This window comes from Gallinula chloropus, assembly GCF_964237585.1.
Source record: "Gallinula chloropus genome assembly, chromosome: 2".
NCBI classification, from domain to species: domain Eukaryota; kingdom Metazoa; phylum Chordata; class Aves; order Gruiformes; family Rallidae; genus Gallinula; species Gallinula chloropus.
Window position 1 is genome coordinate 32,140,622 of NC_140086.1, and position 144,179 is coordinate 32,284,800.

Genomic DNA, 144,179 nt, shown 5'->3' on the forward strand with positions numbered 1-144,179 from the left:
ACAGAAGATGTCAAAAATTTAGCAGTAGTTGCTATGCTTAGAGTCAATATATTATTCAGTCTCGGTTTATGATATGTGTGGGCAGTATTTTAGCTTTGTTTTTAACGTGCTTTTAACATCACTGGAGCTCCCAGGATTCACACTTCTTCCTGGAAAACCAAAATAGGCTTTTTCTTTTCTTTAGCATGTTGTTACCCCTATCTCTACATTAAAGATAAAAAGAAAGACAGTTGTCTTAATCTCTTTAATGTGACTTACAGTCATTGGAGCATACAGTTTTCTTCTGGATAAGCCTTCTTCCCTACTCAGGCGTTTCACATGCTGCCCTCTAATAGCTTTTTCTAGTCTTCTGAAATCAGAGTCTGTTTCATAATACAAAGACCTGTGCACTTTAAAATCCAATTCAAATTCTTAAATATAGATCTAAAATGAAGTCCAAATAGAATTTTTAAGAGAAATGTCACACTTCCATATTAAGGAAGGACCTGTGTTGAGTTTTATTTTGGGATTTGATATGAACACAGATCTTTACTTTTCAAGTTCAGCAGAATATTAGCGAATTGTGACCTTTTAAATGTTTGCTATCGTACTTTCATCAGGCCTTAGGCTCTTTAGATCTTGCCTACTCCTCAGTAAGCTTTGAATTCCCCGAGAAATTTCTTGGTCTTAGCTCCTTGAATGGGAAAAAAGGCAAGGGAGAGAAAGGCTGGTACTGTCATTATAAAACTTCCCTTCATTCAGAGATTCCCTGTAAATCAAAAATATGATAATACTGAAATTACAGAGGTTGTGAATAATTACTCTCCTTCTGTAATTTCTCAATAAATGTGATTAATATTTGCCACAGAAAGGCATGAAAAGCTCTCTGCATTAATATCAAAAGGGAGGTACAATAGGAAAAGTAGTGCCTTTATGGAAGTAATACACAATTAATAGCAAAACCTCAAAACTATATAATTTTGCAGTTAACCTACAGTTTTGTTACAATTCCATCATGCATGCAACAGGAGAAAGCTGATTCCAAATAAGCAAGAACACAGGAAAGGGCAGCAGTTGGGACCATCTCTTAAGACACTTTCAGTGAGCAACAGAAAGAATTCTTATTGATGGGGACAGGTTAAATCAGGCATATGGGGAAAAGCAACCATAGTGACACACTGAGATGTCTCTTCCTGTGCTGGATTCAAAGGCCTTGTGAATTTGATTCCAGCATATTGGCACAGAGGGGTGCAAAAAAGCACTTTCGTAAGTGTAGATCCATTATTTTTTTTTTCCTTAGTATCAGAAAGCTTCTTAGAGTACATTATTTCATGCACTACAGAAGACAATCAAAACAACTCCATCAAATGAAACTTCAGAAAATATCTCATTTATCATTTTGAAATGTGACAATACATTTTAAGCAAGGGTATTCAAGTAGCTCTCTGTTTCCCAGTGGTGGTGGTCTTAAATATTAATGGCTATACTGCACTTTGTGATTGATATTTAACGACAGAGGACATGTTCTGGGAACCACAAGTTAGTCATCAGTGCTTTTGGTTATCATGAGTCATATTTTCATAGCAGTTCAATGATAAGTTACTTCTTTGAGCAATATGAATACTAGTCAAGCTTTTGCTTTTCCACTGTCTCTGCAGGGCTGTCTCAGGTATCCTGATGACATCTGTTATATTTTTATTTTATTCAACTAGAGGCAAACTCATAATTTCAGGGTCTAGGTGGAAAAATCTCATTAAATTTGTTGCTGTTGCTGTTCCCATCCTCTCCATGCACTAGAATTTTTGAGAGAACAGTTATAATGTCACAAATCTGCTGATTTAATTTGAGATCAGACAGCTAGCTTGTCATGTAAGTGTTCTACCACTGCCAACCAGACAGGCAAAAACTGGTTCTTAATTTGCTAGGAAATAATCTTGTAGTAAGTCAACTTTATATTTGGTTTATGTGGAAGCCTGCATAGGAATCTATCATCCCCTTGCAGTTAACTGCTGTTTACTGTACTATGAAATTTGGACCTTGATCTAGTTTCAACTACGGATTCACTCAAACAAGATGCTGCCTGTCCCCCTGCTAAATTTGAAAGTGAATTGAAATGAACACTGTGGATGCCCTCCACACTATAAAGCAGACATTTTTATCTAGCAGTCTTATATTTTCTTACCAGCATAGTAAGTATCCAGCACGCATAAATGTAGGGAGGGTTTTTTCCTAACATGGAAAATCACAAAAAATAAGACAAGAGTGAATCCAGGTCTCACTAGATATTATTTTTTGTTAACTTGTCCACAGAAATCCCATAAGGTGAAATGTCTGTTGCAGAGGTCCAGTGCTATCACTACAGCACAATTAATGGGACTGGGAAATTGTAACAAAGTGAAAATTCATGTGCAAACATGAATGTACAGAAATCTTAAGGAATTAAAGGAATCAATCTCATTTCTATATTTTGCTTTCCTGCAGCTATTGGCAAACTCTGGTTTCATCTCTCCTTGATAAATGCTGTGTCTTCAACAGTCAAAGTGCAAATCTGCTTGCCAAGTAGGTTAAATTGTTTTCATTATTCATATATCCACTGAAATTACACACTTTGATGTCTTCTTTCCATACAATAGTTAAATGTCTTTACAGTCAATATGAGGTGCATAAGAAGACTCTTTTGATAACTCTAAAGCGTTTTTCACTTGTGAATGAGCCATGCAGATCTGGACCATATTGATGATAGCAAATGATAACGTTGTGTATTATGCAAGGTCCATACCACAAGAAAGCACAACATTTTTTTGAAAATCCACAATATTTAGACTCTTTCTTCAGATGAGACAGGTCAGTGCCTTCACAGGTCAGTAGTTAAAGTTTAAAATACTGTATTTATTTTGGCTTGATTTATCCGTGCTGCTTTCCACACTCTAAAAGTATATGTAGTTGCATTTTGTACTTCTTGGGATAGAAGATACTGGGTTCACCACATTACATCCAATAGGAGAGTGATAATGCAGCACCACAGTACCTCCCTCTGCTCACTGTATTTGCTAGAAAAGGCACCGCTGCTTTCCCACACATTTATCTGACAGAGCCTTGGGATTCAAAATGGTCAATGGTACATTTGCATGTATTACACAAGCTGATTGTGCTCTTACAAATACTTTTATCTTGCATTCATTTTACTGTTCATCAGAGTGTCTTTGGTAACCCCTCTGTTTTTCAGGTAACTCTTTATTTCAGGTCAGTAAGTGGGTTGGACAGAGGTTTTATGTTTCTCAAGCCTTTGTAGTAGCTCCAGCTCTAAGTCTTCTCCATACAAAGCTATGAACAAACCAACATGCATGTGAGTTTGCCACTGTACTGTGAGGATGTTTTCAGGTTTTCCCATACTATAAACACAGACCTGTGTGATGTCCAGTGCCAGTCTTTCCAAAATTATCACCTGCCATCTTAACTTTGAAAAGAGGCTTTAGCATGCTTTAGTAACATACCTTAACCTGATCTACAAACATGTGTTAGATTATATTTTATAGAATCATAGAATTATAGAATGGTTAGGGTTGGAAGGGACCTTAAAGATCATCAAGTTACAACCCCCCTACCATGGGCAGGGACACCCTCACTGGACCACTAGACCAGGCTGCTCAAGACCCCATTCAGCCTGGTCTTGAACACCTCCAGGGAGGGTTCAGCCACCATTTCCCTGGGCAACTGGTTCCAGTGCCTCACCACCCTCATAGTGAAAAATTTCTTCCTAATATCCAATCTAAATCCACTCCCTTCCAATTTAAAACCATTCTTCCTTGTCCTATCACTCCATGCCCTTCTAAAATGTCCCTCCCCAACCTCCTTGTAGGCCTCCTTCAGGTACTGGAAGGCTGCTATAAGGTCTCCACAGAGCCTTCTCTTCTCCAGGCTTAAAAACTCCAACTCTTTCAGCTTGTTTTCATCGGAGAGGTGCTCCAGCCCTCTAATCATCTTCGTGGCCCTCTTCTGGACTGGTTCCAACAGTTCCATGTCCTTCTTATGTTGGGGACTCCAGAACTGGACACAGTACTCCAGGTGGGGTCTCACAAGAGCGGAGTAGAGGGGCAGAATCACCTCCCTGGACCTGCTGTCATGCTTCTTTTGATGCAGCCCAGGATGCAACTGGCCTTCTGGGCTGTGAGCATGCTTTGTCAGCTCATATCAAGCTTCTTGTCCACCAGCACCCGCAAGTCCTTCTCTGCAGGTCTGTTCTCTACCACATTGTCTCCCAGTCTGTATTGATGACAAGGACTGCCCTGACCCAGGTGCAGGACCTTTCACTTGTCCTTGTTGAACCTGATGAGATTCACATGGACCCACTTCTCCAGCTTGTCCAGGTCACTGCTCACTTTTTCCTGCCAAGGGAACTGCCAAGTCTTTGTCATCAGAGAACTGAAGCTGGACAACACACTTTTGCAAGGACCCCTGCCAACCAGTTATCCTCTTCCTGGGGACATTTAATTTTCATTTTTTAGTGCCTGATTTTAATGTCCTGTCAAAAAACTTGTACAGGCATTTGTTCCATCTTATCATAGACATCTTCTAAATTATTATTTCTTCCCAGAAAACTTCACTTTCCGTGCTGCATGTTTCACAGCAAAGCCTCTATTTACCAAGACCTTCTGTCTACCCTATTTCCAGACTCCAACATTAATTCCCACCTTGCATCTTGTCTTTACAAGAGATGGGACTCCACTTCTTATCTCCTGCCCTGCACGCATTCCTCAGATGCTTGGCTGCCTCTCTTCCCTGTGGCTCTGCACATCCTACCCAACTGTTTGATCTCTCCAGGAGTGGTTGGGAAGGAGGAGAAGTCGACAGCAGTGGACCTACCTCCTCTTTGTGCAGCCTGTGGTGTGCTCTGATTCGGCTCCTCTCATTCACTGCTTTCCCCAGGGAGGTTTTGGAGGCTTTAGCATGCTTTAGTAACATACCTGGTCTTTAGTGCTCAGATATGAGTGCTGTGCAACATCTGCAAAGGATTTTAAAATTGAATTGCTTTTGAAAACATCTAATGGGTAATTTGCTAGATTCTATGACACACTGTGCCCCCCAAATAAGAGAAAAATAACCCTTTGGAATCTAGTTTTGTTAAAAAGAAAATATGAACGTAAACCCTGACTGGTTTCCATGGCTACCATCTACTGTACATCAGTATTTACTGTGACCAGCATTTTAAATGGCCCGGGGTGAGTCTTCAGTACACAGATTCTCACCTGTGACATATTGTGTGTCACATTATAGAAGCCGTTTCAGCTACTGACTGTGACATTGAGGTTTGCTGTTATAAAATATTGAATACATTAAATTACAAGCAGATAGTGTATTTGGAATGCAGTGCAGTGAGCTGAACACCAAAGTTAGAAAATGTCACAGTGAAAAACACATTTTTGACTGCTTTTCTTTTTAGTAACACACAACTGTTTAATGATACAGCTTCTAGCAATTATGATGTGTCCTCAGAGAAACATGCTGCAAGAGTTTTCTTGCAAAGTGATGCATGCACATTTTCTGGGGTGTTAATTACAATACAGACACTCTGATCATAATGGCTGAATCTCCCCATTCTGACAAGAGTGACATCTTCTGAAGACTGCTAACAGTGTCTAGATTTTGTCATCACACACTTTTGTTCCCTGGGTGAGGCACTAATTCTTTATTTCTAAGAAACATTGGAAAAGCGCAAATGTACAGCTGTTTTCTCTAAATGTTATTTTTGTCTGAAGTAAGGCTGTGAATCAGTGAAATTCTTGAACATTGCCAAACAACAGAAAAGGGTTTTTTAAAAAAATACAGTCTAAAATGTGTATTGTACTTTTATGCGTAGGAATATTTCTTAACTTTGACTTATTAGAACCCTTGAAATTTATTATTATTATTTTTCTCCATTGAAAAATGTTTGGAAATTACAGAGTCAAACAAAAAGAGATTTCTTGAAGTTTTCTAGTCCCATGGTGAAAGATGCAGTCCTGCACGTTAAATATTCAGCAGACTACCTTTTCTGTAGAAAAATGCTGGCTGAATAGTTGGTACCCCATACACTTCCTGGTACAATCCTCTGGAACAGTGAGATGAATTTTTGTTTTCTGCATGTGTTCATAAATGCATCTCTCTAGAACTAGAAATAGCAGTTCTCTTTCCCTTATGATCTGTCCAGTTTTGAGGAGATATGTAATGTAAACACGTATTTTGCTGTGCTCACAGAAGCCGAAAGAAGAATCTTCTCAATGCTCCCTGCTTATTCTAAGTAACTGATCATTATGGATCCATTGGAGCTTCATTACAACAGGACCAGGTATAATAAATTTGCTCAATATTCATAGAGATGTCTGAGGCAAGTGCTAGGGAGTTATTTGGTATTGGGTGAGCATTAGTAAGGAAATGATTTAGATTAAATGCTGCGTAGTAATGAACTTTATATTAGGCAAATCAGATGTTAATGTTAACAGCATGCTTTCTTAATATTAATATCTGCAATAACCCGCCTCATTTCTTTTTCAGACATGAAGATATTTCCTATCATGAAAACATTACCTTTACATTGCTTTGACCTTTCTGTATTAATTAGTTTTCCACATTTTCTCTTATTATTTTGCATGCAATGCTTCCAGTTTGTCAGAAAATGGGAGTCAATGTCATCTTAAAAGACTTGCAAAAGCTTTTGCCAGTGACTGGACACATAAGACATTCTTAGAAGATGCTTACCTTCAGCCTTTAAAAGCTGAGTACTATTAAATTTGCTGTGCATTTAGTCATGAGTTGAATAAAGGAATACCTTTAAATAGTTACTTATTTTCTATCACAAACTAAGTTCCTCACTCTTGAAGTGTGTTTGTGATGTGCAACACCTAACTCATCCCATGCACCAAAGAATTATTAAGAATACATTGAACCTATCCAGTGGGCAAATGATAAAATCAGTAATTATGCTAATGACACTTAAGGAATGGTAACTCCAAATACTTAAAATCAGAGGTCTCTGCAAATAAGTAAAATGGGAGGAAAATGAGTAGAGATTTAGAGCATAACCGATGTAATAATTTCCCTGTCAGATATGCGTGCTGCCAGTGCTGACTTCTGGGGCCTCCAAGCCCCAGTGTAAGGCCTATGTGTCCTGGTCTCTCTACCCACACTGCTCACCTTGAACTTCTACCCCGTGTCATGGCTGCAGGAAGCTTCAGAGACTGTATTACTTTTGATCCTCTGTGTGGCTAGTACACAACAGTATTTGGAAGGAAAAGAGAACAAAAAAACCCCATTAGTTACCTGGTCAAAGGAAACCATGTGTGAGGGGCTGGGTTGCTGCCACTGCCTTTTCCCATTAAACATGTACAGAAAAATTTTCATTAAAAAGAAACCACATCGTCCCGGGAAAGATTTAATATAGCTATTCTCATTGAGGAAATAAGTTGAAGTTTTGTTAAAAATCACAGGGATCACTTGAGGGCTACAAGCTGTCAGATGTAATGACTATGAGTGAACATGTTTGCCCAGAGCCTGTAAACCCTTGGTAGAAGCTTTTGGTCCTATTTACCATACGGTTCCCGGCAGTTGCAATTCATCCAGGCCAGTATTTTTGACAGGCAGCCAGATACCTTCACACTTTTGCTCAAAGAGGCTTCAGAGCTGAATGCTAAGCAGCAAGCATCCTCACTCTGCAGTGCATTTGACATCCCAAGTGAAACCATGCAGCTTTGAATAAGAATAAAGTAGTAGACAGGGATGTGGAGAACAGCTAGGTTAATTGCTTTGATCAAGAAAGAATCCATTTATTTACAGGGGCAGCTGCAAAGTCTGACACAGTAGTGGAGGTGGGAAACAGCCTGTATTTTATTACATGAGCACTGACAGTGTGTGACCCGGGCATGGTGGCAGGTATCTGTGACTGAAGTTTTTGTAGCAGCCAGAGCTAAGTGTGACCTAGACTTGTTTGCCCAGATGGATTTATCAGCCTCTGAAATTAGTTGTGGGTCTTGTCAAATCTACTGGTGGGTAAATGCCCAGAGACTATACCATTACCATTTGCTTAATTGAGTGTGTCTGGGAACAGAGTTCACAGCTACTGAAAGCGATGGTGTTACTTCTCTATCCTACATGTAGTGGTGCTGAGATTGACACATCAGAGACAAGCCTGCTGCTCCTTGGTCCAGAATCTTAGATGAAAATCTAGTAAATACTGCAGTTAATTTTTGTTATTTTTAAAATATTTTTACAAGTAAGTGATACTACTTAGATACCTGTCAGATATCTTCTGCTCAGAAAACAGATACTAAAAAATGCTAGGAAACTTAGAGTCATCTGTAAAAAATGCAATAGTTAAAAAAGAAAGGCAAAATTCTCAGTGATAGATATATGTCCCACTGGAAGTCTTTCAACCTTCTACATGTTTCTCTTCTAAGAACCTTTTTTATAACATTTATCTAAAGTCACTAGAGAAATTTTTAAAAAACCCAAGTAAACAGTGGGTAAACATGATAATGGTTCATGATAATTAATACTATTCATGGGATAATGAGTAAACCAAATGCCCCCCGTGTATGTAGAATACATCCGGATGTTTATACACACACATATATAGAACATTTATGTGGAAATCTGCTGCTTTCAGGGGAAGTAGAATTTTTAATGTCTGTGATTAGATAAGGTATCGCATAGAGAGCTGAGGACATTGCAGCTAACACCAGGCTTCCCATTGAATTCACCAGCCTTTAGATCAGGACCCAAACAGAGTTTTGCACCAGTGCTCTTTTCTCTAAATATTTGGTGAGCAGTGACTCAGGCAGGACGCTTGTCCAACACGTTTCAAGAGGAGATGGATAACAGATATTATGCAAGGCAAAACAGAGGCAATCACTGTTTTAGTAGTGTTATCAAGACAGAATGTAAGGTTGTTAATGCATCCAACCAGGTTTTATCATGTCTGATGGTAATAATTTACTTTCAATAGACTTAATGGCCTGAGGTATTATGTTATTATCATGTCAGTGTGGTATTAGGAAAGAACGCTAGTTTGAGTGCTAGCAGCAGTTTAGTTAGAAGTTTCTTTGAAGACCATTATATTTCATGCTATATGAAATGATATAACATCATTATTTATAAGGATGTAAGAAAAAAGAACTTCAGCACTATGTTAACAGCCATTGGTCCTAATTCATGATCTCTAACACAGTAACACTGACTATTAGAGTGATTGGGGGAAGATCAGCTTCGAAATGAGGAAGAATGAGAATATATTTTAGATGGCTGTAGAAAGACTGAACACAGATCCTCTAGAACTTGCTGACATCTTTTACAAAGCATAAGTTTGAATATTTGCATTTTAACTTTAAATAAATTGCCTTTGTGTCTATTGACTTTTTTCTTCAATCAGAGAAATGTAATGATGAAGCGTGATTTAGGTTCAAGATGCAAAGTTTTATTTATAACCTGGACCCAATTGTGCACACCTGCATGACGTCCATGCCAAAATATTACTGCATATGCTAAAGTTGTGTAAGCTGCTGTCTGCCTTGCAGGGAACCATTGTGTCTTTTATAAGGGACTTCAGTGTAGGGTGCTTTCAGTGTGGCCTTCCTAATAGACAGGACTGGATGCAGGGCCAGATGTGGCCTTTACAATAATTAAGGAGACAGCAAAACAGCACAAAGCAGCATTTCCCATCATGTGACTAGAGTATGTGCCACACATTATAATGCTAATAGGGAACTACTGTCCCCATAGCACATCTGATAAATTTGTTCCGGCTCACAGAGGTACCTTCTCCTTATGCTACGCTTACCTCCCTCGGGTCACTGTGGGATCTGTCATGCAAGTCCATATCAGGCATCTGGTGTCTGATTAAACTGATTATTTCAATTACTAAGGCTACTGGTTGACATTTTCTGCCAGCATTGAATACTTATAAGAAGGATCCCAAGAGCTTCGTAATCTCATATACATTTTAAAATATTGATTTTTATATAAAAGCAAAATCGATGGGAGTTTGTTTAAGTATACAGTTTTAATTCACTTTTAACAGTGACTTTTAAAATTCAGATGGAAAATTTTCCATATTTAGACTGGAAAACTATCAGCTCTTGAGCTTCTGCTCACTAGCGTAGGAGAGGTGGTATGCAAAGGCTTAATATTATCTCATTTTCCTTTCATATTATCTGATAACTCTTCTAATCCATGAGGCTTCACAGCATCACCTTTCTATAAATACATATTCCCTGGGAATCTACTGGGATGGGACCCAGGTGCTCTATCTCCTTCAATTATATCGTTTGATACAGTATGTTTGCTCACTGCCTGCAACAGCTGAGGTATGTGCATGGCCCACCCTTCCCCCCCTGCCCCTCCCAGAGGATTGATGACCTGAGGATGATGCCTCCAGGCTGTGTATGGGCCAGACATGTAGAAACAAAGCTATGAGTCAGATAACCCAGCTGCTGACCAGAGCTGTGGGGGCTGCAGCCCTGACTGAGGTGACCCATTGTGGAACCTTCTTAAAAAGCTTAGCATTAAAAATCTCCCATTGCATGTGCACACAGAAGAACCTGCAAATTAGCTAGCTAAAGACATATAACCTGTGATCCTCATCCCTTTGGGTAAGGGTAGTGGGCACTTCCCATAGCACCCCACTGGGTTGCTACATTTTCTGTGCAATGGCATTCACTGTATGTACACGCTGTATTTTTATACATATATATATACACATCTTATTTTTTTAGCCTATACAAAAATATTCAAAACATCCTGATCTACCTTTCAATCTGACTTCGATGATTTTCAGTTAAATCTGTAGCATGATGCATTTTAAGTGTAAGTTACCTTGAAATAATAAGACAATTAAAGCGAATGAGGAAAAATGCACGCTAATTATTTTTGTGTGCATGTTAAACCTCCTACTGTTGCATTTAGCTCAGAGAAAATAAGCTGTCTGCCTCCAACGTGAAGTAATTTGCCCTGCTAGAGTGATCGAGGTATTCCCAAAGGTATGCAACTACTCTGGAAAAAGAAAACAGCATTAGACATTTAAAGATTCAATGGTTAAAACGTTTTCTTCATAAATATTAAAGCCAAGCCAAAGCTACTAACTCTCCCACTCCTGTAAAGGATGGTGTTCAATCACAGTGGAGCAGAGAGGGTGTCAGTGAAGATGCTGGAAAGGATCAATACAGTTCCCTAGCAACAGGGCTACGTGCCTGGGGTTCCTGCATCCACAGGGACCCTCCTGACCCACTAAATCAAGGCAGCAGTTTTACCTCTCCTGCCATTGTGCTAACTTCGAGCAAACATTTCCACTGCTCTTATTTCTCAGATCAACCCAGAGATAAAGAGAAACAAGTAGCAGTGGGGTGGGAGGAAGCTAATTATGTTGCTTCTTTAAAAAGACAAGCATGTTGTCTGTCAAGATAATCCTTTAAAGAAAGATAGCTTTGTGAAGGGAAAGAAACCTCACATGCGCTGATGATACACTTATTGCTTTCTAATATCAAGTGACCGTCCTAATGTTTTAGTATAGAGCAATCACAGTCCCTAGCCATGGAGTATAGCTTCTAAGCAGAGGTTACATTAACTGCACTCACAGGGCTGCGTAATTATTATGGTCTGGCGGAAAATGCAGACAGTGAAAAGCCTACACGGCTTCTTTATTTTGCCATTCTTATAACCGTGTTGAACTTTATAATTTAACGCTGGGTGGTAGCTTAAAAATAGTTTAGTTTCTTGTTATGAATCAGCATTTTCAGGATTCTTCCATTCTATATCAGAAAGCACTGACTCATTATGCATGTCTTTTTTCCTTCCTTGTGTGTTCAGAGCCATTGTAGGGTCCAAATACATCTGGTTTGATTTCAAATTTTGTTACCTACCAAAAAAAAAGACAAGAGAGAAGAAGCAGGCAGCAGAAAGTCAGCTAAGATTAAACCCAGAGGCTTCCCGAGGGCATTATTTTATGAGAAAGTTGTAGAATGAAATGGAAAACCTATGTTTCGTGTCAGAATAAGGAGCATATTTTACTAATGTTATCATAGAAGTATGTGTCAATACTAATGACAAATTTAATGTGATTGTGTTATTTTCCTTCAATTGTAGTATCATGAGTATATTGCCTGTATATTTTCACTCTCTTGTTTTCTCTTACTCCTCCTTAAAGAAAAAAACCCCAAAAATCTTCCAGTGTTGTGTTAGACATTTGAACAGTCTCTCTGACCTCTGCATGAAATGGCTAGGGCCACTGCTGACAGAAAATACTGGATAGTCAAAAGAGTCAATTTCAGGAGCAAGGCTCCGTGATACTAAGCCTATTTTTCAAAACACCATGGGCTGTTTGTAAGTTGAGACTCATTCTTGTCTTGAACTTAGATTTTTCTTTATTACAAAGTATACTGAAAATGCAAGAAGGCACTGGAATCATTAATTGATTCCTTTGAGTGCTTATGAAGATCATCTTACAGAAACTGGCTTGAGCTGCCTTCACAGGGTAGCTGTACATAAAAGCATTCATATAGCTTAGAGGTAAGTTCTTCAAAATCTGCAGAAAGATACACTATCTGCTATTGATATGCCAACTGTTTAGACTTCTGCATACTTCAAAATAGTTAATATTTGCACAGGTATCCTGTTTCTCCTACATCGAAGTAATTTCAGTATAGTATATTAAAAGCAAAAATCCCCCTGAAGGTTGTAGAGATATTGTTGATGCTTTTGTCTTGATTATCCCCATGCTAATTGAATTGTACAGGTGTAACTGAGAGTAGAATTGAGTTCTCAATCACAGATGAAGACAAATTTTTCATCTTCTGAAGTTTACGGCCATAGGCAATTAATTTCGGAAGTTCTTGGGCCAACACCTCTGTTGAGAGGCTAGACAAGGGTAACAGCTGTTGAAATATGGACCAAAATCCAATGAATCCTGAATTTAATGTTTTAAAAAATTAATATTATAATATCCTGGTCTAGTTGCACTATCCCTTCCTTAATTTTTTTAAACTAGTAGTCAATATCCAAACTCATTAGTGACTATGCAATCTGTGTAGTTTAGAGTATATGAATTTCACATTTATCATTTCACCATGTCAGCAGGCAGCTCCTCCTATTCTGAGAGAGATGAAAGCCAAAGCAGTATCTCTTGTTAACCTTCCTCTTTCCATGCTGTGTTGCAGGAAAGAGCAAGGTTGCATTGTGGTGAATCTCTGGACAAACTTTGTCCCACAGCAGTTCCTCTCTGGTACTTGAGGAATGGGGGTTTATGTTTTGGATCTTGTCTATGGTTAAATATTTTACATAGGACTTGTATGGTCATAAAGGCTGATATAAAGAAGTCCCATAAAGCTCGGACTTGTCTCTATCCTGTGCAATAACTTCTTCAGTGAGTCCTAAAAATATCTTAGAGGACACTAGGATTTTCCTTGGCCTTAGGAAAACTTCCTCTTTAGCCAAGTCTATGCCTTAGCAAAACGGCACTCTAGAAAAAATGGATTTTATTAGAGTTCACTTGTTCCTCGCCAATATTATCACCCCAAAGAAGTTCTGTCAGCTAATGTAGACAAAAGCAGGCTTGGCATCATTCCAGCCTATGGTGAGGGAAAAATGGTTGTCTCTCCACCTACCAGGCTGGAGAAGCAACGAGAAAGAAAAATTACTTTTTCTTCTATTGCAGTCATATTCCAGGTAGCCTTAGCTGGACATCTGTGTTGGACTCCAGATGCGGGCTCATCAAAGTCCATGATTAACACACAGACAGCAGCGGTGACCAAAAATGGAAAGGAAGGCCATTTATTATATAAGTGCATCTGAAAAAACAAATACTCTGGGATCAGGAAAGGTTTTTTTCTTTGACAGTCAAACATCTTGACAGATCTACTGTGAAAGATGAAAAAATCTCCCATGCCTCCGAAAAGCTACAAGAGTAATTGAACAATTTGGGCTCACCGAGGTGTGGAGGGCACAGCTAAGGAGTGCTGGCACAATTCTTCAGGGCCTGACAGCTCCTCAGGAAGAGTCTATTTCTCAGGAAGCTGCTCATTAATCAGGATTCTCTGTAACACTCCGAATAGCTGCCGGACATTAATCGATTATCTTTTCTCAGTAGAAAGCGAGACAGTCTAGCAAAATACAACCCTAGTCCACACACCAGGGCACCCCTCAGCACTGGTTTGTGTTTTATGGGGAGTAAGTCACTTCCTGGGTAAAGTTGAAGTAAATGTTCATTTGAGGACAGTGAACAGTCAAGTGACAATAAAACAATATGGACTGCCTATTTAGAAAAAATAATACCTAAAAAATGACCTGTAAAAGTAATTCAGTTCCAAAGAGTCAGTGGGAAGAGGGAGACCAGGCACCTTCCTAAGATGGCTCTGTCGCCTCTCAAGCTCGGTGTAAGATGCCAACATCATATCAGCATCCCATAGCTGCTGATGGGTACTGAGCAGTAGCTTCATCTGTCTAGCAATATCTCCTGGGTGCCCCCTGGGAACAGGTGGTCTCAGCCATGCACCCCTTAAGCAGCCCCAGCTCCCTCTGCCAGCTGAGCAGCTAAGTCCCTGGGCAATGCCAAATTGTCCATCCTTTTTACTCTTCCTTTAGGCTACTGTGCTGAAAAGAATAGATCATTTATAACAGCATAAGGGAAAAAAAGAACAGGGCTCAGGAACTCACTGATGGCAGTCCCTGTGTTGGCTGTATTTTATTCAATAACTTCTCATACAGCATGTATCAGCAGTCCCTCCTGAAGGTACTAATCCTCCAAACCCTCTGGGGACCATCTTTATACAGTGGGCTGTAAAGTCTTTAAGATACATGAAGGCAATTGTAAAACAAGTGCTTTCAAAACCTTGGACATAACCAAGAGTAGAGGCATCAGTTCTGTTTCTACATTTCTAGATCCCATAAATCCTGAATATCTGGTCAAACTTTCACTTTTATTTTCCTATTAGCAATTTATGTGTCTAGGAAATAAAATTTAATGAGAGGTGAAAGCTTGATTATACTGAAAATTCTGGGGTCCTATGTTAATAATTAAGCACTTGTATTATTTTCAGGTATGAGCATGCCAAATTTTGTATCATCAAACCATTACACTTTATGAAGCATATTTTTTATGAAAACCTATGTTGTATTACTTCTCCAATCCTGTTGGTTATATACAAATTAGAAGCACTGATATTTGTAAATACAGTATTCAACTTATTAGATCAAAACTTAAATAAGCATTTTTTTAAACATGAGTAAATTCTCATGATCCCTTGGGTTAGAGACACAAACACCCTGTAATTGATACACACCTAACAACAACTGCACTGGTTTTGGCTGGAATAGAGTTAATTTTCTTCATAGTAGTTAATATGGGGTTGTGTTTGGATTTGTTCTGAAAATAGTGTTAGTAAAACAGGGATGTTTCTGTTACTGCTAAGCAGTGCTTACACACAGCCAAAACCTTTTCTACTTCTCACATCACCCCACCAAAGAGTAAACTGGGGGTGCGTAAGAAGCTGGGAGGAGACACAGCAAGGACAGCTGACCTCAACTGACCAAATGGATATTCCATTTTCTATGACATCATGCTCAGTAATAAAAGCATGGGAACATTGGCCAGAGGACTGCTGCTCAGGGACTGAATGGGTATCAGTTGGTTAGTGGTGAGCAGTTGTTTTTGCTTGCATCACTTGTCTGTCTTGGGTTTTATTTATCTCTCTTTGTTATTTTCCTTTTCACTATTATTATGCATTATATTTCAATTATTAAAATATTATTTTCTCAAGCCAAGAGTTTTCTCAGTTTTACCCTTCCAATTCTCTTCCTGACATCCTGTTGGTTAAATTTTAGTAGCATTCAATGACTGACTAAATTAAACATTTACAAGTAACTCAATAAAATAGGTTATGATCAAAACAACAACTAAATTACAGGTTTGAAGATGATAAAATTCACGCTAGCTTATTATAAAATATCTTAAATCAAAGCATATAGGTACATAGACTTGAGGAGGCTGACTGCCTCTTACATCTAAAATTTCCCTCTTTGACATTAGAGTAAAGGCTCATAATGCTTTGGCATTCCTCGATGGGCAGTAACTGAGACTTGAGGAGGCTGACTTTGCCCTGGCCTTCTGTCAGCTTTGTTGGCAGATGGTCATCAAGGAGTTTGTGCCTGAGAGGTGTCCCAGGTCAGAGGAGATACTGGTCACAGCCTGCTGTGATCCAGGAGACCTCAAAGGGTCTCACTTAGAAAAGCTATTTATAGGACCTGAGATAATTCACTTGTGTCAGGAACTTCGGCCCAGCTTGGCTGGTGAAATACTTCGGTACTTTTCACCAGTTGTGCAGACTCAGAACTTTTCTGTCATCAAGCCCTTTTGGGCCATGACCCAGGTACAGGTGTAGCAGGCTGTCAGGAGGTGATTGATTGTTGTCATTATTCCCAAACAGTAGAGAAAGCAAGAGCATCACTACTCAGATACAGATGTACCAGGCTGTTACGGTTCCCAAGCAAAGCAAGAACCAGGTATGTTCAGGGAGTGCCTTAACACTCTGGTCAGCTCCTAGGCACATGGCCCAGAAAAGGAGGGGAGAAATTGCACCAAGTATTGAGTGGCTCAAGGTGGGAGATTGAACCACTACACCGGATGAGAGAAATACAGCTTATTGTTTCCATTGCCAAGTGACTAGAACTATCACTTTGAATGATATTAACTGTCTAAATGGTTTTGGTAGCAGTATTTCTGTTAATAAAAATCCATGCTCCTGAAAAACCTATCTCATTGCTTTGGCAATGATAGCTGGATTAATGGAAATTTTAAGTATTTACTGTGATTCAGAAGATGTTTGGGTTGCTTTGTCAAGTAACACAGCCACATGATATAATAATGTCGTGGTTTTGGTCAGGATGGAGTTAATTTCATTTGTAACAGCGGATGGAATGATGTGTTTGGGAGTAGTGCTGATAACACCCTGATGTTTCTAGTTGCTGTCAGACAGTCAAGGACTTTCTCAGCTCTTCATGAGAAAGGAGGGGCGAAGCCAGGACAGGTGACCCAACTGACCAAAGAGAGTATTCCACGCCAGTTACGTCCTGCCCAGGATATCGGGGGCTGACGGGAGGAAGGCCTGGGGCGGCTCCGGGACGCGCGGTTCTTGGGGGACGGTCGGGTTCTGGGACGGCTCTGGGTGGCACGGCCTGAGTTGTGTGGTTTGGTGAGAAACTGCATTGTGTATCAGCAGCTTCATATATTTTGCTTTGAAGTCCTGTTAGTATTGTTACATTGTATCTTTCTGTTATCTTAGTAAACTATCCTTATCCCAACCCACGGGCCTCTTAATTTCTTGATCTTGGGGTTATTTGCCCCTTCCTATTCCTTTTCCCTTCCCTTACTTCTCACCCCCCCTCCCCTTCCCTTTAACCTGCTCTTTTCCTTTAAGGAGCAGGCAGCTGCGTGGATCTTGGCCCTCAGCCGGGTGAAACCACGACAATTAATGTGTTACATTGGGGTGGGATGCGTTTAAGTAGATGATGGGAGTGATTTGACTCTGGGGCCTGAGGAATGTTTCATCAAGATATTTGTTGGCTTTTGCTGATTTGGCACAAAATGTCTGTACTTTACACTATGTCTGTAAAGATGTTGTAAATGTGGAATTGAGGTAACTGCAAATGCATTATGGATCAGCTCAGTGGAATAAGGTATCTCAAACGTACCATCGAATACTTGCAAACAAACAAATTAAATTTTTGTGACTATCACAGCCACTGTTGGAGTAAAATTCTTCATAGCTTTATCTAAGACACATCCTTTAAAAATGTTGGTAATTTTGTTTTACAAGTCCAAAGGCTTTTCTCTATGCACAGAATAGCAAACTGCTGGTAGTGTTCTGCTTTAAAAGGGTGCTTTTTGGTTCTTGTAAGTTTCTGTTGACATAAATTTATATGTTCAATACCACAATTCACCACTAAAAGTGGCAAAGATGGGCTAGGCACCACAAGACCTCAGATCAGTTCAGATGTACCTTCTCTTTGTCCAAACGTTGCTGTTCCAGGATTCTCAGGCCGATTTATCCCATAAAACATTAATATATTATTATTGTATGGATTATGTATAGGTCATTTTAAAACAGCAATTGTTTTCACAGGTACTACATAGAACAATGTAGAAGGCTATAAAATGTTGCTAATCAATATGATAGTAAAATACTTATAGTGCAAACCCCTATATATGACCTGAATTTACAATGTGTAAGATTAAAAAAGAGATTAATATCCTGACAATTTTCTGTAATTCTATCATCCTCTAGAGGAGGCAGCATTGATAAGAAAGAGTTGTAAAGGACACTGCTTATTTCATATGGGATCCAGTATTACTTTTTAAGAAGTGAAGTATTTGGCATTTCAAATGAAAATACAAATTTGGGACAATGCTTTCCATAGTGAGATTAAAAACAATCTTCCCTCTTCAGTCAGAATTATTTCATAACTTTGCTCTAGAAGTAATTATTCAGATATTTTGTCATTGGTTGCCAGTCAATAAATTATGTGGTTGAAATAATGTTGGAACTTCATGACCAGATTAATTGAACTAAAGGAAAAAATACCTTTTCATTCTTTCTTTCTTATGCTCTGGGGACAGACAATGTTACAGTTATATCCCATGTTTATCATTCTATATTCATCTGCACTCTAAAATCCGTGTCAGAAATCCAATTTGTATGTATGGATTTATGTATCATGAGTCTTCAGTAGGACTGTAAACAGTGTCAAAGAGCACAGAATGCAGACTCTTATTGTAAGAAATCTTGATATATTATAAATACATCTTCTATTTAAAAAGAAATTTTTTTTTTCTCCTAATTTGCAATCAGTCAGCATGCATTCCTCATTCAGTTGCACAACCTTCTCTGACCTACAGACCACATCATAAAACAGAGATTTGTTTCACTTGCAGTAACTTCTAGAGGCATTAACTGAGCTGAGGTAATTCTAGACATTAGATGTACTTGTTTTAGGAGATCAGTCCTAGCATTCTTAAAGACTTGGACTAAGATCTTATACAGCCTGGTTACTCTTTGCCACAGTACTTCTAATTGCAGGCTAACATCACAGGCTAAGAAATCCAAAGGAAAGGGTTATTACTTTTATTATTATTGTCTCTATTTTGTAGTTCACTTCCTGGGTTTGCCTAAACCTTGAGGAAGTCTGTGGCAGAACCAAACTTTATGATCCAGCAGAGTAATTTCCATAATGTTCTTTATGCTTTTTGATTGAAATAACCATTGAATGCCACTGTAAAACAAACAAAAAAAAAGGGTTGGGGTGGGCAGGGGGGGATTGTGAAAAGTAATCTCAGCAAAATATTATTTCTGACTGTGGCAATGTTCAAATTTGTATTCATATGTGACTTACAAGTGATGGAAGCCAACCACCTGGACTTTTCTACCAACTTGAACTACCAAGTGAGACAAAAAGGGAATGTCAGCATGTACAACACTGAACCTTGACTTTTCTTGTGTTTATTTTTAAGTGACCTAAATCACAGTGAGTATCAAATTCTTTCTCAGGGAAGAGTTCAGTAAGGTTTTAGCAAAGTTCTCACCTAGATTCTTTCAGCAACAAATCAACATACATCTCATGCTTTGTTATATCGTAAAACACAAATTCTCTGGAAACTCACAATAGCACTCAAATGTTTTATCATTTACACCACTGTCAGTCCAGAAAGATACCTGCTCCTGTACATGTGATACTGAAAATAGGGATGAAAAAACGCAACAAGAACTGGTAGAAACGTGGTTTTCCTATCATGGGTCTATTGTAGATTTTCCTGCTTCTGCTTTGGTGACTTTGCTTTATCAACTACTTAAATTTCATGTGTTTCCCTTGTACAGGATACAATAAAAAGATGTAAAATCAAACACGTGTATCTATCCTTACTAAAAGTGTTAAGTAAAAGGTCGACACTATCAGTGAATGTCACAAAATGTCTTTACTTAAAAGCTATTACCCAGGAATAAGTAATTAAATGCTATTTAGAACTGGTTAAACACTCATATTTTTGTCTTCCTCATACTGAGGCTCATAGCTATTTCCATCCTAGTTTTTCAGAGAAATGACTGCAGAAATAGGAATAACCAGATACTTCTATGCCTTATTTTAAAAGTGCTTCTAGGATTAATTGCCATGAGTGCAATGCCATCTGTCAGTGTCCCACAACAACATATCATGAAAGCATCCAATTAGCAAATTCAGGATGTAGTTTAATTAATCAAATGTAAAGCTGCAGATTTAATACTCCTTATTTCTCTGCTCACTTCAATAACCCCTTGTTTAATTTAATATGGTGCCATCTCAGCCCTCTATGTTCTGCTCTTTGCATTACCTCACCTTCAGTTTGCATCTCAAAGTTGCAATTAGGAAACAATATTTTTCCACAGTTTTATGCACTTTGCCTATCATATACACCAAAAGCTATCTAGAACCATGGTAAGTGCTCTCTTTATTCAAAGTAGGACCTAACTAAAAAGATTCATTATATTTTTGACCTTCACATTTGAGAGATCAAAAAATTTCTGCCTATTGCTGCCTAGGCTTTATTCACTTACAGGTACAGTCGGCAACGAATTACATTAAGCACAGCAATAACCTTCGTTTGTGATCTTTATTCCTCTAAAGAAAGAGTCTGGGAGGCTCTGTGCATTTGCCTGTGTACACTTGTGATTCAGTGAAAGTCCAAAATGTTGTATTGGAAGAGAATATTGTGGAAATTGTTTTTTAGCTTTAGATTATTTACAATATTGCAGTAGAATTTTTTTTCCCTAAAAAATCTGATAAATAAATATTATTGTTAAATAAATTTTACTTCTGTAAAACTGCCGTGGTGTGACAAAACATTTCCAAAGCACGTATTATTCCCGGTGCTGATGCCAGAAATATTAAACATGCTCAACTATTTGATCCTGTCAGAATGAATATATAGCCTCTTCTTTTGTTCAAATGGTCAACAGTCGATACTTATTCTGTCTCATCATTTCATCCTGCTGCTGTTAAAATTATAACAGTAGAAAATATTTCTTTTTGAGAATGCAATACAATAGTAGAAATAGGATTTTTATGTTTAAAATGTTTGGTTTGAATGCACTGGTGCTGGTTCATTGTGAGGCAATAAATGCTAATCATAGCACTAAGGAAGACATCTGGCCCCCAAAGAAGGAAGTTATATTTTCAGACATTATGGTGACAGCCTTACATTTAGATTGTTGTTTACACTGATTACTGGTCTGCATTTTATAATGTTTTCAAAGACAAATTCAGAAATATATTTTTAAAAATACAGATCAAGAAATATAATTATTAAAATGACAGCTTGATACTTGCAGCCATAATTCATCACTTATCATCTATCATTCCTAAAGGTTATATAGCTGTATTAACACTCAGAATGGAATGGGGATTGTTTACCTTGCATGCTGGAATTAGGGCTATTGAGACAAAAGTCTTTCTGAAGGTCCTTTGACCCCTTCTTAATCTGTGCCAATTGCTGGGTCTACATTCTGAGGGGAAATAAACCAAAAGAAACCAACCCCCCTCAAAAAACATAATTGAAAACACATTTAAATGTTTCTCATTCATAACTATGAATGCTGACACTCTAAGATCAGTGACCAGAACCACTAAGTCTCATTTCCATGCTTTCTCACATATACATGTTCTTTGATCCTTTGATGATTGTGAGTAGAAATAAAATGACAGGCTGTTTTGTACACCAGCATGTTTAAGATACAAGGCAAGGGTGATGAATGACTCTGGGGAAAAGCTGATCTAAATTCATCCCCATGATCAATATTACAGACCAGGTTGGTAAAATAATTATGGATGTCTAAAAAGTAAAACTCATTGTTAAGCAAGACTTAACTGTAGTTCTGTTTCTTCCCTGATGTTTCAGAGCGTATTTTTTCAAAAGAATGAATGATACCTTCTATTTCTTGCCATGCCACCCAGCTCCTGCATAAAATGATCACTGAGTTTTAGCTCTTGACCCTCAGTAGTATTCTCTTGGTGCTGAAACATAGAGATCAGATTTTCAAAGATGATTCCTTAACCCCTGAATGCAAATTCCTTGTTTCTCCTGTGTTACTGAAAAACTTCTTCCAGTGAGAACACACGAGGAATTATTGGCTGGAGGATGGCAGGATCAGGTCTAGAAAATGCCTAGTTACTTACAAACATGAAAAAATGAATACAATCACTCCTTGCAAACATAGAAATGAGTAAGCTTGTGTATTGTCTTTAATCTTTAGCATTTTTTCACAAGTTTTAAAATAACTATAAACTGCTGGTGCACACTAATGCAGGCTGCTCTTCACATTTACATCACTGATCTTTCCCCTCAGCTCCCTTCATCATTGAGAAGGGTCTGTGCTTTGGCTTTCTCAGAAGATTCTGTATTCACTCATCAGTGCACAAATGCAGTTCTGAAGTTGTCAGGTGTTTCTTGTAAGGCTAACTATAGAAATTGTAAAGGTCTTATTTCAAATGGAAAAGGAAATTTACCAAAAAAAGATAAGCCATCCAAGCAAAGCAAAGACCTTAATTTGCAAAGGAATGTAGTCATGGAAATTAGCTGCCTGAGAGGGACATGGAGGTGGGGCTGTGATCCTAAAATCACTCCCTCACTTGCTGTCCATTCCCATAGGATCTGTCCTACTGAGGTCTGTGTTGAAGCACTTGTGCTCTGTCAGTGTGGCATTACTGATGTCAACTCAGTGCTGTTCCACAGACACCCTTGGAGCACCCTAACCCACACCAGGGAGGACACTTTTGGGATAGGAAAATATGTTCCATTTTTCCCAGTGGCTGAGGGGGATGTGGGAAATGTTATCTGAGCTCTGCCACCCTGACACCACTCACAAGTCATCATCTCACCCAGTGCCTCCTGGAACTCAGTCTGATATACCTTAACCAGAAGAGTTCAGCAGATGGCTCTTGGGTGAGGTCTATCATGGGTACTCTACGTAGCCCTGTGGGATTTTCAGCTGTGAAGACCTGGTGTCACAGAAAATCTTGGGGGAAGGCATCTGAGTGACAATATCAATAAATCAGGGAAGTGCTGGATCCATGTTCCTCTTTGTGCTTGAAAAGGTCAAGTCACTCTGATGTGAAGAGGATAGAGGGCAAAGTGAACCTAAGTCCTCATGGTGCTTTTTGTCATGGAAGGACAAACAGCTGACATGGTCTCCTTCTGCCTATGAAGTAATGTTCATATTCACACATCTTCGCCAGCTCAGATAAGTTGGAGTTGAATAGTGCCAGGCACAGACCTCCCTTGGCCAGTCCAGCATGGACCAGATGCTCCTTCTCCACTGTGGAGAGGCAGGGTACTCAACCATATATCCTCAGGATGTATTCCTGGATTGCATTGCAGAGCAGAACATACAGGGCAGATGTGCAGCTGCCTTAAATGCAATCACAAAATAGAGGCTTAAACCCAGCAGCATTCCATGTCTAAAAATTAAAAGCATATACTAAGGTCAAATTAAAGTCAGCAGATCAAGGGTCTTGCATTTGTCAGGGAATCCCATTTACAGTAGAACTCTTCTCCCAGTATTCCAAATATTTTGCACTTATTTACAGGCCAGAAGTTGAGCCTACTTCTCTTTTGCGAGCTGATGAAACAGTGCAATGCAATGCATTTGGAAGTGGAATTGAGTTTTATTTGCCTAAAATGAGAGAGAAGCACAAAAACTCGTCTCTGGCTTTCCTGTAGAAACCATGTGATTACTTTAATAAAAAACTTGAAAAAGGGTTTGTTGGCAACACATATGATTATTTTCACTCTATAATCATATAACATCACATATAAGTATAGCCTTATTTACATGTATGTATTGATACTTCATAGAGAATTGAGAGACAGAGATACTGGTAGTTCGATTGCCCTTTACTGATGGTAAAAAATAGAATAGACTAGTCTTTAGAAGAAAAGAGATGACCCAACAAACCTAATAACAGTAGAAGAGAGGAAAAAAACACCAAAAATATAATGAAGAGGCTTATGAGGAAGTGGGTAACATTAAAACATAGCTATAGAAGCTGGTCATAACTTTATTTTCTGTGACGTCATGCTATTCTTCACTGATGATATTGAGCTCAACATAGGCTTTTGAGGATAAAACATAAAATTTAAGAAAATTTTGCTTATATATGCTACAATGCACCTATGAAGAACAGATAAATAATTAAATTGCTGACTATTACTAGCAGAAAATCTGGATCATCTTTGATGCAATGATGATTATTTTAATATTTCATGTTTAATTATTACTTAGAACCTAACAATTTTTATACAAGATTCAGAAAATTACAGTACTCAGTGTTTGTCAACCACTTGCAATATTCAATTTTTAGGCCAGTTTTATAAGCTTTGCACTGAAGTAAGAATAGGGAGATATATAGATATTTGCTACTGTCGATGCAATGGTAAGTTTCTCATGTTTGTTAAAACTGAATTCTGCTCTGCTGATGGGCAGGTGTCTGCAGACTGATTTTTATGAGACTGGAGTATCAGGTTTGTTTGGGTGACACGTCTGCTGGAGAGAGAAGGTGAAGTCTGGTTTGGATGTACCCTCTTGAAGGTCATTTGCTTATTCCATGCAAAAAGATGATGCCTTTGCAATTCACCAAAGTTCAGAGGTGGTGGCAGGATTTGCATGGTTATCTGCTCTCTGATGGCCTTTAGTAACTTCCAGAATGAAAAGCAGAATTGAGACCTTATCAAAAACAGTACAGAACACACCACACACCTCCCAACCCCCCCCCCCCCCCCAATTCTTGTCCTTTTCTGTATACCACATACATTTGGTTTATTTTTAATGGCCAACACAAGACCTCATGGAAGAGGCCCCTTTCATTAGCAAACTGAATGTGAATTTGAAATGGATGGTGATCAGGAGAAGGGAGAAGGAGACATCCCTCTGGTTAAAGGAATCTAAAAAGATTGTGGAGAGATCATAGCCACAATGCTATTCTTTATTCCTTATTTTATTTCCTTGTTCCAATTACCTTACTCTTACCAATTACCAGATTATCAATCTAACTAATAGTTTATAAATAAATAGTTTATAAAACTGGTACAACTAATGATTGTGATATCTACATTTCATCTATGGATGGAAATAGATTTAGTTCCAATAAAAGGTACACTAATGTACATACCAAATATAAGCTAAATTAATATTTTATATTGAAACCCATGACCTGTTGGAGAGGGCCTCTGTGGAGAAGGACCTGGGTGTCCTGGTTGATGACAGGTTGGCCATAAGCCAGCAGTGTGCCCTGGTGCCTAAGAGAGCCAATGGGATCCTGGGGTGCATCAAAAGGAGCATTGCCAGCAGGTTGAAGGAGGTGATTCTCCCCCTCTACTCTGCCCTGGTCAGGCCCCAGCTGGAGTATTGTGTCCTGGGCTCCCTGGGATAAAAAAGACAGGGATCTCCTGGAGAGAGTCCAGTGGAGGGCTACAAAGATGATTAAAGGCCTGGAGCATCTCCCCTATGAGGAAGGGCTGAAAGAACTGGGGCTGTTCAGCCTTGAGCAAAGAAAACTAAGAGGGGATCTTATTAATGTTTGTAAATATCTTAAGTGTGGGACACAGGGGGGAAATAGCCAACCTCTTTTTGTGGTCTGTGGGGACAGAACAAGAGGCAATGGCTTCAAGTTGGAGCACAGGAATATGCAGAAGAACATTTTCACTGTAAGGGTGAAAGCACTTGGACAGGCTGCCCAGGGGGGTTGTGGAGTCTTCTTCTCTGGAGATATTCAAGACCCGTCTGTACACCCACCTGTGTGATCTGTCCTAAGGAACCTGCTTTGGCAGGGGGGTTGGACTCAATGGTCTCTGGAAGTCCCTTCCAACCCTTACAATTCTGTGATATGAAATCAGTGCCCAAAACCTGCTTTTATACTATGAAATCTTACCGTTTGTTGATTTTTTCCATCTTTAGCTAATACAAACAGAAATTTGGAAATGTCTGTGGATGTGTGCATACTAACAGCATGTTTCTACGAGTGTAGTCAATGCTTACTCCACAGTTCTTCAAACACTGCATAAACAGAGAGGTCAGAATGATGATACTATATTGTTCATGGGTTCTAGAAACATCCCTCTAGGCAGTAGCTTTTTAACAAAAGCATTTCTGCTGCCAGCAACTTGAAAGAACATATATTTGTCTCATGTTTTCCATAGCCAGCTACTGGGATTATGGATTCACTATGCCAAAACAGCATTCGTTTCAGCTCAGATCAGGAAGAAGCATGTTTATGCTCAAGCCATTCCAAAGTAAATTTATTGACTCAGTGCACCATAGTCAACATCAGAATGTCTTTTTTTCCCCTCCTTTTTTCTCTTTTCCCCTGTGATATGTGCATTGTGCACCTTTCAGCCTTATTTAGTTATTTTTGTTCTTTCTCTGAGCTTCCTTCTCCTGCCTTTTTCCTTTGTTCCCCCCAGGTTCCCCTTGTATATAGCATCAGTTAGCTGTGGCACAAAACAAGACTAAGACCAGAGAAACACAATTATGGTAGGACAATATCCTGCTTTAGACAGGCTTCAGAACAAACTCTGATATTTAATGAATCAATATACAGTTACCATGGCAACCTTTAGTGATCACATTTGACCTTGCAGCCATGGAATCCTTCCTCTAAGAAACAGGCAAAGAGGAGTGTTTGCTGCATGAATCTTCATGCCCCTGACCAAAACTTGGACACAGTCCTGAACACAGTCCTGAACAGCCTAGAAGCATGTATGGTATGATTAGTGTAAGAAAAAATAAAGCACTTAACTGTAGTTCCATGTTTGAATGGGTTTTGATGTCATAATTATGGAAACAACTTGGAATTTTAAATCCTTTGGAATAAAATTCTGCCTGTGTAGAAAAAAAACACCCCAAAAAGCCAAAACAAAACCACCCAGAAAAAGACATTGACTTTCTGTCTCTCTGTGAGTCTTAAGTGTTCTACTGTGATATCTTGAATCATGGCTTTTGGAGGAGGGATTGGCAGTCATAATGGATATGCACCATGGCTAATTGTGAGCTATATGATGTTTTGTGCAGGCAAGACACTGAGCTGTTGTCAACTATTTTATTCCTAACTTGCAGCAGTTAGGAATACACTGTAAGACATGCTAAAACCAAACAATAATGAACAAGCTCTTGTGGGGGTAGCAGTGCTACCTCCGTTGATGCTCAGAGGCTAATCATTGCCTCTACTGATGCTTTGAGGCTAAGGGGCTCATAAAACTGTAAGCTCCTCAAATGGCATAATGACTCTTGCCTTGTTATTTTGTGATAGTCACCATATGCAGGCAGTACAGCTCCTTCTTGTTTTAATAATGCCTCTCTTGATGTATAGCTACTTATTATTTTCTGATTGTTAATTTTTATGAGCTTTCTTTTTTGAATTACTGACACATGGCATATTACGGTTGCATTCTCTTGCAATTCTGCTGTTTGAACACATAAAAAAATAAAAGCTTGTATTATGCCTAGGGACACTTTAAAACATCATCTAATAAAATCTTTAATATGTAGTTCTTGCTCTTTGGGGAGGTTTATGTACAGGAGCTTTGTGTTTTGTTCTCTGGTGGGTCTTGAAATGGAGCTATATCTGACCTCAATATCAAGCAGTATAAATTGTTTGGTCTTTTTATTCTCTCTAATTTTAGATTTCTTCTGTTATGAAAGGACATTATTCAATACAGAAAACTGGGACAGACAGTTAGAATCACTGCCTCTCAGCTGAGGAAAAAAGTTCATGCTACAAACCTCCTAGTTAGCTAGGTGAGAGTTGGTACATGCCACAGCAGAAGAGAGGATGGATTTTCGGATGACAGGAGCTGAGAGGTAACAGAACCTGAGTAAGTTAATGTATGTGCATCTTTCTCTGCTCTCATTTTTCCTAGATTTACTTTTCAATTTGCCTTAATATAATTAATTTTACATTTTCTGGTTTTGAAAAACTTTACCCTATAATGTGATTACCCTTCAGGCTAAGAAAACCAAAAATCTAGGGCAAAATATTTGATTTTAATTAAATTTAAGTTTCCAAATGATTTAGGCACTTTTTCAAATTTTATGTATAGTGTGTGTTCCATTAGGAGTAGGGTGCTGAGTGCTGTGCATGGGCAGTGAGATCTCCAGACTGTCTGTTGTCATCTGCATCTTCTTTCCGAAAAAAGAAAAGTTAATTTGAAAATTTTGTAGATATAAGAAAAATCTTTGTGATCTCTTGTGTGCATTCATTCTATCATACTATCATACTGGCTTCACAGCATTTGCATTTCTTCAGAGTCAGTTAGTTTTTAAATAATTGCATACACATAATGCAAGTCCATGTGTGATTTACTTTGTGTATCAATGGAAAAAAGCAAAAAAAAAAAGTGATGAGTGGTACAGTAAAAATGTGTTCCCTTAAAAAATAAGATAAATCAAACCAGAGAAACCATTTGTAAAAATTATGTGTCATTGCTGACACAAAATATGGCTATTATATTCAAGAGTTTTATATCTGTGTAAGTTAAATCAAAACTGAATTTTGTGCTTCTTGCAAGGTTTCCTTCTGCAGGCAGTTCAGTTCAGGTTTTGACACTTTCCCCCATTTTTTAGCACTAAATAGTGCCCTGATGCTGGTTCGTTCATACTGTATTGCAATGCTTTAGTTTCAAGTCCTCGCCTTTTTTTGATTAAAATAATGTCCGTGATATGGCTACAGTTAGAATACTCGACCTTCCCAATGACTCTGCTCTTTCCAAAAAGGAGTCCAGTTGGCAAGAAAATATGGCTTCAAATCAAGACCCATGTTTTATGTCAGACTGCTTATCTCTGTGAGGACAGCTAGCAAAGCTGGGCCAGGGTGAAGCCAGGCTACTAAGTTCCTACACGTGTGTAAGCTCCTAATGTTAGTGCATCACCCTGATGTCAGATAGGTTTGAGGTCCCCAGGAGCAGGAAGGCTACCAAAATAACAGAGAGAGGAAATCAGAAGAATGTGGCAAATGTTTTTCTCATTCAGTGTTTTTAACAGACCCCGAGAAAGACAAAGGAAAAAGAAATGCACAGAAAGCAGCATGGACTTGCACTGCTCTATAAAAATCTCTGTCAGGTTCTTGCATCTTTTTCAGTTCTTGTGAGCACACAGAACTGCTGTTGTCAAAGTGCTGGGATGTCTTTACCATACTTCCTCTGCTTCACCCAGCGGGTCTTGCATTGATGTGCAGAGCCGTTCACCAAGAGCTGCTGTCAGTACTGTCAGAAAGAAATTTGCTCTTTCCTCTGTGCTACATCTGGAAGGCAATGTACCTAGGAAAGGTGTATATACTAGGCAATCTTTGGCAGAAAGAGGGGTATGTCTTGACTACAATCATGTCCCACAGCCCACTGATCAAACCTGGGAATCTTGGTGGTCAGTAGGAATCAGCAACAGGAAGAAAATTTTGGACATAATGGTTGGACTCAATGATCTTAAAGATCTAAATGATTCCATGATTCTGTAACTTTTACCAACACTGCAGAATACACAAAGAAAGGAGTAGAAAGATGCTGAGTTTAGTTCCGTTTAAACACAGCAATCACAGAATGTTGGCTTTTTCAGAGCACCTCAAAACACTCTCCCACCTGCACTGCTCTTCACTCCTTTGGATGTTTCCAGTCACGTGTGGTGTTAAATTGAACTGATCGTGTCAGGGAGAAGAGAGGGAAAAGTGGTAAGCTGTAGAGCTTTACTGTCAATCTGTTAATTTTTATATGCTCTCCTGCAGAGAATATTCTCAATAATACCTTGCCAGAAATATGATTTCTGAGAGTGGAAGATTATTGTTTCTCTGGGTCAGAGTTGTGCAAGTTCGGAGAAACTGACCTTTTTTGTGGCCACATAAAAGCCTGTTATCCACAGCAAGGTGCCTGTCTGGTTTCAGTATTGGTTAACTGTTTTGGGATCGGAAACTCTTCTATGGTAATCCAGTCTGAGACGTTAAACCAAGCAAAACCAGGAAGTATATACATAACCTACTCTCCTGCAGAGGGGCAAACTCTTGAAAGAACTTATGCATCTTGGTGGTTCTTTGAAAGCGTTTCTCCTCTGTCTCCATGGCGGTGGTTACTTGGAAGGGTGGTCTTCAGATTCCCACCTTCCCAGCTGAGGCCAGAGCCTCCCAGGTGACTAGTGAAACCCCAAGAACAGCAAGAAATCCCTTGGAACTGTAATTTTTCTTCTAAGTGAATAATTTAAATCAGGCTAAAAGGTAATGTTACAAGGCCTATATAAAAAGAATAAATCCTGCCTGGAAATATATCAAACAGCATCAGAACATACTGTATTTGAAGAAAATACAATAATTCGCACTAACCAACTGAAGGCCAGTCTTTTACAGAGCCAAAACGGAACCAAAAATATTCTCTGTAGGTTTCTCATTTAATTTTACTGTATTTGGCAGATAATTCTTAATTTTTTTATTAGACGTACAAACCCCAGACCTGTGTGCTTCATGGAGAAGAATGGGTGAAGCAGGGAAATCCAAAGTGCTGCGTTTCTTTCAGCTTCCTTTCAAGCCTCTGGTGTTGAGATCTCATGTGGGTAGAAGGCAAAGGAAGCCATTTGCAGAGCATGACAAGGTTGCTTCTTAGGTAGGATCAATGGTATGCATTCTTGAGTGCCATCTACTGGCATTTTATTAACTATTTATATGTGCAGATAGAACATGCTTCTGTAATCCCTGGTGCTAATTAAACAGAGACGGTCTATTAGTATTATATAGTGCTGCCAGGTATGTTCCAGTATGATGGTTCCTGCATTTCGAAATCGCATGTGTGGAACTGTGTCTTAAAATGTGTTCTGTCAATGTAGAATGACAGAAAAAAAATTAATAATGCAAGAAATCACATATTTATTCCTAAATGTGAGCCCATTATCAGGAAATTAAAAAGTACTCACAAACTATGCCTCCTGTCACTGGGAAAAAGAAATTTTCTTTAAACCAAAGCAGAATTATTTTTTTTTCAAACAAAATGCAAATTTACAATATAATATTCTAATTTATGAGTTATTAATTTTTGTCTTTTTAAAAGCAAAACTGAAATAATTTTTTTAGACAAAGCAGTCATTTTAAAATGAGAAAATTATTTAGCACCAAAGAATTCTTTTCATTGTCAAAATGAAACATTTATATTTTATTTAATTGATATGAAACATCTTGAAATGTTCAAAAAAACCAGCAGAAGCTACCTACTCTGTGTTTCTCAATGCTTATTTCCTCTAAGCCTCTGCTCTCCATCCATGCTGTGGGACTTGTAACTTCACCTGTCAGGTGCAGTCTACCTATGCAAAGAAGCTCTGATGACAAGAAAAGTCTTTTCCACTTTTTTTTTTTCTGAAAGAAATGGTTTTCCATATCTGCTGCTTAATCCCAAACCTTGGCAAAGCAAGGCAAAACTCTTTCCAGCCTTTCAGATCCCAGTGGTCTGCCCAACACACTGTTCTCTTGGATTCTTTGAAGTTGTTTTTCTAAAGATCTAATTTCATTTGTCATTTTTAATTTCATGAAGATTCATCTTGACAGTCTTTTTTTATTCCATTCCATAGTTTCCCATCACTAGAAATTGCACAAAACAACCCCTAAATCATTTGGTTTACAATGTTTATTTGAGATGAAAAGAACATTTTCGTTACTCCTAATCTGCTCTACAGCTGAAAAGTTCTGTCCCTGGGCAGTTCTGTTCTCCATGATAGCTTGTTACTTGTGCTTTCTTGCACAAATTTTGAGATTCATGTGTTTTACAGCTATCCCCATGACGCTCGTTTTGGTTTCTCTTCTTATCAACTGACATGCGTTTCAGCTTTCCTGCTGTTAAATCTTGTTGTTTGGCAGGCTCATACTGAAAACAGTTTAGCTGCTTTGCATGAGCAGCATTTTTTTGCAACAGCTCTAAGTATATATCCTCGTTTGGTGAGTTTTTAATGAATTTTTGTCTTTCTAAGCATTGCAATCCTGGATTTTTAGGCTGCATTTTGCTGATTGAGGAGGATTTGTTCTGCAGCAGCACACCTTGAGGGAAGCAGACACCTAGTGACTGAGATTTCAGGCAGCAATCTTCAAAGGCAGCTAAGTTATAATTTTAAGACAACAGCTGACAGTTTGCATGACTCGGGTAGCTCTTTCATCACAGTTGCTGGTCTGTCCTTTAAACTGCTAAGCTAAGGGTCCTATGACCTTATGAGTCAGCTTTGCTCTTAGTGTAGATGTGAAGAAGACCCAAGTGTTGAATCCCTAGTTGAGAACAGCCCCTGATGTCCTGGACCTCTCCTCAGTGGCATGTTGATTACATAGCAATAGATCCTGATGGCTGATTAAGCCAGTGAACACTGCAGTTCAGCAGATTGGCCACCTTCCCATGCTAATGGCAGTAATGGATGAAAACACAATGTGCAACATGTCATGCTGGGATATCCTCCTGGTCAGCCTCCTGATCAAATTCATGGTGAGGCTTATCATCTCTCCTTTTTTGTGGTCAACTTCATAAGCACACAATTTTGCCTCTGCAGTAGTGGCCGTGCAGTAATTGACAGTGTTTCTAGCCAAAGACAAAACAATTTCTTTCCTACCAAGTGAGACTGGCCTTATCAGTAACATAATTATCATTAAGAAATCAGTTCTAGGAGAAAGTCTCATTCCTCCTGCAACTCAAAAGTAAGCTATAATTCTCCATAAAGGTACTGGTACTCTACCACTAAAAAGCCTACAGGTCTCTGATTTACTTGAACAGAAAACAATCTAATCTGGCATATTCTTAACTTGATTCTCATGACCCACAGGGACATTGCTAAACAGGAGCAGCTACCAAAATTCTTTGAAATGTCCAGATAAACTCACAAATGTAAGATGAGAATGTTAGTGTTAGATGTTTTTGCTAATTTGTTGTGTTTTGCTTTTTCTATTAAGCCATTAGGTAAAGCAAAGTGGCTTGGGGCAGGTATGCTTCAGTCTCTTTACAGTGCTTAGCAAGTGGATGAATATCCTCCCACTGAAACTGCAATTTCAGGACAATCAGTCTTACTACATTTTGAAGCATTAAACCTTGCTGTTCATTTTCAGCTCCCTTTCTCTGAGTGATTCAAATGTTTTCTTGCAATGTAGCTGATTTCCTGCGGCTCTTGTTGTGGCATAAGGTGCCACCAGATTGCAGAGGGTGCTACAGGATGGTCATCTCAAGGCAGCCTTCCAGATGGAGAGACAGTGATCTGGAGAGGTGGCTGATGTCTTTATCGCTTAGCTAAGCATTCACCTGCCCTCAGCAGTTGGTGAGCTACAATTGACTCTGGGAGTTACAAGAGTAAAGCAAATACTTTACCCTTTAAATCAATAAACAACCAATTAGAGAAATTTTTCACTACCCCAATTATGGAATTTAGAAACCCTGTTTCACCTAAATAAGGCACTAATATCAGGAGAAGCAGGGAGAATTGCCAGTGACATCAAAATGTAAACCTGTACATTAACATAAGATACATCCCTGCCCTGTGTAATTTTCCCCCAACAAACAGTCAAACTGGAACATGAAATATTAATAATGTTTAGAGAATTAAGTGCAGTCAATCCATAAAGTGTAAAAACTGCAATGAGGAAAAAAGCTAATAATTTTTAAAAATGGATACATTCAAGTAAAGCCTAATCTGCTCATAGATATTCTGTGAGAAAAATATGTCTAAACTGTCCATGTTAATTATTCATTGTAAACTGCATGTCTGCTGTTAGATTCCTATGAATAAGTATTACAGTATGGTCTGTGGTCAGCCTAAGCAATCAGTGACGTTTTAGATGCTGTAGGGTGTTCTGCCACCAGCTGTTGGTGTAGAAACACACAGTTCCCTTGTAGGTACTGTATCTGCCAGCCTCATGTAAGAGTCTCAGACACCCTGGAGCACCACCCTGGAGCACATAGAGGGATGTTAGACACCTTTGATTAGAGCTCTGAAAAAAATGTCAGATTTGGCATCTAGCTATCTACCCTGCAGGACATGAGTATCTCTAAATCTTGTGCTACATTTGCCATATGGATGGTGTCCTGGAGAGCTGTATGGTATCACAGATGCTACAAGACACCTTGATGGAGCATCCTAGGCTCCTCATCAGCTCAGTGGAGCACAAGGAAGAATTCAGCTGATAAGCAGGCTCTTAGAGGAAGAAAAACCTCCCTCTCAGCCCCAGGCAGTTCATCTTAGATTTATTTTTGGTTCTATATTGACTGTAGATTTTTCTAGTGTCCCTATGTTACATATAAACTTAGGATACAGTAGCAATGGGCAAAAGTATGCTGTGAACTTAAAAAGTAATTTTAAATTATCCAAACCTTTACATTTGAGAATGTAATTTCTATTTTTTTAGTGTTATTTCCACTTAAATATTATGCTATATGTATCACATTAGTCCTGCCAACCTGGTGTCACTTTCTGTACTACAGCCTCAAAAGTCCATTTTGAAGCTGTTATTTTTAAAAAGATAAAGTCACAAAACAGCTATTAGAAGAGATAGTGGGACTGGCATAACAGGACAGAGGTTACCACGTAAAAATCCTTACTTGTGAAGTTTTATCAAAGCATATCTGGATATGACAGCTGATGATCTACTCTTTTCACATTGTAAATATTGTCAGCACTGTTCATTTTTGGGTAAACACTGTCCTTTCTCCTTGATGGTACTCAAGATGACCAAGACTTAGTGCTGCTCTGCAATTTCTATTTCCAAATTGTTAATAAATTAGGTCAAAGCAGGGAGTATAATGTAGCTGTTACTTGACAACTGATTGTTTTCCGATGTTATTCTTCGATTACCCAAAATAATGCCTGTCTGATCATAGACCATGCCATTTGTTTGTAATGTCGCTAGAGTAGCCCTTTCAGAGCTTAAATAAACAACTTAGAGACTGTATGTACTACTGAAATGCAAGGAGCTGAAATTACCAGTTGGGACAAGTGGGACAATAGATATTTAATTTCAATAGCAAGTCAGGAATATTAACAGCACAGTTTACAACAGGTTTATTTTGGATTGTTACAGAATGTTAGCTTCAATTTTTGTCGGAATTTTTTTCCCCAGGGCTCAGAAGTTGCAACTGCTATTTATATTCTGAAAACTAGGCTTCTCTAATGCTTCCAGAAATTCAGAGATGCTTGTTAAATGTTGAGTTTATGGAGAACATCTTTGCTGTATGAAAATATTTGCAGATATTGGAAGTTTAAGGATCTATCAAAAATCAACCATTAACAAGCTTCACTAAACTTCAGGTTCAATATATCATCCAAATACACCTGACTTGATGTATATGTGGCCAAATGCCCAAAGGTCCTTGTTCTTTTTATCAAAGACAGAAGCTCTAAGACAGAAACAGAATATCTGAATTGCTTTAGTAGGAGTGGAAGCATGTCAAATTGGTAGGAGGGCTTTAAAGTATTTTATAACACAAACATAGTCAGATTGCTGCTATAGTCTCCTACTCAAGCAGAATGGAATTCCTTGTGACACGAAGTCCACATTGCATAATAAGTTAACCATATGAAACACTATTTTCAAATATTATACTGTTCATATCTGGTATAATACACCTTGTTAATTCCATTAATATAACCACTGTAGATTTCAGTAGACCCTCAGCAAATTGAAATAATGTGACAAGAATATGAGTCCTACATTTGATTCATTACCGAATTACAGTAAAATTGCCATTACAACCTAAGGGCAAAATGTTTTTTGTAATAAAATGTTGAAACTTACATTTTATTTTTTTAAAAATATTTGAGCCACTCAGCTTGTTTTGTAAATTGGACTTTTTTTCCCCCCAGTTTTTGATGGTGTTTTTATCCCAGAAGTATTTCTATTTCTCAGGTCTCAAAGAATTATTGTGGAGCTATCATAATGACTAAGTATTTGTAATTAGTGTCACTTAATTTAGTAATTAGAACCTTATCATGTAGCAGCACAAAGATACTGTTTTAATATCTCCCTAAAACTATCATCATTTCTATCACATTATGTACTTCCTGCTGTTCAAATAATGGACTCTCTTTTTTATTTTCCATTCACTACCCAGAGGGTAGCTGCACTCAGTCTAGTAGAGTTTTTAGGTTATCTTTTTCTGTATTTGATCCTTGTTCACATGGGAAAAAAAGTGAAGGACAAGTGCAAGGTCATGCACCTGGTCATGCAGATGGGTTGGGACAATCCTTGTTACCAATACAGACTGGGGAACGATGCAATAGAAGGCAGCTCTGAGGAAAAGGACTTAGGGTACCAATGAACAAAAAGCTGGACACAAGCCAACATTTTACACTCACAGCTCAGAAGGCCAATTGCATCCTGGTTTGCATCAAAAGAGGTGTGGCCAGCAGATCAAGAGAGGTGATTGTCCCGCTCTGTTCTGGTGAGACCCCACCTGGAGTACTGCATTCAACAAGAAGGATATGGACCTCTTGGAACGATTTCAGAGGATGGCCAAGAAGATGATCAGAGAGCTGGAGCACCTCTCCTGTGAAGTCAGGCTGAGAGAGCTTGGCTTGTTCAGCCTGGAGAAGAGAAGGCTCAGGAGACACCATATAGTGGCCTTCTATTTCTTGAAGGGGCCTACAGGAAAGCTGGAGAGGGACTGTTTGCAAGGACATGTAACAATAGGACAAGGGACAATGGTTTTAAACTTGAGAAAAGTGGGTTTAGATTAGACATAAGAAAGAAGTTCTTCAGTATGAGGTTGGTGTGGCACTGGAACAGATTGCCCAGAGAGGTGGTGGAGGCTTCATCCCTGGAGGCATTCAAAGTCAGGCTTGATGAAGCTTTGAGCAACCTGATCTAGTTAATGGTGTCCCTGCTTACTGCAGGGTTGTTGGACTAGGTGACCTTTAAAGGACCCTTCCAACCTAACACATTCTGTGATTCTATGAAGAAATCTAAGAGGAATTTGCAAATGTACTCTTTCTGTCATGGATTGTAACTATAGTTCTGGGCACTCAATGGCTTCAGTACCAGAGTGCTAGTGAGCTAATGAACCATGTAACAAATCCTTGTGATGCCTTTTTTCTTTTTTTTCCCCTTTTTTTTTTATTTCTCCCTCCCCCTCCTTTTTTTTTTTTCCTTTTAGCACAAGATTAATTATGGGGAAAAATGTATTAATTCTGAGAACAAATAGTTTACCAAAGTTGCTTAGCTTTGTGCAGGGGTTAAATGAGAACAAGTACCCTGATAGTTATGCTTTACAAAGGAAGAAAAAGTGTTTCTAGCACTATCATATCAAGACAGAATTAGCAATAATAGTATCACATTGAAAGCAGTGATTTCAAGGCTTTTGAAAATTTATAGTTTTCAAGCATGTTTTTATATCTTATTTAATTATGCAGAGAACAAACCAGATTGAAGGAGAGCTTGAGCAAGAAATAAACTTTTACAAAGGCAATGAATTTCATTTTACTACAAGAATTTTAATTTCATTTTTCATTTTAGGGTTTTGCATCAGTCAGAAATCCATTCATCTAACTCCTTTTTATCCTTAGCAAAACTTATCTCAGTGCATCATCTCTTAAAATTTAAATATTTGCTTGTTCAAGTTGCTGTACTGAAGTATCTTGCAGTTATAACTGTCAATCAGCAGCTCAGCCCTCACTGTCACACAGGCAGAGCTGTGCTTGCGGGTGACAAGCACAGTCAGTCACCAGCTGTTTTCTAATGAATAAGAGAAAAAAAAAATCAAGTAATGACAACAGGAGAAGGTAACACCTGGAAAAGTAAAAACTTCCAAACTTTGCTTACCCAACCTATAAAATTATCAACCCGGTACTCAGTGCGTTTCTTTAAACCTCAACCTGAATACTACACTGCCCTCTGCTTCAATTATAAACTCTTCAGGATAAAAATACTGTCCTTCAACAAAGGCTCCTTTTTGAGAAGGGTCCATGTACTAATTAATGAGTACCCAGACCTGGCACCAGGAAGAACTGGTTAGCATGTCTGTGGAACATGTAAGTTTTATGGTGTGCACTGAGTCCCAGACTCCCAAGTGTCAGGTTCAGGGACCTGGCCAGAGTACCACAAAACTCCCTGCCAGACAATGAACCCATTTGCTTTGCATGAAAGAGCCATGATCAGGCCTTGTTTTGAATTAAATTTGGGATACATGTGACACATGTTTGTACCTTTGCTGGCAAAATGCACCCATGCACCAAAGCAAGCTGAACTAGCTCAGTGCAAGCTGGACTCTAAGATGCACAGGTCAACCAAGAGTTGGATTGTATTTTTAATATGCAGTGTTTTCAATTTGCAGTCATGAAGGCAAAAATAAATATGTCACACAAGTTACAAATTATAGATTACATGGATTTCAGTAGGGTTGAGAAAGATGGATATGGCTGTATTGCACCAAAGAAGCTTCTGATAGCATAATTCTTCATCAGAGAAAGAGAACACCCTTGAATACAGACTGAATCAATGCAAAAATGCAGTGAGAAATTTGTAACTATGAGAGGAGCCAAGGCTCACTGGGAATAAAACATCAAACATAAGCTCAGTGCATCATGGATATTTTAAGAAGGGTGAATGTATACCTTTGTTATCAGAATAACCTATGAACAAAGTAGTGGTGAAGAACAGTGACTCTTAGAACGAAAGGACAAATGAGTGCATAGGTGTGATCAGAAAGTAGCAAAAATCTATCAAAATAGTAAGAAGCAACCAAGTAAAACTGGTTTGGGGTAGGTATAACTCAGTTTAAGCATATGTAAGAGAAATAACTAAGCATCCCTCTTTAAAATATCTTGTCAAGGAGCCATACATCCTCCGCAGTATCCAACAGCTGCCTGACTGGGTTAAGTGGACAGCTGGTCTTACAGTGTTTGAGGGAAACAGAACAGTTTTCAGTGTTTTCTCATGACCTCAAAAGCTTCTAGTATTCACTAAAGGTCTTGAAGTACATATCTGAAACCACAGGCTGAAACTCTCCAGTGTCACAAAAAATTCAGTGATAAACTGTTTACAAAGAGCTACTTTTTATTTTTTGCCATGCTTATCTTTATTTTTCACATGCTTTTCAGTTTTAGAATTCTCCTTTTAAAAAACCTCCTTGGATAAAATCTGTCATGACTGAATTTAGAAAGCACAAATTAAAGACATTAATTAATTTGTACTCTACCCAGTCTGGCAGTGAGACTGTTTTCCTTAAAGAACTTCTCAATGCTTAAATATTCCAATTGCGATTTCTTTGGAGAATAACTCCTATAATTATTTTCTTTTTCTCATTCCTTATGTAATTATCATGATGAGTCAGATTGGATCTAAGTCAGAATCAGTGTAGATTCTTTTACTGGTTTCAGTTGAAATACAAGACCTCATGTATTACTTCTGGTTCTTATCCTTTGGTGGTATTTTTAAGAAAATTGTCTGAAAGGGCTGGCTATGGACTTTTGCCATAGTTAACGTGAAAGCAAATGAAAAAGTTGCAACACAATCATGCTAAATCATTAAAATTATAAAAACTTTACTGCCTGTAGTTTTGCACGTAAAATTATATGCAGGCACTCAGTCTGGTTCACTGTGTAACAGTGAGAATTTAAGGCATTCTGTGGATGTATTTACATAAGTATTTCAGGTCCAATTGGTGCATTTTTAAGCAAACTGGTTTACAGCACGCCACAGTGTTTCAGGGAAAAAAGCAGTGTTCCTTCTGGGAGAAAATTCATTAAAAAATGTAACACAGGTGCCTAATTCACTCTAGGTGCTAATTTAGTCCCTCTGGAATAATGCCCCCCCCCTCCCCCAAACATGTTGTAAATGGATACAAGCAGTAACCAAACCTTTCACATTACAGGTCTTCTCCTATTGTCCTGAGCTAATGGCTAATGTTGCCATAGCCAAAACAGGCACTATTTATTTTGGAAATTTTTGGTCTTCATCAGTAGAAAAGCAAATTATTTCTGAGGTTATCTTTAGTTGTTTTTTTTTTTTTTTTTTAATTTGGCAGTTGTTATAGTACCCATAGGTTTCCATCCTCCATTTCAGAGTTGTGTGTTAAGTGTAGTGTGACAGCTGGGTGATGGAGGGAACACCTTGGGCAGCAGCAGATCTTGCCCACAGAGTACTGTCTGCTGGTGGGGTTGGTTCTGCTCACACGGCGTAGATTTCTATGACCTTGGGTACTTCAAGTAATAAGGAAGGGCAGCTAGGGAGAGATGGGATGCATCTGACAAAGCAGTGAAGAAGGGTTCTTTCTTAGTACCAGGCTTGCTATCCTTATGTTAGTTTCCAAAAGGAATTTCTCTCCTTGCCTTTCTAAGGGGAGGAAAAGGGGATTAATGTGCCTAGCACATAGTGACAAGAGAGGTTGCTATACTGTCCCAAGAGCTCTGAGCAAAAAGGGGTCCCAATTAATGCACGTTGCCTAGGAAACAGATGGGGGGATTAAAAAATACTGTGCAAACAGAGAAATATAGGAGAATTGAGATTACTGGACCACTGGACTGGATAAGTAGAGGCTTTTTGGGAAAGACAGGCTGGGAAGATGAGAGCTGAGGGACTGCAATCTACGTAAAGGAGTAGCTCGTACACAGAACTGTAGAAACCTGTAGAAATCAGTAGCCAGCAAGGGGACGCTGTAGCTCACATTTGCTACAGATTGCACAGTAGCAAAAGTAGAAGGCAGAGAAACTTTTAACAACTAGAAGGATCCTCACATTTGAAAGGTCTGGTTATCATGAGGGACATTAGTCACTCCAGTGTCTGCTGGGAGGGCAACAAAGCAGAGCACAAGTGAGGATTCTTTGGTGAAGGTGTGAGACAAACTGACCAGGAAAGATGTTCTGCTGACCTTGGCACTCATGAACAAATCAAAACTCACTTTCCAACCGGTGACAGTCATTGGGAACTATGCCTGCTGTGACCACAAGTTGAGTTTAAGCACTTGAAGGAAATAAGGAAGACAAGCAGCAAAGATGCTAGACTGCAGGAGGGCAGTCTTGGCTATCTCAGGACCTTGGTAGGCAGGATTCCTTAAGAAGCTGTCAGAAAAGGCAAAGAAGCCAAAAGAGAGAAATTTTCAACAACAATCTCTTCAAGGCATAAGAATAGTCTGACCTAATGGGGAAGGAAACAGGCAGGCATAGCAGGATGCCAGCTTGACTCAACAGATTACTCTTGAGCTCAAATGCAAAAGTTTATGGAAATGGGATGTGGCATATATTTCTAGGGTTGTGGGATTTTTGGATTTTTTTGGCAAAGCATTTACATATTCTGGTTCAGAGGCGTGGGAAATATTTTTGAATTTTAAGTTCAGGAAACCTATTGTGGAATTGAGAATTTATTGTTTCTTAGAAACAGAAGGAAGAAGAGTTGCTTCTTCCTTCACATCACCGGTCTCTTTTTATACAGACCCAACAACAGTTCTTGTGAAACAATCATGTGATTTTTTTTCTGCTTGTATTTTATTACTGTTTGGCAAAGGGTATTGTGTTAGTGTAGAGTCCGTTTAAAGTTTGCTTTTATAACTATGGTGTTATTACCTTTTACCCTCTGTTGTAAACACATATGCGAAAACACCTCAGCAGATACATCTGCTGTATGAATAGCTAGATGTAGTTCCAGGACAGGAACGGGAATAGGGTTGAGTATCGTTAACCATCACCCTGCGGATGCAACGATGATATTGTATATTGCCACGTATGCTCAAATATGTGCATGGCAATTTGCAACAAATTTGAGAATAAATTTATGGAAGTGAAGGGTAGATCCAGTAATGAAATACTAAAATTTAAGTGTGGTTCCACAGCCAGTCTAGAGACATACACACAGTTGATGGGGTGAAGAGAATAACTGATGGGGTTATCCATCTTGCTTTCAGATGCTATGGTAGGACATTTGTCAGGAGTTCTTGGCTTTGTGACATGCTGTCCATAATCTTCAATATCCAGTTAGCAGCAATTTTCTGCCCCCTGCCAACGGATGCCTGGGGTAGCTCTAGACTAACTCAAGACTAAACTTGGGAAAAGTTCTTCCTAAAAGAAGCACAAGCATGTAAAGGTTGTTCAGAAAGCAGATGGGGGAAAGCAGGGAGGAGCTGAGTAAAGGAGGCCAAAGTTGAGTAACGGCTGCTGGACGGAAGAGTCTCACTGCAGCAGGAGCCAATGTTGTGATTGCCCTTTCAACAGGGACAAGGGAGAGAGAGTGTGTTGGCAGCATCACTGGAAGTGTGCACCTAGAGAAAGGCCTTAAAATGCTCACTGCACAAGGAAAACTGGGAGAAAGTTTGCAACCTTACATGGAAACCCATCTGTTTTTTCTCAAGAGAAACACCACTTCTTATCTAGAGCTAGGACATCTCTCTGTGGCACTGAAAATTTGCGTGGTGAGTAAGACATCTTTTATGTTTACAGACAGTTCTCCTTTCAATTCAATTTCAATTCTATTGTCACAAAAGTATCCTTGTCATTGAATACTAAAGTACGTGGAGTAAAGCAACTTGCAGATTTCCCAGCTGAGATTTTATCAATTTTATATTTCAAATAGGAAGAACCAGCATAGTTTGTTAAATCACTCTTCTTGCTTGATCAACAGTGTATGTATAAAACTTTCCAACAGACAGAAAATTCTTTGATTATCATTCTTCAACACTGTTAATCTCCCAAATTAAACTCCACCTATGCACAGGTGTCTCATCCCCTTGAACACTATTTATCACAATAAAAATTAAATATAAGCTTGGTTTACAACGGGCCCATAAATTGAAATGCCGATTAAATACTTTGTGTCCCATTGGTTATGAACCTGTTTGCAATACTGCCTATAATTACTAAACGGCATCACTTGAAATTTTTGTCAAATTTGTGTGTTTAAAATATTGTTTGATGTACATATAACTGAGAGTAAATTTAACAGCATCTTAACTTGAGAGAATCTATAATACAATGCTTCTATTTATTTCAAAGAAAACCAGACTGTCTTCTGCCTCCCTAAATTCTGGTATAATTACCCATGGATCAGTAATATAAAACCCTGGAATTTCCACCAGTCATTTCTGCCCATCTTACATATTTTGAGTGCTAGCTTGTGTCTCCATTAGACATTTTCTCTGAAAACAACATGGAGCTAAGAGGCTTTTAAAAACAACCTTGAGCTGAAATGAAACATTCTGTTTCATATATATGCACTGCTATTTTTGCTTGGGCTTGAGTACACCCTTGAAACTGAACTCTCTAAATAATCCTCTTTCAGATTTTAACCAGCATGTGGGGAAAGGCAAATGCACAATGGGCACTGGCTCTGACCCAGCCCTGTCCTCACAAGCACTGTGGACACAAGAAGTTCAGGCCATGATGAACAGGAACCCACGCTCACACATCTAAATAAGCCATATAAAATAAATCCCCTGGGATGTGCTGTTGTCAGTGTGCCTTATCAGGGGACGGTTATCCAATGCTCCCATTGCAATGACCTTTTTCCACAATACTTGCTTAATTACCTGTTGTCACGTGAATTATATCATAATGACAAATGTCAGCCCACTGATGTCCAGGAACACTGCATTAGTGTGAAAATTTATCTTGTTACTACTTTACGGAGGAAAATGCTACAGAACTTAAACTTGTGGTGAAGGGTCCCTAGCTATCATTTTCCATTATGGAAACAAAACCATACATTGTAATTTTTCCCGATGAAACAGTTGGACCATGGTTTTCCAAAGAAGTTATGAAGAACACAGTCTAGCCTATGAAACTTGTGAGACAGCCCCCCGCAAGATACAGACAATCCCAAACTCCATTTTTGTGTGAATCCCACATTCTTCCTACCCCGTCATCTAAATAACTTCATGCCAAAACACCATTATGAGTCTGTCTGTGAGTCACTGAAATTCAACGACATCTGGAAATTTGATTGTGGTGCAATCTAATGGATGAGCCTCAGAGCCAGGAGCTCCTCACTGCTCATCCAATTTTTCTGCAGACATATTGCCTATCATTAGGCAAGCTATATAAATGCCATGCCCTGGTTTGCCATCCTGCACTAATGGGAGCAATAAATACCTTGGAACTCTGCTAATTAGAGCATTGTGCAATCCAACTGCTGGTCAGGCTGGTGAAAGTTTGCTCTACAATAGCTTCTATCAAATACATATTCTTTAGCTATGCTACAGATTTTTCCAATGAAAAGTAATTTTTTGATGTAAGATGAAACAAGCAATTTTTTTTCGAGTGCTCGTAATTAAGACATTTCTTAGAATAATCACTGCAGATAACACAGAAGTTGGTGTTGAGAGAACTCAATTACTTGCATTAGTAAAATCCAGAACGACAAGGTTTCTCTGTGTCTGTACTGCTAGGTATTTTGAAGTTTAGCAAGTTAATACATTCTGCAAAGCACAATTGCATATAATTTTCTATCCAGCAGCTTGCCTAATACTTTTATGCAAATACCACAATTAGGAGGAGGCCCAGTGAACATGATCACTTCTAATTACTTCCATATTGTCATATGATTTAAAACTGAGTCTTCTGGTTAGTATTAAAGCATTTTTCAAATTATAGCACAGCCTGTTTAGCTGTTTTAGCAGCTTTAATATGGTTTACGAAGGAAAGAGAAATGATAAAGATGTCATATTCTGGATATTTGCAACCTAATTGTAAATGTCATATAAGGCTGTAGGTAGAAGATATATCCCCCACCACTACCCTCCTCCTTGGCATTACTTTTTCAACCTTTTTCTCTAGCAAGGTCAAAATCCTGTAGATCCAAGACTGCAGCTACTGCTCACAGTCACACCACCTCTACCCTTTGTTTTCCCATCCATCACATAAGGCTTTTTGTCTTGCACTTAGTTTATTAGATTTATAGGGCAGGGACCATCACTTGCATTTTGCATTCTGTACATCCAGTGAAGGGTAATATATTGTACATTCATAAGTCACGTTCCGTACTTAAACACCATTGATGGGTTGCTTCTAATTGTTTATATGTCATAGATTTGCACCTTGGTTAAGTAATGCCATTAATCAGAGCATAGTAATCTAGATTAAATCATAGCTAAGGAGAGGGTTGTTACACTCTAGTGTCACAAATTCCTGTTTGAATAATAAAAAAAAAAACAAACCCTGTCCTGATTTTTGTGCAAGAAGGGGCAAAACCATTCCTGTTTTGCAATAGAAACAGTTCTTAGCATTGGAGCTGGGGTGTTAAGGAGCCCCTGCATGGATGAGCATGGTGGAGCAGAAAGGAGAGAAGGCAGACTGCTCTTGCCTCCTCCTGGGAGGATGCAGGGTGGACTGTCTGGGTACAGCCACCCTGTCCTCTGCACGCAACTGATCCATAGCTTTATGAAGGTTGGTGTGAGGCAACCCTACGGTGATGTTTTTTATCCCCACAGAGATAAAATATTTCAGGGGGATGAGGCAGGCAGGGAGAAGATGCCTTCTCTAGGCTTAAGATCATCTTAAGTCTCAGACGTCATGTGTGAATAATGTATATGAACAGAAAAATCACTGCTGTCTCCAAAGCAAGGACAAGGATAATTTTTAGAATGTCAGAGTGCTATTACCACTTCAACTCTGTTTGCTAGCCTTCCCAAAACGTCAGTATGCTTACCACAATTCCTGTGCTCAATGGCTGCATGATGAAAATGTGAAACAAAGTTGGCAATGGGCTGGCAGCACGTTAGGAGGTGTGGTGGTTTAGTTCTGGCTGGAGGCAAGACACCCACCAAAGTCGCTCTATCACTCCCCTTTTCAGTTGGACAGGGGAGAAAATATATATTGAGAAGCTTAGCAGTCAAGATAAGGACAGGGAGAGATCATTCAGCAATCAGTGTCACGGGCAGAACAGACTCAACACAGAATAAAGGAAAGAAAACTAATTTATGACACTGCACTGCACACCCAGTGACACCACAGTCAGATAATGAGAAGCGCAACCAGATCTTAAAACACCTCCTCTCCCACCCTCCCACCCCTCCCTTCTTAGCAGACTTCACTTTAGTCATGATTTCACTCCCTTCTTCCCCACCCACCCATCGTGGCACAGGGAGGGGCAAGGACTGGGGAAATGGGGGTTTTAGTCAGTTCCTCACAAGTTGGTTTCCTCCTTGCCGGGAGGGACGACACACTCGTTCATTCCATACACCCTTCTCCTGCTGCACCGTGGGGTCCCACCCTTCACGAACTTTTCCAACGTGAGTCCTTTCCCACAGGGATTCAGCTCTTCACCAGCTGCCCCAGTGTGGGTCACTGCTATGGTGGGCAGTAATAAATCACAATGAGTCTCAGTCGTGGCTGTCAGGAGAGGTCCCCAGGGACTGGAAAAAGGGTCACGTCATTCCCATTTATAAGAAAGAGAACAAAGAAAATCCAGGGGAACTACAGGCCAGTGAGCCTCACCTCTGTGCCTGGGAAGATCATGAAACAGATCCTCCTGGACGACATGTTGGAGCACATGAGGGATGAGTGTGTGATCCAGGACAGCCAGCACGGCTTCACCAAGGGAAGGTTGTGCCTTACCAATCTGGTGACCTTCTATGATGGAGTGACAGCATCGGTAGATAAAGGGAAAGCAATCAGTGCCATCTACGGGGACTTGTGCAAGGCCTTTGACACAGTCCCCCACCACATCCTATTCTCTAAATTGCAGAGATGTGGATTTGGTGGGTGGACCATCCAGTGGATAAGAAACTGGTTGAAAGAATGTAGACAAAGGTCAATGGGCCTATGTCCAGGTGGAGGCTGGTGACAAGTGGTGTCCCCCAGGGGTCTGTTTTGGGACTGGTCCTTTTTAGCACCTTTATCAATGACATCGATGATGGAATTGAATGCACCCTCAGCAAGTTTGCGGATGACACTAAGCTGAGTGGTGTGTTTGAAACAATAGAAGGAAAGGAAGCCATCCAGAGGGATCTTGACAGGCTGGAAAGGTGGGCCTGGGTGAACCTAATGAGGTTCAACACTGCCAAGTGTAACGTGTTGCACTTGGGCCCGAAGAATCCCAGACATAGTTACAGACTGGGAGAAGAGCTCCTTGAGAGTAGCCCTGCTGAGAAGGACTTGGGGATTCTGGTGGATGAGAAACTTAACATGAGCCAGCAGTGTGCTCTTGTAGCTCGCAAGGCCAATGGTATCCTGGGCTCCATCAGAAGAGGGGTGGCCAGCAGGGACAGGGAGGTGATTGTCCCTCACTACTCTGCCCTTGTGAGGTCCCATCTGGAGTACTGTGTCCAGATCTGGGGCCTCCAATACAACAAAGATGTGGAACTGTTGTAGAGGGTTTAGAGGGCCACAAGGATGATTAGAGAGCTGGAGCACCTGCCCTACAAGGAGAGGCTGGGCTTATTCAGCCTGGAGAAGAGAAGGCTGTGGGGGACCTCATTGCAGCCTTCCAGTACCTGAAGGGATCATACAAACAGGAGGGAAATCAACTTTTTTAAAAGGTAGACAATGGCAGGACAAGGGGGAATGGACTGAAGCTAAAGGAAGGAAGGTTTAGGTTAGATATTAGGGGAAAGATTTTTACAGAGAGAGTGGGTAGGTGCTGGAACGGGCTGCCCAGAGAGATGGTGGATGCCCCGTCCCTGGAGGTGTTCAAGGCCAGATTGGATGGGGCCCTGTGCAACCTTGTTTAGATCCAGACCTGGAGGCTGGTGGCCCTGCCAATGGCAGGGTGTTGGAATTCTATGATCCTTGGGGTCCCTTCCAACCCAGAACATTCTATGATTCTATGTAAGGGCTGTGTGGGTAGTATTTTGAGAGGTCTTAATGTTTGTACACTCGTATTACCTATATCAAATATAAGAATTCCTTAATTTACATTAAGATTTTAAATCAGATATTTGAATACCGAGGACTAAACTTGTCTGTCATGAAAAGATGCATACATATATAAAAATTGATTTACAGAGATTTTGCACCAACTTTCAGCTGGTGAAATTTTCAGAAATTCACAACTCTGATGAAGTTAAATTGTGATTGCGATAAAAGTTGAGTTAATTACCTAAATGTGCTCTACTGGGATCAATTTTTTCTTAAGCTTCTTTTTTCCCCAAGTCTTTCCAATCTAAAGACACTGCAAACCTCCAGAAAAGTTTTAGTCTGACCACAGGAACAGAGAAAGGGACTTAAAAGAAAATTAAAGAACTTTTGAAAGAACTTCTGTTGACTTTAAAAGCCAGATCTCACTTTGTGATTTCTTCTGGGTTCTTAAAAAGAAATCTCACATGAATTCACTTCTTGGCCTTAAGGGAACAGTGGTTTTATGGCAAAAGTTCTTAATGAATTTTGATGCTCTGACTGCATCAGCATGCATTGATGGTCAGTTGGTGTCTACTGACACCCATTAAATCAAAGATGTTCACAGAACTCTCCCATGGAGTACTGTAGAGTAAAAACTCAGAAGTGAAAAGTGATCTTGCAGTAAAGAGCATTATGTTTCTTATGGAGACACACGAATGAGCTTAAAATTGATATATTTTGAATGTTGATGCTTTATGATATGAGAAGTGTGTGAAAATAAGATTACTCTTTTAATCATATCTTTTATTGGCTTTTCCCAAAATTATACTAGCAATAAAGATGAATGTTGCAAAGAATCAATTTTAGCCCCGTGTTTTATGCTGACCCTTCTTGACATCTGAGCTTCTGCAACATTGGAAGCTGACATTATTAGTTGTTCAGCTCTATCAAACTGGAAATTTCACCTTATTAAAATGCAGTTGCTATGGAAACACCATAGTACTGTGATATTTGCTTGCAGGCGATATAGAAAAAAATCTTAGGACCAATATACAAGTCAATGCACGTCATCTTAAAATACCTTCTTGGTGTTCTGATGCTTTTAAAATGAAAAAATACCAATAGGAAATGTAAGCTGTAGCACTTTATCTTAATGTACTGGAAGAGTGAAAGACACTTTCCAACAATAATCTTGGGTATATGCCATAGAGAAATAATACTTAGACAGAGACTGATTCTGAAATTGCAATTTTTTATTAAAGCTAACACTTCTAAAGTCTCAGTACCTGTCTCTTTTATTCATACATATTTATTTCATTTGAATATTATTATTTTAATGTCTTTGTCCTTCTGGTTTGAAAGCCCTTCTTCTTTCTTGAGAACTCTGAAAAACTTACCTTTCAAATGTGTACCACGTTATCTTTCTTTATGACAAGAGAAAGGGGCTTTCACAGTTAATAATGAAACACAAAAACTGATAAGCCATGTGCCTAAAATGTACAAGAAGCCCTCAGTAGAGCAGGAAATCCAACTGTGCATGCAACACTGCAGACTAACCTTCATTTACTTCACCATGCTAGAATTATTTATTGGCTTTTTAAATATACTTTTCTTTCCTTATTCTACCTGCCATAATTTATGTCAGAAATGTTTATTCAGTTTATCATATTTTTCCTTTAGTAACATGCACAAAATGGAAGAAGACAGGGCAGAGTCACCACTGCTGGAGGTTGAGAAATGGACTAAAAGTTGGACAGCTAAGGTTTTATTCACAGCTCTAGACCAGATATTCTGGATATGTAGTGACACTAGGGGTTATGTGCTGGGTCAGAGGAAAGGTCTGGTGTGGACAAGTGTCTTATCCCCAGTTGGGTCAATAGTAGATGCCTCAAAACAAAGGGCAGGGCTCCTTTTCTGATGTGCTCACGAATCCTCTGGGAATGCATTTCTCCTTCCGTGGTTTTGTCTAATGTATGGTTTGGTCAGGTACGTGTTACACCAACCAGACCACTCTGCTGTGATGCCCCAAAGTTTTGTATGAAGGATCTCAATGGCTTTGAATTTGCTGACTGATTCACTTGACATCCTCTAGTTCCTGGATTATAGGAGTCAGTAAGTAATAATGAATGAGGTACATAATCCACCTTCTCCACATGCTCACGACTTTAAAACTTTACCACATCATTCCTGGACTATTGATTATGGGCAAGTCACTGCAATTCTCTATTCTTCTATATTTCACATTGAAACAGAAATAATGAGAACTCTCTTTTTTGAGAGAATCCTTCTCAATGCCTTCTAAGGAAATGGGAGTATTAAAGTTAAAATAATAACTAAGTTTATGTCATTTTATTGATACTAAATATGACTGAGTGAACAGAGAAGCATCTCAGACTGCAGTGCACCTGCACTGGATGTGATAGAGCAGGGTGGACTCTTCTGTATGGGCCCTGCATGTTCACAGATGCTTTGGGCAGGTGCAGCCAGGAGAGCTGGCGAGGGAAGAGACTGACCACACCCATTCAGATTTTGGGAAAGCCTTTTCATGAAAGAACAAGACTACACACAAGGTATCCTCCAAAGAATGTTCACCCATGATGTTTGGATGCCGAGATAGGAAACCAATTACTGGTCTTCTCAGGTATGTAAACCAGCACATAATTTTTTAAATTATCATTGTCAGTAGCCCAAGGTAACCAACAAATTAAAGACTGCTATGACAGGGCTCAGTGAAAGGGAAGGAAAAGAGCAGGGAGAATAGTAGATGTGAGAAGGTTTTGTCCAGTAAAACCAGCCTCTGGAACCATCTAAGCAATAGGAGCAATTCAGAAGAAGGTACATTCAGGCTGGAGAAATTGAAAATTTTAACTCTTCTGAGCAGGTAAGTGACTAAACAGGTTTCCACTGTACAGATATTTTTACTTTATCATTTGGCAGTATTTCAGAAAGCCCAACATGACACTATATTATATTATGTCAAGTAGGAAAATTACATATGGGGTCACCCAGTTTTGAGACTATCTGAATCCTACAGGTAGACAGAGCACCAATAATATATTACTGTCATAAACCACTTTTGGCATGAATGGGAAGTCTTGCTGCATTCACTATCTACCAGTTTTATTCACTGATTGTTATGCAGGAGTATAGGATCTTGATTTATTTGCCCTCACAAAATATAAAAGAAGATTGATATGAATACTTCATTATTCAGTATTTCTGTCAAAGTAATTTTTTTCTCAGGTACTGTACTATTCTGAAAGGTAAGGTAGTCCAACTAATTATTTGTCTGAGAAGACCATAGAAGGCAGCCATGATCCGTTTTTTTCTACAAAAAGAGATTTAGGTCCAAAACCAACAAGTAATTTTCTGGCATTGAGAATTACTTACATCAAAACATAACACAGCTATTAAAGAAAAATGGAAAAAAATACTTATATAAATTGAACATGTAATAGGGGTTGATGTCAACCCCCGAGTCCTCTGGGTTGCATGGCACAATGAGCAAAGGCAAGTGAAGGCTCCATTCCAGGAGAAGTGTCCTGTCTGCAGGTGGGTTGAGCCATGCTGGTTAGCCTTCCGCTGCCTGTTGGTATGTACAACCTCCACCAGCACTTCTGTTCCCATACTTTCTTGCATGGATACATACGGTAGACCCACATTTATTTGCAAGTGACGTGGAAATTTTCATTTCTTATTTGAAGCCATTAACTTTGAAGACTGACAGTCTGGAAGTCGTTATCTTCTCTATCCTTTGATTCATTTTGGGGAAGTTCCATAATTTTATTACATAAGTTTCCCAATATAACTTTGACACTATATACACTTTAATAACTTGACAACACCTTAATTTATATTATAAAGCCCTGTGACTTTTTCCCTGTTGGGACCACAATCACCATCTAGCTAAATTGCCATGCTATAATGTGGAGGTCCCACTTCACGTTAATAAAGGAGGTCATGCATATGATGGCATTTAATAATAAGTCTTGATTTTTAGTGAAGTGAAATGTTTTTCTCACCAGAAGGTCTAACCTTTCTATGGAAGCAATCAATTTTAACAGTTCAGCTAGTTTTGCAATTGGCATATAGAAGCAAAGTGCTTAAAGACTTTTTTTTCTTTTAGCTATGTATAGTCATAATCACAGATTGTACTTCGTTTTTATACATTGTCCCAGCTCACCCGCGGCATTTACAAACTTTCAGGAGGTTAGATTACAACACTAGGGGCAACTGTGCATCAATTGCTCACAATAGTTCTGCTGAAAATGCTCTTGAGAAAATGACCTACTCTGTTGGCTGCTAAAGAATTGCAAAGCCAAAAGAAATAAACCACCAAAAACCTAGGAAAAGCCATTCAGTAACCAGGTGAGGAATTACAATTCAGTACTGGGAAGTAGATCTGTTAATAAAGACCACTTTTTGTCATTTTTAGACTGGCACTATAACTAAAACTGCTGTAGCAGCAAATATATTTGACATTCTAATAGGGACAAGTTAGGTCTAGATTTTAGGACAACCTATAGGGCAAGTCTAACACCATTAAACTCAGTCTCTAGTACCTCAGTTGTGTCATTCTCAAGGTTCTGTTGCTTGGAGGCTCATTCTCATGGCTTCATTGCTACGGCCTTTAATGTGTTTGCACTACCTCCATTAATACAATTACTTTCTATTAGTAGGAGTTTTGTAGATGCAGTGAAGTGAATACAGACCCATTAAAATGTGTGAGTTACATATTAATAACACAAACTAGGGCTTGCTACTTTCCTTCTACATTCAGCTAAATAACTGCTGAAAAGAATACAACAGATGCAGGAAAATATTCTTAGCTTCAGACATAAGGAATAAATTTTATGAAATGTTTCTTTTTCCATTTTTTTTTTAAGCTTGACTCCAGCCTGATGAGGCTTGCTGCTTTTAAATGTATTCTAATTAATTTCATAATGTTTCACTTTGCAAAATAAACAGCCTCCCAGGTTTGGGGTTTTTTTTGTTTGTTTGTTTGCTGGTTTTGGGTTGGGGTTTTTTTGTTGTTGTTGTTAAACAAAAGTAGACTCTTTTCCATGACAATTCCATGCTTTTTCCATTTCCTTTCACATAGTATCCATTCTTCTCTAGACTGTTGACATTCTGTCTCCCAGAAAGTAAGGTGAGGCAGGCTACCATATCTAAATCAACTACCCTAATCTCTGAACTCTGAATTATTAAAGGAAGTTCCTTGTTCTTCACCTGTGACCTGAAAAACAAAACATCATCAGGGCTTCCAGGGAAGAATCAGAGCTGTGACCCCTGGATTCAAGTTGCTGCTCTTCTAACTAGGGCATGATATGATGCAAATAGCTCCACAGACTGCTTTCTGTGTATGCTACATTTTTCTCCTCACGTATTGTTTACAGAGCATAGAAGCTGCTCAGTTACAGACTTCAGGGAGAGGGGTGCTCATGAATGGACTCTGTCACTCTGGGTTACTGGTGCTTAAGTTTCCTTTGCAAGCATTAGGCATTACAGTAGTGCTCATTTCAGCACAAATCTCCTACATACACTTTCTCTTATTATAGCTTAACCCTTGAGTTAGGCTACCTGTGGAGGATTTCTGGGTTTCTTAATATTCAAATGTTTGTTTGCTAATGCTCACTCTTGATTTAGTGTCCATCCTGATCCAGTAAATATAGATTTACATACTTGTAGAAATGGAGAAGCCCTAATAGCAAAGGTCTCTACTTAAGCACACCTTATCACTGTATGCTAAGAACATCTTGATGGAAAATGAAAGACTGTGATTCAAGGTCCTTTTTTCCTCCCTCAGCAAACTGGATCTGCAGGTGAGATCAACATGAAGGGGTCAGCTGAAAGGTGACTAGAGGTGCTTCAAGAGGGATGTTACTGTAGCATGTAGCTGCTTGACTTTAGTATAGTTACTTTCTGTGTGACTATATATGGTATCACCCTTCTCTTATTTGCTCCTTCACACTGGCAGTTTCATAGTAGTGGAAATGAAGGTTTCATTTGTTTAACACTTATGTGCATCCCCATACAGTGCTGATTTCTAACCTTCCTTTAGATGGGATTCGGATACAGGACTCGAGCACTGCTGGAGACACTTCTTCTGTGATGGCTTTACTGGCTATCTGGGCGTTGACCTTGCACCTGTGCTAATGTCCTCCATCTTTCTGTAAATTTTTGTCCTTTTTCTGACATACATTATTGCTGGTGTATACCTTCTTCTCTTATCCCTTGCCCAGAACATATTGAACTGCTGCAGGTGCTCAGTTACTCAAAGCCACAGCTTCATTGCTTTCTGTATCATTTGCTAGTTACCCCTAACCACTTCAGAGCTTTCTTCTGCCCTGGTATTTCATAGAAGAGTTTATATACTGTAAATTGCCTGCCGCACCCCTTCCCATTAAGATACCATCTGTTATGCATTATCCTCAAGTGTTATTTGCAGCCCAACGAGCTTCCACTAAAAATATGGGTTATTTCCCTTCAATTTCTTCACTCTAGATTTGGCTCTGTGGAAAGCATGTGTGCAGCTGTTCAATGCTTGCTTGGAGGGTTATTTGCTACCTAAAGGCTTTATTTGCCATCTCTTTTCTCTCTTACTCAGTTTCTTGATTTTTCATTCTCCTTTTTTCTTTCTGGGATGAAAGGGCGAGGAATAAATGTGCCCACAGCCTCTGCAAGGATCTGCATCCCCATCCACCCTCTGCTCTTGCCATCAAGTCAGATAGCAGAGCAGGCATCCTTTCAGCTTGTGCTATGAACTCACTCACCCACTCAGATACTTTGGTGAAATGCGACAAGCTGCCAGGTGAAATACAGTTCTGAGCTTTAACATTTGCTTCAACAGAACATTTTCTTCCCTTGCCAATGTGACTTTTGATTTGATCATGAACCATAGTAAATCGTGATTTTCCTGTAACATTTCAGGCATCTGGCCTGAAGCTCTTAATTTTGCCACTTTAGCAGTGCCGTGTAGCTCTGGCTTTGTTCCTGATGAGAGGGAGAGATGGGGCTGGCTGTCCAACACTGTCCAACAGTGATTCTTCAGCCAGACAGACCTCAGAAAGGACCGGCAGTACCGTCATATTTCTCTATGTTTTATGCCTGCTCAAATATCAGACTCAATCACCCTTTGGTATGAGTATCTTCAGTTAGCCAACAAGTGGATACAACTTCCTCCCAGAGCTGATGCTTCAGACCCACAGTCCTAGTAGCATTATAGGGCACATCAGGCAGGCTGGAACTCCCCTTTCTATGGGATGAAGGCAGATTTGGGGCCACCTGTCAGCATTTCAGGTTGTCCCTTTTCTTCACGGTCTAGGGCACTACCAAACCTGTTCTTCTAAAATGATTGTTGAAAAAAGATTTCTGAGTCCTGCAGATTTATGTCTCTCTAAGCCTCTCTTCTCATGTTCTATTTAAGTTACATTTACAAAAAGGTGTTATACTAATGTAACCCTGATGTGGTTTGTTGCTATATTATGATTACGTCAGAAACCCATTTTTTTGTCTTCCTGAAGATAAATATGTAATGAAAAATGCACACAAAAATTATATGTGTCAAAGGCTGTATGCTAAAGACGAGTAAAAGCTTCGAAATTTCAACTTCTTTCTAGCTATTTCAAGAGATAAATGTTGTTGACAACATTCTAAAAATTTTTGCTGCCCTTAAGACTTTATATTAGATAGTGTGATTTTTTAGAATAATTACAGTAGGATAAAGAATAAAATAAATTATATGAAAATGAATAATGTTCAAAACAAAACTTTTTGTTTAATCTTATTTTAGTGGTTTTGGAAACAATCCGACACTCAAATAAAGGAATTTGAAAAATCTCGCAAGATGAGATATAGCATAGCAATGAATTAATACTACTTTACAATGCATTCTATTTTATGGTTGACTTAATAACCAGAATTGGAAGTATGATCTCAGCAGGTGAGTTTTCAGGCATCAATCCCAAGCACTGAAAGCTGACCGACATTTTGGATGCCCCCTGCATTACGGTTTGGACAAATGAATGTCCTCATAGGTAGACAAACAATCCCTTTAATGAAAATTTCAATGGATTTTATATAAATTAACTGCTCCTAATATTCATCATGGCATTAAGGAAACAAAGAGGCCTTAGTGTAGCCTCTGAAGTGACATTTTCTGTTCTGAGTGAAGTTGGTGGCAGAATTCCATTGTTTTCAGGACACATTGAAGTGGAGTATAGGCATAGCAGCTTTTGGCAGATCTATTTAAATTGATACTGTGAAACTTCTGGTTCTAGGTTACACCACAGAACTTGGAACAGAATCAGAACTAGACTTCACTGACTTTCTATTACGTGTTTTGTCATGTATCTGAGTTGCATCAGGTCCAGGGATTGTGTGAACCCACAGTTTAAGGTGGCCAGTAGAACCCTGCATTGGCCAGAGACTGGAAATCTGCTCTTTGGTTCACTATGTGTATGGCTGGAGTCAGTCTTTCACCATGCCACGTGTATACAATGCACCACCTAGTATAGCTTTTTATGCAATGCAAGCAGCCCAGAAAATTTCTGAAATTGCATCCCACATGAGGCTGACCAGTGAACACTGGTGTTACTGGATATTTCAAATTTTATCCCAAAGGAAAGCAGCCTTTCTGTAACTGCAACAACATTCTACAAGACAAAATGCCAGGTTCTGCTTACTTTGCACTTGAAAGAGAAGTCATGAGTATGAAAGCTGGATATTGACTGGTTCTCTACCTCACTGTTACATGGAAAAAAAGGGTAGATCAGGTACTTAGGGATAGGGTCTAGTATAGGATGGGAACATTGGACTTGATGATCTTTAAGGTCTTTTCCAACCTTGTAATTCTATGATTCTGTGAATTTGCTCTGGCTTGCTTGATTGATTTTTGCTGTTATTTCTCCCAATTACCTTTATATATAAAAAGAGACATGTTCTAAGTTATTTACAACAGATAAGAATAAATTTCTAGGCAACCTCTTTGAATGACTCTGCTTCAGATGGTTGGACCGGGGGGACCTCCAGAAGTGCCTTCTAACCTCAACTATTCTGCGATTCTAGCTTCAGATCTCTAGATAAAACACATCCAAGTATTGGGAATATGTCTTGCTGCCAATAAAGATGAAGATAATTTAAAACACTGTAAAACAACAAAACCAACAAACCCCCATTTTTACACTATTAAAGCGTTTTCTTCTGACTGGATTTCAGCCACTTGGTGTAGTTTTACTGTTGTCAAATTTCTAAAGAAAAAAGTAATTCCAGAGAATGAAACAGAAATTTGTTACTTAAAAGATGTTCATATAGGCCAATTTTAAAACATGTTTCTTTTCCTCCTTCTTTTTTTTTCCTGAGTTGCATAAATAGTGTTCACTTACAAAGAACCTTTTTTTAAAAATAAATTAAAAAATAAAAGAATCCCCAACAAGCCAAGGTCCCTTAGTCTGGACTGCTCTTAAACTGCAAGCTAGTTCACATCAATGTTTTCTTAAGCTACTTCAGAACTTTATGCTACGTTTGGTCTGACCTGAGGCAGAAGAGGGAAGGGTGACAGAATGGTTCATGTTAAGGTCATTTCATATGGCTGAAAAACTGTCAAATAGAACAAAGTAACCAGACTGTTTCTGTAGGGACTACTGACTCTAGAGAAAGGTATGCCCAGGAGACAGCACATCAAACTTTTTTGATCTGTGAACTGGGGTTCTGGTGTACCATAGGTGAGCTCAAAACCAGATCAGTAAATTATAAGTCAATTGCACTGTATGCCTTCATGAAAAAATGCCAAAGTAATCCTCACTGCTTAGACTCTTCCCTCATGCCATTTTCGAGAAACTTGTGAGCTAGTGCAGTGTTTCACTAAAGAAAATTGGTTCCCATTCCAGATAAAAACTTAACACCTGTCCGTAGTCACAGGTTCCTTCCTTCATTCCTGGCATCGGTCACTTGCTGAAGACTAAGTACTGATGGACAGCATATTTCTACTCCAACAGCAGCTTGTTGGTACCAATGGTATCAACTGTATATTTTTCTGGGTGTTCCCCTGGTATCATTAGCTGCAATCTCATGGCCTTTATTGCTCTCTGGACCCTGTTGCAGTAATGAGGACCAGGAAAGGCTGGAGGTGGGCTACATGTCCTTTCCTCTTTTCTGCAGCCAGCGGTACTTCTGCTTGACGTCCTCTTCAAAGTGCTGGAGCAGAGCTGCTCAAACTGTGGGGGTAAGCTTGGCTCTGCATGTGCAAAAGAGAAAATGGTGTGGCATTGCCTGGCCAGGTGCTGTCAGTGCATTACTGAAGAACTTCACAGCGCAACCTCAACTGTGGAGCCCAGTGGCGTGTCCTCAAACCAGACTGGTGGGGACAAGCATTAGGAATAGGGGAAAAAAAGAAGTTGTTGGGACCTTCATGAGCAGCCTTACAAAACTCATCAGAGGCAAGTGTGCTCCATACATACTGTGAAAGGCTCAGAGGCATCACACATCGCTGACAGGCAGGCTGCTCTTGCAAGAGAGACATGACATGAAAGAGCCAAACATGAAAGCCGCGGAGTTACAGTCCAAGTTCACTGAGACAGGTCCAGCCCTTCCCAGCTGGAAGGCAGCAATACTCTACTTAACTTGAGTTTCAGCACATGAAGCATTGCTGTAGATTGTCATTGTTTTGAAGGGTTTAACTACTTTGTTTTGTTTCATAAATAAACAGCTTTTTGTAAGTGTCAGAACAAGATACATATTTGGGTCCAGCATTTCTGAGTCAGAAGCTTGGTAGGTACTTAGAGCAGCCCTTCAGGCAGAACAACCACCTTCCACCTCCTCTCTGACCACACAAACAACCAGCTGGTTTCATTGATTAAATAATATCTCTTGTTTTTCCTCAACTCCTTGGAGTTTTGTTAGTATTAAAAAGAATCTCTGCATGCTCGTGAACTACAGATCCATGGCTGTAGTCTGTAACACCTGCAGATGAAAATCAAGGCTCCCAGGCTACAGATCTGCATTCTGTGGCAACACCCTTACCCAGAGATGTTGCCAGGGCCTGGAGCCAGGACTGACTAGGTCCTGGTTCTCAGATGTCTTGCAACATTTCTTACAAACATTAACTTTATAGGACATGATGTCATATATTATTTTAGGCAGTGAAAGGCTCCATTTACCTTTTTCCAGGGCAGATGGGATTACTGATGATGCAAGAACTGCATTTTTTCTAGATTATATATCCACATTTCTGGAGATGAGGTCTGCTAATCACAACAACGTCCAATTTGCCCCACAATTCGTATGCAGGCAACACAAGCAGGCTGCCTATTTTGTCCTCCAAGATATGGCCAGGATCACTGTAAATGTAGCTATTACAGTCTTTTACTTCCACAGAAGTCAGGCATAATTAGAAGACCTTCAGGTCAAAAAGAATATTATCCATGCTAATGTGTCTAGGAATATTTCAGCTGAGTAATAAAGTACACCCTGTTCACTGAGTGATAAAAATTCATCTTTGGCAACCTGGGGCACTTCTCAACATGGTACTTGGCTTCCCCTTCTACACTGTGATGACAATCTCTGAGGCAAGTCTCCCCTAGGGAGATACTGCTGTTCCACTGTGTCCCACATACCACAGATCAATGACAACAGACTGTCTTTTTCATATACAACAAAGGAGAGACTCATTTTCTGGTGTCAGGGCAGAGGTTCAGATAGGAATATCCATGTGGACTGGAAAAAAGGGTCACAGGCAAGACAAAAGCCTAAGGTGCAGTTGAGGCTGCAGTGATGAGGTCTATGCTGCTGTGCTGCACCCCATCCTCCATTCCATCCTCAGGAGGCCCTTTGGCCAGGCTTCGTGGGGCAGCCCATCACCCCCACTTCCTCACAGATAATCTCTGCAGCCCTCCAAGATCCCATGGAAATGAGGACTTAAACCTTAAGCTGATTCTTCTGGTCTTCACATCCCCTGCACAGGTCTTTCTGCTTCACAACCTTAAAAAGCAGCCATTGATATTTTGGTTTCTTATGACTGTGTGTTCAGGGACCAGATTCATAAACATTTAGAGAGCTATAATTTTCCACACATTATCTGCTATGACAGGTATTTGGCACACCTGTATTTACCAGGCCACTGCCCCATTCCTAAATTTTCACACACAGAGAGACCAGACGGGTACTCTGAAGGCTTTCTGAAAACAGATGTCAGGCATGCCTATGTCTCTGCAGGCTGGCTGTCTTCCCTTGCCTGTCTTTCGTCACTTCTGAGAATGTCCAGTCTTAGGCAAACACTGGAAGGAGCTGGACTGCAGGGAGGAAGCCCAAATTTCACTAGGTAGTGCTGCTGCAAGAAAAGAAAGCCGTTGCCAGTGTAGCTGGGCTGTACACTTTGCAGATGGCACACAATTATTGCTGTACTCCATTTTTCTTCCAAAGACAGAAATGCACCAATCAGTTCATGCATTAAATAGGATTGCTCAGAGGAAGAAGACTCGAACAACTCTTCATTTATATGAGATGCTGAAGGAAACGCATGAGAAAACTCAGAAAAATGTGATTATGGTTTTTTACAGCATGTAGTGTGATAAAGTTCAGAATTTCAAAAAACCACAAAGAGCAGCTGTTAAAAGTGGTAAACAACGTTGTCCAGAAACAAAAAAAATTGGAAAATGGTTGGGTTTAGACTATCTGGTTTTACACACAGATCATGCCTGAGCTGCTTTGATGTAAATTTACATTATCTTTGTCAGCACAGTATGTTTACAGTCTGGACACATTTACCAAACATCTGATTCAGCTGCAAAAGTAAATTTCTGAAAGCACGGTTGTGATGCAAGTGGATGCAGCATCCGTGACTTCAAAGTACATGCGACTTCCTGTGATGGAGTACTACAGATTGCCCTGGCAATCTTCATTCTTGTTTGTATGAGACCTTTATACCCTTCTCCAGCAATATATGGGGGCTTGAAGTAGAAATTAGTTACTTTTGCATTCATTTTGAGGCCCACTCACAATATTTTGTTAGATAAACCAGATGAAACACAAATATTTTGCACATAAACCCCAGTCCACTTTTAAATCTCTATCTGTATCTTTTGCTGAAGCTGTTTATGTGGATTACCTTATGTCCTGGGCTTGGGCTGTGAGGGGCTGTAGGGATGGGAAGAGGGCACAAGGGAGATATTTTGAAAGGTCTCCTTACTGCAGCTGTTGAACTTCAGTGTTAGAACTCAATGACTCAGATGCTGATTTCTGCACACCAGAGCCTCGCAGAACTTAATCAGAAATTGCAAATGATACACAGTGGAAAAACAGCAAATGGATTTTGGTTTGCAGTTGAAAATTGAAACGACAGGTATGTTATCCATTCCAGGAAAACAGATGTAGAGCGAGTCATACAAAAGCAAAGCCCCTACAAAACACCACCAAAATAGACCTTACATCTAAATGCATTAATTTTACTTGCACAGGAGCAAGAGTGTTTGCCAATGGTATAGAGTTTGGAAGAATGTGCTCATGCCTACCTCCCATAGACCCTTCCTTACTATGAAAATGACAGTATTGCAAAGATTTCTAAAAACTTGAAACTATTTGGCTGTTCCAAGTGTGTCGGAAGAGGAGTCGGCAAGGAAGGAATCCAGCTTGGCTGAGTAGAGATATCTGGGAAGATATTAGGAAAAAGAGGGGAAAATATGAGCTTTGGAAGAAGGGGCAGGTGTCTTGGGATTAGTATAGGAATGTAGTAAGATCATGTAGAGAGAAAGTCAGAAGGGCTAAAGCTGAACTGGAACTTAGAATGACCAGTTCTGTAAAAGATAATAAAAGTCCTTCTATAGGTATATTAACAGTAAGAGTCAAGGAGAATCTCCAGCCCTTATTGGATGCAGGAGGAACATTAGTGACAAAAGATGAGGACAAGGCTGAGGTACTTAATTCCTTCTTTACCTCTGTCTTTAATAGTAAAGTTGGATATTCCCTGAGGACTCATCCTCAGGAACTGAGGCAGACAGGAAGGTTGTAGAGAGGTGGGCGATGGTCTCTTCAGCCAGGTGACAGGAGATAGGACAAGGGGAAATGGCATGAAGCTGTGCCAGGGCAGGTTTAGATTGGATATTAGGAAAAAAAATTTTACTGAAAGAGTTGTCAGGCCCTGGAACAGGCCGCCCAGGGAAGTGGTTGAGTCACCTTCCCTGGATGTGTTTAAAAAAAGGGTACATCAGGTACTTAGGGATATGGTGTAGCATAGGACAGGAACAGTTGGACTCAATGATCTTAATGGTCTTTTCCAACCTTGTAATTCTATGAGTCTGTGATTCTATTGCAAAGATTTCCAGACACTGGAAACCATTGTCCTGGCCAGGGAATGGCCTGGTGTTGTTCTGAGTGCTGCAAAGGAGGAGGATTCATCTCTGCTGAAGACAGTTGAGCAACTGAAGAATTTGTACCGCTATTTGGAACATTGTTTTACAGGGAAAAATATACTAATCCATAACTCTCTGCCAGAAGAAAATTATTTATTTCTCTTTTCAAATGTGACCTTAAGATTATTATTATTTTACTTTACATCTAAATCTCTTTCTCTGAAGGATTTTAGGTAACATGAGCGAAGGGCACTTTAGAACAGAGAAATAACTGTAACACATCATATTTTATATCTGGTTTACAGCTCTTTCAATTCAAATGAAAAAAAATAATCCAATCCCGCTGGCTTACTGTCAGCACCCAACATTGCATAAGGTGACTTCGTCCTTATACCTAAGACTGTAGTTGATGGGTTTCTGTGGTTTGGTTGTTTGGGTTGGGGGTTTTTTTGGCACTGTTGCTATGTAGGATAACTCCCAAAAAAACCTAGCAGCACAGTATAAATCTAACAGGAAGGAGGCAAAAAAGGCCTGTACAGGAGCCACGGGGTTTAGTGACTTTTCACTGCTCCCAGCTTGGAACCCATATTCTGGGTCACCAGTATGTGATATGTAATCACCTGAAAAACATTTGAAAAAATCCTCCTCTGGTTTTCCATCTCCCACTCTGGACTCCAGTGTAATGAGAAGATAATAGCCAAATGACAGCTCTAGTTGCCTGCTGCAAAGGTGAGGGAGAAGTTGGTTTCCTATATGCTCAAACTCACCATCGTATAAAGATGTATAAACTGATTCTGTCCAGGGTCTTTCAGTGGAAAATGGTATCTTATTAGACGCTAACATTTTTTACTGCCCACCTGCTGTTCTTTCCCTTTAGACTAAATCAGTGTTTGGCTGCAAGCCTTCTGACCCATTATTTCTCCTTCCTCTTCTGGTATTTTGAGACAAATCAGAGCAAGTATAATTCAGAGCATTGCCTGAGGGGATCTCCCTAAATTTGTCCTCTGGCACAAAGCTGAAAGCCACATTTCATAGAAAACCAGAAAATGATTAGCCTGTTCCCTCTGCAGTGTTAGTGATTTGCTAGTGTGTTCTGGTCCATGGCTGAGGTGCCCCTAGGGACTGCAAAGGAATTACAACAAATAGCCATACAAATGATATTACACTGTAGTAAGCTCCAGGAAAAGCGACAAGTAGGTTTCTCCTCTTTTTTTTTTTTTAACTATTTTTAGTAAGTTTCTACATTAACATGAAGACATGGTAGAAATAACCATGGCAATCTCTTTGGGTGTTGCACTTTTGGCTTTCTAAGAATAGACCAGTGAGTGGTGCATGCTTGCCCTCTGCTGCAGTCAACTGAATAATCCATCTGTAGAGACTGATGGGTGGAGAGGATAGTTGCATACCATGACTACTTTGCACAAGCAATGAAAATAGTTATTACTTAGTGTAGGCAGATATTACTAGGTTAAAAGACACATATCTCATTAATTGGCATAAAGAGAGTAACCTTCTCAATAATTAGGTTTCTGTCCTGGTTTCAGCTGGGATGGACTTACTTTTCTTCCTAGCAGCTGGTGTAGTGAGGTACTCTAGATTTAGGATGAGAGCACTGTTGATAATACACTGATTTCGTTGTTGCCGAGCAGTCAAGGACTTTTCGGCTTCTCATACTGCCCTGCTAATGAGAAGGCTGAGGGTGGACAAGAAGCTGGGAGGGGACATGGTCAGGACAGGTGTCCCAAAGTGTCCAAAGGGATATGCCATACCATATATGTTTCATATGTAACTGGGGGTGGGCAGGGAGATGAGGCAACTCAGGGACTAGCTGAGCACTGGGTCTGGGTGGTGAGCATTTGTGCTGTGCATTACTTCTTTTCTATATTCTTTTATTCCTATTGTTACTGATATTCTTGTTATCATTATTAGTATTACTGTTATTATTATCCTCCTTTTCCATTCTATTAAACTCTCTTTATCTCAACCCATGGATTTTACCTTTTTTTTTTCTTTTTGGTTCTCTCCCCCATCACGCTGGGGTGGGGGCAAGTGAGCAACTGGCTGTGTGGTTGTTTTAGCGGCTGGCCAGGTTTAACTACAACAGTCCCTGAAAATAATATAGAATAAGTAATCCAATCTTAGCTTACTGATATACCATAGAAAGAAATGTATCACTAATTTTTAAACAAAGTGACATTGGGATGTAAAATAATGATGAGCTAGGGTTTGGGGTTGGTTTTTTTGTTTGGGAAAGCACTGAACTCGCTTCATATTTATTTGAATCAAGCTCTGTGTTTATTTTAATCAAATGGAATTTTGCTGTGAACTAGCAAAGTAATCTGCAAGACAAGTTTTAGGACTAGAGGAGGAACACAAAGATGATCAGAGGCCTGGAGCACCTCTCCTGTGAAGGCAGAGACATTTGGGATTGTTCAACCTGGAGAAGAGAGGGGTCCAAGGAGGCCCTGTAGACGCCTTTTAGTTCCTGAAGAGGTCTACAGAAAAGGTGGAGATGCCTCTTTTCAAAAGAAAACAACTTTCTCTCTGTTTCTGTGTCACTTGGTGTTTTTACTTGGCTGGCAAAGGGATTGCCTTGCTTTCCAGAAGCTGAGTGTGGCACTTTATCTTAGTGTGAGCATTACCCTTGTACCAGGATTGCATAGCAAGGGAGGGAGGTCACACAGATATTACATGAATACTGTTGCCTTCAGCAAAAGCAGCCCCTGATTGTTCAGTTGGCCTTAATAATGTTTTTATTTATGTTATATCTGAGGGTGAGGAAACAGGTTCAGATAAAACAAGTAATAACTCATGGGATGTTGTCGCTGGATCACAGATAATATATTTCCTTTGGATCTGGCAGTCATCCAGGTATTGTTTGAGAATATCTGGCTTGTCCTGGCTATGCAGGATATAGAATTATACTGTGAGAGTTGCCTTCATCTAACCATACTTCTCAGCAAATCTCCTACTGTAATTTATAAAACTTATATTTACAAGCAAACAACTATGCTACAGGCAGGTATCAATTCATATTCCTTAAAAAAGAGAGCAATTTCCTAGTAGAATTCTCAAATAAATTGGCATTTTACTCTTCAGTGCCTTTGATTTTCTACACCAGATTGTTGAAACTTCCACCACAGAGAAGACATTTGTACCATTGGAACTGTTAAGAAATCATCTCATTCTTACCCACATTGTAACTGATTCCAGAAAAGTAAGATCTTGTTTCTTTAGGAGTCAGTCTTTTCTCTCACTCCTCCAATGAAGCAAAAAAAGGCTGGCAAATTTTAGCACTGTGAAGACTGTTAAAGCTCTCTCCCTTGAAAACAGGACAAAGACTAAAAGGTTTACAAGGCCTTCTCCAGTAGAACAGCTTGCCCATGAACCTTCATGCATACCTAAGTTTATTTCCATCTGTTCAATGAAGAGCAAAGGAACTGAGCAAATTGATACTTCAGAAATAGATTGTATAAGAAGCACATATTTAAATGTTTTGCTCAGTTAACGTTAGAGCTGACCTGTCCTAGAGAAAGCAGAAGACTGTTTCATTACAAACACTTTAATGTAAGATAAATCACTTGGGTTTGATGTTTTTAATCAGTGGTTTTACACAAAATCAATAGAAAAGATAGATTTGTGACCTAAACAAGGGAACACTAACAGAACTATCACCTATGACCTCCTTTTTATTGTCTCAGAAGATGAACAAGAGCAATGCTATATAAAGCCGTCCTTCTTTTTTATTACATGCGCTAGTGACACAGCAACAGAAAGGTTACTAGGAGAGCAAGTTTCTGAAGCCAAAAATATAACTGTATCAGCGTATCCTAGGAATGGTGTTCTTTTGACTAAGGTAGTTTATAGGGACTGACAAATATTTGTATATTTTATTTTAAGAGTTTGGACCAATGGGATTTACAGTAACAAACTATGAACAATAACATTCAAGCCCCTGTCCTTATGCCTCAGTTGAGATCAAGTTTCCAGCATCCCTGTTGCAGTATGTTAATGGTCTGTTAGCACCAACCTTGCATTTTCAGACCTAATGAGAGAAACAAAAGTTAACTGTAATACAAATAAATGCTTAACCAAGATTACCAGAGTCTTTAAAGCTGATGCAGTATGCTGAATTCTAGATGGCTCTCTCAATCCACAGTGTAATTTTAATCCTACCTGCTTTTTACTGTATTGAATTTGATGGTGAGAAAGTTCAGTGTTTTCTACTCTTCAGTTAAGTGTGATAAAATACAAGGAAGAATGCTTTCTTGAATGACAATAATTAGAGTCACATAATATACAGCTTTCTAAAAAACGGAGGCATTTTTAGCACAGCAACTGTTAGGTGGAATGCCCAGGTCATTGCACTATGAAGAACACCACAATTAAACTATAAATTTAAGACATTTTACACTTTCAATCCCACACTTTTAAAGCTACATTTGAATTTGTCTCTCTTGTGCTATCCTTACAGGGCATAAGTTACCTCACGATGGACTTCTTCCACACTTCCGCATGCTGGCGATGACATTTATTCTGACCTGTAGAAAGGTACCATCTCTCTTAACTCCATTTTAATTATGAGTTCCCCAGGAATTTCTTTCCTTTTCTCTTAAAATTTTGCAATAATAATAAATGACTAAGAATCTAAGGACACTGCTGACACATTCTTATTTTATTATGAATTGTAAAATTCATAATCACTTATCAGTAATTAAATGCAACCAGACCAGGCTAGCAAGCGATATTAGGGTTCACCAAAGAGCTAGGTCGTGCATCACCGATCTTTTGCAATAAAGATTGCCCTTCTTTGCCTTCCTATTGTATACTTACTATTGCCCACAGGTATATTTCTCTGAACCTGCATGTAAACTATACCTGCACAATTGGGAAGTAAATATCTAAGGGGAATAGTTCCTTTTGCTGTGTTTTCAAGGCAGCTACCTGCTTGACATCAGGAGATCACACCCCTTGATGCTATCACCCATCTAGTGCGAAGGTGCTGAATGTGACCATCTTTGAATGAGGGAAGCTTCTAGCTTCATTTGCATCAACTGCAATGGGAGGTAGAAGCTATTTTTATACACTGAGTCCTCACAGAATTTTGTTGGACTTTGGCCAGAGACGATGTTTGTTCTCCTGAAGAATATTTATTAGTGTCCTTCAGTTCTTTATAAAATCCTTCCAAAGCAGCCTGCCCAGGGGCAAATCATGGTTTAATTGTGCTACCTATAAGCAAGCATTTGCAATGACTTCAGATGAGTCAGCTTGTGCCAGAAGGAAGTGCAATCATCTTTGCAGGTCACTACTCACAGCTATTAAAGGTATCGTTTAGCTCCCTGTCCTTTTTTTTTTCTGTTTCCCTTTTCTCTGTGACAGCTTCATTGATGGAATGTATGTCTTAGTTTAAACACAGTCGGTGTTTATTCATGCAACTCTTTTCACATGCTGTTTCAGCTAACTGAAACTTGAATATATATGTGGTTCTGAAACACCTAAATCATTCTGTCACCTAGGGTTACATTTCTCATATATTCAATTGTTAATTAAAACTAGAAGCGAAGATTGCTGCTTGTTCATTTACTTTAAGCTTTAGAAATAAGAAGCAGAAACTAAGCAGTTTTTCTTCAGGGAATGTTTCCTGGATAGGGACAGACTAGATAAACCAAAATTGTATTTGCTATAAATAATAGTTGAAAGTAGGCAACACTAACCACAGTTTGTCTATTCTTTTTTTTCATATATATATCAGCAATAAATATTTATGACAATTATGCACCATTTTTATTTATATTAACATTGAAAGACAGCTTATAAATATGTTGGTTTCTCAGGATTTTAACTGTACCAGCTAGACAAACACTGTAAGTTTTGTTGGTAGTAACAGCAAAAGAATGTTGGTGTTTCCAGTCCTAAGGATTATGCTCTAATAAAGCTGAAATGCAGTCAGCCAGTCATGTTTTGAATTAACTCTAAAAATTAGGACAGAATAGCAACAACAAAGTGAATCATGCTGGTATAGAGAAAGATTCCTTCTTTAAGATTTCCTCTTGATTCCTTCTTCGTATTGTTTATGAGTACACCAAATTCACTGTATCTCTAGGTGTGGTCTAAATTCTATCAGAGAGGAATTCTTTTTAACATAGAGATTTTGCTTTCAGCATGTGCCATGTCTCAAAAGATTAAGAATGGGGTATTATCACAAACCTAAACCCACATAGCAATACATTTCTCCCCTTTCATTTTAAATTGGCAACTCAGAGGTTAATTTTCAAAAGATCTAAATGATGCACCCCCTGAGAAAGTCAAATCTTTGTTGAAAGCATCTTCTAAGACTTTAAGGAGACATGTTTTGTTCTTTGCTAAACAAACAAAAATTTTTAGTAATACTTTATTGCCCATTCTAAATTGGAAATGGTTATTGACAAATCAAATATTGTCTCTGTAAACAAATATGACATCTCAACATCTGTTATGCTATTAGATCACTGGGTCCTGCACTAACTTGTTTAAAACAAAGTACTCTTGGTTTATACAGTTGTCTGTTGTTGTAACTCTGCCTTTAATAACTGCATGTACTGAGTCCTCTTCTGGCTACATACTAGTTCTCAAAGCCATTCTAGGACCTTCATATTAAGAATTTGCTTTGGTTGACAGTTCTGCTTGTTGTCTGAAATAGAGATTAGCTGTGAATATATGCCTTATCTCCTGGATGTTTTCAGATATGGAGTGTTTTCCTTGGAAATATGTATTTGTCAAAGGTATGTGGTTGTTCTGAATAAACATTCCCCACTTACGTGCTTTTAAAAAGAACAATTGATGTCTCTTCCTCAAACTGAAATGATGTTAATTTTTAAAAATAACAAATGTTATCATCATTATTCTTCTCACAAGCACTCCAATTCCCCTGTCATGCATATACAGACTCTTGGATGAACATTCTGATACTTGTTTCTGTTGCACTTAGTCCACTGCCAGCACAAGTTTCGGGGTGAGGGGAATAGGTCTAGCTCTATCAGGAAATCTGTACATCTCTGGTACTGCTTTTGTAGAAGCTTGTGAGCAAAAATTAGGAAAAGCACTTGATGATTGCATGCAATTTGTATTTCAGCCTGCACTAGCAACAGCTATTTTTCCATTCAAACATGTATGGCAGAACTCCAGTTAGAGTTTATCCTACGGGGTGAGCAGCCTAAACTTCCTCCAGACAAGCTAGATGTAGAGATAATATGCGGTGTTCACGGTATCTCACATTTAAGAGGCGCATAAATATTAAAAAAATGTGATGATCATTAGTAATGGAGTAATACCAAAGGCAGAAACATCTGATTCTATTACAAGGAATAATGAGACTGCAAACAACAGAAGACAAAGATTATAACTGCTATTGAAAAACAATTTTCTCAATATCAGACTGAGAGGGAAGGAAAGATTCTCACTGGGGACCTTGCTGGCTGCTACTACCGCATCTTATTTTTTCTTCAGATTTTGCAGGATTTTTTTAAGAAAAGAAAATCCCAGGGAAGAAAAGGATATCAAATAGCAAAGCTGGCAAGAATGAGGGATTTTTTATGTATACTGATTTGACTGAATAACCTTCAGCTGCCATTCTGCTCTTCTTTGGCTTTATTTTCAGACTTTAATTGACCTATATGTGAAATTTGAAAAAGTAAATAGATCTTCAAGAATGCATTCCCTTTATATGCTCATTTATTCCTGTTTCTTAGAGTCAAGACAGAATTTTATAGTCTGATCCAATTTCTTCTTTACTTCCACTTTTCCTGAATGACAGCAATACTTCTCTCTGGACATTTTTTAATATCTCATTAGAAAAACCAAAAACAGAACAGTGGTTATTGAACATATGGCTGATTGCTTATTAGAATGATTCACTCATTCCTTCTTGACATCAAAAGTGGATATTGCCAGGATGCAACTTGTTCTATATCTTACAGAGCGAAAAGTTTTTGGACAGAGGGTTATCTTTTCTCCCCATGGATGGTAAAAGCTCTTCATAACAGCATGCTGACCAGATACTGTCAAGCATGGTTACAGCTTAGGCAGGAAAGGCTGCAGAATCACATGCTCCAGCTATGCACAAACGGATTAATCCTGGATCCCATGCCAGAAGTCTGCCATGGATTTCACTTGGCGGAGCCTTCTGGCAAGCCACCCTGGTCTTTGGTATCTTTGCAAAGTAAACCATCAAGACCAAACATAACAACAGTAATATGGAAGGCCATTTTTTGTAACTGTTTCCTGTCTTCATTTTAGAAATCAAAAAAAGAAACCCTGAAGATTTTTCCACTGGGAACTTTTTTCAGCTTAATGCTTACCCAGTTCCCACAATGATATATTGCACCCCTGTCACCGTGCTTCCGCATTTTTAATAATAAGGGCAAACAACTGTTGTCTGTCTGCTCTTTCCTCCTCTTTTTTTTTTTTTTGTTAGTAATATGACTGGAAAGGAAATACAGAGAAAACAAATCTAAAACACAGCATAAATAAAGGATAAAGATGTCATTATAGAAGTAAATGTTGATTTATTAATTACTCTGTCAGTAAGTGTAAACATAGAGCCTGGGTAGAACTCTGTCCTGTTTTGACAGGCTTAATTCAAGTTCTTACTAGTAGAGAATATCATTTAACTTATTAATGCTTATATAATAAATGTGGAAGCATTATCCCTCTCACAAAGGATGAATGCTTTGTTTACATGTTGTAGGTTATTTTCCCATGAAAAGGCAATGCAAATACGTATGCTGATAGTTTTAAAGAGAAGTACAAACAATAAGAGAGGAGATCAAATGGTTTAGATTAGTGATTGTGAAATGGAATCTGTAAAAAAGTCCTTTTGTGTGTCTAATCCCCAGAGTTTATCCATGCAGCATAGTTTGGCATGTACATGAAATAATGCAGATTGGCATTCAGCATGTCAAGCATTTAATGCAGCACCTTTTCTTTCCTGAAAATTAAAAGATTAAACCAAAATAGCAATTTATGATATGGCAGTGTCACTCTACATAATTTTTACTACAGTCAGGTTCTTCTGTAACTATGTAATACATGTCAGCATTTAGAACTTGAAATATAAAATGATGAAGTAACTGAAACTTTTACATTTGGTCTCGAAAACACATAACCTGTAATGAAAATAAAATTAAAACAAAAAAAAACCAATTTACCTTGTTTGCTTCAATTAATAATAATTTAAAACATTGCTAAATCCCAGTGTTTATACATCGAGTTGCAAAATAAGTTAGAAAATATAGCTGTTTAACACATGAGTCATAATCTGTGTAACAGCGTGCTTCCTTGTGCTCTCGTTAGATTCATCAAAGTTACATGGAATCCTGCATCAATGAGATACTCCATAAGAGGTGTAACTTCATTTAGGTTATTTATAGCTCTGTGTAGATAGATTAAAAAGGAAATGTTTTTATTGGATTTGAATAACATCTTTCATTTCTGTTATGTAAACTAACATAAGACTATAATACAAAAACTTACATGGTGTGTATGTACTCAAAAAAGAAGTCATGAGAGACATACTTACATGGTCCACCTGAAGCTAATAAGCAGTAAAAATTTTGGTTTGCATGGATCTGAATGCAGAAGCAAAGTCCTTATATTTTTGTACAACAGAAGATATTCCAGGCTTCTTTACATACTTGCTACAGAATGTGCTAAATTAGACTGCTGCAAAAGTGAGTATAGTAGAAATTCCCTCTCCCAGTATGGTTATTCTTGTGCTTCATGCAGGAACAATAACAGATGTAGGTTCAATTTAACAACATCACCCCTTGCCTTCTCACATCATTCATAGAATCACTGAATCATTTTCATTGGGAAAGACCTTTAAGATCACCGAGTCCAACCATTAACCTAGCACTGCCAAGTCCACCACTAAATCTGGTCCCTAAGGACTGCATCTACAATTTTTTGAGATACTTCCAAGGAAGATGACTCAACCACTTCCCTAGGCAGCCTGTTCCAATGTTTAAAATCCCTTTTGGTGAATAAATTTTTCCTAATATCCAGTCTAAACCTTCCCTGGTGCAACTTGAGGCCATTTCCATTTGTCCTTCCTACTTAGGAGAAGAGACCAACACTCACCTGGTTTATAGCCTCCTTTAGGGTAGTTGTAGACAGCAATCAGGTCTCCCCTTAGCCACTTTTTCTCCAGGCTAAACAACCCCAGTTCCCCCAGCCACTCCTCATAAGACTTGTGTTCCAAATCCTTTACCAGCTTCATTACCCTTCTTTGGACATGATCCAGTACCTCAATATCTTTTCTGTGGTGAGGGGCCTAAAACTGAACACAGTTCTCAAAGTGTGGCTTTACCAGTGCCGAGTCCAGGGGGATGATCATTTCCCTATTCCTGCTGGCCACATTATTCCTGATAAAAGCTAGGATGTTGTTGGCCTTCTTAGCCACCTGGGCACACTGCTGGCTCATGACCAAAACCTCCAGGTCCTTTTCCACCAGGCAGCTTTCCAGTCACTCTTCCCCAAGTTGCATGAGGTTGTTGTGACCTAAGGGCAGGATATGACACTCGGGCTTGTTGAACCTCATTCAGTTTGCCTTGACCCCTCAAGCAGCCTGTCCTGATTCCTTTGTAGAGTCTTTCTACTCTCAAGCAGACTAACACTCTTGCACAACTTGGTGTCAGGCCCAGTCAGCATGGTTTTATGAAAGGCAGATCGTGCTTGATCAACCTGATCTCCTTCTGTGACAAGGTGACCTGCTTAGTGGATGAAGAGAAGGCTGTGGATGTTGTCTGCCTGGACTTCAGTAAACCCTTTGACACTGTTCCTCACAGCATCCTCCTGGAGAAACTAGCCCCTCATGTACTATATGGGTATACTCTGGGTTAAAATCTGGCTGGATGACCAGGCCCAAAGAGTTGTGGTGAAGGGAGTTAAATCCAGCTGGAGGCAGGTCACAAGTGGTGTTCCCCAGGGTTCAGTGCTGGGGCCAGTCCTCTAACATATTTTTTAATGATCTGGATGAGGGGATTGAGTACCCCCTCAGTAAGTCTGCAGATGACACCAAATTGTGTGGCAGTGTTGATCTGCTAGATGGCAGGAAGGCTCTCCAGAGGGACCTAGGCAGGCTGGATCGATGGGCAGCAGCCAACTCTATGGGGTTCAACAAGGCCAAGCGACAGGTCCTGCACTTTGGTCACAATAACCCCAGGCAATGCTACAGGCTCAGGGCAGAGTAGCTGGAGAGCTCCCTGGAGGAGAAGGACCTGGGGGTGTTAGTGGACAGCCAGCTGAGCCAGCAGTGTGCCCAGGTGGCCAAGAAAGCCAACAGCATCCTGGCCTGTATCAGCAATAGTGTAATCAGCAGGAGTAGGGAAGTGATTGTTCCATTATACTCAGCTCTGGTGAGGCCACACCTTGAGTATTGTGTCCAGTTTTGGGCTACTCACTGCAAGAAGGACGTTGAGATGCTGGAGTATGTCCAGAAAAGGGCAACAAAGCTGGTGAAGGGTTTGGAGCACAAGTCCTATGAAGAGTGGCTGAGAGAACTGGAGCTTTTTAGTCTTAAGAAAGGAGGCTGAGGGGAGATCTTACTGCTCTCTACAACTACCTGCAAAGAGAATGTAGCAAGGTGAGGGTCTGTCTCTTCTCTCAGGTAACAAGTGATAGGACAAGAGGAAATGGTTTCAAATTGCACTAGGGGAGATTTAGGTTAGATATCAGAAAGAATTTCTTTACTGAAAGGGTAGTCGAGTATTGCACTAGGCTGCCTAGGGAAGTGGTGGAGTCACCATCTCTGGAGGTATTTAAAAGACTTGTAGATGTGCTTGGGGACATGGTCTAGAGGTGGACTAGGCAGGGTTAAGTTGTGGTTGAACATGATGATCTTAAAGGTCTCTTCCAACCTAAGTGATTCTATGATTCTATGATTCAACTTCAAACTGACTGAGGGGGGCACTTGATCCCTTCGTCTAGATGATGGATAAAGATTTTAAAGGGAACTGGCCCCAGTACTGAGCCTTGCGAAACACTGCTTGCCACAAGTGTGTGTAACTCTCTTCGTCACAGCTCTTTGGGCCCAGCCACTCAAACAGTTTTTTACCCAGCAAAACATAGACCTGTCCAAGCCATGAGCATACAGTTTTTCCAGAAGAATGTTGTGGAAAGTGATGTCAAAGACTTTACTAAAATCAAGGTAGACAACATCCACAGCCTTTCCCCAATCCACTAAGCAGGTTGCCTTGTCATAGGAGAAGATCAAGTTAGTCAAGCAGGACCTGCCTTTCATGAACCCATGCTGACTGGGCCTGATGGCACTCAAGATGATCCGCTCCAAAGCTTTCCCAGGCATCAAGGTCAGACTGACAGGACTGTAGTTGCCAAGCTCCTTCTTCCAGCTCTTCTTGTAGATGGGCCTCACACTTGCTAGTTTCCATCAACTGGGACCTCCCCAGTTAGCCAGGACTGCTGATAAATGATGGAAAGTGTCTTGGTGAGCACTTCCACCAGCTCCCTCAGGACGCTTGGGTGGACATCATCCGGCCCCATTGACTTTTTTGTGTCTATGTGCTGCAGCACATTGCTAACTATTTCCCCTTGGATTATGGGGGCTTTATTCTGCTCCCTGTCCCTTTGTTCCTGTTCAGGAGGGCTGAGAACCGAGAGTGTAACTGGTCTTACTACTGCTTTTTGTGTGACAGAAGAAGAACTAGGTGGCTATGGGTCCTGTTCTTGATTGTAATTAATTTAGAGGCAAATTAGACTATATATAGTAATCAAAGATTAATTTATTAAGATGAACTTATTCTCTTTTATTTTTTTTTAATTGGCATAACCACTGGGAAGATGTTAACATTAAACTGGAGTCTGAGCATGATCCACAAAATATCAGCACGCTGTGCATGAGTGATTCTTATAGAATCATAGAATCATAGAATGGTCTGGGTTGGAAGGGTCCCCAAGGATCATAGAGCTCCAACCCCCCTGCCACAGGCAGGGACACCAACCTCCAGGCCTGGATCTACACAAGGCTGACCAGGGCCCCATCCAACCTGGCCTTGAACACCTCCAGGGACGGGGAATCCACTACCTCTCTGGGCAGCCTGTTCCAGCACCTCACCACTCTCTCTGTAAAAAACTTCCCCCTAATATCTAATCTAAACCTTCCCTCCTTTAGCTTTAGTCCATTCCCCCTTGTCCTGCCATTATCTGCTCTTTTAAAAAGTCGAATCCCCTCCTGCCTATAAACTCCCTTCAGGTACTGGAAGGCTGCAATGAGGTCCCCCCGCAGCATTCTCTTCTCCAGGCTGAACAAGCCCAGTTCCCTCAGCCTCTCTTTGTAGGGCAGGTGCTCCAGCCCTCTAATCATCCTTGTGGCCCTCCTCCGAACCCTCTCCAACAGTTCCACATCCTTCTTGTATTGGGGGCCCCAGATCTGGACACAGTACTCCAGATGGGGCCTCACGAGGGCAGAGTAGAGAGGGACAATCACCTCCCTGTCCCTGCTGGCTACTCCTCTCCTGATGGAGCCCAGGATACCATTGGCCCTACGAGCTGCAAGAGCATACTGCTGGCTCATGTCAAGCTTCTCATCCACCACAATCCCCAAGTCCTTCTCAGCAGGGCTACTCTCAAGGAGCTCTTCTCCCAGTCTGTATCTGTGTCTGGGATTCTTCCATCCCAAGTGCAACACCTGACACTTGGCAGTGTTGAACCTCATTAGGTTCCCCCGGGCCCATCTTTCCAGCCTGTCAAGATCCCTCTGGATGGCTTCCTTTCCTTCTGTGGAAGGAAGTCGACCACACCACTCAGCTTGGTGTCATCCGCAAACTTGCTGAGGGTGCACTCAATTCCATCATCGATGTCATTGATAAAGATGTTAAAGAGCACCGGTCCCAAGACAGACCCCTGGGGGACATCGCTTGTCACCGGCCTCCACCTGGACATAGACCCATTGACCATCACCCTTTGGCTACGGTCTGTTAACCAGTTTCTTATCCACTGGATGGTCCACCCGTCAAATCCACTTCTCTCCAATTTAGAGATAAGGATGTGGTGGGGGACTGTGTCAAAGACCTTGCACAAGTCCAAGTAGATGACATCAGTCGCCTTCCCTTTATCACCCAATGCTGTCACTCCATTATAGAAGGTCACCAGATTGGTGAGGCACGACCTTCCCTTGGTGAAGCCATGCTGGCTGTCCTGGATCACATGCTCTTCCCTCATGTGCTCCAACATGTCATCCAGGAGGATCTGTTCCATGATCTTCCCAGGCACAGAGGTGAGGCTCACCGGCCTGTAATTCCCTGGGTCTTCCTTGTTCCCTTTCTTATAAATGGGAGTGACATGACCTTTTTTCCAGTCCCCAGGGACCTCTCCTGACAGCCACGACTTTTCAAATATGATGGAGAGCGGCACGGCAACCACATCAGCAGCTCCTTCAGGACCCTGGGATGCATGTCATCCAGCCCCATAGACTTGTAGACATTCAGTCTCATGAGGCGGTCTCAGACTTGCTCTGCTCTTACAGTGGGGGGGGATTTACTCCCCCATTTCCCACCTTGAGTTTTAGGGATGCAAGTTTCTGGGATTTGAGAATTATGAGAATCCTGGCTGCCAGAGAAGACCGAGGCAAAGAACTCATTCAATACTTCAGCCTTCTCCTCATCAGTTGCAGCCAATTCTCCTTTCTCATTTACCAAGTGGGGGTATGTTCTCTTTGGCCTGTCTCTTCTGGCCAATGTACCCGTAAAATCCCTTCTTGTTGTTTTTAACATCCCTTGCCAAGTTCAGTTCCATCTGCTCCTTGGCTTTCCTGATCCCATCTCTGCAAGTCCAAACAGCATCCCTGTATTCTCTCCAGGCTACACACCCTTGCTTCCAGAGCTTGTATTTGCCTTTCTTTTCCCTCAGTTTGACCAGCAGGTCCTTGCTTAGCCATGCTGGCCTCCTGCCCCTCTTGCCCGCTTTCTTATTCAGGGGGATAGAGAGTCTTTGAGCTCTCAGAAAGGCATCCTTAAAGAGTAGCCAGCTGCCCTCAACATTTCTGTCTCTAAGGACCACCTCCCAGGAGATCTTGGCCAAGTCCTTAAACAGCCTAAAGTTTGCTCTCTTAAAGTTCAGTGTCCTGGTCCCACTTTTCGCCAGGCCCACATTCCTTGAGATTACAAACTCAACTAGGGCATGGTCACTGCAGCCCAGAGCTGCAGGATATGGATGATTTCAAGAACTTTGCTTTTCTTCTGGATTTTAACACAAAGCTCTATACAGAAATGAGACAACTTTTCCAGCTGAAGATTTGAAGGCACAGACCTCCTCATTCATATAACTGCTTCCTCCTTTTTGCTGAAAGTAAACAAAGATGCTGGTCTTTATACCAACAGTTCAGTAACTTAAATGTTCACTCACAAGTAAAGAAATTCAGCTTTTCTCTTGCATCTTGTAAGATAACAGTAAACTAAGTCAAAATCTCCAAGTTGTCAAAACAGGGCATTAAGTTGCTGTTGTTAACACTCATTTATTTACTGCACATTTCCACTGGGGCAAGGAATGGATTGTGAGTCAGCTACAAAATTCTTGGCCTTCCATATTTTTGGCTCAGTATTTTTGACACATGATACTGCTGTAAAACATAAAAACTGAAGGACAGAGCTTCCCACAGCTCAATAATACGGGGTGCCATTACTTTCTATAATGATTGCCATTATTATTACAATCTTAGAAAAAAAATGAACCAACAAAAGTAGTATTTTTCCCTACAGTTTCCACCTGACATAATAAAAGTTATACATCAGTCTTATAGAGCAGAATCCTAAGAGGACTAAGAGGAATTGTATTTGTATCTGTAGCACAGTGCATCATTATAAAGCCTTGTACGCTGGAGACTGGACATTTCCTAAAGGGTCCAGAGAAGTATCCAGTGGCTTCTCACACACTTTCTGTACTCAAGGCCTCCTACAAGTTGCTTGTGAATGTGGTGAACTGAACACACAGATTCAGATGGCACCTTTCAGAGCTATGCTCCTGAGGGCTTCACATTTTTTTAAAAACATTTTGTTGGAAAATTTTCACAGCCTGTTGGAAAGTGAAAATCACCTTCACTCTGAAAGGCAACAAAAATGTCTGGCAGCCCTGATGGATTTTATGCTGCTTGATCAAAATTTAATCTTGCTGTTTGCATTTCTGGCTCTACAAAGAGTCTGTATTAATTGCCTGAATTTCATTGTCATTTACATTGTAAACAACAAATGAGATGCCGTTGTGAGATTAACACTCAATATAATAATGCTCCCAAACAAGGCACAGGCCTTATCAGTGCATTTTCACTGAGGGTACCGTGTTGTTTTTTAGGATCTTTATAACCTCTCAGCATTAAATAAAACATTTCCATAAGACACACATAAAATAATATAAAATATCCTTGTGCTTGAAAAGTAGATTTTGGGGAAGCTAGAAGAAACAGGTTTAAGGTTTCATCCAGTCCAGTCCAACAATAATCCAAAGAACAGCAAATATCTATAATGGATGGCAGCAGAAGTGGGAATTATTTGCATTGGTTAAGGAATGCAAAGTAAAGTGCCGTCTCTTGATCTTTGTTAGATGTATTAAATGTGATTTGTATATACTACTGGTTTTCCCTTGGACAGTTAATTTTCAGTTGTTTTCTTTGTTTTTGTTTTGGTTTGATTTTGCTTGGGTGGTCTTTTTTGTTAAATGTGTTCTAGATACTATTTCTGTTGCAAATGTCTATGTGTTTGCAGTCACACAAAATTATTTGTGATACTTCTTTTTGGGGAGAAAGGGAGAAATATGGCATTTTATCCACACAAATAAGACACAAAATTTTGCAAAGGAGGAAATTTCTTTGTTGCCATTTGGTTTTGGCATCTTTTATATTCTTCCTCTAACAACACCAAACACCATTTCCGCCTACAAGCACACGACACTATGTCCAAGATTCCCTGTCATTCTCCAAGAGCAAAGCTTCTTCTATGACCCTATGAGGTCATGTGTCTGTGTCAGTGATCCCTAGCAGAGCATTTCTCCCAGTCATATCATGTCATGGGTGATATATCTTCATTAGAGTGTGGCCAGACAATATCCTCCTGCTACTGAAGAGTTTGTCTCTCTGTCCATCCTTTTTTTTTCCTTTTACTTAGCTCTTGATAACATATTAAGTGCATTATTTTGCATTCATCCCTAACACACTGATTTCTAGAGAAACAAAGAAATCCACATAAAAAGATATGAGCATACCACCACTGCTACTAGAACAAAGTGTACTAAGATGAAAAATTTATCTCCAATTATGACAACTGCTGGGCTTAAACAACTTTTGGACCTGTTTTAGTGACAACAATCTGCCAGGTTTTGATCTACTTTATCTTCTGAATAGATTTAAAGTCCTCGGTTTACATATCTTTTGAATCTTGCAGCACTTTACATTCCACATGAGAGTTGAGTAATGGAAGCAATCTGCACAAATGGCTGCAGCCTTCTGATCAGTTAAAGTTGAAATGTTACTTCCTGATGACTCTCCTTATGTGATTATCAACGAAGTGGTGAATCAAAGCCATTTTTACCCGTTTTTCCCTAATATAATGTAATTGCAACTATAAATTTCATAAATTTTGATGCAGGAATGGAGAAAAATCAAAGGCATTGCATCTATAGACAGTAATTTTCTGAAGTTCTACATATTGACAGCTCTGGAATTAAAATATGCAGCACAGGTGAGAGTCTTCATGAGTTTCTTAAAGTTTTTCTAACTCTTCCTCTCAAAATAGCATCAAAATTTTACTAGTGAAGTTCTGAAGGAAAGATCCACATTATAAAATTTAGATTTCATCCACGTGAGAAAGTTTATTACATCTTTTCTATCCGTTTTCTCAAGAGGGTCACTCTAGGATAATTTTAATCATGTATATTTGCTTTTAATCACTAGGAGGAGAAAACTTCGCAGGGAAACAAATGAGTATAGATTATCAGGTTTAGAAACAATCCCTATGAGTTCTACAAAGTTCACCTTACATTTTTGTAGAGGGGTTTTCCTTCTTTTGTTTTCTTTTCCAAGGAAAGTGAAGTCACCAAAGGAAAGTAAAATCTCTACCATTATTTATTTTTAGTAGAATTTAAGTTTTCACATAGAGCAGACAATACTTAGGCAGATCAGGAAAAGTACAATTTTCACATTAGTTAGTCTCAAAATTCTAAGTTTTCACAAGTTTTCTACTCCTACATATAGGTATTTCCTTCCTAATTTTTCTGTCTTTCACTGTTATTGATGGAACAGATGGAAGACTTTTACAGAAGTTTTGAACTAATTATTACTTTTAGAAAAGGTTTAGGTTTCATGTAGAACAGGGGAAACAGAAGTTTCTGCCAGATCTCATCTCATTTGACTGGCATTTCCCTATCTGGAAAAGTGTAATAAAGGTATAATGTGTATAAAGGTGCAATGCATAAAGCAGATGCAGTGCCAGAACCAAATGAAATACATACTGGACATTTATTTTTTTAATGTTTAAAAAAACCCCAAAATCTAGCATGCAGACAGAAGCCTTTGGCATTGCTGTCTGTGAATAAGCAAATACAAGTAGGCATGAATTTCTGAAAAGCAAACCAATATATTGTCAGAGTTCTTTTTGCACTTGTGTGAAATCAGGAGACAACAGAAAGGACAAAGTGTACATATTAGTAAGAAACACTCTATTGTACAAGTAGATGGGTCTACTAATGTAACAAGTAAAGGTCAGAGAAGAGAGCTACAGTAATGAATTAAGAAACAAGTTCAACGAAGACAACAGAAAGCAGGATTAGGGTGTAGTGCTTCATGGTTCTAGAAATCCTTACCTGTTCTTATCAGGTACATAAGTGATATTTAAATGGACTTACTTTCTAGACAAGTAAAATGCACTGATGGCAATTCACAGTAGCCTAGTGTGAAGTAATGCCTTTATGAATCAAATACAATAAAAACTGCAGAATCTTACGTTTTAAAAGTGGCTACACACCAGATCATAAAAGATTGAGCTCGTCTGAAATTTATTTCCCTGTAAAACTAGTTAGGAAGCTTTTTGTTTTATTAAAGGGTATTGCTTCTGAAAATGTTAGAAAGTTTCCATCGTAAAAAGTAAATTCCTATGGGCATGTGGTTGTCACATATTGAAAAAGACCATCGTTATGCCAACACAGCAGAAAAACTAACTGAATTGAGAACAATGAATGTAATGGAATAAGGTTAACATATAATTGACGTTGCCACTACCATTCAAGTGTCAAGTTTGAATAGGAACATAAATCATCTTAGGTTAGTGAGCAAGATCTGACAGAAAGGGGATTTTTGATAGAGTTAGCTCCAGAGAAAACAGTGACCAGGAGTTGAGGGTAGTAAAGGAAAATTTTGGAAAGTTTTAATTTTTATCTTTTTAGACAATGGTCTATCATTACAAAGCAAAGATTCTTATTTTTTTCTTATTTTTGCAATCAAAGTAACCTGTAAACTTCTGTACACAAGATTAAAAGTTTTTAATCTACAAGGCACTGTAATCCCTTGTTGTTAAGGTCTACTTTCAATTTATCAGAAACTCAGAATGACAAACTATGTGGAAAGATCATGACATTTCTTCAGGATAAAGGTGGTGTTCTGAGGCAATGAGACCTCTAAATACATGCCATTGTGGGAATTTCTGCTACCCCAGCAGTTGCCAGTTTAGAAAATGTTCTTAAATATTGTTAATTCCTATTCTAGTAAAGCTATTTTTACAAAACCAAGATTTGTACCAAAATATAGTTTCAAAGAAATTGATAAATCTAGATTTAGGCACTAGCCCACAAATCTTGTGTTGCTGTCAAAACTTTATTTATTTTGTTTATCCACTTCCATGTTATTTCTGAAATGTGAGTTCATTACTACACGTGTATTTTAGTCCAGATGGAGCCTGAGAACAAATAGATAAACCACTTATGAGGCTGAGAAACCAAATAACTTGTTACATAATTATTTTATTCTGATCCACACAGGTTTTCATTTCTTCATTTCACACTCTTGAGAAACATGGGAATGTGTAGAGATGCAAGAAGGGAAAAATTAAGAAAGATCAGATGGACTGCCAGCAGGTTGACCAGTGACATGAAATTTTGCATGGCAACGGAAGTCACTTGTCATGAACACTGAGGAGTGTTGTGCTGTAGGGTGCTTTGCCCAACTCTTCAAATAGAAGTTGTATTTCATTAGGGCTCAGGGAGAAACGCAGTCACCTTTAACTGGGAAAAAAGTGACCACATGCAGAAAAGACATATGTACACTGTTAATTATCCTCTTGGCATCAGGTGTTCTCGTGTCTCGTACTGGCAATGAGGAAGGAGACAGAGGTAGGGTGCGCTTCTAAATTCAGCTGGGCCTTGGGAGCCACTGCCTCACACCGGAGACTGTATCTGGTGGTCTTACCAGGGCAGAGTAGCTGCTCTGGGCTCCAGGTGGGTTTCTGGGGGCACCACAGCACAGCCTCTCTTGTCCTGTTGAAGATTACCACTGAGCAGGCTCAGAGCAGTGCCCAAAGTCATGCCTGTCTCTTCTGTAATGTCCATTGGAACTCAGCACAGGTTGTAGCCCCTTTTCCCCTGGAGACACATCTATGCCTCCATAAGCAGCAGCTATTCCCACCGATTTCCTATAGATAATCAGAAAGCGATCTATTGCCCTCCTGATCAAATGTGTGTGGTGGTATAAATCATATAACTAACTAACTAACTAAATAAATACTGTAAAATAAATAATAAACTAACTACAGTGTGATGAATCTGTGTATGATACGAAGGGAAAAAAGTATGTACAGATCTGTCACAAAAAATCACCCCTAGATTAAGCAGGCAGGAGAAAATAGTCCTTTACAGACACATGCAACCCCTTGTCACTCAAGGCCACTTCACCTATTCACTGGCTCCATCGTTGCTGCTGATCATTTGCTCCCTCATACACCTGCATTCACTGCAGTCGCTGTGCCACGGAAACACGGGCCCTCTGACTCATGGTCTGGTTCCTGTGGCTGCACTCAGACCCTCATACACATGTGCACATGGAATAGAAATGCCCAGGAAAGAATTAGAAAGGTATTTAATAAGAAGATGTGACAGACTGCACCGATCAGGCATGAGGCATAGGCAACAATATTCACTTTTTTATATGTCAGGAAGTGCAACAGCAAGAATCCCACCTACAGAGTCCTGGAGTTATTAGCAGTTCCAGTGATGAGCACAGTAACTCATAAATTTAAGGTATCTTTCCTCAAATAATTGTCCTTGCATGACTGATTTACTGAGTGAGGGCAATGCTATTGATTAATATAGCTGCCTCCTGACCCAGAATGGTAATCTCTGCCATATAACACACCACTTGCAAAAAAATATAATTGCCTACTCTTATCAGCTGAACTCGAGCACAGCTCTAATAGTTCAGAGTAGTTTTTCTTAAGGGAGAAAAACTAGGTCAGTAGAGGCAGGCAGAAAATTCAGAGAAAAGAATCAGGTTCTGCCAACTTCCTATCGGCAGCACTGTGCTCTGTAATTACTTTCATTGATCAGTGGGACTATTCATGCAGTAATGCTCATTGTGTAATGGAACAATGCTGGTTCCATGTAAATTCAAACACAACATGGTTAAGGTGTACAGACTGGCTCATTTGTTCTGTAGCTACAACCCACTGGCTTTCTAAATTATTATGGAAGTATCAACAGCTGTTCTCTCCACCCAGATATTCCATCTCAAGCTGGAATGCACACTAATCCATCAGTAATGAGAATCAGCCCCTTCACAAAATACGAATAAGCAAAGCAAATCTTATTGGAAAAAAATGGATATGTAAAAAGATACTTACAGATCAAAGTATCCTAATTGTGGCTTGGATGAAATAATGCACAAATGATCAATCACCCTTGTGAAGAGGGAGAAAAAAGAATGTTCTGTTTCTGTGATTGGTGTTTGAAAACTTTTGCCGAATTTCTGAAGACAGATTCATAAATGGTCGTGGTATTAGGTGTTAGCATTCATACACAAGAATAGAGAGCTACTAATACCTGAATCTTGTAATTTCCTTCTGATCCTTAGTTGTGATGGGACACAGGAGGACATACAAGCCCAATGAATTAGTATACTAAGTTGAAATTGAAGGGAAATTATTTGAGAGTCATATAGGACATTATTGGCAAAACACAGCTTCTAGCTTTTGGGTCTACAGAAAATATTCCCTGGTATATTCATCAAATTACTTAGTCTTCTCTTTATGCTATATCGAAAAGGATCCTTTCTATTACAGACAACCAGACTTAAATTTTAATCATTAAGGACAGAAATGTTGCATTAGTTTATCCCCAGAATGATCTGCTGGCAGCAAAAAGGGGGACTTCATGAGATACATAAGAAGATGCCCAAGTGGATGTTAGAGAAAAGGGGTGGTGACAACATTCATTTTAATAGCAAGCTATAGCCAAGGTCAAACTGATTCCCCTTAAGGTAGCTCCAGAACTGGAAACAGTGCAGACACCCCCAAGCTCACCACATGGAAATGTACACAGACAAGTGTTGAGAATGGCAGGACTAATCTGCTCACTGATTCGGCAATATCAACGCATCTGCATTGGCTTGGATCTGAGCTCTTTAAGTCCTTACAGTGCTTCATCATCTGGACTTTACTGTATGGATCAGCTCCATATCCAAGCTTTCTGCAGCAAAATAACTTTGATTCATTCTATGATTCTGTGAGAGGTAGCTGTTGTGATTTATTTGAGCTTTACAGTAATGCTAGTTTTGCATTTATAAATAAATCATATTTAAAGACAACAAATTGTCAAAGAAAGGTTGTTTATATTTTGAATTAGCACACTGTTATGAGATAACATAGACTTTCTGTAGCAACTATAATTTTCAGTGTTGCATTTAATTAAAAAACTGTTACATTCTTAGTTGTTGTATATTTGTTATATTCCAGGAAAAAAATTGCTTTCCAATGCAAGTGGGTCAAATTGTAATGAATTTCAGGTTAAAAATGCATTATTGCAATAAACATTTCTTTTTTGATTTTCCATGGCTTCAAAAATCTCATTATTTGTTACTCATAATTTATTTACGTGGGTTCTAATGAAAAAACATGCAACTAGCTACTCATTAACTCATCAGTAATGTTCTGTAATACATACAGAGTCAAGGGACAGAAAACGCCTCACTTGATTTATGATTGTATTACTTACAGAAAGTTCTACGTGTACAGAAAATGCATCTGATAATTGTAGCTAACATTTTTGCTGTAACAAATTTATGCTAACGTATGTTTATCCTGCAATAAACACCAAGAACACACCTAATGCACTTTGGCTCTCTTCAAGTTGTATTTCCAAGCTGCTTGCAGGCTGTGGAATAACAACTGAAGACAACAGAGTGCATATTGCCTTCCTGGACTAGGAGGACATCCTTGCAACAGATAAGACAGGTAGGTGTAGATAGTTGTGTAACATGACTACTCAATAGTGGACAGAGTCAATGGTAGCAGGCAAGGTAAAGCTCTCAGGCTGGTACATCTAGGCTGAGATTCAAGCATTCACCAGCCTGTTCTTGAAGCCAATGTGCCTCTTTTTCTCTGTGACATAATCTTTAGCTGATAACTGGAGATAACAGAGGAGAAAATGCAGATCCTTGCGACTCAATGCATGCATGCACATATAGCTAAGGTTGGGGACAACAGCTTCATCCATCCCATCTGCCCTTGTGTGGTTGCTGACAGACAGCCATTTGGTCATGTAAGTTTTTCTAGAAATTTCTCAACTCCGCAAACTGCCAGAGTGGTGGGATTTATGGACAGTGCAAAGCTGCCTTCAAGTATTATAGGGTCGTAAGTGCTCAGCTACAGGCACCACAAAACTGTCAGAGTGAGTGCAAGTGTGAAAAGCAGCTACATTAGCAAAGAAGCAGGCACGAGAGCAATTAATTATCCAGTACAAAAAGATGGATATGTAGATAAGGTCCAAACGACCACTACTTAGTCTCCATATGGGACAAAAATGTCCCATACTTGGTGCTTAGAAAGATAAAAAACAGTGGGTTACTAACTGGTCTTTCTTGCACCCAGCTGACACAGGGCAAGATTAAATGAATCCTTGAAGCTAAGAAAATTTGTAAGAAAACTATTTCTGATTGTGGCTGTAACTGTTCTGTGAACAGCAGTTTTTAAAAAACATGTTTGATATTACTGAGTAGGAGAGCAAGCTATTTAGGTTTCAACGGAGGATTTTTAGCTGAATCACTGAACTGGTTTGCCAGATTACAAAATCCATCCAGCATTTCAGTCCTCAACACATTCATAGGTAATGAATACCATGTGCTCTGATTGAGACCGGACTGAACAGCAGGAGGATGAAAACTGGAAAACAACAAACCTAATGAGAGAAGTAGGGACTTCTTACAAACTATACTCTATTCCTAGGAAATGTAAAACTCTCAAAAGTCCTAAAATACCCACTCTCGTCATATGAGCATTGTTGATGCTCTCAGAACTGCCTTCCTGTGGTTAGCAATGCAAAACTGCAGGACATGCTCATTCTGCCTCATAGCCTGCTGCCTGCTTTAAATTCCCACCCTAGAGTAGAATGAGTTAAAATTTCCCTTTTCCACACAGGGAAAAAGTCCAACATTGCAAAACATGGTCTTGTGATAATACAGAATGCAAGAAATTATCTTCAGCTTTCGCTCTGAAATGAGCGGCCAAAAACTACTGTGGAAAAAGAGAATCATTATAGAGCACTGAACATTCATTTTGACTTTTTGTAGTATTTTTCCATTATTATCCGCCTTCCTTGTTCGTATTAAGTATCTAATGCTATTTCAGGCTTTTCATTTAAGAGATTTAAAAATATTGTTGTTTAAAACATTAGAATCTTTAAGACAGTTGCTACCTATCAGTGATTGAAACATCTTCTCTTCTAGATCAAAGTGTCTTTGTGTCAATATTAAGATGATTTTCACAAGCAGGAAATCCTTCAGTGGTAAAAAAACCAACCCAATGACTAAACCCATTTTTAAGGGATAGATATTGCAACAAAAACCAAAACAATGTGTAAGTTCTTTGAAGGTCTGAGCCTAAATTCTTAGGTAATGAATATGTCTACCAAGAGTAGTTCTTCTTGCCAGTCCAATTGTTTCTTTTCATCTTGTGTTTACAAAAGAAAAACAAAGAAAAATATTTGGCTGTCAAAATTTTTCCTTCTGTGGCTAGATGTGAAATTACCAGTTACATGACTTAGAGCTGTCATGAGATAGATTAGTAATGTAGTGTGTTGTCTGTTGTTCCTCCCTTCATTCACTCTGATGTGTTGAACTGAGCTGACTTGCATTCCAAACTAGTGATAGGCATTACTGTCTGTTAAGGAGGAGCTCTGAAGATACCCTGCATTTCTGTACTTTATGGAAAGAGGATCTGCCACAACACCATGTAATTTGATACACTAATATTGCTAGAAAACTAATGTCAGAGAAAAGGAGAAAACATATCCGAAAGTAGAACACATTCATAAAATATTTGGCCATTAATCCACTCTGTGTGGTACAAAATGTTGTAGGATTTATGTTTTTCTCTCTGTGTGCACACAAAACACCCAAAGGACAGCCACACCCATGCATTGTTTATAAAACTCGTCTTTTCCGTCTCCAATTTAGTGCCCTTTATGTTAATATATGACTGATTTTCACTAAAATATGGAAAACTAAAAAAAAAACAACCCAACAATTTATGAGCTCTTCATCACTTGCAGTGTCACAGACAAGTGCTCTGTAATTCTGTGCTCCAGGCTGAATAATACTGGCAATATATTTTCAGTTTCTCATTGTAATATAATGATATTTTCCCCTACAGAGAAATATAATTCCTCTATTGTTCATCTAGGCTATTATCCACAGGAGATTTCTTTTTAACCTGAGAAAAAGGAACTATTTTTGAGATAACTGATATTCAGTATTTGTGATTAGATGTAAAGCAGATCAATGCGAGGATCATTAATGATTGCAAAGACACATTCTGAATAATATCAAAAGTTCATTAGAAAAACATGGAAAAAAAAAAACCCTCTTTATTTGCCTCAGAATTTTTGTTTGCCTTTTCTTAGAAAAGGGTTGTAGTAACCTAAAGAATTGCAAATAAATAAATCCAGACCTGTCTGTGTTTTGGCTGTGCTTTTATCACTGCCTGTCTCGGTAATTTTGACCTGGTGACAGTAGCATGCACATACATATAAAACCTCCAGACTTTCCAATCTAGATCCAATAGTGCTACTTCCTTGTGGCAGTCCCATGAGTTTGGTTAGTCAATATTTCTAAAGCTTTTTATAGACAGTTGCAACACCTAACCATGCTTGCCTTGCTTGTTTAGCAGATATGTCATGAGCAACACTGGGCAGCCAAATGAAGGAAATCATCTGCACAGAGTGTGAATGCCTTTTTCTACCACACACTGTGTGAAGATGACGACAGATACAAGGTTGTCAAATTTTCAAGCCTTATTTAGATGAGAAAGAATGCCTTCAGAAAATGTCATCTTCACCTCAAGTAGAAAACAGAGACTGTTTGCAGGAGCCCCAGATGGCTGAAGCCCCAGAGGAAGTCAGGATAAATGATGAGTCTACCTCGTTTGATGAGGACTGGGTCAGGAAAGAATTAAGCCATCTGGACACCCATAAATCCATGAGTCCTGACGTGGTGCACCCAATGGTGCTGAGGGAGCCAGCAGAAGTCATTGCTAGGCCACTCTTCATCATCTTTGCTAAGTCCTGGCAAACAGGAAAGCAAATGTTATTCCAGTCTTCAAAAAGGGCAAGGAGGACCCATGTAACTACAGCTTCACTTCCATCCCTTGGTGCTGTCTCTAGGCACATCAAGGATAAGAGGGTTGTTAGAAGTCGATCTGGTTTTACCAAGAGGAAGTCAGTTTGACTAATCTAATAGCTTTTTATGAGGATAGTAACAGGTGGATAGATGATGATAGGGCAGTAGATGTGGTCTACCTTGACCTCAGTAAAGCATTTGACACAGTTTCCCACAGAATCATTGTGGCTAAGGTGAGGAAGTGTGGTCTGGAAGGGTGAGTAGTGAGGTGGATTGAGAGCTGGTTGAAGGGTAAAAGCCAGCAAGTTTTGATCAATGGGACAGTCTAGCTGGAGGCCTGTATCTAGTGGAGTCCCTCAGGGGTCAGTACTGCGATATGTACTATTCAATATATTCATTGATGACCTGGATGAGGGAATAGATTGTACAATCAGCAAGTTTGCTAGTGACACAAAACTGAGAGGTGTGGATGACACACCAAAGGGTTGTCCTGCCATTCAGCAAGACTTAGACAGATTGGAGAGTTGGGCAGGGAGAAGTTTAATCAGATTTAACAAGGGCAAGTGTAGGGTCTTGCATCTAGGGAAGAAAAACCCCAGTTACCAGTATAGGTTGGGGACTGGCCTATTGGACAGCAGTGTATATGAGAAGGACCTAGGGTTCCTGGTGGACAGCAGGATGACCATGAGCCAGCAATGCGCCCTTGTGGCTAAGAAGGCCAATGGCATCCTGGGGTGTATTAGGAGAGCTGTGGTTAGTCGGTCAAGAGAGGTCCTTCTTCCCCTCTACTCTGCCCTTGTGGCACTGCACCTGGAATATTGTGTCCAGTTCTGGGACCCTCAGTTCAAGAAGGACATAGAACTCCTTGAAAGAGTCCAGCGTAGGGCCACCAAGATGATTAAGGGAGTGGAACACCCTCCTTATAGGGAAAGTCTTAGGGGGCTGGGCCTCTTTAGCTTGGAGAAGAGGAGACTGAGGGGTGACCTTATTAATGTTTCTATATATGTAGAAGGTGAGAGTCAGGAGGACAGAGCCAGGCTCTTCTCAGTGATGGCCAGTGATTGGACAAGGGGCAATGGGTGTAAGCTGGAGCATAGGAAATTCCATGTGAAAACAAGGAGAAAGTTTTTCACTGTGAGGGTGACAGAGGGCTGGAACAGACTTCCCAGAGAGGTTGTGGAGTCTCCTTCTCTGGAGACATTCAAAACCCTCCTGGATGCATTCCTGTGTGATTTGAGGTCCCTTCCAAATCCTAACGTTCTGTGTGATTCTGTGTGTGATATCCAAGCCAGCCAGAACAGGGGTTAGAGACAGGTAACTCCATTTTTACAGTTTTTTACTGTCCAGTTAACTAGGGAAAGGAACAATGTCTGTGACAAAGGAAGAAATCCCTTCAGAGGAACAGCTTACAGAATAGCTTAAAACACACCACATGAATGAGACGCATGGCTCACAGCTGTAATACAATATTCTGTGGTGTGTTTCAGAAAGATATCTGAGTCATAACTAAGAACTGTGGTGAATAATAAAGCAACAGTCAGAAAAGGTCATGAGAAAGGGAAAAAATTCCATGCTGGGCTCTGGTAAAGTACTAATTTTGTCTCCCACTAAAATCAGCCTCTACCTGCCTGTTCCTGAGGGTCTTTAACTCCAGTGCAAAACTCTTTATGACAACTAGACTTTCACATTCTGAGTATTATTTTCTTCTAATAGCACCAGTATATAATGAGAAGGTGAGACAAACTGCTTATGACACCCAAACCTCTTTCTTTTTGCAGTAAAGTCAAGAAATGCTATGAATGCTCTCCCTGGATATAAAAGCTTGCATTCACTGCATTTTCTATATTATGAACTTGATTTTCTTACCTGTAAGCAAGCAGAGGCTTTTATCTTCCTCTGCCTCTAGCATTCATTCCTGCCCTCCTTGTGCATTTTGGTTAAGTATTCTTCTACCATTACTTGCTTGTCAGTTCTCCTCACTGCCCTCTCATCTCCCTCTGTGGCTCATTTAACCTTCCCAGTATTTCATTAAATGAAGCACGGTGTCTCAACAGACCTGGCAGACCCAGGGCCACCTTCTACAATGACAATACTTTGTAGCACCTGTCATGCTTCACAAACCCACATTAATTGTGTGTGTATATGTATATATTAAATATATATATAAATGGGAATGTGTGTGTGTATATAAATTATATATGACAATAATGTGCGATATTTTGGGGTGGAGCACAGGGAATGTTATTGAGGCATCACACAGAAATAAGGCAAAATCATGTTATTTCCTAATGTAGTATTTGGCAATCACTAGTGTTCAGTATGCCGGTTCCTCTAAAACTTATACTTGTAACTGGTCCGAAAACATACTCTGTGCCTGTGAAGGTTTTTCCCAAACTTGCTGGTCCTCGAGCAACAAAACCAAGTAAGTTCTTCCCCCTTATAGATCTGGGGAAGAAAATGCACCTGCAGAAAGCAAAATACCAGTTTCAGAAGCTCTAGGTGGGGGTGCTCTGCTTTACGCTTGTAAGGGCAGAAGTGGTTCTGGTTTTCTTCTCATTGAACAAAGAGACCCCAGTAACAACATTTCCCTTAGCATTATGCCAAGCTACATATCTACACCAACTTCAGTTCTGGTACTGAAATGACTTATGTCTCTCAATGGGACTGCTTGTCACTTGCTTCAGTCACAAGTATCTAGGAGTGAGTAAGCAAGACCATGCGGGGATGACTGTCTTCCATTGCAAGAACTACTGCAATAAGGTTTTCTGTTCAGTATGCAGTAAGATATTCTGTTCAGTATGCCGGTCCAACCCAAAATTACTTCATTTGGAGGATTCAACAAATGTTTCAAATCTCTACTGCTTCTATTTGTTTCAGGAATTCTGATCTTATCAGATCAAGACCATGGCCACTCTGAGAAATCATGAGCCAGCACAGCAGATGTTCTTCACTGGATTCGAACACCACCTTTGATCAAGAAGCTTGGGTACTGTCAGAAGGAGTGTAAGCCTTCCAAGAGGACGAAGTTCATGTGAAACATCAGAGCCAACAGCCAAAGAACAGTTTTGTTTTTGCCTTTACCCCTCAGCAAACTGATTTCCCCTAATAGCTATCACTGTTGTGCTGAACCTTAATTACAGGGCAAGTAGATTGCGACATTACTAAAGGAACACATATGTCTCACTAATTTCTTCATATAAAAGTTAATGGCTTACTCATTGCACAAGTTATTTTAGGGTGGCTGAATACCTAGTTTCAAACATTTTCAGGAATGAGTGCACAGGCTACAACCTGTGGGATGATTTTTTACCAGCAGTCATTGTGACAACAGCAATTTGCAGGACAGCTCGTGAATCCTCAGCCACTTTATACAACCTGCATAAAAGATCTTAGGTCTTAACTACAAACAAGTCTCTGTTACAGAGTTATGTCCCCCAGGAACTGCTGGTAGCAGACTATTTGCCGCCTCACCCTCCTTTCCTTGCAGCTGAGGAGCTAGGGCTGCTGCCTTGCCTCTTGCCAGCTTTGCTGCGTCCAGGGGAGCAAAACGGAGCCAAACCCCCATGCCAGATGGGAGAGTGAGAAAGGGAACGAGATACTTGTATGCATGTGTGTTTATTGCTGAGCACACACTTTGGATTATTTGCCTCTAAAACTATCTTTTATGATTTAGTACTTCCAAGATACATACACTTATCCTGGACGTGCGTCACTGGCAGAGGGACAGCATCAGGCCAGCGTGAAAACATATTCCCAGTGCCGTTACGCTCATAGACACATGCAGCATGTTTTCCACTGTCTATGATTGTTCCCATGGCTTGTTGGGACCTGTTTTGTATTAGAATACAAGTTGTTAAGAGCAGAGTGTGTGTGTGTACTTGGCCATACCTACGCGCCTTGATCCTGGCTTGAGGCTTGATTGATTATATCATGAGTGATAAAATTAGTCACATAACCCGATAGTACAAATGTCACTAGGCAGTTTCTAAACAACCTGCAGGCAAGAATTATTAATGCAAATGATTCAGCATTCAGTATGAAATATTTGATAGAAGTATAAAGGCCTTACGTGTCACTAACTATAGACAAAGCAGTTCATGGAAAACTTAAACAAAACTGTTTTGTGTGAAAAGCCTTTCTTTTCGATTGCTTAAAACTTTTTAAAATGTTAAAAGTTTTATGTAAGAGCTTTCTCTTCTGCTTATTAACTGAGTTGTACCTTCACTCCCTGTGTAAGGTTTCTGTTTGTACATTTCAACCACTTCTGAGAATGAGGTTGTGATTAAAAAAAACACCCTGCTGTTTGGTATCATATGAAATATTCTATTACTATTCAGTGTTTTTCAGTTTGAAAGGGAACATCATGCTCTTTATCATGATCAAAACCACAAATCAGAGAGTTCTGCTAAGAAAGAAATATTTTGATGAAACCTATTTGCATTGTGAATAGTCTTTTAATGTGTTCAGTATATTTTCAGTGACTTGTGTTGTGCTCAAGGTTTTAGTTTATTTACAAGTAAAAACCTAGCAAAGATGATTACCTTTATTAGAGTAAGACATATCTTCACTCCTAACATTTGTAATGATTATGATGAAGTTGTCACAGAAGCTGACTTTACTCCTAATAGCAGGTGACCCTGAAAGTCAGAAGCCTTCATGATTTTGACAGGACTGGAAGAAGAATGACAGTAGGGCAGCATATGTATACATTAGAAAACTCCAGCGATGCTAATGAAAACAATAAGAGAATTGTAGAATTAGAGTTAGTATCTCAAGAAGAATTAAAGAATATACACAAAGAAATCTCAATTCTGTATTACATTCTTAATGTGAATGTTGAGTGACAAAGACCATCAGTACCAGATAATAGGTTTCTAGAGACCATTTGCTTCCTGCAAAATATCATGAACAATTCAACTTATATCTTCTGTCATTATGGAAAGATGAGACAGTAGAGTTGGTCTGGTTTTATGTATGTCTGTTTGCCATGCAATCTACCACTGATAGTTTGAGAGTGACAAAGTGAGTCTGTGTTCAAGTCATGACAGGGCTGGACCAAAACTGAACAGTACCTTACAGTCAGACTGTATCACATAAGGTCATCAAGAGTTGCACAGCCCTCAAAGGGACTTTAGGCAAAATCTGTGCCTCACATCCTAAATCTAAGTCCAAGGAACAATTCTATCAATCTTCTTTTATTTTTTAATTTTTTTTTTTCAGAGCATGAGACATCATTTCTTGGTCTTTGAAGAACTTGTAGAGATGTTATAATTGGACTGTTAGCTAAACAGATAAAAATACAAATGGCACAGAACTGAGAGAAAAGTAGTTCTTCAGAGGAAACAAGACATAGGAAAAGCAGAACATACTATTTATTTTTTAACCTAGTAAATCCTGATCAACAGAATGCATGACAGAAGACAATTATGAAGCCAGCAAGGCTCTACGGATTTGATAAAATTTCCTTTAAGCAAAGACAGAAACCTTCCTTTTCATACTACCGAATCACTGTAGATGTTGCAGTTCAATTATTTTGAACATTCAGAAGCACAGGCTCAGATACATATCTCCATAAAACTAACTCACTTTCTATATTATACATTGATATTTATAGAGAAAATAAAAGGAGATTGTCAAAACAAACTATTTCTGCCATGGGGACTAACCACAGAAAAGCAGAGAAACTCAACAATGATTCCTTTGGACACTGTCTACTCCTTGAAAAAGTGAACACTTAGAAAGATAGCTCATGAATGAGCTTGAGTTCATTGTCCAAATTCAGCAAGTCTCTGTTTTTCAGGGCTTCTCTGGCTGGACTGCCTTCTACTTCTTATTAAGAAGTTCTAAAGAAAAATAAAATTCACTGATTGGTTTGTGTTGGAAGGAACCTCAAAGACCATCTAATTCCAACTGCCCTGCCATGGGCAGGGACACCCTCCACTCCTTCACTAGACCAAGTGGCCCAAAGCTCTGCCCAACCTGGCCTTGAACACTTCCAGGAAGGGGGCAGCCACAGCTTCTCTGGGCAACCTGTTCCAGTGCCTCACCAAACTCACAGTGAATAATTTCTTCCTAATATCTAATCTAAATCTATCTTCTTTTGGTTTTAACCCATCACCCATTGTCTATTACTGCATTCCCTGATAAAGGGACCCTCTCCATCTTTACTGTAGGGTCCCTTAAGGTACTGTTCTCCACCCAGCCTGCAGTTGTGCTTGGGAATGCCCTGAACCATGCACTGGACTAACAGAATTTGTTAGGCATGATTTGCCCTTAGTGAAGCCATGTTGGCTGTCGCAAATCACCTCCTTACTTTCTATGTGCCTGAGCATAGTTTCCAGGAGGATCTGCCCCAGGATCTAGCCAGGTAACTTAAATTAAATAAGAACTCTGTATGCAACAGATAGTTGTCTAGGTTAAAAAAAAAAAAAAAAACAAAAAAAAAACCAAACCAAAAAACCACTAGGGAATTTAAAATAGTTTATGGTGCTAATATTAACATTGAATTATAATATTATGAACTTCCTACAGAATCACAGAATCACAGAATAACAAGATTGGAAGAGACCTTTGAAGATCATCGAGTCCAATCATTCCCATCCTATGCTAAACCATATCCCTAAGTACTTCATCTACCCTTTTTTTGAACACATCCAGGGAAGGTGACTCAACCACCTCCCTGGGCAGCCTGTTCCAGGCCCTGACAACTCTTTCAGTAAAAAATTTTTTTCTGATATCCAATCTAAACCTGCCCTGGCACAGCTTCATGCCATTTCCCCTTGTCCTGTCTCCTGTCACCTGGCTGAAGAGACCATCGCCCACCTCTCTACAACCTCCCTTCAGGTAGTTGTAGGTGGTGATAAGGTCTCCCCTCAGCCTCCTCTTCTCCAGGCTAAACGTCCCCAGCTCCCTCAGCCGTTCCTCACATGATTTGCCCTCCAGCCCCTTCACCAGCCTGGTTGCCCTTCTCTGCACTTGCTCAAGGACCTCAATGTTCTTCTTATGGTGCGGAGCGCAGAACTGCACATAGTACTCGAGGTGTGGCCTCACCAATGCCAAGTACAGGGGCACAATCACCTCCCTAGACCTACTGGCCACACTGTTTTTGATACAAGGCAAGATGCCATTGGCCTTCTTGGCTGCCCGGGCACACTGCTGACTCATATTCAGCCTGCTGTCAACCAACACCCCCAGGTCCTTCTCTGCCTGACAGCTCTCCAGCCAACCTCCCCCAAGCCTGTAGCGCTGCATGGGGTTGTTATGTTCCATGTGCAGCACTCTACACTTGGCCATGTTAAACTTCATCCCATTGGTCTCAGCCCATCGGTCCAGTCTGTTCAGATCCCTCTGAAGAGCCTCCCTACCCTCAAGCAGATCAACACTTCCTCCCAATTTAGTGTCATCTGCAAACTTACTGAGGGAACGTTCAATCCCTTCATCGAGGTCATTGATAAAGATGTTGAACAAGGCTGGACCCAGGACTGAGCCCTGGGGGACGCCACTCGTGACCGGCCTCCAGATGGATTTGGTTCCATTCACCACCACCCTTTGGGTCCAGCCAGCCAGCCAGTTTTTAACCCAGCTGAGGGTCCACCTGTCAAGGCCAGTGGCAGCCAGTTTCTCAGTCAGAATGCTGTGAGAAACCGTGTCAAAGGCTTTACTGAAGGCCAGGTAGACCACATCCACAGCCTTCCCCTTGTCCATTAAGCGGGTCACCTTGTCATAGAAGGTGATCAGGTTACTTTGACAGGATCTACCTTTTGTAAACCCATGTTGACTAGGCCTGATCCCCTGGCCATCACACATGTGCTGCATGATAGCTCCCAAGATGACCCTCTCCATGATCTTCTCCGTGACTGAGGTCAGGCTGACAGGCCTGTGGTTCCCTGGATCCTCCTTCCTCTGTTCTTATATATGGGGGTAACATCTGCCAGCCTCCAGTCGAGTGATATGATAGAGAAGATACTGCATATGCAATGATATACAGCAGTTATGAACACAACAATACATTGGATGTGATACATGATAAGACTGAAGCAAATACTCACTAGTACAAAGCTTGAATGCTTTGCTGATTGACATGTCATTAAATTTGAGGAAAAGGCTAGCCTTGGTTTTGTTTGGGTTTTTTTTAATTCAAGAACTACACTATGAAAATTATTGTTTTTTTCTTTAACTGAATGAAGGCAAACCAGGTAGAAGCTAGGATTTGCCTAGTTCCTAGGAACCATACATGAAAATATAGGTTTAATTTACACTACATAATCTATTCTAAAGCATATAAAGGAAAACATCTATTAGGATCCTGTTTTCTCTTGCTTTTCTCTCCTTTTTGCTTGCAAATACAATGTTTCGGTTAGGAATTCTTAAAAAAGTACCAGAAAAAAATCCTTTGGGGTTGGTCTGATGATTTGGCAACGCCCTTAGCTCCCCATCTGGCTCAGCCTTTTTTTCCTATCTCTAAGCACAATCACTAAGGCAACTTTCAATGCTAGACTAATGCTCCCTGAGAGTGCACTGGCAGTGCTTATATGACTGAATAACACATCTTACACTTTTGCAAATTTCAAACTGTGAGAACTAAAGGGATTTAATAGTGTTTATTGCCTGTTTAGAGTCCTAGTCTGTTCCTTCCCTGTCTATAACCTTCCTTTCAATCCATAAAGCTATGCAGAATTGATGGATTACACAATTTTACTCTAGAGTATTTCCATTGTTTTAAGAAAGGAAGTGTTATTTTTCAAAGCACTTATCCAGAAACATGGTTGAGAGAGGCCTGATCACAACAGTCCCTTTGGACACTCACCGTTTGGAAAAAAAAAAAAAGCAAGAGAATATTAAAAAACCAAACACAAAGCACAAAAAGAACCCAAAACCAACCAACCCCTCCCCCCAAAAACACCCAACAATAACAAACCAAACACAAAACCCAACCCACCAAAGCAAAACAACACCCTCCCATCCCAAACCCCAACCCTATATATGGCAAAGAAAATCAAATCAGTGTTGGAATATTTTGCCTTTCTGAATGAATATTTTCCTGAATTATGTTTGACAAGTATGTTGAAGAGATCAATTGAATGCTCAAGTAGCTCTGTGTGTCCTGAATTAAGGCCTTATTTCAGTACAGGAGTGTAGCTGTGAGACAAACCTTCTAATCATTCTCACTTACCAGTTAGATTCACTCAGGCTCTCAGTGCTTAGCCTGAATTTCTTTCAGATGAAACCAAACAGCGTGTAAAGCCATCATGCAGGCTTCCCCTAAAATGGATGTGGTACGAGTGTCAGATCCTTAGCATCTTAGATTTGGAGAGCATTTGACCTCCAAATGTTTCCCTAGTCCTGTACTGATTGCCACTATGAACCTTGCCTCTATGGCCATGTTTGAATACAGTTTGTGCACATAGTCATGAAAACTATTTGTGCAAATAAGACAGACTTTTGCCTTCAGCTGCCCTGGGAAATCAGGTTCAGTAAGTGCTCCTTCTCTGAAACAGTTACTCTCCAAATGCTGCACATCAGTATTTCAAAGCATGGGAACAGAGAGACTATCGTTGAGACCAATTCTCCTAAGATGAAAATTTTAAGACTTTTTTAAAAAAAATTGTAAAAGGGAATGTGCTTAACAAATAAGTGTGTTTATGACAAATAAGATGTCATGTTTGTTACAGTTTCCATTGTTGTTATATTGGGATGAGTAGCTACACACTTAAAACTGCCTGCAATTGCAAATGGATGAATGGCATTATCTACAGCCACCAATAACCCATTTGATTAAAAAGAGTATTTGCAGAGCCATGTTCAGTGTTTCCATATGGCAATGAGGCAAATTGCTGCAAAACCTGATTTAAATCTCCAGAAGCAGGAAAATTCTTATTTGTTGCCAGCACACATGAACCTCAGACAGGAGGTACCACAAGAACAACCTTCAGGAATAAGTAGATGTTTATGAACAACATGAGAATTATCTGAGAAAGTTGAATTAATTACCTTATGAAAGCAGCAGTGTCTTAAGGAAATAAAGCAGAGTTTGGTGTAAACCAGCATTTCTGGGTTAGGGTTAGGGTTAGGGTTAGGTGTACAAAACAAATGGAAGGTGTGTGAGTTGCTTCAAAAGGTGAGGTCCTGATGGGTGTATGTTATAATCCAGAAAAATTTAGTAGGTAAAAAATGTAGTCAGTGTTTCCACTGCCTTTGGGAAACACACAGGTAAGAGATAAAAATAGTTACTAATGAGAAAAGATTTGTCTACTGCTCTTGTAAAAAACAGAGATGGAAGACAGGACAATGGGACAGCATATCAATGTATGCAGATAATTAGGAAGAATTTTTAAGTCAGAAAGATGTCCTAAGAGTGGGAGGAAAGAGTGTTTTTTGCTGCAGAGATTTCTAGATTTTTATGCAAGAAATTACAGTGCAAGCAGTTAGTGTACTGTAGAAATGAACTTGTACTTGTGGGAGGTTGAACAGGAAGAAATGCAACAAGTCTCTTTCGATCCATATATGGTGTACCTATCCTTGCAGAAATCAATTTTGTAAAATAGGTCTATAAATAGGTCTCTACCATGCTTGTATATTGAAGTGTTGATCACTGTTCCAGAGCCAGAGTTGCAAAACTCAACAGAGAGGACGGTGTCAAGTATAACCAGGGGGCTAGTTTAAAACAGAAATATGCTTTAGGGTGACTGGCTTCTCAGCCTTTTTTCAGAAGGATATGCTGAAATTATTCCAGACAAAGTATAAAATATGAAGAAAGTTCAGAACACTGAATTACACTTCTAGGGGTTCTGTAATTATCTTGTTTCAGACATTTCAAGCTCCTGACAAAGACTACTCTGAGAGCAGAAAAGTCCCACATTAATGTATTCTGCTGACAAATGCTGTAGGCTGAAGTGGGAGTTTAAGTTAAATTAACGTATTTCAAGAGAGTTTGGAATATTGTTGTCTTTTTCTCCAGTGAAGCCACTGTACAGAAGCTGATCAGAGTAAAGAATAAATATAGAGTCATTACTCAAACGCTTACAGTTTCAATGTTAGATTGGAACACGTTTTCAGTGGCAGACACTATATAAGTAGCACTACTGTTTATAAACAGTGATTTTATCAAGATGGAGAAGAAGACTCCAAAGACAACAACGGAGTTCCCACAGGTTTTCAAAGAAAAGTCTTCACATTTTCAGACATATCATCATATCTTCAGATTTGTCTTCTTGATTACAACTCTAAGGCAAATTTGACATAGGCATGTCCCACATGCAACCCAGTAGCCTGTAAAATCAGTTATATGAGAGTCCAGTCAGACCCCTAGGCACCTGAAAGCAGGTCAAGTCTGTTCCCTTAGCCTTGATAGCTGCATTTGTCCTCCATTCCCTCAATTTTGTGAGGGCTTTATTTACATGGAGGTTTGTGATAGGGGGCGTGACACTTTATTTAAGTGATTTTTAATAGATTAAAATGATTAACTGACAATTTGGTGAAGATGGCTTGAACTGGAATGCATATATGATGGCTGATCAGGATCAGAGTTTGGAAACAGAACTGTTGAAATAACACCATTAAAAATGCCCCAAGGACACTCAAATTGCTGGTTAAGGACCCAGATTAAGTTCAGCTTTCCTTGATACTGAAAGGCATCAGTCTTCATGGAGCTTTTTTATATGGTGTGGTTGCAGCTTTTTTCTTGCAACACTTTCTTGCTTTTAGGTTAAGTACTTGCACTACAATATCTTAGGTTTATAATGGCATTCTGGAAGGAGAGCTGACAGAAAAGCTAAGGCCACTTGCTAGTTCAATGGCAACATGTTTTGTTGAAATGCCTTTTAGTGGTTTCTGGAAAACAGCATCACTTGTACTTGTTCTGCTAAGACCATAATTGTCTGTGTCCCACAGTACGGTACTTTGTCCTTCAAGGCTCCAATGTGGTGAGTCCTAGTAATGCATTTCATCGTAAAACAAAGGAATAGTCCAACAGCAGAGGACAAAATACCCCACTGCTTTTATGCTTAGGCATAAAAAAGACTTCAGAAATACTGCAGAAGACCTTTGCATAAAATGGAATAACTTCAAAAGAACACATGTCATAAAATAGTCCTAATATTACACATTAATTATTAGCCAGTAAAAGAAAAATAAACCACCCTTGTTTATTCCAAAGAAAAAATATAGATTACTTCAATATTTTGGCAATGCTTTTTTAGCACCATGCTTCACTGTGTGAAACGAAGTTTCATACCAACAAAATCTTTATCACATATCCATTAGTACTGATGCTATGTTGGTGATTTACCCACTTAAATGAGACTAATTGTTACCATCTCACTTTTCATAAATACATGTAGATTTAATGCTATTTAAGAATTCATGAGATAACTTTTCAGGTGATATTTCAATTGTCCCTGCAATGATATAACGGCTTTGCAAAGGCAATTGTTCTAAAAGCTCCTTTCTGGAATTTCACTCTGACCAGACCCCACTGTTAATTGGTTCAGGTTATTAAAAAACAAAACAAAAAAAAACACCAAACATCTTTCTCTTTGGATTTGTTCCACATGGAACAATTTTTGCTAATGAGATCAGAGCAGAAGTACAACTGTGGACTCGGGAGGATCACCCTGCGCACTGTGATGCAGCAGCCCTGCTGACAGGGTGCAGCCGCAGGTTGGAGCTCCCTGCTAAAATGGTCCACAGCTGAATGCAGCTGAAGCAGCAGCATCAGCAGCTCTGCAGATGGGGTGTTACAGATCGTGACATTGGCCACAGGAGTATTGCAGGAGCTGTTTGCCATGCAGCTTCTCCATGGTGACCTCCACAACTCTATTTTAGCCTTCCTGGGTTAAAAAAAAAAAATGCATTTTCACTCTTCATTCATATTGTATACGGTGGAGCTTTCTCATTTCTGATTCTCCAAATTTTCTATGTGCATTGTTTAAAATTGGTCAGCCAGCACCAGCATATTTATAAAAACTGATTAATCACGTCAATCTAGCATTTGGCTTGTTTATGAGGTTTGTCCATGATTTACATGATAGAAAATTAAACTTGGCATAGTGAATAAAATTTGATTGTTACTATTCCAATCATTAATTGTATTTCACTTGTAATTTTCCTGCTGTCAAAAATATATTCCAGTTTGTAATTAGTTTAATAGCTTTTGTTTATTCTATCATATCAAGTTTCCTCTCAATTTTAGATCAACAAAAGATCTATTTTGTTGCTTTTTATAAGACAATGTTTAGGTTTTCCAGTCTGAAGACTGTAATTTCATGATAGAGTTACAATTGCAATGCTGATAGTCCTTTCCAATGCAGTGTTTAGTTGTTCAGGGTGGATTGAATCAAATGTTCTGGAAGAAAAACTGAGGACAGAGAAAAGAGTATTACTTGATATTCTTTGGTTACTTATTCTGACCTAGATTCTCAGTTTTGTAGATGCAAAATGTGCCTGCTCGCATATGGCCTGGATGTTCCATATGTAGAAAGAGAAATAGAAATGTATAACCAGTTCCACATACAACTATTCTTCCTATGTATACCTGCAGTTGCTTATTTCTAATCACATTGGTCTAAATCCGCATAGAAAATTACTTACCTTCTCACATTGTCTATGCAAGGATAGGAAAATGCAGCCATAAATATCCCTTGTGCCAGTAGTTTGGGGACATGATATGCAATTCCCACCTATCTTCCCACACTTTTTTTCCACCTAAATATTAAGTACAACTTTGTTACTTTAAAAGACAATATGTTTTCATACAAATATTATGCAAAAGCAAAATATTAAGAATATATTACGCAGCCCTATTTTTCCACATATGTGGAAATCCCAGTATTTCCCCAATTATTTCTCTCCCAACACAAGCTATCCTATTGTTTTCATTTAAACAAGTCTGATTGTTAACTGATGTGTCTGTAACGACTCAATACTTTATCACCACCCACTTCATTTAACACAAAGTGCTTAGATTAGCATCTACTGTTAAAGAGCCTTAGTAAGAACTATTTGCAGTTAACTACTCTAAGGCCCCTTTCCGTAGATCATGGATAGCTTCTAGACAATCAAAATCTCTGAAAATGTACAGTGGAACCTGGAAAAGAATACAGACAATATAGCATAAACAGGCATACATTGATATTGCATTTTAAAGTTTCTATCTGTATTATTTATAGTTTCATATAAGACATTCAGTGGGCACACTGGCTTTCACGTGGGTTGAATATAAATGCTTGCCAGACAATTCTTAGAGTTTTTCTTTTTAAACATAAGATTGCTCCCAAAAGCACTTGCAAGGTGTAATGAAATACAGGGAATGAAGTGATTGCATAGCTGGGACAGCAAAGTGAGGCAAGAACTGTGCAGATGACCCTGAAGTTATCATTAAACAAATGTTGGCTATCAAAGAGGTTGACAAGTAATTGGAATGGGAAGGAAAACCCAAGTTAAACACTTCCATATAATCAGATGTAGAACTGACTTTTTAAGGAATGACTTTAATTGCTTATATCTGCCCTTTTGGGCTCTATTCAGCTGCAGGGTAAATATTGCTTTCTCAAGTAGGCACTTTTGATTAAAACTGTCTTGGTCTTTTAGCATATCCTGGAAGTTTCAGAATGTTTTGCTATGCTCCGTGTGGGTGTATCCACCTCATGGGCAAAATGTGCTTCCCACAGCACAAACCAACCATGAGGACCAGTTAATGGGGTTTTATTCAGAGTTACAGACATGGAGAAGCAGGAAAACCTGTCTCTGGTAGTTGCTGTTGCTCATTGTCTTTAACTACCTAGAAACCTAGTGAAAGGTAATAAATGCAACTTCTGACCTTATGATCTAAAACTACTATACAGGAAAGAAATGTTACAAAGAGAGCAAAAGGTAACCACTTCTGACATGTTAGTCACTATCCCTTGTTTCACTGTGACTTCACAAATATCTAATAGCAGTCATCAAAGCAAAACTGTTGAAAGCATTACACTTTAAAAATGTTACCCCACAGGCTTGTTCAAAGTCTCAGAGCTGAGAGCTGTAACTGTAGTGAGATAGGGCATAACAGAATAGACTTTTACAAGTAATTTAAAACAACTGGGTGTTTGTACATCCAAGGCTGTAGCAGTAGCTACTGGAGAAACACTGGACAGACTCCCTGAAGCCTTCCAGTCTTACTTTCGTGAGTGACTTCTCATACGATATTGCTCAAGTTGCTTCATTTTTCTCCGCTCTGAGTCCTCCTCCTGCAAAGCAGAGCCAATCATACCTACTGTAACATGCTGTGAAGCATGCAAGCAAATGACAGAACTGCTCATGTTCATAATGCCAGATGTGGACAAGCTGGCTTTTTTGTGGAGAGAAATGTTGCAGACATGCAACCTGGAATTCATTGGATAGGCACACAGTAAATCACTTTCATGCTCTCAGCTTTTAAGAAAAACATTTGTTAAGACCAAATGGCAGACTTTCCTTAAAGTTTCATGCAAATATGTGGACTTACTCTTTTTGTGTAACTTCTTAGTCAAAAAGCATCACGTTAAAGATGTCCTTCACTTCTACTCTGGACATGGTGCATTGGAGTTATGGTCTGGTTTTGCAATGAGGGCTTAAATCATGTCAGTGTTCTTTGTAGTTGCAGGGATTATCTGTTTTCCTTTATAGTTTACGCTGGTGTTACTGGCTATTGAAGCAGAATGAAGGCAGACCTGTCTGACTGTGACTGAGAGATAGAAAATTAAATGGACATTTTTCTACCTATATTAAGGCTGACATGGAGAGGAAAATTTGAAGCATTTCAAAACATAATCAGAACATCAGAAAATGCTAAAATACTTCTCACATCCACAGAATTACTGCTACCATCAATTAACCTGTGCTTTATACACTAATTCAGTCGCTTGACGGCACTTAAATTTAAGTGCAATTGTACAGCTCCCTAGATTGCAGTTAGAGTTGGCTTAAAATTCAGGGTCTGAAATGCACTTTTGTGGAGCACTGAGTGGCAGTGAAATCTGAAATGCTAAAATCACGCACGAGGGCCTTCAGGTAAACTGGGAGCTAGTGAGCAGGAGTGATGCTTCACTTTGCTACCTGCAGGAAAGATGTTAGCTGTTTACAGAATGGCTTCCCAGCTCCTTTTGAATCTAGGAAGAATAATGAACTCTTCTATGAGCAGAGTTCATGGCCAAGAGTAGATACTGAGCTCTCGAGGGGCTACGTTATTTTGGCTACCTCCAAAAGACATGAGTGCCTCAGAAGTATAAAGAAAAGAAGTGGTGTGACTAGAAGATAAAAAACATACTAATATGTACATTGTAAAAATGGGTGGAAATAATTTAATTCACCTGAATGAACACCTGATTTCTCCTTGGAATACAGCATCTGGATCATGCTTTCTGTCCTGCCTGGGAAGTGCACAGGCACAACATAGCAGAGTGGAGCTCAACTGAACTTTTCCCTGCATATCTTTCTCTGGTAATAACACTCTGCAAATTAAAAGACCTATTTGCATTCCAGTTTAATGCTAGAAAGCAGAACATGGCTCAGACTTCTATCTTTATATACTAAAATTATATTTTATTCAGCCACTTCTGTCTGTTTTATAAACAATTTGTAAAATCTAATGTTAATCATACTACTAAAAATGGAGTAGTTTGGATACATAATTTGGATAACTAAGCTATGAGACTTCTGAATGGAGAGCTGGTCACTTAAGAATGTGTTTGCCATTTGTCTAAATCAGACCCAGAAAATGTAAGTAACGCCAGCTGGAAAGCATTTCTGTAATTTAATAAACCCCACCAACTCCACAGAAGTATATTTGAGTACGCACTGGACTATATCACTACTTAAATACTTAAAAGGAACCTGTGGAAGTAAATATTCATATAAAATTATCCTGAGATTTGCAAGAGCATGGAGAAGCCTTCACTGAAGGAGTTCAATTTCTTCTGAAACCCAGTGTGGAAAACTAGCCAAGTTTTATAATGGCTGGGTGAAACAGTCACAGTAATTGAATCTTTCTTCAGCATAAAAACTAGATGGCTTGTAATCCAGTATTACTACATCAGGCCATATGTGCTGGATCATTAGAGGCAGTTAAATTAAACAGATAAGCAGGAAATCCAGACTGCCTTTACAAATCTAAAGTGCAATCAGCTACTTCTACAAAGCTTGTATAAGTGGCCCAGAGCTCAGCAATCTGAACTATGAAAAATGTTTATGCAATTTACTCATAAATTGTCGTTCACAGAATGCTGGGGACATGGCAATAAAATAAATGTAGGTTTGTGACTTTGGAAGAACAGGTATACTTACCCCATAATAAGGATATATTTTTAACTCTGTTCTTTAAAAAGCTAAATCGGTAACTAGGAAATAGGGGGCACTACTGAGACAAATAGGGCAGTATGAATATGCAATGCTAAAAACAATGGCAAAAGTATTGATTGAGGTAAAAACTTAACTCTCAGTTGTCTGGATATAAAATTGGTTTTAGGTGATCATACAAACCCTGAATTTGTCACTTCTGAAAATCCAGTCATGTCTGCCCTACATGAGAATGGTCCACAGCTTTAACCTGTCACAGTTTAGAACATGGAGAATTTCCATAGTGCTCAATGGTAGAGGAAGGAGGTTTTCCCTATGTCCAGGTCCTCAGACAGTCAGGAGCTCTCTAAGATTTCACATGCTGATCCTAAATTTCATGAAAAAATGAAAAGTTTTACAGTGTTTTGACCCTGGCTGGCGGCCACATGGCCAACAAAGTTGCTCTTTCATTCCTCTTTTCAGTTGGAGGCTTAGGAGTCAAGATAAGGACAGGGAGAGATCATTCCACAATAAGTGTCATGGGCAAAACAGACTCAACACAGAATAAAGGGAAGAAAACTCTCTAATTTATCACACTGCACTGCACACCCAGTGACACCAGAGTCAGGTAATAAGTGCAACCACGTCTTAAAGCACCTTCCCCCACTCTTCCCTTCTTAGCAGACTGCACTTTAGTCATGATTTCACTCCCTTCTTCCCCACCCATTGTGGCACAGGGAGGAGGGGCAGGGAATGTGGGAATGGGGTTTTTCAGTCAGTTCCTCACAAGTGGTTTTCCTTCTTATCTGGGTGGGGGGCATTCCTCACATTTTCCCTGATGTACTGTGGGGTCCCACCCACGGGAAACAGTCCTCCACGAGCTTCTCCAGTGTGAGTCCTTTCCCATGGGGCTTCAGCTCTTCACCAGCTGCCCCAGAGTGGGTCACTGCTATGGGGTCCAGTCATAAATCATAGAATGTCTCTCAGTCTCAAACTGTTCCAGCCTGGTCCTCTACGGAGTCACAAGCCTCCCCGCTCAGCAAACCTGCTCCAGCCTGGATCTCTCACTCTTGCTCATCTCAGGATCTCTGCCCACGGGCTGCAACTGTTGGCAGAGGTTTGCTCCAATGTGGGTCACAGCATCTCCTGTATGTCTCCACCTGCTCCAGTGTGGGGCCTCTCCACAGGCTGCAGGTGGGGTCTCATCCTTTTCCATGGGCTGCGGGGGGACACCCGCTCCACCATGGGTTTCTCCATGGGCTGCAGGGGCATCTTTCTCTCTGACACCTAGAGCACTTCCTTCCCTGCCTCTTCCCTGGCCTTGGTGCCTGCACAGTTCCTTACATCTTCTCATTCCCTTCTCTGGTGGTAAAAAGCAGCTGCTTGCATTATTTTTTCTTCTTAAATGTGATTCCCAGAGGCGCTGTGACTGTCGCTGATGGGCTGGGCCTTGGTCAGCAACGACTCCAGCCTTGAGCTGGCTGGTGTTTCCTCTCTGGGGCCTGCAGAGAGCTTCTGGCTGCTTCTTGCAGAAGCCACCCCTGCAGCCCCCCTTCTCCACCAGAACCCTGCCACGCAAAACTACAAATTTACAAAAAAACCCACCCAAATTAAAAAAAAAATAAATTATATCAACTTAAAATTTTTGATCTTCAAAAGTCCCTTCAACTTCATTTCAGGCCCCATTCTCCTTTTCATGAACCTCTGGAAGAAAAGTCATGCTTTTTTTTTTTTTTGCAGCCACTAAAAAAAAGTTCTCAGAAACTGGAATGCTATTCTATTTATTTCAAGTCATATCTGCAGTGGCATCCATCAAAATCGTTTACCAAACGGTTAAGCAGAGGCTTATATTCTATTGCAGCATAGGGAAATCAAGAAATAATGGTACTCAATTTTTCAGTGATCTTTCTTTTAAGAATATTAATTGAAGAAAAATTTTAATTAATGGAAGAAACACTAATTTTACCTCATTAAGGCACATTCAGCCAGCTAATATATCTAGGTAATAATTACCCAGAGTGCATATTCTTGTTCAAATGGTGTCCAGAAAGCAGGACAAAAACTCTAACTGAGCTAAAAATACACATTCTGAGGAAGAAACAGAAACCAAGTTGATTATTTAAAAGACAGATGTTATACATTGGAATTTTTAATTTATTTATTTTACTTGGAAACAAGCCTGCTATTTTCATGCAGTTTGTTGGTTTGGGATTGTTTTAACATTTTTTATGCCACTGTGTAGTATCTACTGAAGAAATGCAGTCAAAAAAGCTGGTTTGCGTAATTGCACTTTCAATGAAGCAGTTCAATCCTCTCCTTCAGCACTAGCTCGCTCTCACACCCACATGCTCTTATTCGTATTCAGTGGCTTATCTCTTGCTGTCTGGCCTGTGAATTATGTGTCTGATTTTATGTTTTCTGCCAGTGTTTGCTCATCGCTGGTCGGTCATTTTTCACCTCCTGAGATACACAGTCATCACAGTTACCAGTTGTGTTTCCATGATAGAAAATGAGAAGTATGCTCCTTCGCTTCAATATTTAACCCTGTTTGTGCTAAAAGAGACGGGGGACTACACTAGTCACAACATGCTTCTCTTTTGTAACTGAGATCAAGCTGAAGCTGAAAAATTACGTAGTGTTTCTTTAGTATTTTGTTACTAAAGTTACTAGAGGCACCAGCAGTCTTAGACTCTGTACATGAAATAGCGGGTCTCAGTAGATCACTGTGTCTGCTCTTCCATATGATGGCACATAGCAGGCTGAATGGGGGAGAGACAAATGAAACAAAGATGCACAGAAGCATGTACGGATCAGAGGACACTGCAGGGCAGAAATGTTTTTCTTAAATAAACACAAGGCACTTAATCAATCAGAGAGACCATGTGAATGGCAGGAATTGCTTGCTCCCTAAGCTGGGAGACACTAGAACATCTGGCTACAACACCATCATTAAGCCATTGTATCTTCCCCTGGCATTCAGTACAAAGAACCAGTTACTGGTGAAGTGACTTCCTGGTATTGCTGCCAAAATACTTCAAGGTCATGTGTAAATGGAGGGAAAAAAACCCAACAGGTTGATTTTCCAACTGAATTACCTGTACGAAGATACATGCATTTTAATGACTATTCTATTCACAGGAAGAAATTAAAATATATATGGGATTTCCAACAGCATATATTAAGGGGATTCTTCTGTTTATTGTGACTTTTATTAAGAAATTAATTGCTGGAAAATTTATCACACATCATGTGCATAGATCTTCAATCATTTCAGCTATGTTTTTACAGTGCTTTGTTCACAACGATACCAGAAAAGACTTGAGGGCTGCCAGTAATTGTAATACTCACTCAAATTGCTTGGCATCAAATGGATGTCAACAGGAAAAAGACAAGTTAACATTTTTCTAATAAAACATCAGCATTGCTTACAAAGGAAAAAAAACAGACTTAAATAATTATCTATTTATGAAATGCTGAATGATGGACTCTGATATGCCAGAAACCTTGCCAGGATATATTTCGCATCCTGCTTGTTTTTTTCAGTAAGGATTAAGGGATTGATATATATGAATACTTTCTCCAAAGTATTGACACTTTTTCAGCAGTTATTAGATAAAGATTTATCACATGATAACAAGCCCATCTCCACTTAGGAAATTTAGTTTGCCAGCCCTCTCACTGCAGCAACCCCCTGTGCTTCAGATACACAAGGCTATCTGACCAGAACTGTCCCCAACCCAAAATGAGAGTGGTGGGTATCTGAGCAGAGAGGAAGGGTTCACTGACACTGATAGTACTGCTCATGGCTTCACCGCAACACCAGTAACACTGCAATCCATCTAGATGGAGAGAAGAGCATGTTTCATGAGGCACGCTCCTGGTGAGCACACCTACCTTAACCCTATGAATCTCAGGGTTTAAAAAGCAAAAGTCTAGACAAAGCTGAGAATTTTGGAAGTTTCAGAGGAGCCATATATATGCTTCCTCTCCCACTCAGGAACTAGGAGCAATTCCTGTAGTCACAGTAAAAAGCCTTGCTTTTTTTTTTTTTTTGGAGTACAGATGGGCCACTTTTTTAAGCAACTCATATTCACATTTTGTGAGACTGATAAAACAAGATGTTCAATTCCGGTCACTTTTGTCAAATACTTGAGAACAACACCCTAAAATCTGAAAAGTTCTCCTCACAGGACACATAAATTTTCCTGATGGCTGAAAGATTTTAAGGGCATGTCTTTTAAATGAATACTCCATTGCCAACTATCACCTTCTGCCATCTGCAGTTTTGGATGATGCAATTGAATTCCAGTGTCCTTGAAGACAATTAAAAAAGCTACTTTTCTCTAGCTCTGGAGACTGAAAGCACTGAAACTACATGGTTGTCTAATGCAAGAGCCAATTTCTATAATGAACATCTGGGAAAAAACCAAACCAAACCAAACCAACCCAACAAACCTTTCAGCACTTTGAATATATTCTAGAATAAGCATGCCTATTTTATTTCTCACTTGTTATTTTGACTTCAACAAACACCATTCGTTCAAAAAGGGGAGCAGCTGGGAAAACAAAAAACAAAAAAAGAAAAAACAATAAGAAAAAACTACAGAAAATGAAGGTGATGGATTGTTCCATTGTGCAAAAACCTGGAGAAAAGGGAAAGCAACCTCTTCCCTCCTCCAAAAGGCTGATTCCTGGCACCTGGGTTTCTGTACCAGTGATGGCCTTTCCAGCCTTACAAGGGATGCTGTTGCAGAGTGGCCAGCAAACCCTTTTTTGCATTTTGGTCACATCAGGAGGATCAGGAATAAGGGCTTCTTTCACTCCACCCCACAATAGCATGGGAAAGCTGTTGACTCCTCCCCAGGGACGCCTCTTAAGGGTTCCACTGTACCTACGCATGGATTCCCACCACTGCTGGAAGACTCTGAAATGCTTTGCTGAGGCAGCTAGCAGGATATCACCATCTGGAGGACCACCAGCTCATGCAAGGGGCAGGAGTTATTCTACTTAAATAGTTCAAAGTTTCAGGTAAAGCTTATGCTGTGCAATTGCTTTCTATCTCTCGGTGTGATAAGAACATCACAGTCGCTTGGGACAGTGACCCAAGGTCTTTTCCAAGGCACGATGGATAAGGCAAGCAAGAAACTGAAAGAGATTGCATTTCATTTCTGGCTACTGACAGAAATAGTGATCCAAGGTAAAAGGCTTTGCGTGTGTGCATAGATACACACAGACATATCTTCCATGCTATAGGGAGCAGTTGGTATCTAGTGTTGCCAGTATTTTCCCTTTCCATTGCCTTTCAGGACAAAAACACTGGAAAGAAGGCACTGAAGCATAATTTCAGTCCGAGTGATGTAATTGCAATTTTGCACATTTTTTTCCAAGCCAGTAACTTTCTAAAAAGTTTTGGAAGTGTTGTAAGTTATGCCAAATCAGTTGTGGACATACAGATGTTCATACAGATGTGGACACACTCCTCTGAAAAGTGAAAGAAGTCCTTATCCCTGATCCTCTTGATGTGACCAAAATGCAAAAAGTAATTGTGAAAAAGGAATTGTGAAAACTCTGCTAAACCGGACTCATTCCTATAGAGAATGTTTAAATTGTCTATTGCTTTTCATTAAATTCAAATGTTGAAATCATATTTTAAAGGTTATTTTGCAGTAATTAGGAAAAACCTTTCTCAGAAAACCACAGGATGTTTTGAAGAAAACTTTACTGCAAATGTTATGTGTATACTACTCTGCATTTCTATTTCAATCTGTTTTATATAAACTGACTTTTACCATTTTATTTGAAAAAAAAATACAGTAGAAACCAGGAATACTCTGAAATAAAATGAAACTATCTTTCATGTTTCAATGTTCATCTTTCAGCTACTCTTAAGAAGTGGAGAAAAAAATTGTCTTGTGCAACATTTAATTAAAATGTGACGTTAATATTTAAAAACACAAACATGGAAATACCCTTATCAGATGAAAATCCCACGGGCTGTTACAACTTTCTGTGATTCAACAGATATAAAAAAGTGTAGTATAAAATTAACTTCACTCTGACAGATAAGTCAGCATGTGTCATGCTCACATTGCTATGCACTGTTACAAATGATTGCTTGAAACAAAGTATATGGTACATTAAAACAATCTGTATGTACAAATGCCTGTATACAAATTATGGTGGCATTAATCATAGCTCTGCAATTAGAACTGAGCTGCATGTTGCACGACAAACAGGAATTCACTTAACCTTCGATACTCTACAACAGCAATTTGAGCCTGCAAGCATCAGTCCCACAATCAAGAACTCACAGAGCTTTATATCAAGGATCCAGTTGGCCCATCATTTCTTTTCACTTTATTAGAATATTTTACTTAAGTTGCAGTAAGCAACCAAACTAAGAGATATCTATTTCCAAAGAAAAAGATGAAATAGTTTTGTACATTTTTACCAGCTGTCTTCTTTCGTTACATGCATTGGTAAAGACAGCTTTCTAGCTTAAGATTTTCACTAATCATTAACAAATGTTGTTCCACCTAAGATGCTATTCACTAAATATGTACTTTAGAGTTTTCTAGGGAATGTTTATTGGCTTTTTATTTTAACCATGATTTTCAATAATGCTTATCAATACATAAAGCAGTGAATTCAAGACTAACAAAGAATATTCAGCCTCAGTTTTCATTATCTTATTAAACTTTTGCCTATTAGTCCTGTTTATTCCTGAATATATTAAAGCACTCCATTGAGTCATTGTTTATACATTCCAGAACAGCTTATATTCCCTTATCTCCTTTCAGATAAAACCTTGTTTTCCTTACCCCTTCCATATTAATGGAAATTAATATGGAAACAGTTGGCTCAGAAGGCCAACCGTGTCCTGGGCTGCATCAAGAACAGTGTGGCCAGCAGGTTAAGGGAGGTGATTCCATCCCTCTACTCTGCTCTTGTGACACCCCACCTGGAGTACCGCATCCAGATCTGGGGGCCCCACTACAGCAAAGACACTGAGCTGTAGGAGCAAGTCCAGAGGAGGGCCACGAAGATGATCAGAGAGACTGGAGCACCTCTCCTATAAAGACAGGCTGCGAGAGTTGGGCTTGTTCAGCCTGGAGAAGAGAAGGCTCCAGGTGACCTAATTGTGGCGTACCAATACTTGAAAGGGTCCTACAGGAAAGTGGCAGAGGGACTGTTCAGCAGGGAGTGTAGTAAAGGACAAGGGGTAATGGCTTCAAGCTGAAAAAGGGTAGGTTTAGTTTAGAGGTAAGGAAAAAACTCTTTACTATGAGGGTGATGAGGCCCTGGCACAGCTTGCACAGAGAAGTTGTGGAAGTCGCATCCCTAGAAGTGTTTAAAGCCAGGTTGGATGAGGCTTTGGGCAACCTTGTCTAGTGAAGGTGTCCCTGCCCATGGTAGAGGGGTTGGAACTTCATCTTTGAGGTCCCTTCCAAACCAAAGCATTCTATGATTACATGATTTAATTAAGATTTTTTTTAAGTTTACCGTAACTGTTCATTTCAAATTTTCAGATTACTTCTAGTCAGTGTTTTTACTTGCATTCAGTTTTCATATACTTTTATGCCATGCACTCAAACCCCAATAATTTTGGAAAGCTATGGTTCTATCAACACCATTGGCACATATTATCACAATGATGATTATTAGTTTGTACTAATCCTGTGAAAATTCCTGGAAGAAGCACAGATTATTCTGTTCCTACTCAGAGAAAAAAGAGAGGGACTTTTCTGCTGTACATTAAGAGTTGTTTTTGAAGAGTTCACCAGTTTTGGTGTACAGACAAGATACTCTTTTCAACCTCCTTTCAGCCTGACTTTCTGTAGTTCTGTGAGTTAACATCTGACTTTATGTAGGGATGTATATGCATGTTCATAAGTGATATACACAAACATTTCTTGGTATTTGGTTATTACTGTCATACAAATAAGATAGACTATTTTACTTCAAATCCTGAATTTTTCTTATTTCATATAACCATACAAACCTGTACTATTTGTTAGTAGGTTTATTTTCTTGGAAGGTAAACTGGGATAAATATTTTGTAGTAATTCATCTATTTTTATAGAGTAATGATGTTTCCCCTGCCAAATAATTTGGTTGTACGGGCTCTGAACAGTCAGTACCTAAATTCTCATTGCTAGAAGGCATCATATTTACACCATCCCCAGGCACCACTGTAAAACCTATTTGCAACAGTATATATTATTTTTCTTTTTTTTAGGAAATGCAGGGCTTCAGCAACATATGCTCTTTCCAAGTCTATGTAGCCACAGTACATCAACATCATCTAGCACTGGGTTACACCGGTGGCGATAATGTAAGGCTCCATACAGTAAAATCATGAAGACTTTGCTCAAAATTTACATTGCAGTTACCCTGGCCTTCCAGTAGATGCCAATATATTACAGCAGATATTATAATGGAGATTAACTGAAGAATAAGGACAAGAATTTATATTTATTCGTATATGGTCTTACCCTGGTCTGGTTTAAAACTCCTACAATTCCCACTCTGTCAGATTTGTATTAGCTGCCAATCCTTGCCACAGTCCTTAACTGGAGTCCATTACACCAAGTGTAATTTAAAGATTGTCTAAATTAAGTATGTCTGGTTCTGTAAATTCAGGAGACACCTATCCAGACAATGCTCTGGAGCCTTCTGAACAACCATCAACCTGCTTAGTGAGTCTGGGCGGAACTGGCACAGGCAAATCATGTTTCCATTCAGCCCAAACTTTAGGTAGCATTTGATGTGGTGTGATCATCAGTGTGCCAAGTAAATCATGATGATGAACTGTAACCATCATATAGATGAGCAGCAAATTGGTATTTGCCCAACACTATCTACATGCAGCACCACAGAGAGAACCCAAGACATTTTATACTCAGCATGGAATATATTGTGGTACTAATTACAGGCTTTGGTTCCACAACATTTCATTGCATCAGAAACTCTGAGTTCAAGTAACATATAACCTATCCTGAGGAGCCTACACACGAGAGAAATATTTAAGATTCCCCTTAGATACTTGAAGCCTCACATTTGTCTTACAAAACCTTGGAGGTGCCCCATTCTACAAACTGGACTGTAGTTCTGCTGCACAACTGCTGATAAACAGGTTGGGAACTACGCTCTCGCTACAAACCAGCTTCTGAAAGCTATGATGCAACCTTACATGGGCTATGTCTGCAGTCCTTAAAGAGCACAGTGCATGGCAAAAGCTTGGAAGGACTTGCTTTCTGGTTGCCACCACCTGGGGAAAGATAATGGTGATACAGTCTAAGCACCAGGACATTAGCACTTCACAGGGCTCTGCAATATTCAGTTGTTGCATTCTCAGCCTCTGATTCCTCTTTGATTTCTGCCTAATTCGTTTTCTCTGGCTGTGACACTGGCTGGCAGTGCCAAAGCTCCTGCAGCAGCAGGCTTCCCAGCCATGGGTGACCAGAAGCAGCATGGACTTGGTTAGGGGAACCACACACTGAGGGGCCTTGCTTTGGTGGGAGGAAAAGCACATTACACCTACCCAATCCCCAAAGGTGATGGCAATGGAGACGTCACAACATGTGAACTAGAGTGAGCGCCCAGTAATGACACGTGACACATGGGATGTTCTACAGACAGAATAATCTGTACCAAAGCACTTACAGCTTAAACTGCTTGACTGGAACTATTTTTAAGTTCTCTGTCTTGTTTGACAGGAGAATAGTGATATTTAATGTCAGTGTGGGAGAGCTAGGCCACCTTCCCTCTTTGTATTCTGTACACTATCCACCATGCTGGGTATTCAAGAATTTCAATTTCATTTTTATATTCATTCAGCTGTTTTACTGGGAGTTTGCATCTTCTTGTGCATTAACGTTCTTCTTCCCCCTTCAGTTTTGAATGAATTTCATTTAATTCCTTTGGATGAGAGCACTGCATAACAAAAAGAAGCCATGGTCTCGTTAGTGCTTTTAAAAATATTAACTTCTTGCAACCGTGGTGTTTTGGCTGGCTTTATAAGAGAAATAATAGAGAAAAACTGTAGTCATACTATCTACTGCAAGGAAAAAAAAGTAAGACAAGAAAAGCTGCTAGCAGGAGCCTACCACTGGAAGTTTTCTTCTCTCATCACATAAAGTCAGGATGACTTTTGGTTTTTTTGGATACATATATCCAGTTTCTTTGTATAAATAAAGAAACATGTTGAGTTTAAGATTCCTAAATTTCATATGTTAATCACCTATCATACATTGCAAACATCTGCATTTACATAGTGACTTGCTCTAGTACTACTGTCTGTACTGTGATTGCACCTGCACCCATTGGTATTGGTAGACACCTAATTTTCACTCTTTGGTGTAGCAAATATTGATTGTTTATTACTATTTTTGATTTCCAGATAAGCACTGGGAACTGGAAAATCTTTTTGCATGAGCAGATGAAAAGCTTACTTATTTTTTTCTCAATATAGTACAATAATTAATAAAGAGACTTGAAATATAAAGCAGGCATGGAGATTTATGTAGTATAATAATGAGAATATGAAATTTGGGATTATGTACACAGTGAGAAAAATAAATATTGAAAGAAGAACAATAAATATTTTAAACTAAAAGATTACTTTGAAACTCTAAAAGACAGCTAACTTATTAGATTAATTACAGTAGATTATTTTATAGTTTCTGTAAATGAGATGTTCTGTGTAAGTGTGGCTTTAGCCTCAGATAAACAACATCCCTGAGGCTGCATTTCACTCACTGGTATAACAGATGAATTAAACATCCTCGTTCCCTAACCTTAACTGCTGGGAAGGATAGCTTCCTGTCTGGCATTAAAAATCCTTCTTTCCCCATGGAATTGGTCTTTCATAAAGGTCAGCATAGCCTCTACTTTACCTCTGTCAGTCAAAACAAAAAAGAAACCAGCAAGTATACCAGTATATTTCCTAACCCTTGAGATCCTAGGGATTTTTTAGAGACATATGCTGAGTATAAAGCTCTTTTTGTTTTAAAGAACAAATAGGAGGAAAATCTTTCTCATAGAAAATGTTTGCTTTATGATTTCTAATACTTATATAAAAGAAATCTTAAAAAAATCCCATACTGACATTTGGCAAGTATTTCCTCCTGTGCCAGCCAGAAAGTTATTTTTACTTAACAACTAAGGCCCTTGTTAAGATGCTTCCTCAAAAATATTTCTTCCAACACACAACTATTCTGTCATATGACTAACATCAAAAAGCGGATAATTATACTGGAATGTTTTCAATAAAACAAGCTGTCTGAAGAAAAATCAGAGTGCAGTTTCAAATGTTGGGCACTAGCTATTTGAAGGCACTTTCATGATACACAATATTCTGGTTGTTTCCATTAGATGTTACTATTAGCCCTGGCTATAGTTTTTAGCCACACACTATTTCTGAGCTCTCTAGTGATGCACTTCGTTGTTTGAAGAATCAGTCACAATTTTTACAGCATGCAAAGCTAAAAAGGAAGCCCGAATTACGATCTTGGCTCAGTGCAATTTGAAGTGGCGCTGTGAGCCACCTGCAAATGTCAATATTATTCTTTATATGCAAATATTCTCTTTGTTTGCATAATCGTCAGGAGTATCATGTTTCAATATTTGGCTGCCTGTAGCAGACCAAAGGGCACAGCGGTGGACAGATCAGCAGTAACAGATAATACCAGAAGTCTGAACAAAAAAATTTTTTTTGGCTTTGGCAAAACCAAATTTACCAAATTTATTCTCTGGTTATGTGTAGGTCAGGTGTGCATATGTCAAGCGAAGTTTTCAGGAATCAAACAAACAAAATAATGCCCAGCACTTCATCCTCCTCCTGCAGCCCTCACTGCACAAGTAAACAGGAAGACTCACTAACAATTCCACCCTAGAGTGTGATACAGCAAGTGTTTGTACATCCACACACATGCACACACGCTCCCTAAATAAATAAAAACAATTATTTAAAATCCAGAACATATCATCATAGAATCACAGAGCAGTTTGACTGGAAAGGACTTCAAAGATCACCTAGTTCCAACCCCCCTGCCACAGGCAGGGACACCCCACACCAGACTAAGTTGCCCAAAGCCCCATATAACCTGGCCTTGGACACTGCCAAGGAAGGGGCCGCCACAGCTTCTCTGGGCAACCTGTGCCAGGGCCTCATCACCCTCACAGTGAATTTTTTTTTCCTTATTTCTACCCTAAATCTACCCACTCCCAGTTTATAGCCATTACCCCTTGTCCTATCATTACATGCACTTGTAAAAAGACCCTCCCCAGCTTTCCTATAGCCCCCCTTCAGTATGCCCTGCCTAAAGTAAAATGTTTTCATTCATTCATTCTTTTAACCAGCCTTTACTGGCCCTCGATACTGGTCACCAGGTCCATCAGACACCAAGCTCAGGCCAGGAAGACTGACAGCGCACATAGGCAAACCCACCATGGATACCAGTGATGAGGCATCTTCCTCTGCACCCTAGTCAACTGGTCCTGACCAGTTACTGCATCTTGTATGCACTGTACTTTCTCTCTTTCATGTGTGCGTAAATGCCAGGTCCTGCCATCCCTCCATTTCATGTCTGAAGAGTGGGTTTTGTCTGTAACATTCAGTGATCCAGTAACGAACAGTTTTCACTGCAGAAATGAAACTGTTGTTGGCAAATGTTGTTTACTTGACAACAGAAGTATTCCTACACTTTGCCCATTTAGTTTTCCATAACTCATTTTCTTTATGTATCTATAGGTCTTCATGCTCACAGACCTCTGCCTTTGATGTTGGACACTTCTCTGACCCAGGAATCTCCTTGGAATAGCTTCTTCACAGGCATCCCTCAGCAGACACCATTGCTTAGCTCTGCATTTCCAGCGTAGGATTCAGCTTGACCTTTATCTGTTCCGCCAGCCGTTCCAGCTGACCTTCTTAAGGGACACTTACTTGCCAGAGGAAGTTTTTTAGCTGTAGTATTTTTAGGTTCCCTGACTCTTCCTTCAGCCCAGTTATTCTTTATTGCAGTTGATTTCAAAACTCTGGGTCACTCTGAAATCCATTATCGTCTTCTAACCAATTTTATAAGTCTGGGTTTTTTCCACATATCATAGATATTCCTAGAAAAGGGTTCCCATTAGTGGCTTTGTTGTTTTGCTTGTGTTTAAATCAGCAGGATCTTTACAGATCTAGCTCAGTGATCCAAAAAACTTTTCTTACCTTTCACTGCACAGTGAGGTACAGAAGATTACATGTACAGTTTCACTCCCCACCCCAGGTTTGCCTCCTGCACTGATTGCCTCAGATATGCAGCACAATCAGCTACACTTGCAGAGAAGGAACTGCATTTTTAGCTAATTATCCAAACAGGGCTAATAGCAGCGAGACACAGCAGAATTTGTTTATGCTGCCAGCAATTCCTCGGCATGGTACACATCAGATATATTAAAACCAAAACAAAGCAAAACAAAACCATCAAGGAAACCAACGGTGGAGGTGATGGTGGTTGTGGTCCTCGTTGTCATCTGTGCCCAGCCCGGGGAGGCTCAGCTGCTCTGACGCGAGGGTGGGCAAAGCCTGTAGAGGAGCAGCTGGTTGCGTCTTGCGTTTGAGCTGAAACACGGGCTTTGTCAGAGGATAATGTAGGCGCTTCAGGTCGAGTTTAGGCTGATATTAGTCGACAGGCTTTACTGCTGACGTTTTAAAGACAGTTCTAGCCCCCTCTCGTGGAGAATTAACCACAGGCAACGTTTTCCCTGCGAACAGGACACTGGTTACGTATTTACATATTCCTGTCCCTAAAGTTTATATACAAAAGATTAAAAAGACATCACTCTACAATTTCTTAAAAAAATATTTACTTTATCTGCACTCTCTGCCTACACTAAACCACTCCATTTATCAATGTAAATACATTTCTTCATCAGACTTCATCAAAGCTTCACAGGGTTCCTTTCTCTCCTCAGCACTTCCTGTGCTTTGTCTGTGTGATAGCCACCTTGCTTTCCCTCGAGGTCCTGGTGCACCGTACCTGAAGATGGAAGATGCTCTTCTCACCACAGCTCTCCCTCGGCACTCAGCATCATGCCAAGTGATGACTACCTCTGGGATAAACTGAACCAGCTGAGCTCTTTTTGAAGATAATATCTATACTTTATTATTGTGGTTGCTTTCTGAGATACTTTTACAGTATCCCTGTAATTTTTATATTACAGGACTAATATAAAAATCAACACTGCAATTTGATAAAAGAACAGCTGATGATACAGAAGTAATACCCGTTTTCCTGATCTCCGTATTTCCAGTCGGATCTCCATGGATGCACAAAATACAATGGTGACATCATCTTACTAAATGCTCATGTTTATTTGATGGTCCTTCATGATCTGAAGTAATTTCTTTCCTTCACTAAACAGAAGAGCAAATGTGAAACAAGAATCCAGAGGGAAAAAAGCATCATCTACACTGAAATCTTTATAAGATGCTCCCACACTGTGTCTGTCTGGTGAGAAAAGACCTTGCTGTTTCTTTTTTTTTTTACATGAAGTTCACCATGTGTTATTTTCATAAGAAATTAATTGATATGGCATATCAAATAAACAATTTTTGCTCAGGTCAGAATTCCATCACGTGTCATGTTCATCGTTGCACTTAAAGGACAGACCACATCCAATAAGTCAATTTTTTGTATGAAAACTAATTTTTAAAAGGGAAACTGTACAGATAAAAAAGAAAAGTGATTGTACAACAGTAGTGCTCTGTACCACTTAAGATGCCATACACTATTGCCGCTGTTCATTAACAAATTAAACAAGCAATTGTTATATGATGTGTTTTAATTTTGTTTATATAGTGGTAATAGATATAGATAAGTAGATAAGTAAAAAAAAAAAAAACACAAAAAAATAGTCATCCACAAAACTATAATGAGAGGTGGATGATTTTACACAAAAGCATCCCTTAGAAAAGTGTTACTTGCATTTTTCCTGTCCTCCACTGGCCTCCACTGGAGTGGTGAAATGGTTCCAGCAGAGCAAAATGTTGAATTACATCTCCATGACTGCAAAGCGAACAAATACAACAGCTGCTTCCTAGGAAAGTGCAACCAAAATAACAAAATAATATGGATGCTCCTGGAGAAACAATGGACACCACCTACCTCCCACAGGTACTTTAGGCTTGAAAATGTCTGTGTAGTCTCAATCCAATCCACAGCAGTCTACTTGAACATCCCAGGTTCAACTGCTTGGCTAGCCATGTATTTTTTACTGTCTGAACACTTGTGCTAGCAATAAATTAATTAACAATAATGTTAAGTACAGTCTCGATGCAATTTAATAGTTTGGATTTGAAACTTCCGTACTGCTGAAATATGACACAATGAACATCTGTCATAGTTTTCAGGTAGGAAAAAAACCCACCTCACTTTCACAAGAAGCTGGGAGGCGACACAGCCAGGACAGGTGACCCAAAACTGGCCAGAGTGGTATTCCATAAGTCGTGCTCAGCATATAAAGGGAACTGTTGGCGAAGGAGTGGTGCCTCAGGGACAGGCTGGTTATCTGGTCCAGTCAGCAAACTGCATTGTGTATCACTCCTTTGGTACCTTCTTTTATAAGTACTGTTGTTTTTATTTCTCTCTCTCTTTGCTGTCCCAGTAAACTGTCCTTATCCCAACCCATGACTTACACCTTTTTCTTCTGATTCTCCTCTCCATCCCGTTGGGAAAAAGAGGGGTACTCAGCTGCTGGCTGGGGTAAAACCATTACAACATCTTTAGAAAATGTATACTTCTCATAAACTGAGGATGAAACCATAGTAATATATCTTCTCTTACATTTATGTGTCTTATTTTAGCTTTAATTTTCAGAAGAACAATTATACCCTGTAAAGAATGTAATTTACAATACCATGGATATGCAGAAGCACAAATGAAACATACTTTCATTATGATTCTTCTGACTGTTCTTTATAATGACTTATTTCAGTATTTTGAGGTGACTCACAAGCAGCAAATTCACATCCACCAGGAATTTACCCTCCTACTCAGATGAAATGAAAGAAATAAATGGCGAACGCTGATTCTGCCAGTGTCAGTGCTGCTCAGCCAGCCAGAGCTCCCAGCAAAGAAGACTTGAACAGAGTATTCTTTTCTTTTCCCTGGCAAAAATATTTAAAAAAATACATTACAGGGTAAAAAACCAAACCAAAACCCTGAGTGTACCTCCTTATTCTACATTTGAACACAAAATACATGATGCAAATTGTTCCACACATTAATTGCAGCCTGCTAGAGGCTTACAGGAATGCCAAAACCTATGTATGTGTCTTGTTAAAACCTCCAAAACTCTGATAAAATCATAACTTTAGGCTTGTTACCATCATTATAGGCCAAGGCAATGTTTTATTTATACGCAAGTAATCATATTATATCATAATTGCTTGTCACTAGGCAACCATTGATTCTAAGATGAGTGATAAATTCTTGGGGATAGTGAATAAGGTAAACATAACCCGGAGTTACCAGTTAGCCCTTTAAATAATGTTTAAAAGCAAAGAATCCATCTTTTATCTACCCAGAAAACTACTCTTTTTAATTCACAGCTTCAGAGAATCCACAGCAGGTATGTTTGTGCAGTTTTGCTAAATCAATCCCTGCTTTTAATTACGTAGGGGATATAAGAATGTTTGTATCAAAATAGAAAATGAAAGTGAGTATGAGAGATGGACTTTAGAGTATTGTAAATCTTTTCTAAAGCTCAGGACTGAATGGTAGTGTTGGGCCACTTTACCATGTCACCTACTACCTCCTAGCAAGAGTATTTTTATACTGTTACTACACATTTTTCTTTTTGGCCTCTTTTTATTTCTGCCACAGCATGGCTTAAACACTTCTTTCTAGTGGGAGCTGCTCCAGAAATGTGGTTTCTCCCTTGGTTAACTGTCATTTTCCAGTGCATAGCCTGCAGTTATCTGAAATCTATTTGCACATATTTGTTCTGGCGTCAAGCACCTGTTAGCTCTTTCCCATTGTACTCAGTCTCTAGATGTACTTTTGAGTTACAATCCCATTCTCTGTCTTTAGTAGGCATAAGAGATCAGCCTGGCAGCTGCTTTTTGCACTGGAGGATCTCAACTCCCTTAATATTATGTGTCTGCATCAGTTTTTGTCAAGTTTTATTTTTCTTGAATATGCTCTCATCCCCCTCTTCCGGTGTTGTATTTCAACAGTGCCTTATCACTAATATTTCCGGACTTCATCCAGAAAATGCCTTTCTGGATGACCCACTAATTTTATCTGCCTAGAAGTGAGAAAGAGATCTGGCAGGATTATTCCTTAAAATAAGTCATCTGTGGTGGCAAGGAAACAAAACCAAACAGTCCGACAGAACACTTCCGACAGACATTCATGCCAGTGAAAGAAATGAAGGAAACCAAATAGAAGACCCTGAACATGTTAAATATGCCAGTTAGCATAAATGAGAATGGATGGGGTAATCCATCCAGGCTGCATGTGCCTGTTCAAGAATACAGCTGGGGTGGGGGAAGAAGCCTGCTGTGACCTGGTGCCAAGGGAGCACCTCCTTAGTACAGGGGTACCGGAAGATGTTATGTTGGAAGTGACCAGGTAAACATTAGGAGACCCAGCACAGTGTCAGCACACCATTCTTGTGGTTTTGTGTGGCAAGGCTCTGGTGGAGGAGGGAGGTGGCAGGGGTGGCTTCTGCAAGAAGCAGCCAGAAGCTCTCTGCAGGCCAAACAGAGTAAATACCAGCTGGGATCAAGGCCAGACTTGCTGCTGACCAAGGCCAAGCCCATCAGTGATGGTCACAGCACCTCTGGAATCACATTTAGGAGAAAAAAAATGCAAGCAGCTGCTTTTTACCACCAGAGAAGGGAGTGCAGACACTCAGGTCAAGGAGCAGTGGGAAGGAGGTGCTCCAGGTGCCAGAGAGAAGGATTTCTCTGCAGCCCATGGAGAAGACCATGATGGAGCAGGTTGCTCCCCTGCAGCCCACAGAAGATGATGGGGAGCAGAGATACTACCTGCAGCCCAGGGAGAGGCCTCACACTGGAGTGGGTGGAGACATATGGAAGGCACTGTGACCCGCACTGGAGCAAGCAATGAAGAAAGGAGAGAAATCATGAATAAAATTGAGTCTCCTAAGAAGGGAGGGGAGAGGGGAGGTGCTTTAAGATATGGTTGTACTTCTCATTATCCAACTCTGGTTTCACTGGGTTTGTAGTGTAATAGATTAGAGAGTTTTCTTTCCTTTATTCTGTGTTGAGTCTGTTTTGCCCATGACGTTGATTATGGGATGATCTCTCCCTGTCCTTATCTCAACTCCTAAGCCTCTCAATATATATTTTCTCCCCTGTCCAGCTGAAAAGTGGAGTGATAGAGCAACTTTGGCACATATCTGGTCTCCAGCCAGGGTCAAGCCACCACATCAACACCGTTGTCTATACATCTGTTTCCTAGTGTTGGGAAAGAAAAGCAAAGTCTATTACAGATTTGTGTGTGTGTCTGTGTGATGTTTAACAGAGAAGGTGAAGAAAACTGTGAGAAGGAGACTTCCAATTGCCAGCAGTGCTTCTAGGAGAATCAGCTATGCATACATAGGCAAGTAAAGTAGCAGAATCATTACATACTAGTTAAGCATTTCTAGGAAAATAAAAAGAGGCAGAAGAACAACAGTAGACACCAAGACCGAAGACAAGAGCTTCAAGGAACTGATTATACTAACTGGAAAAGTAGAACATGTCTTCAGAGAAAAATTAAAGCAATTGCACCATCTGAAAAAATGCAATGAGGAAAGAAGAGGTCAGCTTGACAAAATCATAGTTCCTCAATAATCTAAACTCAAGAAGTAAGTATACAACAGGAAATTAATGAAGAGCAATTTTTTTTTTTAAGCATGAGGAACAGAATCAAGCTTTCCAAGGCACAGTCAGATCCAACAGGCAAAGGTTATAGAGGACAGAAAAAAACAACTGTCCACACATATCCACACATTCTTTAAGGGGAAAAACACATAAAGGCCTGGCATGGGAAAAGGCAATGCTTATTCACTGTGTACTTTAGTCAGATTCACAAGTTTGTACTTTGCCTTTGTATTGAATTAGTTCTACCAGCTGCAAATCTTTCACATCTTCCTATTGAAATACTTACCTCTCTTCTACTGCCCCCAAAACTACCCTAGGACATCAATGTTCACTATTTATCCTGTCCTACAACATGCATTATACCCCTTACAGTTCTACGACATCTGAGAACTCAGTAGCTCTGAGAACTCCATCACCTAGGCAAAACATGGGTTAGTATGGAACACAAACCAGACCCTTGCAAGACCCCACCCAATACATATTCTACTTCGTTGACATCATTTGCAGTGGCAAGCTTGTTTGAAGTCTGAATTCTAAGTCTTGCACCCAGCTAGTCATACATTGCCTTGGCCGTATTTCTCTAGCCTATTTACCATGTGACCATGTAGCAGTACCAAAAGCCCTAATAATACCAAGATAGATGACATTTATTACTTCCTCTCTGTCCAAATGACATGCAATCCAGTCAAAGAAAGATATACTATTGGCATGACACAACTAACTGATTATAATTCTTCTCAACTTGATATTTACAACTACTTACATACATTTGGAACTTTTATTCCAGAATTTATCTAGAAATTGTAGTTGACTTGTCTACATCCTCCAACCCATTCCTTCCCTTACCCATCCCTACTAAAAATTAATACCACATCTTTTTTTTCTCAGTACTTTCCCTGTCTTCCAAGTTTGCACACAATGCAAGAAGCTCTGATTTTCAAAAAATCTCAACAAATTTTAATTTGGGAGTGCCTAAAATGTTGACTGATGCAACATCCTTCCCCTTCATTGCTTCTACTGGACAAGGACAATAGCTCTTAATCGTACAAATTACAGACATGCCTCTCTATGGAGACTATTTCAAAATGGTTCAGAATCAGAGGCAGAGCCAAAGGAAACAAACAAAAAATAACCTGTATAAATTAAGACTGATGGTATAAAATCTAGAGGTCTGCATTACATTAAAAATTAACAGGAATATGTTAAAATAATCAGTAGAAATTCTGTCTACCTGTTATGTAAGGGTGTATCAGTTGTCTTAGTTTGAAAAAATGGAAAGAAAGAAGACTGGGAATAGAAAGTGAAAAGGTTAAAAATATTATAATATTATGCTAACACTTATGAAGGTCATAAAAACACATAGATACTATATAATTTATTTTATGACATATTTTTGTTTTCTCTCCTAATTTCTGAATGAAACTGTTTGAATAGGCAGATACTTCTAATCTCTATTCCCAAAATTCGACAACAGAGTAGCCTGAGAAAGGAGAATCTTGGCTAAAATCAGAGACGAGAAGGAAATCCATATCTCATAAGAGATGCCTAGCCTTTGACACTTTCAATATTCTTTCTTCGTTCTAGCTGACTCATTCCTTGACTCGCTCTTTCCTGGAAGTCTTAGCTACTCAGTGTCGCACCCTTCACTCATATATCTTTTGAACAAGAACATAATTTTACCAAGTGCTGACAGCTTGTCATCTGTCTTCCAAGAATTCATATTGAGAGATGCTGATCTTGCAGTATATATCCAAGACTGAAAGAATCTGGTTTTGTTTTTTGCTTAATAAGCTGAAATTTATAAACAACTCTGCTATACAAGGTTGCACTGAAGTACCGAAATCCATTTCTGTTTATGTTTCTTCTCAGTACAATTATCTTATTTTTAATCCTTCCTTTAAATGAAACTTGTCGGAGAAATCCTTTCCTGTTTGAGAAGAACTTGGTGGATTAGAGCTCAGGGTCAGAAGGACAAGGGCCCATCCTCCCCCCAGCTGAAGCATCCCTACCTGAAACCCTGTTTTGCACAGCGGGTGCAATAGGAAGGACTCTATCTGGGTTACCACACTTCTGGTTATTTGTAACAGCTGTGTTTGACCCCATCTCAGGAGAAGGTTCCCTGGAGTTATCTTTCTGTTCCTCCTCCTTTCTCCTGGGACAGGTTCAGAAACAAATAGCTAGCCTATAGAAACTCTGGGTTTACACTGGCACCAGTTTTTAAGCCTGAAGAATTGTTAAAAATTCCACATCATTCAGAAATGGCTATACCCATAACAAGAGAGGCAGACTCAGCATCTTGGAGTTCTACTTGTATAAAATAATCCCTCCCAATTAGGCTTAGAAAACATAAATTTAAAATATATCTCATTAAAATGACCACCATGATGCCATGTCATGCCTCTGAAGAAGATCAAGTCTAACAAATAAAAGAAATTCTGAGAATAGAACGTATATATAGAAGAACAAATGAAATCTTACACAATTAATGGTTTGTTCACGTTTGCTTAGTTCCCTAATGAGAGGGAAGCCTTGGGTGGCTGTAATTTCATTGCAGGGGGCATTGCCCTTATCCAATATTAAAACGGAAGTTCTCAAATACTTTGATAATGGGGCTGTATCTCAATGGATATACGGAGCTAACTCGTTCCACTTCCAGCCACACAAGATCCACAGTTACCCTGCGGATCCGCATGAGATACTAGTAAGCATCTAGTGTCTGGAGCAGCGCCTGCGCAACACGACCAGGCAACCGTCTTAAGGCCACCAACAAGTGTTCTGCAGGCCAGCGATTCCAAAACCCTTCAATGAACAAATATTTAGAGCATCTATGTCTGCAAAAATGTTTTCTTACGACATTTTTCAAACCCACAGAATAACCTTTGGAGAGACATACAGGCAGCAAAAGGGCTCCAGAAAACACCATTTCCACAGCAGTACTCCTTTTAAGCTCTGCAAAACTCATACATGCACATTCATACAAACTTCTAAATGTCATTTGTCATAATTTGTCAGGGTAACACAAATGGGGGGACAAAAATATGAGCATACTATAGTGTCATTCACTTTTGACCTTTCCTGTTTAGAAAAGGGCAAACAAATTCTAGTTCTGCTTCATTAGGAAAAAAACATCATGAAGAATCATACAGCTGTGTTAGGACACTTCAGACATACTCCTAAGCCCTGCTTCTGCACAGAATGATGGTAGTAGTACCACATAAATTAAAAATCCATCTGCAAGTGCACAGGGATCAAACCGTGCTTCGTTTTCTCTAGCTTTGCCCACCAGATTGGCTGCAAACTGCAAGGTTTCATATTTCTCTCTCTCATGCTGATTATCTCACAGAATCACAGAATCACAGAATCTTAGGGGTTGGAAGGGACCTCAAGAGATCATCGGGTCCAACCCCCCTGCCAAAGCAGGCTCCCTATCTCATATTACACAGATAGGCATCCAGACGAGACTTGAATATCTCCAGAGAAGGAGACTCAACCACCTCCCTGGGCAGCCTATTCCACTGCTCCGTCACCCTCACTGTGAAAAAGTTCTTCCGCATGTTGGTGCGGAACTTCCTATGCTCCAGCTTACAGCCATTGCCCCTAGTCCTGTCCCCACAGACCACTGAAAAGGGGCTGGCCAAATCCCCCTGCGTCCCAAGTCTAAGATATTTATAAACACTAATTAGGTCTCCCCTAAGCCTTCTTTTCTCAAGGCTGAACAGACCCAGCTTACTCAGCCTTTCCTCATAAGGGAGATGTTCCAGGCCCCTAATCATCTTCGTGGCCCTTCTCTGGACTCTCTCCAGGAGATCCCTGTCTTTTTTATACCATGGAGCCCAGAACTGGACACAGTACTCCAGGTGGGGCCTGACCAACGCAGAGTAGAGGGGGAGGATCACTTCCTTCGACCTGCTGGACATACTCTTCCTGATGCATCCCAGGATCCCATTGGCTCTCTTCGCCACCAGTGCGCACTGCTGGCTCATAGCCAACCTGTCATCAACCAGGACCCCCAGGTCCTTCTCCACAGAGCTCCTTTCCAGCAGGTCATCCCCCAGCCTGTACTGATACAGTCGGTTGTTCCTCCCCAGGTGCAAGACTTTACACTTGCTCTTGTTGAACCTCATCTGGTTTCTCCCAGCCCAGCTCTCCAGCCTGTCAAGGTCTCGCTGGATGGCAGCGCAGCGTTCCTGCGTGTCAGCCAATCCTCCCAGCTTTGTATCATCGGCGTACTTGCTGAGGGTGGATGCTATACCCTCATCAAGATCGTCAATGAAGATATTAAACAGGACTGGACCCAACACGGAGCCCTGGGGAACACCGCTAGTCACAGGCCTCCATTCAGATTCTACTCCACTGATCACGACCCTCTGAGCCCGGTCCGACAGCCAGTTCTCGACCCACCTCACTGTCCACTCATCTAACCCTTGTTCCCTCAGCTTCTCTATCAGGATGTCGTGGGAGACAGTATCGAAAGCTTTGCTAAAGTCAAGGTAGATGACATCCACTGCTCTCCCTCCATCCACCCAGTTGGTGATGACATCATAGAAGGCTATGAGATTGGTCGAGCACGATTTCCCCTTGGTGAATCCATGCTGACTACTCCTCATAACCTTCTTCTCTTCCAGTTGTTTGGAGATGGCATCCAAAACAAACTGTTCCATCACCTTTCCAGGGACAGAAGTGAGGCTGACTGGCCTGTAGTTACTGGGATCCTCCTTCTTGCCTTTTTTAAAGACTGGAGTGACATTGGCTATTCTCCAATCTTCAGGCACTTCTCCTGTAGTCCAGGACCTATTGAAGATGATAGAGAGTGGCTCCGCAATCACCTCCGCCAGTTCTCTCAGCACACGTGGGTGTATCCCATCTGGACCCATGGATTTGTGTGCATCCAATCCTTTGAGTCGCTCCTGGACTACCCCTACCTCAACTAGAGGTGAGCCGTTCATTCCCCAACCACCATCTGATGTACAACAAAGAGCAATTTTATATTAAAGCCACTCCTTCAGTCAAGGCATTGGGTTTCTTCCACCCAGCTGCCAATTTTCACAGAACCTGGAAGAACCATGTATCTTCGTGATTGCTGATTTGCTGCTTGCATCAAGCAACAGAGGCAGCAGTTTGGGATAAAGAGGTACAAATCCAGTGAGAGCCCTGCTGAAGAGATAGTGTTAGGCTAAGAGGAGGCTGCAGTGACAATGTAGTGAGTAGGGAAGGGCTCTTTGCACAGTGCATGTGCTTACAAACCAAGTAATAACTGGCTTTAAATAAGCTCTTTCGTAAAGTACTGACAACAATTAAACATTCCCAAAATTGGTTTGATTATAGTTCTAAGGCTTGGAAATACTGGTCCTAACAAACTTATTTATGCTACTAAACCTTTGAAATTTTTTATTCTGACCACAAGAACTAATATCTCATTTATTTATTTATTGGCAGAGAAAAGGGTTTATAATGAGCGTTGTCTAATTCTTATACAATCCTCTTACAACAAAGAAGCTCTAAGGGAAAAAATAAATATTATAGATGTTTTACAGTCTGAAGCTACACACAAAATACTACTAGTACTCTGACAGTTGTTTGTAACTGGTTTAAGACCAACTGTAGAATAACTTTAATATACATTACATATATAAAATCTGTAATGGGATTCTATGGAACAAGAAATAAAACCTGTGCTTTTTAAAAGACACTGAAGGACACCTTTGTGATAATCAGATATTAGGTAGTGTTTATGATTTTACCAGACCTATGCCAAACTGCTGCATTACAGCATGACCTAGTGCTACAAGGAAATTATTTAATAAATATTTGAACCACTGAAGTTTAGAAAGGAAGATTTTACATCCTTCACTGTCAGCACTTCACATCCTGCTGTATCAAAATATGTAAGAAAATATATCATCAGGGCACCACTTCTCAGAGTACTAGCCAGAATAGATTTGTAAAACAGAACTTTAATTGGGAAGATGATAGCTGTTCCAGAAGCTGGCTCACTTCTGCACAGGTTATTGTGTTTATTATTTTTCTAATTGTATTATTTTGAAGAATGAAGAATCTCAATTCCAAAGGAGACACCTGTAAAATACGGCATATTGAGGAAGCTTGGTGTATTTGGAAGGAATTAGTAGAAGTTAACCTATCATGAAAATTCATCTAATCCATTTAGGAAGCACATACAATTTCAGATAGCTACATGTAATGGGAGGTCAGAGCATTATAATCTTAAAGAAACCAGCAGCTCTAAGAATACTTACTAAAATTTCTGGAAGTGTACAGAATATCTGAGTTTATTAAACTGGCTCCCATTAACGATATGGCCTAAGCCAGCCGTGGCCCACAGGGAAAGTTTCATAACCACTGCACTGTACAAACTCAATGTGTAAAACATCAGCCACTTACATTTCCAAATCGGTGAGACTACTACTCCTGTTATCGGAGCGCAGCGTTTGATGTAATCCCCCAAACATGTTTTGTAGCTAGCAAAAAGGTAAACATGTCTACGCAAAATTTAACTTCGCAGCATATCGAGACTGCCAAGTTTCAGCTGGTATGTGTTGGCCAAACTCTGTTACACTAAACAACCATTGCATAACATCTCTTCCAACCTCTGAGCTGGGCTCTACTCACCTAAATTAGTAGACAGAGACAAGGACTCCGAATGACTCCTGTGAATTTGTGGCTTTGCAGATGAGGCTGAAGATATATTCCCATTTTTGCAAGCTGCTGAATTTAGGCAACTTTCTTTGTTAAGGGCCTACTTGGAATTCTCAAACGTGATTTCAGGTAAGATTAAAACTGCATTCATGTCTACCATAGAAGGGGTGGGGTGGGGGTGCGGTCAAAAGCAAAAGACATATTTGTTGAATAAATCTTTTTTATTTGGACCCCAAACAGTTTTTGTTCTGCATAACCATCTGCAATAACATGGCACCTTGAGATATACAATTATTCCTTTCAGTTAAAAAATACCAGGTGCTTTAAGACCACCACTATTAATCAATACCTAAGTGGCAGAGTTCAGAAGTTTTTGGCTTACTGACCTGTTTGACTCGAAGCTCCACCAGAGATAAATTATGTGTATCATAAATAATTCTTCTGGTTTCTAACAGGTCTTCATATCCCATAACTGCTCCTTTGTGAAACTGTAGAGCGGTACTTCTACCTAACGGGTCTTTTCCTTCAGGGCAAGAGGCGAATGACTCAGGAAACAAAAAAAATATTTATACCTGCATGCTTCTTTTGTCCATGTCAAAGAAACAGCCAGGAGGCGATTTAGTACCCGTAGTTTTTAGTGCGTGGCCGTGGCCACCGCATTAAAAGTTCGTGTCGGTGCTGAGGGACAGTGGCACCTCGCTGAAGCAGCTGACTGCGTAACCATCACTGTGGTGCATGCCATGGGATTCGGTTAGCATTACACCTACCAGCTTACCTGTTTGCCACTCTGCAAATCAAATAAACTTTCTTTCAGCCTTAGCACTTCTAGGATACTAGTTTTTTGCATATTTTATTCAGAAGCATGGATCTCTCAAATCAGTCTGTATTCATTACCTCACAAGGGCAAAAACCTGATTGTCTTGCAGATGGCACAGAAAGGGGAAAGCAAACAAAATCTTTGTTAGTTATTGACATGTAGGAAAGGAAATCAGGTTGCTTTTTGATCAAGGACAAAACAAGTAATAATTTACAAGAGAAATAGCATGCAAATGTTTCCGTAATATGCAAAACCTTTTATGTTGGCCCTACCTATGTGGAGCATTTATGTCCTTTCCACAAGTCTTTGCCATGTACTCTCCAGGCTGCTCCAGAGTAAAGGTCCTTCTTTTCCACCCTAATGCAAGCACCCTCAAACAGCAAGGGAAGGGCACCCTTTACCAGTTGCACACAGAGGCAGAGGCAGCAAACACTGACAGATATCTGCAAAAGCCAGTGCAAACACTTGCCATAGCTGACAGCTCATATCAAGTTCTAACTGGAACATTAAAAATGCTTTGTGTGAGCCATGCCAAATTTTGTTCTGCTTGTGGGCAGCTAGAGCAAACAAGTTACATGTGTCTTAACAAGTATTTTTCTCCAGCACTTCCTTTCACAAGTCAACCGGCCTGTTCTTACTTAGCTTTTCCTAGAATAACCTATCAATAATACTGACAGGCTGGGATCAGACATGTCTGTCTTCAGTTTGAAAGTAAAGTGACACTATGATAAAGCAGCAGCCAAGAAGCTATTGGATCATCAATTTTGTATTTAAATAAAACTAAGCATTACAATTGTCCTGGAGGCTTTTTCCATCTTAAACACCCTACTCAAGCCCAATTCCTTCCATCCAAATAGCCCTGGAAGGGAAACAAAGAGCTTCAATCTCTTTTTGGGGGAGACATTTTTAGTAAAGAATGATTGGCACGAAATAGCCCAGTAACAACAGAAGCTGGAGATGTGTTCCTTAGTGAAGCAGGCCTTATTCACTTTTCTCCCACCAGTATTGTGTAAATTTGTTTTAAGTCCTAATTCTTTAATGCTTATTACAGAGATATTGAAAAATAAAAGCTATATGTGAACCCTGATTGTCACTTCCGGGGTACTCCCAAACTGTGAGAAATTGACAGTTTAGCTTTTGCAGACTGTCTGGCTTATAGCCTTGTGCCAGGAATCTCCATGTGGTGCATAGAACAGAGCAGCACAAGGGGCACGTTCTCATGTCATACACGCCAGAAATCCCTTTCCAGGATTGCCCGACCTACCATTTTCTTCAGCTGCTGATTCTGTTGGATTGTGACAGAAGCACGTGACAGTCATTTCACTCGTAGCACAACCAAAGCCTGTCTCACCACAGGAGCAACATGCAGAGAGCTGCCTGGATGAAAGATGAGAGTGCTTTGCAGCCTACCCAGTTTTCCCCCTCCTTTTTCTCCTCCTCCCATTTGCCTGGTACCCCTGTTCAAACAGGTTCAGTCAAATGTGGTGATATAATTTAACAGGCAAAAAGCTTTTGTGGGAGCTGGCCATGGCTGACACCCATGGTGCCAGCTAGCACTGTACATGCAGGCATGATTTTGTCATTTTATTTTAAACAACTACTTTTGTATTTTGCTCTGAGTGCAGTGACGCCAGTACACTGCAAGAGGTCAAGGTGCTGAGCAGTGGCTCGGTCCCTGACAGACACAACAAAGCCCAGGATGTGACCAGAACTTGATCCCAGCTCTTACCCCTGGGTCTGTCAGCACAGGCAAATCATGAACTGACCCCACCTTTATCCCACCCAGCCATTGGTCCATCCTGCCATCTGTGTCTCAGGCTACCTCTTCAGAACACGTTTATCACCAGGCTGATTTTGTCCTGGCAGGCTTCCTAGGGACAGCTAGGACAGCTGACTGGGGAAAAAGAAACAGCCCAGCCCTTGGGTTTATTCAAAGAGGATCTCAAATATTTTCATATCTAGTGTTGCACAGGGCAAGCCATGCCCACTTCACCTTCTTGCTGTTTGTTTTGTAGTATTTTAAAATGCTGTTTTAAAAGAAATATCAATTAGGCATTTTTATGATCTTCAATTCCTGTCTGTGGTGGGACAAGATAAACACAAAGTATTCTTACAACGTTTCTGGAGGGTAAAGCAAAATGCTGCAGCCTCCTACTCCCCTAGGCTGTCACACTGTTGGCACCAGAAGGACCTGGTAGGTAGGTATGAATTCAGAGAGCCAAGGGATGGAAGCGAGCATCTCATTTGATTCTCCACAGATGGGCCTTGGATAAAATGATTTCCTTGATCATCTTCTGAAGCTTGTGTTGGAAACACCTCCTGGGCAGGGACCGGAAGGATGTCCTTCTGTTCCCCATCGTTGATGGGGTTGCCTTGTCTGGTTCTGACTGCAGCAATTCCTTGACTGCCTGGGTAGGTGTCCATCTTGGATTTAGATGAGCTTGAAAGGTCACTGTAGGATGTAAGATTCCTTGGTGGGCTTCTAGGTAATTTGTTTACCAAAATGTACTGACAGTGGAGGGCTTCTTTGCAGGACAATGGCTGAGAAGATCTCTTTTGACAGAGACAGCGAGAAGCAGGTTTCCAGCAGTTTAAGCCTGACTCCAGTATCTGATTAAAGGTCATTCTAGGATCTTTCCTCAGGTTTCTTCTAGATGAGCAGGACACTTGTTCATGGGGAACACAGCCTTGTGCCACACACGGACTCCAACCAGGAAGGTCGAAATAAGAAGAGGCTGATAATCTTTGAAGGAGTAAAACTGGAAAAGCTGACAGTTACTAGCACTGCCCATACACTAGACAGCTGTTGATAAGCTATGCACACACTGATGTCCACATGTCAATGTGCACTAAGAACCTGGCCCAAGAGACAGTTGGTGATGACAATTGTGCACACACATCATTCTATCTTCATATTGTTCTCCTTGTAACCTAGTTTCAAGGGAAAATACTCCTGATATTTCAGTCCAAGCTCTTTTTGTAATGTTAACTTTGCAGTCCTATAGGCACTGCTGTATCAACTAAAATGCTGCTTGTGAGACAGACTTGGCTTTTTAACAATTCTGCAACCTGCACACAGATACAGCTTTGCTTCTGCTATTTTGCTTGGCTACAGTGAGGCAGCAGAAGAGGCTGCTGCTGTCAAGAGGTTCATGGTCACTGGCTGGCATGGGGCCAAAGGAGTTCTCCATACCACACTGAGGCCTCTAGTCCTACTTCTTACGGGCATATTCTCTGTTTACCATGTCCAAGTGCTAAGAGTGTCTTGGTCTGTACAACAGTAACGCTTTTTCTTTTTTCTTTTACCACAATTAGAACATTTGATATCCTTGTATCCTGTCTCTTAAGAGTCTCACTTCCCTAGAACCTCTTTTCCTAAACAAACATGGCACTCCTTTTGCCCAGGAATACCCAAAGTATGGGTGCACCAGCAGTACCAGAAGTGCCTTAAAGCACTTTTTTAACAGACATGTAAGACCACTGTGGCACAGGGATCTCTTTCTAGGGTGCTCCTCAGAAGCAGCCAAAGACAGTGTGTATGATGCCATGATATCTGCAAGATTCTGTCTCCACAGAAGAAGATGTGGCCATTCTACCACCTTATAAAACCACCCCTAATTTCGGGCCCCAAGTTGCCAGGAATGGACTAGCACCCCCAAAGAGGCCCATGTCCCCCTGCTGTTCAGGCCCTTAAACATTGCAGTGGTGCAGTCTTACCTAGACAAATCTTCTAGCTGCCTCACTCACAGTCATGCCCTAATCTTACACATACAGAGACAAAAAAGGCACTAAATTGTATCATCTGGACCAGACGAGATAACAGACAACACTGGGTGTGGCACACTGCAAATGCCACAGCTTCTCAGTACCCATATAAAAACACATCCAATAAAACAGGTGACAAAATGGAACTCTGCCTAGGAAATGGCCTGTGAGTTACTAGCAAGTTATGTTTCCTTCCAAAACCATATGGCCCAGAAATCAAACGGAAAAGCCAGGAGTAAGTAAGAAGAGATACATGGTTTATTTCTTCAGTACTTCAACAGAGGAAGGGGCTAGAAACAGTTGAGTCAGGAAACCTTTACAATTGATTTAGCAGTAGCTGCACCTGCTATTGTTGTTGCTTCAGAATGAGATGCCTTTTGCATAGGAAAAGACCTTGAAAAAGACTCAGATCTTCAGTGTAAAGCTGGGGCATTCTAGAGTATATTTCTGAAATCACACCACCTTATTAAAGACTGATTAATTAGACAGTAGTAATTGTGGTGTGAGGCAAGGAGAGTCTGGATATCCTTTACCATCATTTTGAAAAATGCGACTTTTTAATATTTTGAAAACAATTTCCTAATGTCATTTAAAAGAAAAAAAAAGCTCCTATTGACCACTTTGTTTTAGACTTTAAACAAATAGACTTTGCTATTAGGTCCATTTTTCTAGGTCAGAAAAATTTATAGCTCTTCACATATTTTCATTGCAGGTCACTTGCCATCTTTGAGAGCCAGTGGTGTTAATTCTGCTGAAGGGAAAAACATAAATCATAGACACTGAAAGGCTTGTATCCGTTCATTGCTTCAAATCAGCCCTTTAAAATGGTTACAACAAAACAAAACCCAAAGTATATGCATGCTATTCTTCTGAAATTCTGTCCTGGTTTTGACAGGGATAGAGTTAATTTTCTCCCTAGTAGCTGGTGTGGTGCTGCATTTGGATTTAGGATGAAGATCACGTTGATAACACACCCATGGTTCTAGTTGTTGCTAAGAAGTCACACTTTTCAACTTTTCATGTTGCCCTGGCAACAAGAAAGCATGGGGCACAAGAAGTTGTGGGGAGACATGGCCAGGACAGCTGACCCAAACTGGCCAAAGGGATATTCCATACCATGCGGTGTCATGCTCTGTATATAGCTGGGGGTGGGCCTGAAGGTGATTCTTCTCAAGAACTACCTGAGTATTGGCTTTGGATGGTGAACAACTGTGCTGTGCATCACTTGCATATTCTAATCTCCTTGTTGTCCTTGCTGTTATTATTACTATTATTATTTTGCTTTTCTGTCCTATTAAATTGTCTTTATTTCCACCCATGAATTTTACCTTTTTTTTCTTCTTTTTGATTCTCTCCCTGAACCCACTGAGGGAGGAATAAAGTGAGTGGCCACATGGTTGCTTTAGCTGCCTGCCACGTAAGAACATGACATATAGATTTGCTGGGTCTTCACGTAATATATAAGTGCACTTTCTTTGTAAAAAAAAAGAAGAATTTCAAGTCTCAGCATGCACCAAGTGTTCTGATTTGCCAAATGATGTTTATTAGGTATATGTTAATTGTATTTTTTTTCTTCATTTTTAGCTGTCCCCTCCTGCTGTAACCATGCATGGATGTCACACTCATTGCAAACGAGAGACAAAGGCACATTTGCAACAGGATCTTCAGACAGCAGCAAAACCAATGTCAGAAATAAGTCAAAGCTTTAAAGCAAAGATGCTCTATTTTCAGATGAGCTTCAAATCAGCAAACTGTTTTTTTGCTTAAAAGTCTAAGTTAGGCATGCTGAAATCAGAGCTAAGCAGGCACATGCTTGCAGAATTGGGTCCACAAAGTCCACATTTACAATAAATGTTTTAAACAATTTATTTGTATCTTTTGATTTATGTTTTTTTAAAAATAAATTCTAAGAACAGACTTCCTCTTCAGGATACTTTACCACCACACAGTAAGTGCAGCTCCTTGGTGGTAAAGCGTTTCAGAAGATTTTTCAAGTACATGGACTTAAGCACATTGCTGGACCAAACATGTCGAGTAAAAGTTCAGATTGGGAAGGCATGGTCAGTAGAAGAATTAAAAAAAAACAAACCCAGAAGTTCACAGAAATCATCATATTTAAGTTTGGTTTCACACTTGGAAATTTTTTTTAACTTTTTGTTATGTAGGAGAGACACAGAAAATCCTTTCCTAAAATAAGCATTTATTCAGAAAAGGGATTTAAAAAAATGCAGATGGGAAAAAGTTTTTTCAATTAATTTAGTAACACACGTAAACCTTTTATCAGAATGGTTGTAATGGGGACAAATAAATTCATTAATATACATCCACATCAAAGGGAAAATAGCCATTGGCATCTTAAAATATATTTCCAAGATTTAAGACCTGTAACTTAGTCCTTGGATAGACCCCGGTCCTACAAAATTGCGGATATTTAATTTTACTCCCTAGCACAGTGGCTTTACTGAAATTGCTTTCACTTTCCAACTTTGCAGGGTGACCCTCAGCCTGCTTTTAAAACTAGGAGAAATACTCCCAGTTCTCTTATATAAATCATAAAAAAGGGGGCAATGAAGGAGCATAGAGAAGAAAGTTAGAAAGAAAAGTTCATTCAATAAATGCCTTTTTGTACCTGTATATGTCACATTGTAAAAGAGACAGCACTTAAAGACACACAGGTTTATGTAAAATATAAAAGAGAATGTATCGTGATCTTGGAAAAATACTCTTAAAAGTACGACATGAAAACCACAGGAACCTCCAAAACCCTGATGTGCAACTAAATTTTCATTATTTCAATATGGGTGAATATCTGCCTAGACCATTGCTGCTACCAAACTTCTCCCTCATCCTGAAACTGTACTTTTTAAAGTAGGAAAAGCAAGAGAAAATGCACTGACAGAAACCACCCCAAAACCCTTCTTTCTTCTGTGGCTCACTAAGGCAGAAGCAGGATTCTTGTCCTTTAACCCAGATTAAACATTAACTTCTCCCACATTCAAGAGCCTTGTCCGAGCCACCAAACTCAGACAACTGGTTCAGAAACCCCTCTGGTGAAGAGGACAACCCCACTAAAGCCTCTGGGTCCCTCGGAGTTGATGTAAGCAGCTGGTGTGACCCATGGGCGCAGTGAGGGCTGGGTTGTGAAAGCGCACCGGGCACCAGCGCGTGGAAATGGTCCTCCTGCCCAACCGGCCTTTCCCGCAGCATCACCGGGAGAAGCAGGGACACACCCTGCGCTCAGTGCCCAGCCACCCCTGGGCTCACAGGCAACCTGTCACACCGCTGGGTAAGCGGGGATCGGAGCTCTTGGAGAAAGTGCCGAGGATGCTCTGCTTTATTTAAAGATAGATGTTTGAGAGTGCTCTCCTGAACCCAAGCTTTCTTCTCGATGCTCTGAGCTATCACCCCCTCTTCCCACCTTGCAATCAAACCTCAAGTACAACAACTCAACGGTAAGTAGGAGAGCTCTAAGGGGATGAGCAGTGAGACCCCAGAAGGTGGTGGCAAGGTCTGTTTCTTGCTCCTCAGCTTCAGCATGCTTACTCACAGGCTGGAAGCCCAGGGGGATACATGTCTCCTCAATGCTACCAGCCTGGCACAGACAAAGCCTGACTTAGGCACTGGGCTCCGGTGTGTATTCACAGCTGGGAATGTGGGTAGTGCCTCTGGCAGCCAGGAGTGAGGATCCTGATTCCCACTGCTACTGCCCTATACCACATCATCTCCTCAACACTGGAAGGGCTGTTCTTAGGAAACTCCCCCTTCCCAGTGGTAATCAAAATCCCTTTATTTGGGATGTTGTTCCTGATAAAATCTTTATTGGCACCTTCCTGTACTGCAGGACAGGAAGATAAAATAATTACTACTTTCTACTGAAGGCATAAGCTTTTCCACAGCTTGGTAACAAAAGTTTCCTGTGAACTTCCCAAGCTTCCAGAATTCTTAATAGTTTTCCAGAAATATTTTTTTTTCCTAAAGTCCACTTAGTGAATTCTCACAGAAAAACCCAATAAAACAAAACAAAAAAAACCCCAAAAAACAAAAAACCAAAAAGCGGGTGGGGGGGTGGGGGGGTGGGGGATATGTAGATTACATTTAAGTGAATCAAAGACATAATTCTTCACTAAAAACCTGTCTCCCAGTCAGGTCATGTTTTTTTCAGCACACTCACCAATGTCAGGACAACTGATCTTTGCAAAAAAGTTGCAGTGGTAATTCAACAAAATAGGTGTTCTGCTGCAATGACCAAATTAGGTGCCTTGGTCTTGCTTAAACAGGACAGATTAGAACTTCCCAAACCTGAGTATCGATGGGATCTCTGGGTGCACATTGAACTTAACTCTGAATCCCAGTTAAGTAGGGATCTTCTTGTGGCTTTGTGGGGCTTTTTGTTAAGAGGGAGAATGTGTCTTCTTCCCCCCATTGCCGTAATCTGAGACTTTTATTCTTGGAGATGAGAAAACCAGTTAACAGGGGCCATGAGTTCCACCAGTTTGTGACAACAGCAGCAGATAGGTTTTACTCTAAAATAACGTAGAAAACCTTCTAAATTTTCAACTCATTTTACCCAACAGTACGACCATTCACTAATGGTAGTGTAAGTTCACAAGCAGCTCAATGTCAAATCTAAAGTCATAAGCAAAAGATCGTTTCAAGCTGACAAGCAACAGCTGCAGAAAGACAGCACCGTTCCCAGAAGTACTTAGTTTTTTGAGAACCAAATCTTAACAAGAAATCATGTGCTTTGCAACCATCTCAGTACCCAGGAATACTGATATTCCACTGGAGATTAATATATTATGCCAAAATAGCTGTTTTTCTAAGAATAAATTCAACCAGATCAGGAGACAATTAACTGGACCTTTAAATTTGAAGTTGTTTAGAGAAACTGTCTTCAGAAAATGCACTCAGCAGAATCACAGGATACGTTCATCCACGGACAGATAAAATTAATGGTGCCTTTCAGTTATTAGCTGCACAATCCACAGTATCTTCTTTTCAAGTTTTAAAAGTTATTTTTGGAAGCAGTGTGAAAGAGAAAACTGCACACTTCTGCACTAATGCCCTGCACTAGGCTACATCTTTCCCAAAGTCATTTATTTGTAATTTTATTTAGCCAAGTTATTCACAGACAGCCCTATAAATTGTCAAGGTGTTAAAGAAGTGGGACACCCAACACCAGAGAAACTCTACAGCAGTATTTCAGTTTTATTCTCTCCCCAGAGGTTTTACCCACAGCTGCAGCTTAATTCAAGCTCTCTTTTTACAGCTCAGCACCAACTGCATGTTGTAAAACGGGCAAACCTGTATCAGTCATTTAGACTGGGTAAGGCTCAGATGGGATAAACTTTTAAACCTTCAAGATTCCTTTCATGACTTCTTGATTAAAATGAGCTGTTAAGACAACATTTATATAATCAGTCTTGATTTCTTTTAATATTTCAACTGAGTGGTGTCTGTTCTTTAAAAAATAGGCAATTATGTGTGCTGAACATAGTCTTCTGACTATGAAATCTTTTCAGAAAAAAAAATCACCGCTATGTCACTCAAAGAAGTACTTGGAAAACAAAGTGCATGTAATGATTTGAAATATTTTGAAAAGCACATAAAACTTAAGTCAAAGCTTGAATATTTAAGCACCCTCCACACACAAAGGCATCAAACAACATCTATATCGAAAGTGACTGCCACAGCACCGGGTTAGACCACATAACAGGCATCTAAATAAATATACGATTAGGGGCAAAGTACAGATCATACCATCTATTTGTCACTTTGACTAAAGAAAAAGCTTCACATACATTCACCAAACAGACTCTTCATCTTCCTAATAAAGAGCAGACAAGACTCTGCCACTACCAAAGAAAAGGGAAAAACTCCTATTAACACCAACATCACTTTTCAGAGTCTTGTTCCCATCAATGTGTAAAGCCATTATACCATTTTCAAAAATCTGAATTGAAGCAGTTATCAGTGTTCCTGATGTCTCAGTCCAAAAACTAGAATAACCGAAGCAGCTGGATAAGTTTTTCTTTATGAAGAAAAGAAGGACAGTTCATTTTGTGGATATGGTTTTGCATGAATGGAGCTTTATAGGGCAGCTTTTTCCAAAACTTAGAAAGTGTTCTAAGTGCCAACCCTAGAAACAGCTAGCCATAAAGTTGCTTGCATTACACCAGGTACTATTTCCCTCAAAAAAGACAACTTCTGTGGCATTCTCTGACCTGTGTATGTCAGCAACTTCAAGTTGTGCATGAAGGGATGTTTTCAGACAATACGTGGCAGAAGAGTGAAAAAAAGGCAATAGATGAAGGTTGACAACTTAAGACACCTCTAAGAACTAGATCTTGAAGCTATTAGGCAAAATTCTTGTCCAAATGGAAGATCTGAGCCATCTGCCACATCCAGCCTGGCATACGTTACGGGAACGAGCAAGGACAAGGACAGGTGCTAGATCTTCATGTGGAGCTGTGCTGATATTGATCACTGTCCCTTGCCCAAACAGTACTGTAGTGATGTGAAATTATTGCTAAAGTCAACCTGCTCAGTGCTGAAGGGGTGGGAAACACCCTCGCTCTTGGATCTTGTCAGAATACTTAAGGATTTCTTTTTTTTTTTCCCAAAAGAAAAAACTCAGGAGAAATGTATACCTAACCCAAAGCAGAGACAAGTAAAAAGGGCTAAAGTACATCCTCGCATCTGAATGAAGTGGCACTATTCCAGTATGAGGGAATGGGGGGAAACCATCCTAGGCATGCTACACTTTAGCCAACTCCCAGATATTCACACCCTGGTACCTATCTCTTCTTAGATAAGCACCCTTACAAGAAGGTAGAGGGGTTAGGGAATCAGCTCTTTGTGTTCATGTGGAGCAGGAAAAGTCAGCTAGAACTCAAAAAGTATATTGGGCAGGAGATGCAAAGGGGATGCTACAAAGACATTTCATACCCTATTCCAATCCAAGCCTTTTCACCTGCACCAAAACGTCAGTTTTTGCATTCTGAATAATGCAGTTCTGAAAACCACATCTGCCTACAGCTCTGTGGTTTACAACTTGACCTTTTTCTACAGTAAAACAGCTTCCTGAGCCATTCACCATCTTTCCTTAATCCTCGTATTTCTCGCGGCGGTGTGATGAAGTCTGCAGAAAATCATCCACCTGACGCTCCTGACCTGATGCCAGCAGCCTGGGGTAACCCTCGACCTGAGACGGACTCCTGGCAGTCCCGCCTCCCGCGACCTACCCAGGGACAACCGAGCGTGCCATAGGGCATTGCAGAGCAGCTCAGAAACCAAGTCTCTCTCCTCCAAAACTGCGACTCCAGCACACGGTTGCGAGTTGTGGGGATATTTTTTTTTACCCTTTTTTTTTTTTTTTGTACTTTTTTTTTTTAAGGGTTTCCTCCCCGGGATGAGCGGCTGTTTCCACGCACGCTGCCAAGGTCCATCCTTCCCTCCCTGGTCGCGCACACACTGCACTGGGCGTGTAGCCGGGGCTCTATGTAACACCCGCCGGCACGGCACGGCCCCGCCACAGCCGCTCCGGGCCGCCCGTGGGGATCCCGACGGCGCTCGCCGCTGTCGCTCTCCTCCGGGCACGCCCCGGCCCCGGTCCCAGCCCCTGCCCGACGCCGGTCCTCTCCGCCAGTCCCGGGACACTTGCCGACCTCCCCCGCGGCGGAGCGGGGATGCCTCCTCCTCTGGCGGCCCGCCAGCATCCCGCGCCCGCCTCGCCGCGCTGAAGACGCGGAGCACCGCGGCTGCCGGCGGAGCAGAAAGTGAAAGTACCTGCCGCCGGCGGAAGCCCCATGGGAAAAGCACAGCC